This window comes from Podarcis vaucheri, assembly GCF_965113315.1.
Source record: "Podarcis vaucheri genome assembly, chromosome: 6".
Classification (NCBI taxonomy): Eukaryota; Metazoa; Chordata; class Lepidosauria; order Squamata; family Lacertidae; genus Podarcis; species Podarcis vaucheri.
The window spans coordinates 92,691,820-92,835,998 of record NC_138764.1 but is presented as its reverse complement, the minus strand read 5'-3'; the positions used below and the strand labels follow the sequence as shown (position 1 = coordinate 92,835,998).

Below are 144,179 nucleotides of genomic sequence, written 5' to 3'. Positions count from 1 at the left end.
AGTGGCTTAGTCATGCTGGCCACATGACCCGGAAGCTATACGCCGGCTCCCTCAGCCAGTAAAGTGAGATGAGCGCCGCAACCCCAGAGTCGTCCACAACTGGATCTAATGGTCAGAGGTCCCTTTACCTTTTAGATCCTCATTCCAGCCTAAGACTGCCCATGCTCTGTGCATAGACCTTAAAAGGACACGGCAAAACACAAACCATGACGAAGTCAGCTCAGAGAGAAAGGAAGTAGAAATCGGGGGGGGGGGCTTGTTTATTGCATCTGAATCCCATTTTTCTCCAAAGAACTCAGAGTGGTATTCATGAAGCTATATTATTACTATTATTATTATTATTATTACTATTATTATTACTATTATTATTATTAATACCCCACCCATCTGGCTGGGTTTCCCCAGCCACTCTGGGCGGCTCGCAACAGATCATTAAAAACACAATAAAAGTTCAAACATTATAAACTTCCCTAAGCAGGGCTGCTTTCAGATGTCTTCTAAAAGTCAGATAATTGTTTATTTCCTTGACATCTGATGGGAGGGTGTTCCACAGGGCAGACACCACTTCTGAGAAGGCCCTCTGCCTGATTCCCTGTAACTTCGCTTCTCGCAGTGAGGGAACTGCCGGAAGGCCCTCGGAGCCGAACCTCAGTGTCTGGGCTGAACGATGGGGGTGGAGACGCTCCTTCAGGTATACAGGACCGAGGCCGTTTAGGGTTTTAAAGGTCAGCACCAACACTTTGATTTGTGCTCAGAAACGTACTGGGAGCCAATGTAGGTCTTTCAGGAGCAGTGCTATAAGGTCTCGGTGGCCACTCCCAGTCACCAGTTATATCCTATATCCTCCCAATTACCATTGGTTCACAAGCTAGGTGATACACAGGAAGTCCACAAACAGGATCTCCTATGGGTTTAACTGTTAATAGCTAGCATTAAATTAAGACTCTTAGGACTGCAGTGCAACTGGATGGTTGGCTGAAATCTACCTGCCCAGTCTGAACTGGGGTGTCTGTCGGGACTCAGGGCCCCTCCAGACTGGTGGGTTTCCCCCCATTGTGTATCCTGCACCATATCATTGATACACTCATACTGCATTAGTGGTAGATTTATACTGATCTGTCCACACATCATTCTTTTTGTTGTTCTGTGATGTTTCCTCACCATTATCTTGGCTGTGAGTCCTGGAAGATCTGCTCCCTGCCTTGCAGACCGTTTTTCACCTGGCCTGGGTGGGTGGGGCCTGGACTGACTCCAGCTACAAAAGCTGCAGCTGCTGAACAGACTCTTAGGGTGAAGTATTGCTGCTGGGTTTTTTGTATCTTCATTTTAGTTCTTCTTGTGATTTATGTGGAAATTGTTCAGATGGTTGCGTATCGTTTAATGTTTTCTTTATTACTACTTTTGTTATGTTTTAGTTGCATATGGTTTGAACTGTGAAAAAGTCACATGCAAGCTACATACAAATAAAATGACGTCTATTGTGTATGCAGGGATAACATGCAGGACTTCAGCAGGAGGTTATGAGACCTGCACTGATTAGGAATTGAATACAGTGGATGCTCAGGTTGCGAACATGATCCATGCACATTCGCAACCCGCAGCATTCGCAACCCGTGTCTGTGCACATGCGGATTGCGCTTTGGTGCATGCGCAAAGTGCGATTTAGCACTTTTGCGTATGTGCGGCTGGTGAAACCTGGAAGTAACCCGTTCCGGTGCTTCTGTGTTTCAGGGGTCCGCAACCCAAAATAATGCAACCTGAAGCAGCTGTAGCCCAAGATAGGACTGTAGTATGTAGCAGGGATGGCTGGGATAGCTCCGTTAGTAAAGCATAAGACTCTTAATCTCAAGGTTGTGGGTTTGATCCCCACGCTGGCCAAAGGTTTCCTGCATTGCAAGGGGTTGGACTCAATGACCCTCATGGTCCCTTCCCGCTCCCCTATGTTTCCATCTCCTCCCCAAAGCCTTTGCAGGGACAAATGGTATTGTATGTGGGATCACGTGTAACTCCCCCAATACCATCATGAGCACAAACCATCATGAATGCGTGATAAAGAGGACATCTGAAGGGGCCACTAGAAAGTTCTGCATTTGAGGACTGGCTGAAAAGTTGTCGAGAGGTTTCTGGCAGTCAGAAGGCAGCTTTTGTGAATTCTGAGGTGCTGATGTTGCTTCACATTGAGCATTGTCTGCTGAGGGCCTGCTTCTATTCCCGTTAGTATTTGCTCAATTGTACTCGTGTGAATAAAAAGAATTATTACAGAGCTCAACAAGACTCCAGTAGCAAAAAGAGATTTGACCCTGTGAGAGTGCTCAAAACATCCCACTGCTCAGGGGACAGGAGAGCACAAAACAATACAGTCTGGAACTGCTGACTCATTCTTCTGAGATGACTGCATAGGGGGTTTTTTTTGCAGGAGATGGGCAATTTCTGCGGCGAAATAAGTAGAAAGTAAGCATCCCAAAGTTATGTTAAACATCGCTGTTGGTGGTGTTTAATCCCACCAGATTTACTTAGCTCTGCTGTTTTCTCGGTTTCTCTCCCACCTTTTGCCTCCTCGATGATTCGGCACCGTTGGCAGTTTCTGCTCAGGCAAGAGGGTCACATCTATGCTAGTCAGCAGACTGTCTGAATCACAATTTCAGCCCTCAAAAGGATGGTCTTTCTAGGTCACAGCTAAATATACCAACCTTAAGGATGAGGATGGGAAACGGTGTGGTTTTTTCCCCCTTCGAAAATTGCCCACAGGATGCTTGGCTTGAATTTTTAGAGAGAACAATGGTTCTCCCTCCCTTTTTTTAAAAGATGTATTAAGTGGATACTCCAGGTGCCCTGCTCTGCCAGCATGGAATATCGAAGAAGAGATGGGGAGAGTTTCAAAAGTATATACTCATTATTTAACCAGAAGAAGGATGATCAAACCTCTGCCCAAGGTCTTGTGTCTGAAAATGGTCCCATATTCTTTAACTCAGCACTGCCTTTCATGGTTATGGCTGGATTAAAATATATATCAAAACTGAGCCCCCATACTGAGCGAGATCTCAGATCCCATGAGCAAAATAATTGATCACATGCCACGGGGCATGCACACCAGTTGAATGGCAATGCCCATCAAATATTTTATTGGGGGGCAAAAATCCCACAGCTACTAGGAGTTGGCTCCTATGGATGAGATGGAGTGTGTTGGGTCAAGCCAGAAGATCAGAAGCTGAGACAGAGTGGGACTGCTAAACTGAAGCATAGGTCAGGGTCCATCCAAGTGCTAAGCAAACCAGGTGTAAAATTTGGACAACAATTTGCAGCATGGGCAGAGAGAAATTCAATTGAACAAACAGTGGGTAGTATTCAAGTTTTACTCCAAGTAAACACATTGAAATCAATAAACATGACTAAGTTAGGTCCGCTGATTTCAATAGCTCTATTCTGACTAAAACGTGGTTGACTGCAACCCAATATCCCTAGGAGTCTGGTCAATGGGATCAGACGCTGAAGGTGGGATTTGCTTGGGACCAGAAAGGATGTGAATCTGCAGAGCATCATCTTCCAGATCTCTACCACAGGGAAAACACTGAAACCCAGAGGCCAGCAATTAAGGTCTGCCACGGCCTCAACCCTACACAAATGTCTATCTTGTTGAGAATCCAGGAAAGGTTTTTTTTTAAAAAAAAAAAAAAAACAACACCTTCTACCAGTTTTTCTTTAGTCCTTTGCAAATACAGTGGTACCTCGGGTTACATACGCTTCAGGTTACATACGCTTCAGGTTACAGATTCCGCTAACCCAGAAATAGTACCTTGGGTTAAGAACTTTGCTTCAAGATGAGAACAGAAATCGTGCTCTGGCAGCACGGCAGCAGCAGCAGGAGGCCCCATTAGCTAAAGTGGTGCTTCCGATTAAGAACAGTTTCAGGTTAAGAACGGACCTCCGGAACGAATTAAGTACTTTACCCAAGGTACCACTGTACCCCAATGCATTCAGTGCCAGCTGACAAGTACTCCTGACAACTACAGGCCATTCTCCACCCTGCAGTAGCAGTGTACAATATGTGTGTCAGGCTTCCCAGTATGTGTGCACCCTTTCAGGTTCCTTCTGAATGTGTGCCTACCAGGCGTGCAACCAGCAGACATGGTGCAAGATATAATCCTGCACCTTCTCACCCATTGTCAGGACTAATCTGAGGTGAGTTGGGAGCCAGGAGGCAGGGACCATGGGAAGAGGCCAGTGGTCAGGACTGAAGGTCAGAACCAAATGCCAAACCAGGAGGTGGGATCAAGAAGCATACCAAAGGTCAGGTGACCGAAGGACAACCAAGAACACAGCAACACACCAGTCCAGAATTCAGGAAGGCCTTATTGGTCCAACAAGATTTAAGTGGAACAGGAAACCCTCTTATTGTCCTTCCTGTTCAGAAGGAGCCAACAAACATCCTAGGTGGGCCTGGTCATTCCAGAGATTGAGTGCACAAACTTGTTCCAAAATGTAGTTCAGCGGCGCCCCACAAGGGGCAGGCACACCCAGGCCACAAAGTGCCCATTTTCAGCCTCAGCACCTCTGCCCTGACCTGCATTCACTAAGCCTGTAGAGAAGGTTGCCTGCATACAAGTTCAGTCTAGGAATTCCGACAACATCACTGATCAAATACAGTCCTCCACCAAGCTTCAGCTCCTGCATAGTTGAAGCGAATGGTGAGGGGTTGGCCAGGGGAATTACTCAGCACTGAGTGGCCCCTGCCCTTACAGAAGATAAGTGTGGCCAAGTTAAGCGGGACAGAAACAGGGAGCAACTGGGAAAGTGACATGGCTCTCTCCTGCCCTGCTACTAGCCACAATAGCCTCTGCTGGGGGAGGAAGAATGCTTCTGGAACCTACAGCAGGGACTGGGAACGTGTGGCCCTGCATGTGTTGTTGGACACCAGGTCCCATCAGCCCCATCCAGCATGGCCAATGGTCAGGGATGATGGGTGTTGTAGTCCAACCATATCTGGGAAGTACCAGGTTCCCCGCCTCCGGTGTAGACGCTACTGAGTGTGATAAGCTAATGATCTGACTCAGTGTAAAGCACTTTCCACTTCTGATGTTTGCTGAGCTACTTTCTAGCACGGCTTCGCTTTTTAAAAAATAAATAAATCACGAGGCTCTAGGTTCTGTTTAGAACATTCCCAAAGAAACGAAAGGCTGAGCCAAGCTAGAAGACAGGAGTTGCTTCTAATGGAGTCAGTCAACACAAGCAACGGGAGCAGAACAGCCTTACTTCCCTGACATTTCCCAGGGAAACAAACCTGCCGAGGAGAGAACAATTTTTAATTAAAGTCCATATATCTCATGTGTCAAGGAACGTGAGCAAACTTCTTGGTGGCTCCACGTCAGACTCCAAAGTACACACCGGTTTCACTCTCCACAAATAGACTGGAACCAGGAGGTGAGCGGCACAGACGGGTGGGTTGCTAAAAATGAGCCTGAAGTGGGAAAAAAAGTGGTTTTGCCAGTCCTCTATTGATATATGTCTCTTTCAGTGCCAAGCACAACAAACGCAGCAGAAGCAGCCGAACAGTGTGGCAAAAAACTCTTGGCATTGGCAAGAGCATGTATGGAGCTTTTGAGAGTTGGGGTGGCCAGTGGCTAAGAGCACAAGGCATTCTAGGAAGTCATACCACGGGGGGGGGGGACCTGTATCAACCTTGTCTTCCATCCAAACAAGAGGCATTATCACGTTTCCTAGGAGATATTATTCCAGCCCGGTAAAAGCACCTAGGGAGGCTGCAAAGCTGAAGCAGTGAGGGGTGTGGCCGAAGGGGAGGGTAGCTGCGGAGCTAGCCACTCACACACCTGGAGCGGTGCACATGCTGTGCACCCGGGGGTGGGCCAATTCACCCATGGGGGTGGGGTGACCTGCCCAGGGGGGATTTTGTCACCCCCCTCTGAGATGACACCCAAGGCTGACCGCCCGCACTGCGCCCCCGCTTCCTCTGCCACTGGGCTTGGGGAGAGTGTCAAGGGCCACAGAGAGAGTGTCAAGGGCCACAGAGAAAGAGGCCTGGGTTTGAGGTTCCCCACCCCGCTGTAGTGGTAGCCCTCATCCAATTTGCAGATGACAAACTGGGAGGGGTAGCGAGCAGAATAGGGATTCAGGATGACCTTAACAGATTGGAGAACTGGGTCAAAACTAACAAAATGAATTTCAAAAGGGACAAATTTAAGAGTCTACACTTAGGCAGGAAGAACCTACTGCGTAAATATAAGATGGGGAACACCTGCCTTGTCCATAGCATGTGTGAACAGGATCTAGGGGTCTTGGTGGGTTACTTGGGTCACTTCCACTTATGGCGCTTCTATACCCATTTACAACACAGGCCTTCACCCAAAGAATCGTGGGAGCTGTAGTTTGTTAAGCCGGTGCGGCGAAACGGTTAGAGTGTTGGACCATGACCTGGGAGTCCAGGGTTCGAATCCTCACTCAAACTCACTGGGTGACCTTGGACCAGTCGCCGTCTCTTTGCCTAACCTACCTCAAAGGGTTGTTGTGACGATGAAATAAGGAGGAAGAGGAGAGCTGTGTGCAACACCACCTTGAGGTCCTTAGAAGGAAAAGGTTGCATATAAATATAATAAACAAATAGTAAATAATTAAGAGTGCTGGGAATTGTAACTCTGCCAGGGGTAAACAGAAGTCCCCAGGGTTCTCTGGGAGGAAGCCGTGAGCTTCTAAAGTGCTTTAAATGTATTGTGCACATGGGAGACCGACAACATTTGAAGGGCCACTGGATTGTAGCCTTTGCCTTTTGAGCTGAGCTTTCATTTCCCTCTTGAATCAAACAGTGCCGTGTTTCAAGATCATATTCGTTCCTCCTTGCCCTTCCTCCTATTTAATTTTTTAAAAAATTCCCAGTTGCTTGGCTGTTTGGTTAGAGATTTCCTCTCTCTCTCCGCCCCCCCCCCTTTTCATTTCTTTATGGCAGATGAAAGTTAAAGAGTCCCAATTACTAACATTTTATGATAGCCTAGATTATTATGAAAGCTCTTAAGAGGTTATTAACACCTTCTCTGAACCTCATTATTTAAAAGCCTGACATGCTTAATCATTTTAACACCATTAAATTGGCATTAACAACAACCCCACGACTTGCCTCCCCTCCACAAAAACCCCTGCCCAAAATGCCACACATTCGACAACAAGGTGGTGGTAATAAAATATCTCAGAGAAAACCTGCAGGCACCAGGTGAATTGTAAAGCTTCCCCTTGCTCTCAGAATGGCAATTTCTGACTGCCTTCCAATAGAGAACTTTATAAACAGGGTTAAAGAAAAACTCGTATGCCCTTTTAAAAATAATTCCCCCGTCACAGTTCTTTTTCAAGAGCTACGGGGCCTGAGTAAGCAGGCAGGTATCTGACTTCAAGGATGGAGACACAGCTTAGTGGTGGAACATATGCTTGGACTGTAGAAGGTCCCTGGTTCTTCCCCAAACATATCCTGTCCTCGCCAGTGATCGTCCAACTCCACCGGTCCTCTCACTGCGCATGCTGCAATGGACTGTTTTCCTGGCTGCCTACCACTACCGGCTCGTCCATCGCCCAGGAAAATCAATGGGCCATGCCGACGCCCTCAGCCGTTCCCCTCTTCCAGCGTTTGTGGAAGACCCGGCTCCAGCTTCATCGCTCCTCCTGATTGAGGATCTTCCAGCAGCGCCTGTATCGGCTGCCACTGTGGCCTCCGCATCTGCCCAGGATCGCACCATCAGCCGTGTGCTCAACTGGGTGTGGAGGGGGTGGACACAAGGGCCTTTCGCATTGGAGTTCCAGCCCTTCGCAACCAGACAACATGAACTCTCGGCTCATCACGGCTGTCTGCTGTGGGGAGACCGCGTCGTGATTCCCCAAAGACTCCGTCAACGCGTCCTGGAGGCTCTGCACATTGGCCACCCGGGAATTGTCAAAATGAAGGCGTTGGCACGGTGTTACGTCTGGTGGCCTAACATGGACGATGCCATCACTGCCTGGGTGTCTGCCTGTCAAGCGTGCCAAGAATCGAGGCCTGCACCACTGGCAGCTAAGGGACACACCTGGGAGACGCCAAAGACACCCTGGTCGAGGGTGCACATCGATCTGGCTGGCACCCCTGTGGGGCTCAGGAGCCCAGTTATGTCGCCCCTTTGCCTGCTGAGCTGGCAGCCTCTCCCCCGTTTCTGAACACCCTCCCTTGTGGGGAGTTCCCGCAGTCTGTCACGGTCCAGTCTATGGGCGATCAAAGTCCCAGCTGATGATGTTATGACTGGGGAAAAGATGGCGGGGTGGGAGCAGGAGCGAGAGTCCAGAAGCCAGGGGTCCAAGGGTCAGGAAGCAGGGAGTCATGAAGTCAAGGGTCCGAGGGTCGAGAAGCAAGAAGACAAGGAGCCGAGGTCCGAGGATCAGGAAGCAAGGAGGCAAAAGCAGCAAGGCAGGAAAAGTGTTGCTGTGGCAAGGAGGCGAAGGGAAATGCTGACCTTATATTCCTTCCTGGCTCTTGCCACCAGGTGCTGTGTGTTACCAGTCGGCATCACCTGTGCGGCCGCGCCTCGCCTCTCCGGAACAAACGTAGGAAGGCCCCAGTCCTGCGAAGCCCTACTGGTCACAGGGCCTGGCTCCTGCACGCACTCCTGACACAGTCTCCTCTGCTCTTCTCTCTCCTTGGGAGTCCTCTAGGCACCCGCCACAGCCACCCCTGGTCTCTGAGTCACCTCAGCTCCTGTCAACCAGCACCCCCCAGAGGCACCATTTGCTTGGGGAGCTTGTAGCCTGGGCTGCTGCGACAAACAGCTAGCCATGCAAGCCTTTGGGAGGCAGAGACGCAAGAGGGCATCAGAGGAGGAAGGGAAGAGAGGAGGGACAGAGGCCAGTGTTGCCCATGGCACCCCTGACCATCATTCAAGGCACCCCAGGGTGCTACGGCACACTGGTTGAAAACCACTGTCCTATATTTTTCCTGATGAAAATCCCCACCCCCTTTGGGAGGAAAGCTGCCTTTAGTTGTATTTTTACAGACATGCTGTGGACCACTTGAACAATATGTGTAGGCCACCACTGGTGTGTGGAACCACAGGGTGCTTGAAATGTATGCTATGGGTGTGGCCCATGCCACTGTGCAGAATTGTTCCAGTGTGCAATTTTTGTTTTGCTGAAATAAAGATGGCAGCCAGCAGCAGCTAAGGTTCACCTATGAACATTACTCCACCCCCCCTACAAAAAGGACTCCCACCCCATAAGGTAAAAATTCACACACACACACACAAACTGGGCCAAACTTTCAGCGTAATCTGGGATATGCAGCTATTAATCAAGCTTTCTTCCAGTAACTTTCATTCTTTTCTTGCTTGCAATGGCTCTCAATGTGCATGGCTTCCTTTTGGCTTACAGGAGTGCTCAGTTGGCAGGGGACGCTGTGAATCACTTGTGATCCTACTTCAGGGTAGAACAAGACATTCCTCAAAACACAGACTTTGCTACTGAAAAATAGCAACTGCATGTACCTTTTTTTTCCTGGGACACTTGCTTTCCCAAGTAGAATGTGGCAAGGCGGTACCTTGTCCAGACCAGACATCAGCAAGTGGCCTCCTTGGGCAGTTGCAAAGGGTCCCAGGACCCTGGCAGGGCCAGCTAGGATCAGCAGTGTATGAGTGACGAGCTCAGAGAACCTCGCTTAAAAGTCTGACACACGATTTCACCAGGGAGATGACAGGGTAATGGAAGCAGCTCCAGGACCCCCAGCTGCTAGCCACAAATAAATTGGCTGTTATATGTAAAGACAGAAGAGCTTGATTCCAAAAAACAGGTAATCAAACATGCCTGATTGGCCCTTCATCCCCACTTAATTCTGCATCATGTCACTTTTCGAAAGAGAAAGGCTTGGTAAAAAGCTCAGAGAGTTCACAAAGGAGGCGGCCAGATTGTTATGAAATATTCACAAGACATTTAGTTTAACTCAGTGCTAATTGAAGAACGCTGAGAGCATAAGTTACTCCCACCTGCAGCAATTGTCTATCATGTCTGGGCGAGTGCCAGTCCTCACCCTCCCACCCCGGCCGTAAGTTTCCATACTTTCAAAGGAGTAGCTTGAAAACTAAATACTGCTAAGGATCTGGAAATGCCTGGGCAGAGAGTATGGAGAAACGGACACGGTTTTAGTAATGATAGGTATTGTTACAAGCACTGCTCTTCGGGCCTCACTAGAATCTAGACCTATTCACACATTACTCATGTGTAGTGGATTCCTACGGTGCAGCAGGAGCCATGTTAGTGGATGAGGCCCAACGCCACATGCCAAGGCAAACACTACCTTCCATTGAGTGTAATGGTATAGGTAAAGGTACCCCTGACTATTAGGTCCAGTCGCAGATGACTCTGGGGTTGCGGTGCTCATCTCGCTTTATTGGCCGAGGGAGCCGGCGTACAGCTTCCGGGTCATGTGGCCAGCATGACTAAGCCACTTCTGGCGAACCAGAGCAAGGCACGGAAACGCCGTTTACCTTCCCGCCAGAGCGGTACCTATTTATCTACTTGCACTTTGATGTGCTTTCGAACTGCTAGGTTGGCAGGAGCAGGGACTGAGCAATGGGCGCTCACCCCGTCGTGGGGATTTGAACCGCCGACCTTCTGATCGGCAAGCCCTAGGCTGTGTGGTTTAGACTACAGCGCCACCCGTGTTCCTACGCATTGAGTGTAGTCATCTGCAAAGAAACAAGAGCCGTTGCTTGTATACCTGGGTTTCTTTATAGATGACTATGCCAACATGCTCACCGCCAGAGATGGGATGCTGAAGATCAAAAAGCAGACAGGAGGTTCCCAGCTTCAGTTTCCAGGTAGGACTTGCAGAGGCACTCTGTCTGGAATCCAGAAGAGCTTCTGCCACTCACTGTAGACAGTCCTGAGTGAGGGGGGCTCTGTACAAGGCAAATCCCTGTGTTCCCATGAGTGCAGCTGCTATCTCCCAGTTTCTATGCAGTTCTGTAGCTGAAGGTGCGTGCAAAACGACATTAGAAAGCTAGGCAAGGTCAAACAACATCCTTCTGTGTGAGCACCGTCTTTCCATGTCCCCCTGCCCTCTGCAATAAGATGGATGGTGGCCAGAGCAGGAGCCTTTTCAGTTGTGGCCCCTCCATCTCTCTCCAGCGATGTTCACCAGCTTTGATGTAATTTCACTGCCCAGCTGGAAAAAAAATTATATATATGCCCAGACATTTTTTTATATATGCCCAGACATTTCTATGGTTTTTATCCATTCTGTGGAATTGTCTGAGTGCCTTTAAGCTGCCACTTCTGCTGTTTTATTATTCTAGTGTCTTATACATTTGCTGATTTTTATTGCTTTATTGTATGCCACTGAGAGCACTCAAAGGGTTGGGTGGGTCCAGGCTTAGTCATGCTCAAAGAAGAAATCAGTGGCATTTAAGTTAGTCATGTCCAATTTAAGTCCCCATTTATTTCAATGGTTCTTCTTTAAGCATGGCTAAGCCTGAGGACCAAGTTTTTTTAAACCGCTTTGAGGTGGCTGTTGTTCTTACAATCAAGCAGCATATACATTTTATGAAATACAAATAATAAATAAATGTCGTTAGCAGCTATGAGGACTCCTGTTGTAAAGCAGGATATAAATTTTAAAAACTGCTCCTTTTCCCTTATGGGGTACCCAAGAGCCCATATAGAGTCCTTTTGTAGGTTCTCTGTCAGTAGGAGAAAATAACAGAGACCAACCAGAGAATATTGTGAAGCAAAGCAGCTAGTAAGCCTGATCTATATTAAAGCTGTTGCAACAGGGTGCTTCCCCCCCCCCACACACACACACAGGAGGGGGTGGGACCCAGAACAAAGGTGTGCCCGCCCTTAGACAGACATTTTAAATTGCCCGCCCTGGAGTCCAAGACCACCCCCAGAAACATCATACATACATCACAGAAGGGGTATAGCCCAAGACCACCCCCCAGATATATCATACCTACATCACAGAAAAGGCGGTCTACAACAGAAATCTGAATGCATTGTTTATCTCCTGTCTGGCAAGTTACCTGATTGCATTATCTGGGTTTTGGCCACTCTTTTGTTAGTATAACTACTTAATTCCTGAATCTAGGTCACAGGTCACAGGCTCACACCCTGTTCATATCTTGAATATGCCCTTAAGCCAGGATTTGTGAGGAAAGAGACAATGGGGAGGTTTCCCACTTTGACCTTGCAGGGAAATATTTGAGGTCAATTTGTTCAGGACCTAATCTGTGGGGTTTCAGACATGTGGTTTATATATACAGTTGTGAACATTATATATATAGCACACGACTCTTAATCTCATGGTGGTGGGTTCAAGCCCCATGCCGGGCAAAAGATTCCTGCATTGAAGGGGGTTGGACTAGATAGCTCTCGTGGTCCCTTCCAACTCTGTGATTCTATTATTCTACTCATGGGCCCATCAGTGCTCTCCACATCATCACAAACCGTTGGAAAGAGACACTGGAATAAGGAGGGTGGAAGAAAAGAGATCTCTGGAATTGTGGGAATCTCCTCCTTGTCAAGAAAACGGCCTCCCTGAGGCTGTGGCGCTTGCAAGCATCCACCATTGCGCATGGGATTCATGCCACAGAAGCCACAATGGCCACGACTGCGCAGCAGAGCTAAGTATGCTGGACGAAAGCCAATGCCTTGAGGAGATTTATAAATATGCTTCTTAAACTGGGGTTTCAAGAACCAGCTATATAAATTGCCCTCTTAACAAAATTCCAGTTCAGCCGTATTCATCTGTGGAAATTTCCTGGCTTCCTTCCCGCCTGTGATTACAGGATAGCGAGGAACAGAAATTTAACCTTGGACACGCCGCCCTGGATGCTCCTTAATGAGCCTCAGGAATTGTTCAGGTTCCTCTCTCTTTATTGGGCCTGGAGGCAAAAAAAAAAAAAAAAGGAATTAGAAGGGATTCCACTGGCAAAGTGGTCCCCCAGCACCCCGCAAAAGGAGAACGTACCAGAAGATAACACGCTAGGAAATTGTGACATATTTCAAAATCTTTGTAGCTAAACATTCTGCTTTGGGTATCTTGCCAGGTATCTTGTGGTGCCAGTGCAAATGCGATGCAGATGTTTGCTTGATGGGATGGCAGGCATGCTGTAATTCACGTCTCCAGCAAATTATAGGACACCTCGACTTGTGTGCATGCCCTCTCTCTCTCTCTCTCTCTCTCACTCACTCACCCCGCCTCTAACATTTATCAGTAATAACAGCATTGAGCCTCACACTCTGCTTGAACAAGGTCAGAAATATGGGGCGGCAAGGGGAAAACAGCCCAATCGTAGTTTAAAGTACAGGCAGGAATTGAAACAACGCTGGCTACCTGATATAAGAGGCTAAGGTATAATAACAGAAACATAGAAGAATTGTAGAATTGGAAGAGATCTCAAGGGTCATCAAGTCCAGCCTTCTTCAATGCAGGAATCTCAGCTACAGCATCCAGGACAGATGACCATCCAACCTTAGCTTAAACTTCCAAGAGAGACTGTTCCATTAGAACAAATGTTTAATTGTTTTTCAAATTGTTTTTACCCTATGTCTTTAGCTGTTCTTATTTTTATCTGTAAGCTGTCTTGAGTCCCGGGGGGGGGGGGGAGTGGATAACAACAACAACAACAACAACAACCTTTGAGAAGAAGCCATAGTGGATGGTTCCCTAAACCAACTGGATGGGAGGCAGCGTGCTTTTGATGTGGTTATTCTCCCTCTGAAGGAGTGGATATGCAGATTGGAAGTACTTCTGGACCCTTTGCTGCTGCTTGAACTCAGGTGGCCTCTGTGCCATGGTGTGTCTTCCATCAGTTTCAACTGGTGGCCCAGCTGCACCGCTATCTGAAGAGGAATAGCCTAACATCTGCTGTCTATGCTCTGGTAACCTCTAGGTTAGATTACTCTCTGAAGACGGTTCAGAAACTTCAGCTGGTGCAGAATTCGGTGACCAGGCTGCTCACTGGGGAAATATGGTTTCAGCACATTACACTGATCCTGACCTGATTCCACTGGCTGTCAATTAGTTTCCAGATCCAATAGTGGAGGTAAAACATAGGCATCATAGCTAGTAGCCATTGTCCATATCCTTTCATGGAGTGCAGTGTCCAGAACTGGACATAGTACTCCAGATGGGGTTTGATTGGGGCAGGAGAAGGTGGAACTGTCACTCCTGGGAGACCAGGACTCACTCAGTCATAAAGATCACTGGTTGAATTTAGGCTAATCACTGACTCTCAGACGTGCCCCAAAATCCAACTATTTTGGACAACAGCCACATGAGAAATATGTAAAATAACTAAGCAAGTATTAGACATCACCCCAGAATTGGCCCTACTAAACATCTTCCAAGACAACAATGCCCATTTACACCACAAAGAACTCATAACCCACCTACTTTCAGCAGCCAGAAACACCATAATCAGACACTGGAGAGACCTGTCAGGAGTAAGCATGGACCAATGGTACCAAATACTATTGGAAACAGCCCTACTAGAAAAATTAACCAATAAACTGAAACTGACATGGGGACAAACAGAAGAAGATGCCTTTACCCCGGTATGGCTCCCCTTTATCACATACACAGCTTGACAAGACAATGACAAAAATCCACCAACGGCATACAAATCAATATGGCTAACCTGATCCAAAACACCCACCCAAACCACTCACACATGAAAACAAAGACCACCACAGCCAATCACAAACAAACAACCACACCCTAGGCCTAGGCCAACCCCAACCTCTCTCACCACCAAAGGAACACAAGTGAACAGCACAAGCAAGGCTGACACCAAACCCTACATACATTAAGCATAATAGGAACATTGCCCCCGACCCCATCCATCTTCCCTCCCTCCACCCCTTTTTTTTCTCTCCCCCTAATGTCTCAACAAATGAAACGGATTTGTAAAAATGTTACATGGAAAAAATACGAGAGACATTACACTTACTTCTGCAAAACAAGAAAATCTTTAATAATAATAAAAAAGAAAGATCACTGACTTTCAGACTAACCTACTTCATAGGGTTGTTGTTGTTGTTGGGGGAGAAGAACTCAGTTGAACTTCATTTCATCATGCCTAGAAGCATTCTCTCTTCCCAGGGAAAACCATCAAAATTCTTTTAGTTTGTAGAATCTAGTAGGCACCTTTTCAAGCATGGTCATTCGCCCCTTTGACATGCAAAGCTGCCTTAAGCTGCTTTGCAAAATAGCCAGACTCATCTGAATCCAGAAGCAGAGCAGATCAGGATGTAACCATTAACAAGGTTTCTCCTGCACTCACTTTTGTATGTGCAGTTGTAACTATTGTGTCATTCATTTGCAAATTGATAGCAACAGGATACGCCAGCCAGACAAAAGAATATATTCTATATGATTAATAACCTTCAGAATGGCGAAGAGTGATTGTACAGATTATATTTCTGTAACCATGAAGACTAAGACTGTTTAGGATTACATAATCTAATCCATCAAATGCCACAATATACTCCACAGGTCTGCCTTCTTGCAAGCACTGCCAAGTTTGATGATCTGCTGGAACCTCTATACTTGGCCCAAGTTGCATTGCTCAATAGGATGCTTCGATGCTGGTCCATTCACCCATTTGTACAGTGAAACCACCTCTCTTTCCATCACAATGCATAATTGCAAATTTGCCATCTTGCTGAAGACATGAGCAAGACTTCACAGACACTGCACATCAACAATATATAGTGTGATAGAGCTTTAATGCGTTGTATCCTCAAGGCTACAGGAAGCATGACTGCTTTCGTTGTTGTTGTTAATAATACAAACAGCACTCATTTGCGATCCGTGATATAGCTGCAAAAAAGAATCTCTGTGAACTCTAAAGAACATCAAGAAAATAGATAATACTTGTAAAATCTCCTGTTGGGAGAAGCAACCTGCTCCATTGAGTGTGGTTCATTGCCATCAAACAGGGAAAGGGAATCTCCAGTAATCCCTGGCCATTGGCCAAGGTATGGGACTGATAAGAGCTGGAGCCCAGCAACATCTGAAGGGCCACAAATTCCCCATTCCTGCCAGAGTCCAGCAATGGCCAATGCCTTTTCAGACATGATTTAGACCTATAACAAGTCCAGGACCTGGAGGCAGGGATCCCACAGAGCTCTGGAACTGCAATCCACACTCCCTCCTGAGCACCAAACCAGGTTCAGGATTAGAATAACATGTATATGTTCATATAACATATGACTGATACTTGTGTAAATATAGGTAAAAAGAAGATTGATGGAAGGGCTAACACAAAATCACAGGGAGAAGAAGTCAGAAGCCACAAAATAAGCAGAAGTGATGTTTGGCACATATTTAGAAGCAAACATACTTAGGTCAGACCATTAAATAAAGAAGTGATGGAGACAGGAGGTTGGGTTTTGTTTTTGTTTTTTCAAACATCGCAGTCTGACAAATGTCTAAGTTAAAGTGCTGGGAATATGATGTCCTGTGTTCTTGCCGGGGAAATAAAGCAACAGCAAGGCAAGAAGTATCACCAGGAGAAGGCAAGATTTATGGAGTCAATCAGAAAAGACACTCCAATTGGAATGGGAAAAGTCAGTGGATTAAAGGTTGTGGTCCAAATTGGGTAGGGTGATATTTTTCAAACTGGCGGGGGCCACATGCAAATGGGGGAGTGGATCCAAAGGCAAACAATGCTCAGAGCAGCAGGTGTAATTCCAGTAGGCATGCAAAAGTCAGAGCTTTCTGCACCTACCTACCCCTGTGAAAATGCCTCTTGGGTACCTGGATGGAGGATGGACTGTCCGTAGAAACTTGTGACTTTTGCATGGCTGAAACATTTGATTTTTTACTGTGGTTTTATAATTTGTTGGAAGCTGCCCAGAGTGGCTAGGGCAACCCAGTCATATGGGCTGCATGTTGTTGTTGTTGTTGTTGTTGTTGTTGTTGTTGTTGTTGTTGTGCCACTCTGCCTGCCTACTACTGACAACCCAGAAGGCTGCTCTTAAGGGAATGCAGCGCTCAGAGTGAAAAAGTTCCCCCACATCCGGACAGAGCGCAGCTTTGAATTTCCCACCTCCCAGTTGCAATCAGTCATTTGCAGAGCGCAAAGTGGTAGAGGGAGCTGCTCTGTCTCCATATCTCTATGATGCTGTGCCCCATTTACTTGGCATTAGTTAGGCTATGCACGGCGGCACTCCATTTGCCGACATCCTCCAGCGCCAGAGCATCATTCGTACTTGACTCTTCGGCTGTTTCCCCGACTCAGATGGAAAAAGATGTTGCAGGAACTGTCCTCCAAAAAAGTTGCAATTTTAAGTAGCATATTGAGGAAGTTTGTGGCCCCATAAGAAGAGTGTGTGATTCAGAAGAGCCATTTGTTTATAGTGAGGGTGGGAAGCAGAACTCTGCATTCACCCCTCAATTTCTCATGGGAAAAATGAGACCAGTAGTGAACCAATATTATGACGCTATTGCAAGAAAATAAAATGCTGTACATTAAAAGCGCCACACAGGAGGACTATCCAATATTGCAGAGATACAGATGAACACATGTTCAAATAAATCATAAACAGTTAATTAGGGTTAAAGTTAATTCATTTGGGAAACTCAAGTAACTAGGAATGTTGTATCTTTGTGGTTTAGGGCTACAGTGCATGCTTATGTTAAGTACAGTAGTACCTCGGGTTAAGAACTTAATTCGTTCTGGAGGTCCATTTTTAACCTGAAAGTGTTCTTAACCTGAAGCACCACTTTAGCTAATGGGGCCTCCTGCTGCCGCCACGCCGTCGGAGCACGATTTCTGTTCTTATCCTGAAGCAAAGTTCTTAACCTGAAGTACTATTTCTGGGTTAGCGGAGTGTGTAACCTGAAGCGTATGTAACCTGAAGCATATGTAACTTGAGGTACCACTGTATGTTGTTTCAGTTTTACATGATTGATGTGATGAATTTAAATAGCAGCCATGAAGTTGCAGGGGGTAAAGATCAGGACCATAGCATGCAGGAAGGGGGTTTATCATCTCTCCCCCCCCCCTCCTGCACTGTGGTCCTGACAAAATTGTCCGACTCCCCTTGATGCTGCTGCTTGACAAAGGAAGAAAGCTGTAGTTTGCACCAATAGTTGCTGGAGATAGAGGCTTGAGTAAAACTGCCTAATCTCATGTGATCACAGCATGCCTTACAGCTGACTGTCCAGCCTCTCTTTCAAAGCCCCTAACCATCCCAGGCAGTCAGCTCCACTACCCAACAGCTCTGTCATGAAAATGTTCTCCCAAATACGTCAACAAAATCCCAATTTCTGGCAATTGCTCCCTGTGGGTCCTATCCCCGGAGCATTTTCTCCATCATCTGTGTCTGGGGTGGAGAACCTTTGACCCTCCAGATGTTGCTGAACTACAACTCCCATCATCCCTTGCCACTGATAGGAGACGCTGTTCAGCAACATCTGGGCAGCCAAAGGTCCTCCACCCCTGGCCTATGTGATAAACCTTCTTTAGATCCTAGGAGGGCTTTTATATCACCTCTTAACTCTTCCTAACAGGCCATTCACCATCTTTGTCACCCTCGTCTGGACACATTTCCTACAAAGGCTGCCCTGGACTTTCGACTGCCTAGAAGAGGGAAAGTGAAGCACTCGTCTAAGTTGCAAATATGGCCACTCCACATTCAGAACTGGATCATCAGTGTGGGATGTAAATGCAACATTCCTTATTTCCCTGAGGTAACTTCCTGTTCCACTGGTCTGGAGCTTCCTCCCCCTGCATGTGACCTGGGAGGTGGACTTGGCTCTGGCTGACTCCTTAAAAGAGCCGAGTCATGCGGTCATTTTCTCAGTTCGACTGTTTTACCCTTCTATCATCTTATTCTATCTTTTCCTGCCACGCTGCTCTCCTGCAGCCATTTTGTTCTATTAATGTAATTTTTCTGTCTGCTGGCTCTCAGCTAGCAGCACATGAGTTCAGTCTCCCTATGAGATAAACTCACTCTTTCTTTGTGTAACTACAGTGGTACCTCAGGTTACATACGCTTCAAGTTACAGACTCCGCTAACCCAGAAATAGTGCTTCAGGTTAAGAACTTTGATTCAGGATGAGAACAGAATGAGAACAGAAATCGTGCTCCGGCGGCGCGGCGGCAGCAGGAGGCCCCATTAGCTAAAGTATTGCTTCAGGTTAAGAACAGTTTCAGGTTAAGAACGGACCTCCAGAACGAATTAAGTACTTAACCTGAGGTACTACTGTATTAAGTAATGCCTGCCTTTCAGGGATTTACTCAGAAAGACTCTCATGTCTTTATTCTTTTGTTGTTGTTGTTGTTGTTGTTTAGTCGTTTAGTCGTGTCTGACTCTTCGTGACCCCATGGACCAGAGCACGCCAGGCACTCCTGTCTTCCACTGCCTCCCGCAGTTTGGTCAAACTCCTGCTGGTAGCTTCGAGAACACTGTCCAACTTTATTCTTTTAAGAGGGATTAAAGGGGACACCAGGAAAAAAACCTTAACTAAGAGATTCAAACGAATCTGCAAACTAGCTTCCAGCTATATTAAGGGGGATCCGCTCTGCTACATCACTTACTAGTGTGAGTGAAGGAAGGATAATATTTATTCAATATATCCTTTCGTACTATCCTTAACATTCCCACAATCAGGACCAGCCCACCCACTAGGCAAGGTGAAACCTTGGCCTCAGGTGGTAAATAAGAAGGAGTGGCACCCCCAGGCTTGTCCACTGCTGCCTCTCACCTGCAGAGCTGCCTGTTGCCAGTTTTCTGGATGTATGAGTGACTGCCACTGGCCAACTAGCCACCATGCAGCTGTCTTCAGCACTTAACTCTGGTCTCAAGAAGAGCACTTCCTCAGAGGGGTCTTGCTTAAAACTTTGCAGCGAAACTTTAAACGCCATTTGCCGCTGCAAAAGGGTGGGTGTGAGGTCTTGCCAGTGTTCTGCAAGGCCGCCTTGCCTTGCAGTGAAAAAGGGTCTCTTGTTGCTCAGAGCAAAATGGCCCCAAAGGCAGCAGGTGGCAGAAGAAGCCAGGAGGAAGAAGAGGAAGAAGGAAGAGGAAGTCGAGGAAGATGCTGCACAGATGGCGAGATGCCTTCTGCCAGCCCTACGGGTCACATATGCATGGGCAGAACTTCATGTGTCCCTCTTTAGTGGACCCTTGATGACTGGCAGATGAATGCATGAGCTGAATCTGCTGGCGGTATGGGGGGGAGATACCGCGAGTCGAACGCTTTGTGAGTGCTAAGCCTGCAATGGTCCACTCCCACGTGCAAGTCATCACTTGAGATGGCAAGTGAAGAGGCTGAAAGGTCTTGTCACACTTCAGACTTATTTTAGGGGAAAGACTGACAGTTTTTGGAGGGGGAGAGAGGTTGAGTTCTTCCTTGTCAATGAAGAAGGATTTGGGTTTTTTTTTTAAGTATTCAAGGTTTGCGGCTGCTGATCAGCACAGAATAAATGCATAAAATACTGACAACGTGATAGAATACCACGGTGTTCTTTGAGGAACAGATTTAGCTAATACTGACAGGCTGTGACTGCCCCACATATGTTACATTTTCCATATTCTCCTCCTTTTACCCCCCCTCCACCTCCTCTCCTCCCCCTTCCCGCTGTCCTACACACACACATACACACACACACACACACACCAGTCATGCTCACTGCTGGGATGAAGCTGCGTGTTTTTATGAAAACAGTCTCCATTGCAGATGTGTTTTTGCAGTAGTCTTGGATGATCAAGTAGTCTTGTGACAGCATAATAGCACTGGTGAAATGTCAGGCATGCTTGCGATGGGCCAATATGAAAGTCACGTTACATACACAAATATAAATGGAAAGTGGATACGATTCTTACATTCAGCGTTCATAGAACTGTAGAGTTGGAAGGGACCCCTAGAGTCATCTAGTCCAGCCCCCTGCAGTGCATGACTTAATTGTCACAGGAACACAGGAATTGGACGGCTTGCTAATTTCAACTCTTGTTACAGTTGTTTGTTTGCATTTATATCCCACCTGTTTCTCCAAGGACCTCAGGGAAGTGGGCATGGTTCTCCCCCTCCTCATTTGACCCCAGCAAAAACAACCCTCTGAGGTCGGTTAGGCTGAGAGGCAGTGACCTGCCCAAGGTCACCAAATTGTGCTTCATGACCCAGTGGGGATTTGAACCCTGGTCTCCCAGGTCCTTGTCCGTCTCTTTAACCACTACACCACGCTGGCTCTCTGACTGGCAGCAGTTTTCTGGAGTCTCAAGCAGAGGACTTTCCCCTCACCTGATCATTTTAACTGTAGATTCCAGGGATTGAAACTATGAGCTTTGATGTGAGCTATGGTCTCTCACAGCACCACTCAGAACTCTACTGATTTGGACATCTCTGAAGATATTGTGACCCGATTTGGTGTGATGGTCCTTGAGATCAAGAAGCAGGCTTTGGTCTATATTTGGATACCATTGGGTGCCATTTTGAATCAAGATGTCAGGCTTCAGGGAATCGGCTTTCTTCTCTCCCCCCCCCCGGCAGTAGATAAGCAGAACAAAGGGAAAGGAGTCTTCTTACCCGTTAGAAACTTTAATGATCACAGTGAGGGAACAAAGAATCCCTTCCTAGGAATGGCGGTGCTCCCAATTAAGGCTCCACCCACTTCCTTCTTAGTCACCCATGTCACTACTGCGTTTTGCAACCTGAGCTCGTATTCTGTGTGCTTTCTGTTCCGCCACCTTATCAGCTCTTCTTGTCCTTGGGCTGGGCAGAGGAATGCTTTCCATAGATAGTGAATTTGTTAACTCTCTCTCTCTCCCCCCCCCCCATGCTTCTTCTCCTAGCTGTTTCCCCATCCCGTATTTCCCAGCTTCTGCCTTCGGAACTATGCCCCTCTACAAACCACTATTCCAAATCTATACTGTCCTCCTGCTCCTGGGAAGATTCAGGATCCTGATCAGGAGCAGGGGGAGGGGGTGGCTCCCACCATTCCTCCTCAGTGCAGCCCTCCTCAGCACGGTCCCTGACCCAAGATTGTGGACTGAACCTTTCAAATCAGAGCTGGTTGTGTACCAGATTCAGCCAAAGTCCGAATCCCAAACTGAATCAGAGCAATTCAGGTTTATCCAGGCTTCCGTTGAGTTGGGTTGAGACAACCCTGCTTGGGTCACCTGTAGCCCTTCTACAAAGACTAGAAAGCTCAGAATGTGGGGATTTCTGCTGATCCTGGACTTATCTGAAGTAGAGTCCTTAATGGCTGTTATATGCTTCCTTCCAACAACTCCTGCAGCCAAGCTGGTGCCAAATGCATAGCTTTCCTTTCCTTTGGACCACATCAGCAAGTCTTGTCATCTGGGCAACCCAGGACCTCCATACACACTGCCCAGGCTTGCTCCTCAGTGAGGTCAACCTCAGTGCTGCAAACACAGCAAAAACAAAGGCAAGAGGCAGCAGTTAGGATCTCCTCTACCTGCTCCCTTAGAAGGCTTGACTGCAACCACCTGCCCGTGTGTTATAATAAAGCCCCGTGTTTGCCCACTGTTGTCTGTTCTGACTTGTAGCAGCTTTTTATTTAAGTTGGCTCCCCCCACCTCCCTGACTTCCACCTGGGATTTATTGTTCATGGAGATGCCATGGAATTGACCCTAGGATTTTGTGCCCGGGCTCTTCCCAGTACATTTCCCTCCACAGACCTCACCCCGACACCAAAGTTCATACAATTCTGCTCTTTGTTGGAATTCCAAGTAAGACTACCTTGGTTAATTCCGCAAGTGCTCTCTCTGAAGTCGGGCCTACGATGGAAAACACCTCATTCTTTTTGCCTACATCCATCATCCCACTGCTCCAGGCAATACAGTAGCTGGACAGCATTTGTTGTTCATTAGAAAGATTTTCTCCTTCTTGTCTGATGCAGGCCCACTATTTCACGTTCATTAGGGGACTGGAATGTATTTCAAATATTTCGCCGCACTGGTGAGGCAGATGGTTGAAAAGAATTTTGCAAACTGCATTCCCAAAAGGAGAAGGGGGAGAACCCCCAGGTACCTTCAGTATGATGTATTTCATTCCTTTAATATCCCTTTTGGAGTTTTAACTTCACAGCTGGAGCAGATGTAACAATGATGTCCCCTGGGGGGGGGAGGGGAGAAGGCAGCTGTTAGACATCATCCCATCACAGCCTGGCTTGCACTACCAAAAAGAGAAAAAAGGTCCTCAAGACGACGTTCTCTCCTGTAGTAGCTCTCCCAGGTAAAGCAAAATCAGGGCTTCCAGACTACCTGTTTGTTGAGCATTAATCCTGAAATGCTTGCAACAAAGTTCACTGGGAGGTTATATAGCACCAGCTGTTTACTGAAAAGCCATTCTGATCTGTTTGCATGGAGGTTATATGATGTCACATCAAATACTGGTTATCCCACCATTTCAGGTACATTTCCCCCATCACTTTCCTTCCCACAAATAGTCTAAAGCAGGCATGGCCAAACTTGGCCCTCCAGCTGTTTTGGGACTACATTTCCTACCATCCCTGACCACTGGTCCTGTTAGCTAGGGATTATGGGAGTTGTAGTCCCAAAACAACCGGAGGGCCAAGTTTGGCCATGCCTGGTCTAAAGGGAGGTAGGAGCAGGTTTGCTCTGCAAGAGCCCAAATCCACTTTAATTGTGCCACCTGAATTTGCCAATGTGTACTGAATCACACCCAGTCTGGAAGCACCTTGCATTACTACAGATTTGTCCTGTACTAACTTCCCCTGCATCTCACTGGAACATGATCAAACATTTTCAACAAGAGACCTCAGGAAAGTTGTAGCTTCAGCACAGTGGCTTTTCAGAATGGAGACACTCCTGCACAGTGTGTATCCAGCAGTCCCTGTGGGCCAGTGATTTCACTGTATACTGTTGACTTGCATGCAACCACCTGCCTACATCATAAACAGGTACAGGTGCAACTGGTGCAGTTGGAGCCCCTTCCGATACACACAAGAAAACAGGTTGAATTAAGATTGCTGCTTTTCGCCACATCTTGCCCTTCTATTTTTGTGCTAATTACGTGAAACCGCACCACAGGCTTGCACACCCACACACCCCAAAAGCCAGAGGTGAGAGACTTCAGGCCTGGAACCAAATGCTGCTGTTATGTACTGAAGTTCTCACCCTGGGCCAGCAGGGGGATACTGTAGATAGTTATGCAAATGAAGGATTGAAAGTGACATTCAGTGATTGGATAGTTTTAGAAAGTTGCTACAGTTACGTTGTTCTGGAGCTCTATATAAGCAGGCTGACTGAGCTCTTCAGTTCAGTTCTGTTCTGGCCTCTGAATAAACAAGAGCTGTTTGAAGAATCGCTGTGTCCTCTGATATGTTCACCCACAACTTAACAGCTGCCTTCCTGGCTTCTCCCTCTGGACCTCAGAACTCTTCCCAGTCCACATCCCTCGCTGGGCTGAGTCTTCTTGCCTGACAGGGGTGTGTCCTTTGAACTGTGATGAGCACCTTTGCTTGCCCGGATAGTAAATAGAGAGGGGTGAGAGACTGTGTGTAGAAATTAGCCTCATGCAGAAAGGGGAGGAGGGATCATTTTTTGCTCTACTCACTTTTGCCCCTGTGCACCAATGGCATGTGGCCCTTAGAAGGCTGCCCAAAATTAAATGTGGCCCTCTGGATGAAAATAGTTCTCCATCCCTGCCAAAAGCACTTCCCTGCCCATTTGTTAAGGCCTGCCAGCTCCCACATCACTTTGCCATTTTTGCATTCTCCTGCAAGCACCAAAACCAGGTATATTCAGTCCCAAATGGGCTACAGTACATGGGTGCTAGGCTGGGCTTAGTAAGGATGTTTGTAAGTTGAGTCAGACCAATCTATGTGTGCACCAAACTTCTCAGTAATATTTCTGCTGTGAATAATTTAGACCAGTGGTTTTAAACCCTTTTTTGTCATGGATCCCTTTGAGAATCTTTAGAGATAGACAGACAGAGAGGCTGCTTTTTTCTGGGGGGATACAGGGGTACGCATACCCCTAAACATTTTGTGAATCTTTATACTTTTGTCCACTTACTGTATTTATTTTTCCTGGTTTGAACTATAAAATGGTGATTTTCTTAAGTCAAAATAAGAGTACCCCTAAACATTTTTTTTAAGGGGGGGACTGGATAGATACTTATTCATAGCTATACAAAAATACAAATCCATTACAAAGTATCTTTTTAATAATAATAAACTAAGATAAAACAGCTCCTTAGTCTTAAAAAAAGGGAACAAAGTCAGAAAGAAGAAAAGACCAGAAAAAAAGTGAGGGAGAGAAGAGGGAAAGAAAAGAACTAAAGAAAAATTGAAAGGAGTAAAAGGACTTCCAGTTCTCTGTTCTGCAGCTACATATAATATTCATTCCTTAAAATCCAACCATTCTATCATCTATAAACCAGTATCATTTCAATCTTCAAATCCTGATATTACCAGTTCATTTTCTTTCATGCAAAAAAAGTCCATATAAAAAATTCCAATCCTTATCAAATGTCAGTAATGATTTTTCTCTAATTAAACATGTTGGGAAAATCCTTTGAGAATCTGATGAAAGCTATGGACCCCCTTACCAGATTTTTTTTGGTCACAATTTTCAAAGTAGCAGGATGATGTGAGTGTGTGTATGTGTCCACAGTTCACAGACCCCCTGGAGCCTGTCCATGGTTAAGAACCACCAGTTTAAGATATATTTTACCCACATCACTAGAGCAGGAGACTCTTCATCTCAGAGTTGTGAGTTTGAGCCCCATGTTGGCAAAAAGATTCTTGCATTGCAGAGGGTTGGACCCTCAGGGTCCCTTCCAACTCTACAGTTCTACCATTCTATGATATAGTCATCTGTTTAAATCTCAGTATGAGCAAATAGCTGAGTAATATGAGCAAATGAATAATAGATATAACAGATTTATCACAATTATTTCATATAAAGACTACCCCAACCCACCCAATTGCTTGGAAAACTGATTTACCTACATTGTAACTAGCAAGTGCTGGCCTCAGGTTTACCTCAGGTTTATTGTTTATAAACAAACAATAAATAAATTGTTAGAATTGTTGTTAATTACGTGTATGGTGAACCCCCCCCCAAAAAAACAGAACTTGGGATTAAGTTCTGAATTGTTTTAACATTGGCTCTGAGAGAGTGTAGGAGCATATTCGTTTCCTTGGAAACATTGGCAATGTATTAGCTGTATCAAATATACAAAAAGAGATTTCCAGAAGTAAAGCCTTCTGGCCTCAGATAATGCTATAATTTTTTATTTTTTATTTTTTTAAACCAGATGAATGTTTGCCTTCTGAAACTATCCCCCACCGCTCTGTGAGCTCTCCTCATCCTTGAAAAACAATCACTTGTTATTTGAAGATGATTTAAACTAAACAAAAGCCAGGAAGGGGGAAAAAAACGTTCTAAGAAATAGTGGGGTGAGGCCTTCAACCCAAGTCCTTGATTCAAAAACCCTACATATATTAAGTAAAATAGAAACATCGTCACCAGACCCCAACCCCCCATCTCCCCCCCCACCTCTTTCCCCCTTTTCTTCCTAATGTCTCAACAAATGAAACTGATTTGTAAAAATGTTGCATGGGGGGAAAAATACGAGAGAGACATTGCACACACTTTTGTAAATCAAGAAAATCTTTAATAAAAATACATTTTTTTAAAAAAAAGTTTTTTGCAATGTGACTTTGAAAGGATTTGAGAATGCTCAAGATATTTTGCTGCCCGACAGAAGACAGTGCTCCCCACCTGCACCCCAATTCCACATCCAGGTGTTCACCAGACTGACAGTAAAGTCTTACTTCCAACATTGGTGATGGGACAGTGTTTCCCCCCCACCATCCCAGAGAGAGCAGCAGATTAAATTAGGGTGTGCAGGGCACCCACAGATCGCACCCACAGCTCTTTGCTGCAAGTCCTTGCCCTCCAGCATCTGCCATGCAAGGTGATCACCTCTACTCTATGATAGTGCCGTCTCTAAAAAGATGACTTTTGTACCATTGCTGTAGAATTCCGACAATCCAGCCTGAGGTTGCCGTTAAAATTACCTGTGATTTTATTCAAGTCCATAAGACATTGCCTCTTTTATTATATCCTAAAAGCGCCCGTTTTGGAATGCATTATTTACAATAAGGATTTGCTGATATCCTGAAACCACTTTGATTCAGCAGAGCTATCTGTATTTTTAAATACATATGCTTATATACAATGCAATGCTTGTTCCCCACTCCCCAAGCTTGGCATTTCGGTCAATTCATCCTACACAACCAGTAAAATTAAAGACAAAGTTATTTATCTCTCGATGTTTCTGAGAAAATGGCAAAGCACATTAACCAAATGTTCCCAATGAAATATTAGGCCTTGTTTCCCACCGTCTCCCAAACCAGCATGATGAGAGATTTATGGCAGCAGCTTAGCCTGACGTTTAGTGGGGGAATCATATGCTGCTAATTTTACTGCTCTTTGTAGAAAAATATTTAAATATTGGATTTAAATATTGGAAAGCGCATACCAAAGAACAGCAGACAAAGTTGCCAGGGCAAAACTTCCTATCCAATACACACGGCATACGCTGGCAGGATATATGCAGGTGCAAGCAAGGGCAAAGGAAGGAAGGCTAGATGATTTAAAGGAGAAGGGGGAAGCAACAGAAAACATGGGAGGGTGGCCACTGGGCGAGGGATTTGGGGCATAGTGGTGCTGTGGGTTAAACCACAGAGCCTAGGACTTGCCGATCAGAAGGTCGGCGGTTCGAATCCCCGCGATGGGGTGAGCTCCCGTTGCTCTGTCCCTGCTCTTGCCAACCTAGCAGTTCAAAAGCACATCAAAGTGCAAGTAGATAAATAGGTACCGCTCTGGCGGGAAAGTAAACGGTGTTTCCGTGCACTGCTCTGGTTCGCCAGAAGCTGCTTAGTCATGCTGGCCACATGACCCGGAAGCTGTACGCCAGCTCCCTCAGCCAATAAAGCGAGATGAGCACCGCAACCCCAGAGTCAGCCACGACTGAACCTAATGGTCAGGGGTCCCTTTACCTTTATTCAGCTTTCAGACTGGGAAAGGTATAAAATGTATAAAACAAGTACAAATGCCTACTGGAAATGTAAAGAAAAAGAAGGTACATTTTATCATATGTGGTGGTTGTGTAAGGTAATAAAAGCCTTCTGGGAAATGATATATAATGCATTGAAAAAGATGTTTAAAATAACTTTTGTAAAAAAAAAACCAGAAGCCTTTTTATTAGGAATTTTTGGTACTGACATCCCAAAGGAGCAGAAAAGACTTTTTATATATGCAACAACAGCCGCACGGATGCTACTAGGCCAGAGATGGAAAGAAGGAAGAGTCCCTACCAGAGAGGAATAGCAAACCAAGCTGTTGGACTATGCTGGAAAGCTCAGGAACCAAGAAGACAAAAACTGTAAGAAAGAATGGGGAAAAGTTATTATTTATTTAGGAGACCACTGTAAGCAGATGAAAGTATTGTTGTTGTTTAGTCATGTCCGACTCTTTGTGACCCCATGGACCAGAGCACACCAGGCACTCCTGTCTTCCACTGCCTCTGCAGCTTGGTCAAACTAATGTTCGTAGCTTCAAGAACACTGTCCAACCATCTCGTCCTCTGTCGTCCCCTTCTTCTTGTGCCCTCCATCTTTCCCAACATCAGGGTCTTTTCCAGGGAGTCTTCTCTTCTCATGAGGTGGCCAACGTATTGAAGCCTCAGCTTCAGGATCTGTCCTTCCAGTGAACATTCAGGGCTGATTTCCTTCAGAATTGATAGGTTTGATCTTCACATTGCAGTCCATGGGACTCTCAAGAGTCTCCTCCAGCACTATAATTCAAAAGCATCAATTCTTCAGCAATCAGCCTTCTTCATGGTCCAGCTCTCACTTCCATACCTCACTACTGGGAAAACATCAGCAGAATTCTAATAACACTTGTAATGTAACAAACACTGTGGACAATATGGACAGATACAAAATATAGATTATGAAATAATATGCAGTTGAAAATGTTGACAATAGGACCCAGGAAGGGGATGGTGGGAAGTCCTGCGATTAATAGAAATCTCTTTAAATGGATATGTACCTGGTATTGTTATAACTCAGGCTTCCTCAAACTCTGCCCTCCATATGTTTTTGGCCTACAACTCCCATGATCCCTAGCTAGCATGACCAGTGGTGAGAGATGATGGGAATTGTAGTCTCAAAACATCTGGAGGGCTGAATACTTTACACTTGTAAAATAAAATAAAAACGATTTCAAAAAAAGAAAGATGGGAAGGTGGCCATCACAGAATGGCTGCGTTCACATGTCACACCAAGCCAAATCAAGGCTTAGCACAACACACTGGCTTCCAAGGAGATTTCAGTTGCGTTGCTCCTTCTGCAGGCTTCTTAGGCCAGCGTGGCAGCCAGGGCCGGCCCACCCACGTGGACATGTGAGGCAGCAGCCTCCGAACATCTGGGAGGGGCAGCGGATCCAGCCTCCAAGGAGTGCACTGCTTGCCACTTCCTGTGCTTGTCGGATGCCTCCTCCTTGTCTGCTGCACATTTGCCCACCACTGCGTACCCACCCCCACCACTGGGTGGCAAATGCACATGCATGGGCACGCAATGGAGGAGGTGGCGGCATTTTCTGTTTTGCCTCCAGCAGCAAAACATCCTGGGCTGGCCCCTGGTGGCAACTAAGCCAGTATACCTGAAGGAGCGTCTCCACCCCCATCAGTCTGCCCGGACGCTGAGGTCCAGCGCCGAGGGCCTTCTGGCTGTTCCCTCATTGCAAGAAGCAAAGCTACAGGGAACCAGGCAGAGGGCCTTCTCGGTAGTGGCGCCCGCCCTGTGGAATGCCCTTCCAGCAGATGTCAAAGCGATAAACAACTACCTGACGTTCAGGAGACATCTTAAGGCAGCCCTGCTCAGGGAAGTTTTTAACGTGTGATATTTTATTATATTTTTGGTTTTTATGGAAGCCGCCCAGAGTGTCTGGGGAGGCCCAGCCAGATGGGCGGGGTATAAATAATAAATTATTATTTTTATTATTATTATTAAGCCACAGCTCAGTGCAGCCTTTCATCCATAACCCAGGGACACAGGTGTGGTGTAGTGTTTAAGAGCGGTAGATTCATAATCTGGGGAACCGGGTTCGCGTCCCCGCTCCTCCACATGCAGCTGCTGGGTGACCTTGGGCTAGTCACACTTCTCTGAAGTCTCTCAGCCCCACTCACCTCACAGAGTGTTTGTTGTGGGGGAGGAAGGGAAAGGAGATTGTTAGCTGCTTTGAGACTCCTTTGGGTAGTGATAAAGCAGGATATCAAATCCAAACTCTTCTTCTTTTGAGATCTTTTATTGTATTTTTGGTTTTTATGGAAGCCGCCCAGAGTGTCTGGGGAGGCCCAGCCAGATGGGCGGGGTATAAATAATAAATTATTATTTTTATTATTATTATTAAGCCACAGCTCAGTGCAGCCTTTCATCCATAACCCAGGGACACAGGTGTGGTGTAGTGTTTAAGAGCGGTAGATTCATAATCTGGGGAACCGGGTTCGCTTTCCCGCTCCTCCACATGCAGCTGCTGGGTGACCTTGGGCTAGTCACACTTCTCTGAAGTCTCTCAGCCCCACTCACCTCACAGAGTGTTTGTTGTGGGGGAGGAAGGGAAAGGAGATTGTTAGCTGCTTTGAGACTCCTTTGGGTAGTGATAAAGCAGGATATCAAATCCAAACTCTTCTTCTTTTGAGATCTTTTATTGTATTTTTGGTTTTTATGGAAGCCGCCCAGAGTGGCTGGGGAGGCCCAGCCAGATGGGCGGGGTATAAATAATAAATTATTATTATTATTATTATTAATTATTATTATTATTATTCTTCAGGTCTTAACCATGCTCTGCAGCTAAGGCTTGTCCTGTGGTTATAGGTCATGGTTAAGCAGCAGAGGATTCTGGGTTCAGATGATGCTCCAAGGCAAATTTTGGCTTAGCTGTCTTCTCTCGTCAACTCCAGTTCATCCAGCTTCCACTTGGTGGATTTCAATACCTGTCTGTTGATGTGAGGCTTAAGTGAGGATGGAGAGGGGTGGTGGTGGTGGAACAGTGGCTATCACTGTGAGCCTGGCGTGGTGGATCCAAGGGAAGAATGTTGCGCAGTGGCAGAGAAGCTGCTTCGCCCGTGCAGGGTCCCTGGTTCCATCCCTGGCACCTCTAGATACAAGGCAGAATGCCAATGAAATAAAAATATACCCCACGTGGGGCTTCAGAGGGAGGAAGCAGTGGTTTCTTCTTTACCAACTGCAATATCTAGAACATTCAAGCCCAAGTGTGTGCATGTGTTAATATCTATTGAATATCACCAGAAACATGGATCTCAAATACGAGCCGTTGAATTTACTAATTTGCAAAGAGCGGCTTTTGTTAACAAATTAAGCTACCCGCCTCCTGGTTGCCCTGCTTGAGAAGCTGCTTAGACCAGGGTCAGGCTAGTTATGGAATCCTAGAATTGTAGAGTTGGAAGGGACCCCGAGGGTCATCTAGTCCAACCCCCTGGAATGCAGGGATCTCAGCTAAAGCATCCATGACAGATGGCCATCCAGCCTCTGCTTAAAAACCTCCAGGGAGAGTCCATGTAACCCATTTGTCCATCTAATTTAGTCCCTGACTAGAAGCTGCTCTCCAGGGTCTTCAGGAGGAGACCCCACCCCACCCCCACCATCTCCAGCTATTCTTCTCACTGGAGATGCCCGAAATTGAATCTACGCCCTTCTGCCTGCAGAGCAAATGCCTCAGCAGTAACAGTCCCTTCCCTTTCATACCACATCACCTCCTCACACAATGTTTTTCAACAGGGGGGGGGGGTTCCACACACACAATGCGTTGAAAGAACTTGATGATATCCAACGGAAGCTGAATTTTGGAGAGGATTCAAGACAGACCAGAGAGAGAGAGAGATGGAGAATTTAGTTAAACTAGACTTCCACAGGAGGCAGCGAAGGCCATCAATTTGGGATGAGGCAGATTTATGGGGGAATAGGCTATGCTCTGCCTCCAACATCAGAGCGCAGAAGGGCAAAGTGATCTTGAGCTTTCACAGGAGAGGAATCTTCTGGTTGGCTACTGTGAGAACAGGATGCTGAGCTAGAGAAGGTCATTGGGCTGATCCTGTTGCAGGCTCTTCTTATGTTAAAACAAACGCCTTGCCTCTCACATGGAAACCTATGAGATGAAAGGCAGGATGAAATATTTTTTTTCAAATGCATACATAAAACGGAAATGTCATACCATCAGTATGGTAGGTGGAGTGGTGCAATTGTAAATTGTATTCCTGCTGTCACCTGCACTACTGGGGTGTGTATGTTTGTGATTCTCTCATTCACTCTCTCTGACTGACACACACACACACACACACACGAGAGGGGGCGGGCAAGGTGGCCAAATGCAAAAAGAGAGCAATGCTCCTGAACCCTGAGCAGTTAGTTCTGCAGAAGAAGGGATTCCGCCAGGTCTAGCTTGCCATGCAAACGACACCTGCTGCAAAGGCCCCCCTGCTACACAGACCATTAAAGGCGCAACAGCCCCGACTTCTTTTGTAGCTGGTGGTGCACCTTAAAGAGAGAAAAGAGATCGACGTATTAAAAGAAGGCCAGCGGTGTTCCCTTTCGAATTAAAGGCAAGGCGAGAAGATCCAGCCGTGCGTTGAACTTCACGCGCCAGCTGGGAAACCGTCGTAGCTTTGGGGGGGGGGGATCATTGCCTTCCCCTTCTCACTCTCTTGCTGAGCAAACAAAAGCGAGAATGCAGCTTCTGCATGCACGTAAAAGCAAATCGCTGCGGCCTGGCCCTTTAACGTGCCTGGCTGTCGTGGGGCAGGGAAAGAGAGAGAAAGAGAGAGAGAAAGAAAGGGAAGCTGTTTGTTCCTTTGTGATAGCATCGGGTCAACCTGAGGTTAGCAGACCCCCCTCCTCTTTTTACAACCGTTCTGATTGCCTAGGTAATGAATTGTGTCTGCCTCTATAGACGCCCCCCCCCCGCTGTCTCCCTCCTCGACCACGTGGCTTGCAAAATCCCCGCATCCAGACAGCTGAGTCCTTCCATTCTCCGGCTGTGCTGATTAGTTCCCTTTGCTGCCCGTGCGTGGGGGGGGGGGGGCGAGGCGGTGCGGGGGAGAGAACCTTCCACCTGAAAGATCTGAACTTTCGATTGGCGGAAGGGGCCCCCCCCCAGGGGCGGGCAGAGAAGGTGTTATTTGCATGTCCAGACGGAAAAGCCCCGTCTGCGATATCTAAACCACGTCTGGAATCCACCGCTGCGCCGTCTCTGGAGACGCCTTAAAGTGACAGACGACATTGTGGTCCGCTTCCTCCTCCTCCTCCTCCTCCCGCCGCCAGCGCCCCCCCCCTTGGATACGGAGAGAGCCCTAATTATATGGTGCAAAGTGGAGCCATCTCACTGTTTACCTTGCGCTATTTCCTCTCCAGGTATTTAGGAGGAGACAGCAGGAAACTGCGCGCTAAGCACCCACAGATAAGGCTTGTTTTGTTTGGAGTTTGCTTGCTTTTGTTTGGGGCGGGATGTGTGTCTTTGCTACCCCCCCCCCTCGAGAGCAGCGTGAACTCCGAATAGCCCCTCGGGCTGCAAATCGAGGGCCGGTGCAAAAGCAACGAGGAGTTGCAGGAGGCCGTTTGCAGCCGTGCAAGCTGAACTTAAGGCTCGCGCCTTCCCGGCGCTTAAATTAATAACTCCCAGAGGAGGAGGAGCGCGGTGCTCCGAGAGCTGCCCTCTGAAAAGCTGCCCCAGACAATTGCAAAGAGAAGAGAGCCCCGCAGTTTCCCCCCGCCACCCCTTCTCTTTGGCGCTTGGGTTGCAAAGCCGAGGCTGTTAATTAAAGCGGGAGGGAAAGGTGTGCGCGACAAGTACCTGTTGCCAATTTGGGACCTTGTTTTCCTCTCTCCTCTTTTACAAAGAGAATTTCACAGCTGAATGGGGGAAGAGCAGCCTACCTACAGCGATAATGGATCCCTGTTGAAAATAGCTGTAGCGGCGTGTATTTTAATATGTTAGCAAATGGGAGTGACTCAGAAGTGCCACCGTTTTTCATTTTCTGAGTGTGCTGCAAGGTTGGGACAAGAAGGCTTTCCGCAGATGCACGTTCGCCCTCCCTGCAGCTGCACCTGTTTAATATGATGCAGTCGGGTTATTTGTCCACTTACCGCAGAACTGTCTGCACGGGCAGCAGCTTTCCAGGGTCTCCCATCTTTTCCACCTCCTTAAGAAGCAGCCTTATATCAACACGGAGACCAATGCTTCATCTATCTTAGCATTGTCAACACTGACTGGCAGCCAGTCTCCAGGGTTTCAGGCAGGGGGTCTCTTCCAGGAGATGTCAGGATTTGAATCTGGGGCCTTCTGCGGGCAAAGCACACTGACCAGATGTTTGGAAGCTGTGGCTGGATGGTTTTGTGGGAGCCAATTGAAACTAAATCCTTCGAAGACAGAGGTCCTATGGCTGGGTCGGGATGGCACGGGGATGAGGGACCAACTCCCTTCTCTTGCGGGGGCCCAATTACAGTGGTACCCCGCAAGACGAATGCCTCGCAAGACGGAAAACCCGCAAGACGAAATCTCCGGGGACCTCTTTTAAATGCTGGCGGTGGGGAGCAAAGCCTTCCCCCCCCCCTCCGGCCTTCAGAAGAGGTCCAGGAAGGCCGGCGGGGGCCGAAAGGCTTTGCTCCCCACCGCCAGCATTTTAAAAGCAGTCCGGGATAGCAGGGAAGCGCTTCCCGCTATCGCGGACGGCTTTTGAAGGCAGGCGGGGGGGGGGACTTTCGCCCCCCGCCCGCCTTCAGAAGAGGTCCAGGACCTCTTCTGAAGGCGAGCGGGGGGCAAAAGTCTTTGCTCCCCCCTGCCTGCCTTCCCGGGAGAGCGGAGAAAGGCAGCACGTTTCTCCGCTGTCCCGGACGGCTTTTGAAGGCAGGCAGGGGGGGGGGAGAAAAGACTTTCGCCCCCCGCCCGACTTCAGAATAGGTCGAGGACCTCTTCTGAAGGCGGGCGGGGGGTGAAAGTCTTTGTCCCCCCCCCCTGCCTGCCTTCCCAGGGGCTTTTACATCGCCCCGGACAGCGGAGAAGTCCTCTGCTGTCCCGGGGTTTTTTAAAATGCCCTTGCCCCCCCCCCCAGCCTTCAGAAGAGGTCGGGGGACAGACTGTCCCTGGACCTGGTCTGAAGGCGGTTTCCCTAGGAACCCTTGACACCTCCTTTTCCATGGAGGCATAGGTTACAGCAACAGCTAAGGCGACATTTTTCCACCTTCGCCACATCAAGCAGTTGGTCCCTTACCTTTCCCACTCCGACCTGGCCACAGTGATCCATGCAATGGTCACCTCCAGGCTTGACTACTGTAATTCGCTCTATGCGGGGCTGCCCTTGAAGCTGTCCCAGAAACTCCAGCGGGTGCAGAATGCTGCAGCGAAGCTCCTCACAGGGTCTCTGCCATGGGAGCATATTCACCCAGTGCTTTTCCATCTGCACTGGCTCCAGGTGGAGTTCAGGGTCAGATTTAAGGTGCTGGTTTTGACCTTTAAAGCCCTTCACGGCCTAGGACCCTCGTACCTATGGGACCGCCTCTCCTGGTATGCCCCACGGAGGACCTTAAGGTCCATAAATAGCAACACCCTACAGGTCCCAGGCCCTAAGGAAGTAAGATTAGCTTCAACCAGAGCCAGGGCCTTTTCAACACTGGCTCCGGCCTGGTGGAACGCTCTGTCTCATGAGACCACGGCCCTGTAGGATCTGATTTCTTTTCGCAGGGCCTGTAAGACAGAGTTGTTCCACCTGGCCTTTGGCTTAGAATCAATTTGATTCCCTCCCCCTCTTTCTTTTTTCCTTTCTCCTCCTGTGAAGAGGCTGCATCTTAATGTTTTAATGTTGTATTTTAATCTTGTTTTTTTAGTTGTATTTTGGTCTTGGCTGGGGAGGGCGGGGTAATAATAATAATAATAATAATAATAATAATAATAATAATAATTACTATTATTATTACCACTGAGCTGAGCTGCTAAAGTTCCATCTGCCCTGTACATTTGAAGCACTATTGTGCCATTTTAAGCAGCCATGGTCTGTGTCCCCCCGCCACCGCCGCCCCCCAAATAATCCTGGGAACTGTAGTTTAAGGGTGCCGAGGATCATTAGGAGACAAAAACCTTGGATCTGCCAAGGGCGGTCTCCATTGTGGTAGCAGGGCAGTCTTCTCCATCACCTCCTATCTGATCAGCCTCCGATGCAAGCTAAATCCCATCCCCACACTTCCAGCCAGATAAAGGCAAGCTGCAGTTAATGAGGAAAAGCGGTTCAGACTGCCAGACCAAACTAGGAAGAACAGGGTTTATAGCAGGGATGTGGGGAAACTTACGGCTCTCCAGCTGGTGTTGGACTACAACTCCCAACAGCCAGCATGGACAGTAATCTGACTGACAGCACTCAGGCCAGCACTGCAGCCTTGAGGACACCCTTGCCCTCTAGGGCTTTATCTGATTGGCTGGTGGAAGATCCAGAGTTCTGGTTTGAGCCATACTCCCCTCGGCACCATAGTCAGACAATTTATCTCTCCCAGTTTGCCTTTCTTTCTGGCTGTCAGGGTTACTTCCAGATCCTAGCTCACAGAGGATCACGCTAGCCAGCGATCGTTAAATAAAAGTCTTTATTGAGTTACAGTCTCCATTCTCGAGCTGCTGCGTGCAACCCTACGTCTTATGCTTAGATCGGCGAAGCTCCGTCTGAGTCTCCGCCCCTTGCGCACCAACTTAATATCCTAGCCCTGCTCCACCTTTTCCGCCTTACAGTTCTCCTCTGGGTCCCTCTGCCCCCCTGGGTCTCTTCCTTCCGGGATTCTTCTGACGCTGACCCCCCTGACTCTCCTGTCTCCTTGCGCCGGGCTTTAGGACCTGGCTCCCTTTCCGGGCTGCCTACTGCGCCACCTTCCTGTGCATTTGAACTTGGCGTGCGCGCCCAACCTTCCACTTTCCGTCTAACCGTCACTTCGCTCCCCGATGAAGGTGTGGCCACTCCTGACTCGTGCCCTCCCTCCTGTTGCGAGCTGCCAGCGCTTGATCCCTGGCGCTCTTCCTCTTTCCTACTCTCTGGCGGTGACGTTGGTCCCGATCTCCAACTGCTCCCCTCTGAGTCCCCTCTGGCTCTATCTTCCTGGGGTGTCCCCCTAGTCTCCCCCCTTGCCCTGGCCACTGGTGCTCCTTTTTGTGAATCTTCTGATTCACTGGAAAGACTCGGAGATCTCGGGTCGTCGTCATCACTCATCCTTTCTTCTGCCTCCTCCCCCTCGCTCTCTGTTTCCTCCCTTGCCCTCGCCTCTGCTCCTGAACCCCTGACATCCATCCCCCCCTCGAAGCCCCCTCTTCCCCCCTCCCCTCCTTCCGGTGCGGGAACTGGGTGCTGCAGTGTCAAGGGGACGAATGTCGGGTACAGTTCGCTTCCCGTGGCGGGCCTCCATCCGAAGTCTTCCGGTTCTTCCTCCCTGCTCTCGTCGACGACGGTCACCTCTGCTTCCATCTCTGTGCCGCCGTGCTCGAAACCCTGGTCGTCCCCGAAAACGTCCATGTCCGTCTCTCCCTCGCTTCCTTCTGGAGGCGTTGCTCGTCCTGGACCCTCCAGCCACTTTCTGCGCCACTGCTCCTCTGGTCGATCATCCCACCAATACGAGGGTTCTGAAGCAGACCCCGAGGGTGACCCCTCCGGGGAACGGGCGTCTCGTGTCGGTTCCTCATCCGAGTCGAACCCCCGGAACGTGCTGGCTGAAAGCGTGGGCGTGAAAAGCCAGTCGTCGAAAAAGTCCGCTGGCATTGGCCTATGGGGGAAGAGGGCATGAAACTCTTCCTTGAGCAGAGGTTCATCTAAAGCGTAGCCCGGCACCCAGCTGTTGGCACTGGCCGGGGTGCCCTCCTTAGCGAGAAGGTATTCTACCCCCTCTTCCCCCCATCTGGAGTCCAAAATCTCCGTGACTTCGTTGAGGCGCACCTCCTGTGCCACTCCCCGTTGCCTGGTTCCCTCTCGGAGCGGACTCGGCGCCGTTCCGGGTTCCTGAAACCTGTGCGGTGCCTTGTAGGGAGTGAGCACCGATCTGTGGAACACCGGATGCATTCTGGAACCCTCCGGAAGCGCCAGCCTGAAAGCCACCAGGTTGACCTGCTCTTCGACTTGGTAGGGCCCCAGTTGCTTATGCCCTAATTTCTTCTTGGCCAACGACCTGGCCGGCACTGCGTGGGCTGCTAACCAGACCCAGTCTCCCACATGGATCTCTTCGCCAACCCTTCTGTGTTTGTCTGCCTGCACCTTGTATGCGTGTTTGGCCAGCTCCAGGTGCCACCGCAGCTGATCGTGGACCTCCTGCAACTCCGACGCGAACGCATCTGCTGTCTGCGGCTCCCCCTCCACCAGTCTTTCCAGTCCCGGGAAGGTTCTAGGGTGCCTCCCGTTGTTGGCGAAGAACGGCGTGACCCCCGTGGACACGTGCTTCGTGTTGTTGTAGGCGAACTCGGCGAGCGGCAGGTAATCCACCCACGTCGCCGGCTGTTGATTCGCATAGCATCTCAGGTACTGCTGCATGATGGCATTGACCCGCTCCGCTTGCCCGTTGGTCTGCGGGTGTCTCGCCGACGCCAGGTTGATCTTGACGTTTAGGAAGCCCATCAGCTTCTGCCAGAAATTCGAGATGAACTGCCGCCCGCGGTCGGACAGAATAGACCGTGGCAGCCCGTGAACCTTGAACACGTGGTCTATGAACAGTTTGGCGGTTTGTTCCGCCGTGGCCACCTTCGCACACGGGATGAAATGTGCCATCTTGGAGAACAAGTCCACCACCAGCAGCACGGCCGTCTTGCCCCTCGAGCTGGGCAGATCTGTGACGAAGTCCAGGGCGACTCTCTCCCATGGCTCGACCGGAGTTTGCAGCGGTTCCAACAGTCCGGCCGGCGGCCTGTGCACTGGTTTGGCCCTCTGGCAGGTGTCGCACCTCGCCACGTAGTCCGCGACTTCCCCTCTCATTCCGGGCCACCAGAAATCCCTGGCGACTAATTCCACCGTCTTCTCCTTGCCAAAGTGCCCGGCAGTGGGCGCGTCGTGCAGCTGATGCAGTACCTTGGCGCGAAGTTCGTCTCCCGGCACGTAGATGGCCCCTTTGCGGATGAGCAATCCATCTCTCAGCTGGAACCCGTCAGTCGCTGCCGTGCCCCTTTGCATCTCTGCCATCTTTGCTTGCGCGAAGGAGTCATTCTGCAACGCTCGTCGCACCGCCTCCAGGTCCACTGTCGCCGCAGCGCACGCCCACACTGTTGGTGCGAAGATGTGCATGGCGGCCGCTGGCGTGGCGTCCTCCAGATACTGTGGCTTACGGGAGAGCGCGTCCGCCATGATGTTGGTGTCCCCCGGGACATACTCTATTCGGAAGTCGAAGTTCGCAAAGAACTCAGCCCAACGTATCTGCCTCTGGTTCAGGAACTGTGCCGTGCGCCAGTGCTCCAGATTCTTGTGGTCCGTGCAGACCTGCACCGTGTGCTTGGCGCCGATCAGGAAGTGCCTCCACGCTTTGAATGCTGCATGAATGGCCAGCAACTCCCTGTCCCAGATGGTGTAGTTCTGTTCGGACTTGCTGAGCTTCCTGGAGTAAAACGCCCCCGGCCGCCAAACCCCCTGCGGGTCTCTCTGCAGCAGGACTGCTCCCACGGCTCTGTCCGAGGCGTCTGTCTCGACCCTCATCGGCCTGCTGGGGTCGACATGCAGCAGCTGCTCTTCCGACGCGAAGAGACGTTTGAGTGCCTGAAAGGACTGCTCCGCCTGTGCTGTCCAGATGAACTTCTTTTTCTTGGAACTGAGCGTGTCCGTGATGGCCGCTGTTTGCATAGCGAAGCCTTTGATGAACTTGCGATAGAAGTTCGCGAAGCCGACAAACCGTTGGACCTCCTTCCGGTTGCGTGGGCTTTTCCAATCCAACACCGCTCGAACCTTGGCGCTGTCCATGGCGAGCCCCTTGTCAGACAACTTGTAGCCCAGGAAATCCACCTCCGTCACGTCGAATTGGCACTTCTCCAGCTTGGCGTAAAGCCTATGTTGCTGTAGCCGGCTCAGCACTTCCCTGACGTGTCTGTCATGCTCCTGCTGCGATTCCGAAAAGATCAGGATGTCATCCAAGAAACAGACGCACGTTTTGTAGAGGAGCCCCGCCAACACGTGATGCATGAAAGCTTGAAAAACGTGGGAGCCATTTTGCAATCCAAAAGGCATAACCCTATATTCGTAGGTGCCCAGGGGCGTGAACATGGCTGTCTTCCACTCATCTCCTTCCCGCATGCGAATGAGGTTGTACGCCCCTCGCAGGTCCAACTTGGTGAACACGCTGCCCTTGCGTACTTTTGCGAGGAGGTCGTCGATTCGGGGCATGGGGAAGTCCGATGGCTTGGTCACACTGTTCAAAATGCGGTAGTCCACTACGAGCCTTTTTTGGGGCGTGTCTCGCTTCTTCACAAAGAATACAGGACTGCCCCCCGCTGCCTGGGACTCTCGGATGAAACCGCGCTCCAAATTATGATCTATGAACTCTTTGAGTTCCTGCAGTTCGTCTTCAGACATGGAATACAGCTTCCCTTTGGGCAGCGCCGCCCCCGGCAGCAGGTCAATTTTGCAGTCATATGGTCTGTGGGGGGGTAGCTTGTCTGCCTCCTTCTCGCAGAAAACCTCCAAAAATTCTGCGTACTTGTGGGGAGTCGCTTGCAGCGTGCCTAGCAGCAGCTGTGACTCCTCTTGCTCCCCTTCCTGCCGGGGCATGATGCAGTGTTCAGCACAAAAGGAAGAGCCGAAGGTCAGCTGCCTCTGGTACCAAGCCAGCGTCGGGCTGTGCTTGTCCAGCCAACTCATGCCCAATACAATAGGCGTGTCCGACAGTTGAGTGACGTTGAAGCTGATGATTTCTCTGTGATTTCCAAGCCGCAGCACCATAGGTGGCGTCTGCTTCACCACTTGCCCCCCTAGCAGCTCCCTGCCATCCACCGTGACAACCTGCAGGGGCAGTGTGGCAGGCAGCAACTGTATAGCGTGCCGGTCGACAAAGTCCTGCCCTATGAAGTCTGCATTGCTTCCCGAGTCGACGGTGATTGGCACGTCCATGGTGATTCCATTGGGTAGCTGGAGCGATGCGGTGAGCCTCACTACTGGCTTGGGCGGGAGGGGGTCCATGGGCGGTAAAATCTCTGGGGACTGCTTCACTGACACGTCTGGCTGGGCCCCAGTGCCTCTTCCTCCAGCCAGACATCGTCGTTTCCCTGCTGTGGTTCTCCGTGCTGCGTTGCTGCAGTCACCATTGCTGAGGCTGCAGTGTGCTTGTGGAGCCTCCGGGGAAACTCTTTCGCCATATGCCCTGGATCCTCGCAGATATAACACTTCCTGTTCCCTCTAGGAGGCTTCGCTTTCACTGCTGCCGGTGCTAGGGCTCTGGCTGCTGACTGAGCCCTTGCACTTCCAACCTCCATCGGTTCCACCCCTCCCCCTGTTGGAGGCGTGGATTGCGCACGCGCTGCTTCTCTGGGAAGGAAGGAGGAGCCCCTGGCTGGTTCGCGCCCGCTGCGCCCTTCGTCCCTGCTCCACGGACGTTCTTTCAGCCGCACCCCCACCGCCAGCGCCCTCTGAACGATCTCCTGCGTGGTCCGGGGTCTCTCCCCCCTCGCAATCTCATCTTTAACCGAGTTGTGCAAGCCCTCCCAAAAAAGGTCTCTGACAGGAGCCGAATCTCTGTCCCATTCCAGGGCACTGACCAAAGCGAAAAAGCAGGCATGATACTGCCTTACGCTGGCCCTCCCTTGCCTTAGTCCATGCACCTCCTTTCGGGCAAGATCCACGTCAATGCTTGATAAAAAACAGCCATCCATCGCTTTAATAAAGGCGTCCGCATTTTGGAGCGCAGGATCCTTATCTCTCCACAAATTGCGCAGCCATGCTTTAGCGTCTCCATGCAAATGGGACATGACGAACCCCACTTTCTCTTGTTCATCTCTAAAGTCTTTGTGCAGCAGTTGCAGTGCACACATTACGTCTGCTCTAAAGTTGGGGTACTGTTGCAAATTCCCATCGAAGTGAGAGACCAGACCGCCTGTGCGTCTCCCCAACCCAATCCCCTCTGGTTTGGGAGTCTGTTGCCCTTGCTTCGTAAGCACGTCCAACCTGACCTGGAGATCCCTGTAGGTGGCAGCTGCTTCCTCCTCTCTCTTCCTGGACGCCAGCGCCTCGGCATTCAGTCGTGAAACTGCTTCTCTGAGTTCCGTTATTTGCTGTTCGGCCGTCATATTGTCTGCCGTTCGTGAGCTCTCTTGTAGGCACCCGCTTTCTCTCCTCTCCGCGAGGCCGTGGATGCCCACAATTTGATGGGACGGAGCTTACTGTCAGGGTTACTTCCAGATCCTAGCTCACAGAGGATCACGCTAGCCAGCGATCGTTAAATAAAAGTCTTTATTGAGTTACAGTCTCCATTCTCGAGCTGCTGCGTGCAACCCTACGTCTTATGCTTAGATCGGCGAAGCTCCGTCTGAGTCTCCGCCCCTTGCGCACCAACTTAATATCCTAGCCCTGCTCCACCTTTTCCGCCTTACAGTTCTCCTCTGGGTCCCTCTGCCCCCCTGGGTCTCTTCCTTCCGGGATTCTTCTGACGCTGACCCCCCTGACTCTCCTGTCTCCTTGCGCCGGGCTTTAGGACCTGGCTCCCTTTCCGGGCTGCCTACTGCGCCACCTTCCTGTGCATTTGAACTTGGCGCGCGCGCCCAACCTTCCACTTTCCGTCTAACCGTCACTTCGCTCCCCGATGAAGGTGTGGCCACTCCTGACTCGTGCCCTCCCTCCTGTTGCGAGCTGCCAGCGCTTGATCCCTGGCGCTCTTCCTCTTTCCTACTCTCTGGCGGTGACGTTGGTCCCGATCTCCAACTGCTCCCCTCTGAGTCCCCTCTGGCTCTATCTTCCTGGGGTGTCCCCCTAGTCTCCCCCCTTGCCCTGGCCACTGGTGCTCCTTTTTGTGAATCTTCTGATTCACTGGAAAGACTCGGAGATCTCGGGTCGTCGTCATCACTCATCCTTTCTTCTGCCTCCTCCCCCTCGCTCTCTGTTTCCTCCCTTGCCCTCGCCTCTGCTCCTGAACCCCTGACACTGGCCTCCACCTAAATCCTCTTAGATTAGTCCCTCTTCCGTTTTCCCTTTTCTAGGGTCCCACTGCTCAGACTTCTTCTACTCCCTCTTCTGTTTCCTCTGCCCAACTCTGACACTAAAGCAGCTTACCCAATTGCTTCCAGAGACTTCACTGTTTGCACAAAAACCATTCTCGGCCCAGTATACCTGAAGGAGCGTCTCCGCCCCCATCGTTCTGCCCAGACACTGAGGTGTCCTTTTTTAGCACCTTTTTTGGTGGGGAGGGGGGATCTCTCCCTGCCCCTTCTAATAGCAGCTCCACATGCTGCAGCATAGGCTGCTCCTGAACCTTGGGGAATTGTCAAAAGCAGTGAGGAGGAATTAAGAGGAGAGCTCAAAATATGGTCTGAAGCTCAACATAAAAAAAAACTAAGATCATGGCCACTGGGTCCATCACCTCCTGGCAAATAGAAGGGGAAGAAATGGAGGCAGTGAGATATTTTACTTTCTTGGGCTCCATGATCACTGCAGATGGTGACAGCAGTCACAAAATTAAAAGACGCCTGCTTCTTGGAAGAAAAGCAATGACAAACCTAGACAGCATCCTAAAAAGCAGGGACATCGCCTTTAAATAGTTAAAGCTATGGTTTTCCCAGTAATGATGTATGGAAGTGAGAGCTGGACCATAAAGAAGGCTGATCGCCGAAGAATTGATGCTTTTGAATTATGGTGCTGGAGGAGACTCTTGAGAGTCCCATGGACTGCAAGAAGATCAAACCTCTCCATTCTTAAGGAAATCAGCCCTGAGTGCTCACTGGAAGGACAGATCCTGAAGCTGAGGCTCCAATACTTTGGCCACCTCATGAGAAGAGAAGTCTCCTTGGAAAAGAATAATAATAATAATAATAAATTTTATTTATATCCCGCCCTCCCCAGCCGAAGCCGGGCTCAGGGCGGCTAACAACAATAAAAATAGTTCAACATTCTAAAACATTCATTATAACATTAATTAAATCAAATTAAAATCAAATTAATGGCAACCATCAAGCAAATTTTTGTGCAGATTGCCAGAGGAGGGGGTCAGGCTGCGCCCTGACAAAAGGCCTGGTGGAACAGCTCTGTCTTGCAGGCCCTGCGGAAGGATGCCAGGTCCTGCAGGGCTCTAGTCTCTTGTGACAGAGCGTTCCACCAGATTGGAGCCGCGGCTGAGAAGGCCCTGGCTCTAGTTGAGGCCAGCCTAACCTCTCTGAGGCCTGGGATCTTTAGGGTGTTTTTATTTGCAGACCGTAAATTTCTCTGTGGGACATACCAGGAGAGGCGGTCCCGTAGGTACGAGGGTCCTAGGCCGTATAGGGCTTTAAAGGTTAAAACCAGCACCTTAAACCTGATCCTGTACTCCACCGGGAGCCAGTGCAGCTGGTACAGCACCGGATGGATATGATCTCGCAGCGAAGACCCCGTAAGGAGTCTCGCTGCGGCATTCTGCACCCGCTGGAGTTTCTGGGTCAGTCTCAAGGGCAGCCCCACGTAGAGCGAGTTACAATAATCCAGTCTGGAGGTGACCGTCGCATGGATCACAGTGGCTAGGTCAGGGCGAGAGAGATAAGGAGCCAACTGCTTAGCCTGGCGGAGATGAAAAAATGCCGCCTTTGTTATAGCTGTAATCTGCGCCTCCATAGAGAGGGAGGTATCGAAGATTACACCCAAACTCTTCACGGATGATGCTGGCACTAATTGCACCCCCGCAAGAGACGGGAGTTGCCCCCTCAATCCCATATCGCTCCGTCCCAGCCAGAGGACCTCTGTCTTCGAAGGATTTAACTTCAACCGGCTCCCACGTAACCATCCAGCCACAGCTTCCAGACATCTGGTCAGTGTATCTGGGGCCGAGTCAGGATGGCCGTCCATCAACAGATAGAGTTGGGTGTCATCGGCATACTGATGGCAACCCAGCCCAAAACTCCGGACAAGCTGGGCGAGGGGGCGCATAAAGATGTTAAAAAGCATCGGGGAGAGAATTGCACCCTGAGGCACTCCACACACCAAGGAGTGGCGCGATGACAATTCCCCCCCAAGCGCCACCCTCTGTCCCCGACCGGAGAGAAACGAGCGCAGCCATTGAAGGACTGTGCCCTGGATCCCCACGTCGGCAAGGCGGCGGTCCAGGAGTTCGTGATCGACCATGTCAAAGGCTGCTGACAGGTCTAGAAGAATCAGCAGCCCCGACCCGCCTCGATCCAGCTGCCTGCGGAGATCATCTGTTAGGGCGACCAGAGCCGTCTCGGTCCCATGACCAGCGCGGAAGCCGGACTGGAATGGGTCGAGAGCAGATGTTTCATCCAGAAACCTACCAAGCTGTTCAGCAACCGCTCTCTCAATCACCTTACCCAGGAATGGAAGATTCGAAACCGGGCGGTAATTGGAAAGATCCTGATGTTGGGAAAGATGGAGGGCATAAGGAGAAGGGGACGACAGAGGACAAGATGGTTGGATAGTGTTCTCGAAGCTACTAGCATGAGTTTGACCAAATTGCAGTGGGAAGCAGTGGAAGACAGGAGTGCCTGGCGTGCTCTGGTCCATGGGGTCACGAAGAGTCGGACACGACTAAATAACTAAACAACAACAAGCAGTACCAACAGTAACAGAAATAAAAAGTCAGAAACCCCACTGCGTACACAAACCTTTCTCCACACATAACTGGGGGGCTGAGTTCAATAGAATACGACACACAGAATTTTTCCTGTTGTGGTGCAAAGGGGGAACTAAGGTTCTTTTAACAGTGCAATACAATTCAGACTTTTGACTTCAAGAAAAGTAGAAAAAACTGTGTACTTAAGACGGGGTTACTGGCGTGACTGCAGTTGTGTATTTGGAGGGCAAGAGATTAGAAATATGACAAGGATAGTAATGAATCATTCACGATCCTCTGATGGCCTTTATGGTTTCACAGGAAGCATCTAGAGTGGCTTTTTAAATATTCATTCTTAATTTGTGGTGCAGATGTGTCGGTGGATCTAAAGCCTAGATCTGGCAGTTCCATTTTAAACAGAGATAGAATTAAAACCCTGAATTTTGTAGACATGGCGGCAGGGGAAGAAGGCATCCGCTTTCAGTTGACAACCGTATTTCGTGAGAGATGGTTACCCATGTGATGAAATAGTACAGGGGTCAGCACTCCTTACCACTCACTCATCATTAGATGGGTGAAATTGGTTACTTTTCTCTCTCTAGAGAATTAGATAGGACTGAAGGAGAAAGTTGAGGAAAAGTGACCCGCTTTCCCTATTCCCCCAACCTCTGGGCTTTTCAAGGCTCAGTTGAATTCTACTGCATCTGGCTTTTACCCAGAAACCTTGGAAAACCAAAGTCTGCAGACACACTTTCTCTCTTCCTGCCTCTTAGGAAGGGGCCCTGAAGACTGTCAGGAGTGCCTGACATGCTCTGGTCCAGGGGGTCACGAAGAATCGGACACAACTAAACAACTAAACAACAACTAAGGCATATGACATCTGCCTCTTCCACTCCTGGCAGGAAAATGGAGGGAAAGCACAGAGGAGTAACAGATTCTGAAATATGGCACTTTCACACCACCAGTCTGTCCCACTATTCTGTGTTTGGACATGTGAACTATCTGAGATTGCTGCCTGCCAGTATCTGCTACCCAATTATTGTCCCACCACACCTGACAGAAGCACAGGAAATGTGTGTTTATCTTTCTTTGATGTCATAAAACAGCCCCTTCTTGAAATATTTCATCATCTTCGCAAGTCCAAAAGTAGCAAAATTAGTCAAGAAGCGTTTTTGAACAGACCAGCTGTCTGAAATCACTTATTGTCTAGATTTGTTACCCACAGACCAGTTGAAAATTGCTCAAGGTCTTGCCTGACCACTTAATGGTTTTTCTGCTTGTTGCAGCAATTGTAATGCGCTGGTGTAGATGCGGTATGACTTACAATAATGATACAAACATTAAAACCAATATTAAAAAAATCAACACAAAATGAAAACCTAAAACCACATTCATAATGCACAAATACATATAAAGGTAATACAACACAAACCACTAAAAGACAAGCAAGCAAGAGGTCTGAATTAAGGGCCAAAAATCTGGGTAAAAAGAAACATAGATTATTTTTTGTCTTGTGCCTAAAAATAGATAGATAGTGCCAGACATGCCTCCCTGTTGACAGCATTCCAGAAGTGAGGAGCCACCACTAAAAAGACCCATTCGGATCTTGACACCCTCTGCACCTCCCTTGGTGGAAGATCACAGAGAAGGGCCTCAGATGGTGAATGCTGGGTCCAGGTTGGTTCATGCGGAAGGAATATGGTCCTTAAAAGAAAAGGAAAAGGAGCTAAACCAACACTTCCCTGCTGCCACCTGAAAATTGAGGGATCAGGGCAATATGGGAAGGGGAGAAAGTGGGGCAGGCGAAGAAGGTGTGAGGCAGCCATGGGCAGTACGTATAAGCTAAACAAGCTATAGCTTAGGGCCCCACTCTCTTGGGGCCCCCAAAAAAAATTAAAGGAAGAAAAAGCCTGGATGTACATTTCCAAAATATGAGATATAAAACAAATAAAACAAAATCTACATACAGCAACAGCGGCAAATGGCTTTAGATACCTATTAGGTCCATAAATTATAGCATATATTCAACACAAAAAACAGCAGCAATTTGTTGTTGACAAAGGACAGCTGGACATATAAAGGGCCCCATTACCTTCAATAGCTTAGGGTCTCATCAAACCTAAATCTGGCCCTGGCCAGAAGCATAGTAACAGTGGTGGGGTGACCAGGGGGGGGGGCACGAGCTCCTCTCAAACATGGCAAGGCTCCTATTATTCTATTTTTCCTCCGCAGAGGTTGATGAAGCAGGAGGAAGACTGTATCTCAGTGGCAGTGCATCTGGGTTCAATCTTCAGCATCTCCAAATAAGACTGGGAAATGCTGCTGCCTGAACCTCTGGATTGCCACTGATTTAGGAGCAAGAGAGGGTCTGTAGCACGACCCGGACCTGTTTCACGCGTAACAGCAACAAGGCCCCACACAGAAGACGGAGAGGCCTTCTCGGTGGTTAATGGCAAGGTTAGTGTAAGTAGGTCACCGTTTAATGGTTTCCGATGAAACGTGAGCAAATGTGTCTTGTTAACACAGTGACTTATTTATGACTCAGCCCCATACTGTAAGTGTGAAGACATGTGCTGGCGGTATATGAATTAATATGGTTTGGATTTCGCTCAGAACACGATTGCTCTAAGGTTCTAGCCTCGGGCTCTCTGGGCAGCCGATTGCTTTAAATTGCAAGCACAGCCGAGAGGTGAGGTGTCGGGTCAAAGCCAAGGATGAAGGGCAGGGAGGGGGGAAGGACAGGGTGCGGGGGGGAGAGTTTTGCATACAACGGAGCAGTATGCTGTAGCTCAGAGGAACAGCTCCTGCTTTGATCACAGAAGGTCATGGGTTCAATTTGCCCCTACAGAGCTACTACCAGTCAGTGTCTAGACCAGGCATCCCCAAACTCGGCCCTCCAGGTGTTTTTGGGACTACAATTCCCATCATCCTTGACCACTGGTCCTGTTAGCTAGGGATGATGGGAGTTGTAGTCCCAAAACATCTGGAGGGCCAAGTTTGGGGCTGCCTGGTGTAGACAATACTGAGCGAGATAGACCAATGGTACAGTTCAGTATAATTGGTGGCAATGGTCACAGAGGACAAGCCTGAAGAAACCATTGTGGGGAGCTGGCCCCAAACTGCAACAAATCCCTGTTCCCATTGTTCTTGGTCAATTTTCAACATAGCTTCCAAGAATTAGTAGTCCTGGGAAGTGGAGAACGAATGCAGAAAGGAAACACCAGCTTCCGTCTCTTGTCATCAGGAGGTCCTTGGGGTGGGGGGACCCAGTGCCATAGCTACAAGGGGACTAGCTGGATTTTTTGGCTCGGGTGACGCCACAGAAGGGTACCACTGAGGCTCCCAGCCTCTATGTGGGTGTACACAAATGTGGGGGGGCAGGATTTATTTTAGGGGGGAGGCTTTATGCTGGGCGGAGGCAAAACCAAGCTATCTGCGACACAATTGGTCAGTTCAGTATTTTTATTTAGTTACTTGATTTGGGGAGGGCAGCTGCCCCCTCTGCCCATGGTGGCATGTGCCAAACTGGGTCTCTGACCCAGATGAAATAAAGCCTAGTTTTTCCCCTGGGGGGGTGGACCCTGCTACTTAAAGCACCTGAGGTTCTGGCATGCTGCAGGACTGACCCTACCATTAGGCAGGGTGCAGCAACCACCTCAGGCAGCAGATATTGAGGAGTGGTGAGAAGCTGTTGGGAGGACAGAGTTGTGTGCTCCTGTTTACAATCCTCTGTTCTCTGCCTGAAATGAGTATGTCCAGTTAACCAGAGAAGCTCCAAGACCTTTCACTGCCTGAGCCAGAGGATTCAAATATACCCCAACCGTTTTAATGACGAATCTTTCCACATTCGCTGGATGGCTCCAAGTTTTAGTTATTGCATATTGTACCACACTTTCTCTGTATCGTGCTTAATTTTAGTCACCTCTATCTGGTTGACGCGGGACGCGGGTGGCGCTGTGGGTTAAACCACAGAGCCTAGGACTTGCCAATCAGAAGGTCAGCGGTTCGAATCCCCGCGATGGGGTGAGCTCCCGTTGCTCGGTCCCTGCTCCTGCCAACCTAGCAGTTTGAAAGCACGTCAAAAGTGCAAGTAGACAAATAGGTACCGCTCTGGCGGGAAGGTAAACAGCGTTTCCGTGCACTGCTCTGGTTCGCCAGAAGCAGCTTAATCATGCTGGCCACATGACCCAGAAGCTGTATGCCGGCTCCCTCGGCCAGTAAAGCGAGATGAGCGCTGCAACCCCAGAGTCGGTCACGCCTGGACCTAATGGTCAGGGGTCCCTTTACCTTTACCTATCTGGTCTCCTCTTTCTCAGCCTTTTCTCTAAGTGAAAAAGCTCCAATACGTTGCAGCCTTTCAAGTCTCTCCATCCCTGTGATCAGTTTGGTTACCATATTTCTGAACTCTGTTCACGGATTGGTTTTTTTCTAGAAACATGGATGGAATGTGCCTAATGCAGTGTTTCCCAACCTTTTTGGGGCAAAGGCACACTTGTTTCATGAAAAACATCTCGAGGCACACCACCATTACAGCCCCGTGACGTCAGCGCGCAGCGTCACGCCGGGAGGGACATGAATTGCTAGCAAATTACATAATCACCTCCTTGAGGGCTGGCTCATCTTCTCCGAAGGCAGAACGGGAGGGAGGGAGGGAACCCCAGGGGTCATCTAGTGACGGCGCCCCAATCGAAAATTTGACTTTAAAAAAAAATTTTTTTTTGAATTTTTTAATTTTTCCCGCGGCACACCAGGCAACATCTCGCGGCACACTAGTGTGCCGCGGAACAGTGGTTGGGAAACACTGGCCTAATGAACCCCATCAAGCGGAAGCCCCGTGCAAGGGCTTCTGCTTGTGCAAAAGGGCTTTCCCCCCCTCTCTCCTCCCTCTGTGCCAACCACAGTTGGCTTGCTGGGGGGGGGGTCAGGAAAACCCCTAAAACAGAGCAAGATAGGGGAGCATCATTCAGTCTGGAAAGCCGATATACTTACACAGAGTATTTGTAATAGTGTGGCACTTAAGTCCACCCATAAACGACAATTTTAAAAATAATAAATTTCAAATTCAAACATTTCCCATTTTTTAAAAAATTCAAACCTAGATTTCAAATTGGCATACTTGCATTGACAAATTTATGTCCCATTAATTCTCACTGTCCATAAACTGGGAATGAGTTGGCATAGCGTTGGTGGGTGTGAGTGCCAACATTTTGCCTTAAATGCAAACAGTTGCTTTCGATTCCCTCGGTGTTCAGCTTTGCTGCAGAAGGATGGTGGAGGAACATCACCTGAGAGCCCGTTAAGAGTCACCTAGTAAGTTTCCCTCTTCGCTCTCTAGCCCTAAGCTAATTCACAACCTTTCAGCTGCTAAGCTTCTTAAATCACATTTGTTCTCTGTGATACAAGACTTTTCGTCTCATCCCCACCGGATTATCAAGTATTGTTGAAGCTGGGCATAGACTGTCAGGTGGCAAAAGTGTGAAGATTAAACAATCTTCTGGGAGTCTGTTCATGTTCAAAAAAGCCTTTTCATCAGCAAGAGCCAGTTTCCAAACAAACTTGGGAGACTGTTAGAAACTTGTTTAATACTATTTTTAAATCCCATTTTCCACGGAAGGCAATGAAAGTTCACACTTAACATTAAGAAAGACCATGCTTGGTGCTTCATAATTTCCGTAGGCTTGCAAGTAATTTTGGGTTTTTTATGCCATTTCATTATGAGCCCTTTAAAAAAAAATCACCTTGTACTTTTGCACATTTGGCATTGTTGGTTCTCTAGGCGGAGAAGGAGCAAGATAAAGACCCTTTAACTATTTGCAAGCAGCGAATCATAGCTATGAAGAATTATAGAGGAGCCATTCCCTTCTTTTTACAAGAGAACCCAAAGCTGTCTTTATCTCTGAGTAACAGGATTTGCCAAGTATTTTAGCAGCTTGTTCGCACTGCTATGGCTGAGCTTGCATCAGCAATTTTTTTTATTATTATACATGCCTTTCTTCAGACAGGTTTATTTCTCAGCTAAGGGTGGACAGAAATAATTTTGGACTAAATCTTAGTGCAAAGATAGGCATCATTTCTGGGGTTATTTTATCCCTAGTGCACTTGTCTGCAAAGAGCAAGGTAACTGTGGTTTGCTGTTGCTGTTGCTGTTTGTTTTTTAAACTCACAGGAAGAGACTGGATCTCTCTACAGTCTTTCTCTCCCCATGTCTCCAGCCAGCGATCTGTGGCTGTCATCAGGCTGTCACACAGCTCTACACCCCCCCCCCCAAAGCATTTTGGGACCCCATGCCAGTTTTCTGCCCCTAGCTTCAGCCGCATTCCTCTCTAGCAGTGGAGGCCTGAACTTTATCCCCCAGGTATTGATATTGGGGTGGGGGTTGAGATCCAACCCTCTAACAACATACGGTAACAAACCTATCCTATTAAAGGTTTAAGTCAGGGGTAGGAAACCTGACAGCCTCCTGCTGCTGGTAGACTCTAACTCCCATCAGCCCCTGCCAGCATGACCACCGGTCAGGAATGATGGGAGTTGTAGTCCAACAACATCCAGAGACTGCCTTGTCATGTGATTTCCCTGACCAACCTGCACATTACACAGAATGAGCTGGTAGCCTGAGGCAGTAGAATTCTGGACTGCACCACCTTAAAAAACTGTAGGTGGGAGTTTGCATTTTTTAAAAAATGCACACTTATTTACTCTACCATGTTATATATGTCTGCACGGAAGTAAGCCTTATTGAGATCAGTGGGGCTCATTTTCAGGTGAGTATGGGACTGCGCCCTTAAAAAAATATCCTGACATATAGTAAATATCAGGAAAAATGTTATGAATACTAAATTAAACATACTATTAATAATTTTTTTTTATTTGTACCTCACCCATCTGACTGGATTGCCCCAGCCACCTTCCAAAAGGTGGTGGTGGTTGTTACTTATCCCGCTTTTCCCAGGGTATCCAACCATGATCTACTATATATTTTGCAAGTTTGTTTGTCTGTTCCCTATGCATTTAGGCAACTCTTAAGATACTTGTAACCAAATTTTGCATAATGGTTCCTGATATCAAGAGCAGGTTTCTGTCTTAAGTTTGGATACAAATGGACCCCATTTTGAATGAAGATGACAGGCTGAACCTTTCAAAACAGTACTGATTTGGGGCGTGTTGGGGGTTTCTTAGTTTTCCAAGCAATGTTGGGCATGTGGCTGCTAGTTATAAATAAAACGATATAATCACACCATTATAAACTTTCAGACCACTCAAAACAATTCAGAACACACACAGGGAGATTCAAACATAAGACATCTCATCTGTTCATCCCAGAATTCTACCACTCCAGTCTACCCCCTCATTCTACTTCAGGCATAGATTGGCTCTCACATATTACCCAAACAGATAGGTAGCCGTGTTGGTCTGCCATAGTCAAAATAAAAAAATTCCTTCTAGTAGCACCTTAAAGACCAACTAACTAACTAACTTAGTTGGTCTTTAAGGTGCTACTGGAAGGAATTTTTTTATATTACCCAAAGTGCTGTAGGGTGACCCAGTGCTGTTGACAACAGCTGGACTTTAGCACATCACTTGTACCTGTTGTGCTAGATAGGAGTTTCCAGTGTGCTACAAAGTGTGCTAGCTGGCCACTGTGAATTAAATTTACCTAACATTCCTTCTGATATTTGCCAGCCAGCCATATCTACATAGTTGGCCCATTGCTAACTATCTTAGAAAACGGATCTCTCAATGAGTACCAAGCTCTTGGAACTCTGATCATTTGACTTGCATGTTGGTTGTGAGTTACTGTATGACAAAAAAAAAAAAATTGCACACATTTATGGCATCCAAATATGAAAATGTGATTCCTAGGCTACAGAGAAATGCATACTTTATAATTTGAAGAGCTCAAAATTCTTTTTGAAATATGAGCCATTTTTTAGAGGTCCTCTTGCCCTCATTACAAGGAATGCGGGGGGCGCTGTGGGTTAAACCACAGAGTCTAGGACTTGCCGATCAGAAGGTTGGCGGTTCATAGAATCATAGAGTTCAAATCCCCGCAACAGTGTGAGCTCCCGTTGCTTGGTCCCTGCTCCTGGCAACCTAGCAGTTTGAAAGCACGTCAAAGTGCAAGTAGATAAATAGGTACCGCTCCGGCGGGAAGGTAAACAGCATTTCCGTGCGCTGCTCTGATTCACCAGAAGTGGCTTAGTCATGCTGACCACATGACCCGGAAGCTGTACGCCGGCTCCCTTGGCCAATAAAGCGAGATGAGCGCCCCAACCCCAGAGTCGGTCACGACTGGACCTAATGGTCAGGGGTCCCCTTTACCTTTACTTGCCCTCATTAGTTGCCATATTTTTTTGCTCTATAAGACTCACTTTTTCCCTCCTAAAAAGTAAGGGGAAATGTGTGTGCGTCTTATGGAGCGAATGCAGGCAGCACAGCTATCCCAGAAGCCAGGATTGCTGCTTTCCCTCTTGCTGTTCTGGCTTCTGAGATTCAGATTTTTTTTTCTTGTTTTCCTCCTCCAAAAACTAGGTGCGTCTTGTGGTCTGGTGCGTCTTATAGAGCGAAAAATACGGTATACTCTGATGTCTTGTAAGGGGCATCGTGCAAGTTGTTACAGCAAAGATTCACGTGGCAGCATAAAACGAATGCACATCCCATGACATGAGCTTTCATTCAGCTTTTCACTCACTCAGTCTTGATGCCAAACATAGGAAGCTGCCTTACACCAAGTCAGAGTAATGATCCCTCTCTCCACACTGGCAGTAGCTCTACAGAGTTTCAGGCAGAGGCCTCTCTCAGTCCTACCAGTGACCGAATGCCAGGTCACACATGGCTTCCCCCAAAGAACCCTGGGAATGCTAGTTTCCGCATCACAAGCACTACAATCCCCAGCACCTTTAGCAAACTGAAGTTCCCAGGATCCTTTGGAGGAAGGCTTGTGTTTTAAAGGTGTGTTGAATATGTACTTTAAATGTATGGTGTGGGGGGTTTGTGGGGGAAGAAAGATACAGGACCTGCAGTCAGTTAAAGGGTGCCTTTCCAAGGAGCAAAAGCAACAGCTAGAGGTGAGTAGGATCAAGTCTTTTATAAGGACAAGCGCAACTGGATCCGCAGGGGGACAGGTCACTAGTGCAATATTTATCTCCCCACTCCCGTTTCCTCCGCACTTGTCCTTTTTTTTTTATTACTGAAAGGGCCATGCCTGTTGGCTCGTCACAACTGAACCTCTTTCGGGCCTGCTTTCCCCCTCCCCTCCCTTGCAAACGAAACCCAGCCGACGGAGCTTGCCCATCCGAAGAGCCTCGCTTGCTACTGCTGCAATAGCCCTAGCCCCATATCCATTTCCCAGAAGGTAGGTGGTGCTGTGGGTTAAACCACCGAGTCTAGGACTTGCCAGTCAGAAGGTCAGCGGTTCGAATCCCCATGACGGAGTGAGCTCCCGTTGCTCAGTCCCAGCTCCTGCCAACCTAGCAGTTCAAAAACACGCCCTAAAAAGTGCAAGTAGATAAATAGGTACCGCTCCGGCGGGAAGGTAAACGGCGTTTCCATGCGCTGCTCTGGTTCGCCAGAAGCGGCTTAGTCATGCTGGCCACATGACCCGGAAGCTGTACGCCAGCTCCCTCGGCCAATAAAGCGAGATGAGTGCCGCAACCCCAGAGTTGCTCACGACTGGACCTAATGGTCCCTTTACCTTTACCTAAGCTCAAGGGAACTGACTTCTGAGAAGACAAGGATAGGAGCCATGTCGCTCTAAGACACGCACAGGCTCGCTCACTCCAGCTCAGTCCCGATGGAAACCAGCTTCATTAACATAAACTAAGAGGTGCCAAAAAAAAAAATCACTTTGCAGAGGATCCCCAATTTCCGGGCATGGTCAGCTCTTGCAAACCGCTCTCATCACTTATCATCTATTAACTGCCCCTCCTTGACGCCGGGGGTGAGCGCTTGCAGCACCAGGAGCGGCTTAAGAAAGCCTCGTCCGCCGCTTACAAATAAGGACCTTATCGCAGCTCTACCGGCGAGGAGCCCATCTCCCTCTGTCGGTTCCTCGGAGAAGCGCCTTCCGAAAGGGAAAAGCTCTGGGCGCGTTTGCCTTTAAGAGGCGGGGCGCCGAGCCTGGGAGGAGGGCGGGGCTGAAAGGCAAACGCCGCCTGCGACTGGGTAGCAGGCCCTGTCGCTCCCGCGCCTCCTCCCTCCCTCTGCCAACCTCCCCCGCCCGCCCTCGCCTCTTCCCTCCGCCCCCTCCCCTCGCTCTGCGCCGCTCGCGCCCGCCCGCTGGAAAGGGCAGCACCAGTCTAGCGCTGACGTCACCCCGTCTGTCTGCTCTCCCCCCTCCTCTTTCCCCTATGAAACTGGATCTCCTTGGACTTGAATGAGGAGCAAAGGGCGGGGGCGGGGGGGGGGTTGGAGGAGGAGGAGCAGCAGCAGGAGGAGGAGGAGTGCGGGGGGGGAGGAGAGGAGGAGGAGGAGGAGGGAGTTACTAAGATCTTGCCTGGGCAGGCGAGAGAAAGAGGGAGGCACACACCGAGAGAAACAAAGTAGCAAGTCCCTTTCCCACCCGGCTCTGTCCGCGAACTTCTGGGGCTGGGGGGCAATGGAAGGGAGGGGGCCAGCCGCAGAGCTGAGAGCTGAGATCTCTCTCTAGTGCTCCTCATTTCCCCCCCCAAACTTGAATCCCTCCCCCCCCGCACCCTGCGAAATTTATTTTTGGAGGGTGCGTGTCCCCCACCCCACCCCCATTCCTTCCTTCCTCTCCAAAGGGTTTTTTTTTAATCAATTATATTTGCCCCCCTCCCATTCCCCCCCCCCGCTGCTCTTCTTCTTCTTCCGCCGCCGAACCCCTCGAAGGAAGATCCCGTCTTTATGTTGTGCTGCCCGGAGAGACCCCTGAAGTCTTCCCGTCCTTTGTTTCTCCGCTTCTTTTTTAAATGTATAACTTGATGGGTCTCAACAGCACAACCGGAGCCAGCCAGCCCAATGTCTCCTGTACATGCAACTGCAAACGGTCTTTGTTTCAGAGTATGGAGATCAGTAAGTACTTCTTTCCCATTCTGTATCTCTTTCTGTATTTGCATGTGTGCAAAAACTCTCCCTCTGTCGCCTTGTTTGGGGCCGGAGAGAGAAGCGGCGTCTCGGGCTCTCCTCGCTCGCCTTTGCTGGGTTCCCAAACGCGGCGCCTTCTCTGCGCTTTGGGCGATTATTTCATTTCGCGCTGCAAAAAAAAAAATCGAAGGGTTGGGTGGTTGTTGTGTTTTTTGAAAACAAGATATTTTAAGACTTGCGGGTATGTTCTGTTTCCCCACTTAGTGTGTGTGTTCGGGTGCCCCAAAGTTTTATTTTCCTTTATTCAATTGCAAAAAAAGAAATCCCCCCCCGTAACGTGCCCCCCTGCACAAATTTCCAGCTTCCCAAAAATGCGATTTGGAGACCCTCTCCCAGGGACCTCAAAAGAGTTGCTTTCTCGAGTCCCGGAGTTCGCTGGCTTTTGGCTTCTTTTCTCCCGGATCTGAACTTCAACTCGACATCTTTTTCTCCCGTCTTAACGTTGCCCTTCTCCTTTGGCCGGCGGCGGGGCGGGACGGTGCGAAGCTCCCGGGGAGGGGAAGGGGACGCCGGCTGGATGGGGCGAGGGGGGTGGGCGGCGAGAGACCCGAAAGGAGACCCGGGGTGGGGAGTGAGTCGCTGCAATATTGATCCGCGCGTTCCGCGTGCGTAAAGCCCACCTCCGGAGTGGTGCGGGCGGCGGAGCAGCAGCCTCTTCTCCGGCTTTGGCGAGGGCGGCGCGGCCGGGTCTCCCTTTCGGAGAGAGGCGAAGGGGGCCGGGGAGGAGCGAAGCGGCCGCGCGATCCCAGCCAGTGAGCTCCATCGCCCCTAGGAGCTTTTGTCTGCTTCCTAAGCCAGACGGTGAAACGGCCTGTTCAGGCTATTTAAAGCACATGCTCGGCTGGAGAATCCAGCAAGCAACCCCGGGAGCCCTTTCCTCCCAGAACAACACACCGACGCGCTCCGCTTTCTTATGACCGCCGTGGCTGCCCTGCGGTTTATTGCCCTGCTGCAATCCGCTGCAGATCGGGACCCCTTTTCTCTCCCCCCCCCCCACAAGCAATCACACAGACAAGCAATCACATCCCCGTTTCTCTTCTCCAAACCCCCTAAGCTTTGAGCCCGTTTCCTTCCTCCGGTTGCATTTGTGCATTTGGCACCCGCTCTTTCGAAAAGGAAGGAAGGAAAAACAAGATTAGACCGTATCATAATGGAGGGCCGGTCAAAGCGGCTGAGCATTGTGGCTAAATAGAGCTCCCGCGTCGAGTAGCAGTCTACCTCTGGCTACCAGGGGCTTGTGTTCTGCATGCGAGTTTGCGGGTAACTGTACGTGGTTTGGAAACAGAATACTGGGGAAGGGGGGGTGTTGGTTAAGAGGGACCTTTTTGGTCTGATCCAGCAGGACGCAGAACTCTCGTATACCGGTTCCGGCTCCAAAATGTTTAATCTGCTGCTGTGATGCCTTTTGAACCACAGCAGAGGACGGTGGTGAATTAGCAACGTTAGTGGAACGGTGCAGCGGCACACCCCGCCATGAAATTACAGGATAATAGTTCAGCAATTAAGTTGTCTCATCACCTAGTCCTGTGTGTGTGTGTGTGTGTGTGTGTGTGTGTGTGTGGTAAGAATGCAAATGTTATGTCCAGCGAACTAGAATTTGTGCCTATAAATAGTAATCGCTAGGTCTGAGAAGTAGATTACAGCTCTGTCTAGCCTTTAGAAAGGGTAAGTCAGACAAAGTTGCCTCCCCCCCCCCACTCCCTGAGTGTCTCTGTCTATAAAGTGCCTATAAAGCTGGCTAACGAAATGTGTTGTCTAAGAGCTTGTGATACCAAATGAAATAGCATGATTTCTGCCCCTGTATTTATGGACTAGGTACCTTAAAGTATCTCACAGAGAGAGAGAGATGGCAGTTTTCAAAAGAATCTTTTTATTATGTGCCTGGGTGGGAGAAACGAACTAAATCACTAAGCAGTAAAATAACAGTCTGGGATTGTCTTTACCACTCTGCAATGTTACACTCAAGAGCTAACCTCTCTAATGTTAGGAGACACCCAGGTCCGGAATATTTTTGACAGTTCCACTTTTTGATGATTACCACCTCCCCCTCTGTTGTTGTTGTTTTGGCAATTTTTTTTATAAAAAATAAATAAATCGCAGAACTTGTTCAGAAGATCCAAACATCACATAATCCTGATATCCTCATTACTGGTGAATGTGCCTGTGCCCTTGGTGGTAAACTAGCTAGACTACCAGACAGCGCAGGTCGTTTTCCTAATAATGATTGTGGGAGGGGTCTTTCTCCTCCTATTGGAGGTGTCTGCTGAAACGGTTTCCGTAAATTAAAAAGATCAATGTCCATAGAAAATTTGATTATCTCTCTTAATACCGCAGCAATTAAGATGGATTCTCCACCGTCCACCTCCCAAATCTCATTCCTGATCTTTAAACTGGGGGTTTGGACTATTCACCTGCTGGAAAATTCCCAGCTCATAAAAAAATATGTGTGGGACTTACCGGTAAGTCTACTGTGTAACAGGATGCCAGATTCCCATGTCCCTCAATGCATGGTTTCTTCTTCTTCTTTCTGTCTCAAATTCATCACTTTTATTTTCAGTCCCTTACTCTCTCAGCTAATCAGCCATAATGATGTTTTGGCTGACATGGAGGCAGTCTTGTTAATTTAGTTGTCTGCTTCTCCAAATAGAGTTCATTTCTCACCTCTGAAGTAGTGATACTCAGGGCAGTTTGACCTGCAAGGGTTGGCATCAGTACTAACTGCATTCAAAATACAATATATATATATATACATTCTTTAGTTCTTTAGAGGCCACAGTGAAACGAGGAAGGGAATATCCCAGCAAACTTATTTTGATATGCAGTTTCTTTAAAAACGTTTGTGTAGGAATTAAATCACCTGTGACATTTTCTCCTTTTTGTTGTTTGTTACTAACCCTAGTCTGGCTCAAAAGGAAAAGCCTTATTTTAAAAACTTATCATGTTCTATCTAGATATTCAGACTGTTCAGAAACCTGACAGTTCTATGTGTTATGGATTTATTTATTTTTTAGGGCTAAAATCTGCTTTAATTTTAAACTGTATGGGACTTTGAGAGTTATTGGCAAAATATAAGTGGGCTGCAATTTGTACATACTGTATTCCATGCTTGCTTGGGAGTAAACCCCATCAAAATCATTTGGACCTACTTCCAAGTATCTTGCATCAATCTTACAATCTTGTAAAGCATGTTGCAGTGGTCAGGCTATGGTCTTCCTAACAAAGCAAATTTCCATTTTTATAACAAAACATACAGCTGAATGGAAGGTAATGGGACCACTACCTATTAATGCCAATATATTAGAATACCTGGCTTTTTCTGCTATTTCTGGGCTCCTAACAGCAGCATATACTACTTGAGAGTTTAACTGATTAGGTCTGAAAATTCTTCAGCTATATTTTGCTATTTTGAGAAACCTGGCATGCTTCTCTGCACTTGGAACTCAAACAGGACTTAAACATTGATTCCATATAAAACCAAACATTCATATATTTTAGTGCAAAGCTGATTTGCCTGATTATCTTAACATTATTATTACTGAATCTAATCTATCTTGATTTGAGGAAACTTCATACTGCAGATAATATGGGTAGTTTTTTGTGTTTCTCTCATTTGACACAAAAAATGAATGGACTTCCAAACCCATCTTCCCCACCCTACATCTGAGAAAGTAAAACTTTTTATTTTACTTGATAGGCACTGGAAGAAGTATAGAAATAGGTATAACAAAAAAAGGGGGGATAAGTATCTGCTCTCAACATTCTGCTGGAAGAGAAAGTCTCGTATGACACACAGGAAAAGTTTCCTGTTTGGAACAATTTGTTCTCTTTCAAATGATTCCTTGGCACTTTGAAAATAGAGGTCAGTTTAAAATGTTATTCAATATATGAATTTTCAATATTCCTTTTGCTTTTTGTAGTGGTGAATTAGTCTGTGGTTAAAAAGCTATGAATAATGAGGTAAGGATCCGTTAAGGAGTGTCTGCTTTACTCAACAGTACTATGCACTTATTTGAGAGTAAGCCCTGTGAATAACCAGCAGGACCTCTGGGGAATAAAAGTCAATAGAATTGAGCTGCACATTGGCTCTCTTAAGAAGAGTGCAACCACTTACTCATAAGTGAGCCTCATTGACTTCAATGGGACTTACTCCCAGGTAAGTATGAACAAGAAGCACTGCCTGCTTCTAACACAGCTTGCTAAATCACAATGACGATATCATCTGATATTGTGGAACCCAAGCTATTAAAAACTTTTAACTCTTCTTGAACTAGTAATTAATGTGATGTGTCTCTTTAGGGACTGAAATACCTACCCCAGGAGAGGATTTTTGTACCTGTCGTCTTCCACCTATTCGATGTTTGAATGCATGTAGTCATTGGTACCATTTTTTTTTACCCTAGATCAATTAATCTAAAATACTCCTACACCCAGGTTTCTTATCCCACCTCAAAGGAGAATTAAAACCCCTTCCCCACTCTTAGGCATGCATTGGAAAGAGTAGTAAAAAGGCTATTTGATTCCTTGTAAATCTACGAGCCCAAGTGTGTTAAGAGGTAACTGAGCCACGCTGAATAATCCTGGGCATGAATTATCTAGCTGCAAGCACATTTCGATGAGATGCTGACCTGTAATTCTGCAAACGGATGGAAGGTGGAGGATTCCATAATGGGGAATGAAATATTCTTTTTAAAATGCCCATCTTTACTGTATATGCATGTTAATCCACACTTAGGTTAATTTTGAAGATTTGGGGGGATCTTTGCCTACAAGATCTGATTTGAAATAGAGGAGGAACTCAGTTCCTGCACTTCAGCCCTGGATTAGGATTACAGAGTGTCTGTTTTCTGCCTTCCTCTCTCTCCTCTCCCCCCCCCCCGCTCCCCCTCTTCCAAGTTCAAAGTCTTGACTACTCTGACCCACCGTAGCAACCATTCACCGTGACACTCTCTGAGACAGCCAGACATCCCCGATGTGGTCCTAATCAGTCAGACGGAGTGAAATGAGGTCAAGGGAGATCGCACTGTTGGCTGCGTTTTGTAAATAACAAATCATTCGGATCGGCAGAGTAACGTCACACTCTTCATTCATCTGCTGTGATCATTTCTATAAAACAGTTAATTCTGCTCGGTGTTGTCAATGGGTTTGTTTTCCCGGGGGTTAAAGAAGCGTGTGTGTTGTTGAAAGGTAGTTTGTGAGGCCTGGGTAAAGTAGAGCTGCAAATCCGTAAGAATTTAGCCTTCCTGCATTCTGCCTCGGTTTCTCCGGGTGGTATTGGAGACTTCTGACCTTTTTAAGTTCATCAGGTTTTGGCAACAGGTGGTCCTGTCTGTCTGGGTACCCCAATGTGATGTTGCCTGAGGATACTGGGGGATGGGGAGGCATCCTATACTCTTTATGTGCTGCTTTAATGTTTGCAGGCACAAATTCAGAAGAATTAAATGACAGTGCTCATGGTATAAAGCAGGGATGAAGGAACCTGTGGCTTTGCAGGTACTGGACTCCATCTCCCATCAGCCCCTGCCAGCTTGGCCAATGGCCCGGGGTGATGGGAGTTGTAGCTGAGCAATACCCAAAGGGCCACAGCTTCCCCACCCCTGGCATAAATGAATTAACCGTATCCCAGACTGTTGTCTTCATTCATACTTTTCCCATTTCATTGTAGCTGCTTGCCTTTAGTAACTTACGGATATTACACTAGAAGCATACAGCCAAATAACTGGATGACTGGTCCAAAACAGAAGTGAAATTCAGTTTCGCCCTTTGCCTTCTCCATCCCAAAATTGCTTGCGCTCCCTTGCGTTTTGGCCTCATCAGGGTTGCCAGGACACCATGCCACAGTGATAGGAGAAGCTCAAATGGTACAATTTCCTTCTCAGGTCTAGACAGGAGACTTGCTATGTTCCCCACAGTCCTCGGCCCCTTTTTGCCTACTCACATCCTTCATATCAGTAATGTAAAGGTAAAGGGACCCCTGACCGTTAGGTCCAGTCGTGGCCGACTCTGGGGTTGCGGCGCTCATCTCACTTTATTGGCCGAGGGAGCTGGCGTACAGCTTCCGGGTCATGTGGCCAGCATGACTAAGCCGCTTCTGGCGAACCAGAGAAGCGCATGGAAACGCTGTTTACCTTCCCGCTGGAGCGGTACCTATTTATCTACTTGCACTTTGACATGCTTTTGAACTGCTAGGTTGGCAGGAGCAAGGACCGAGCAACGGGAGCTCACCCCGTCACGGGGATTTGAACCGCCGACCTTCTGATCGGCAATCCTAGGCTCTGTGGTTTAACCCACAGCGCCACCTGCGTCCCATCAGTAATATACACAGCTCCAATTCTATTTTCATCTGAGCTCTTCCTTTTTAAAGTTCCATGTTACCGCCACTCCTTGCTTTCTCTGGTTCCTGCTTTTCAAAGCATTCTTTCCATTGTCCCATTTCCTTTAGCTGCTCTGTCTCTTACCCAGCCTCCCTAACACTCCTCTTCCTCTCTTGCTCACAATATAAGGCCCCTCCTGACCGTAAGCATTCTGACATCCCTTCAGAGCTCCCTCTCTGCCTCCCCCTTTAAAAGTCCCGTTTCTCCTCTATTCTTTTCTGCGGCCTTCCTTCTTCACTGAGCCTCCTTTCTCATCTCTGACCTCTATCTCCCTTGGCTTTTCTGTGTCCTGGGACCTCTTCCTGGTCTTCTACCCCACGAGGTTTTAACCTAAAATGACAATGTTCCCTTCTCTCACAGAAGCTGGAGTACAACTGGTTCAGTTTCAAGAGCAACTGAACACGCCACGCAGCTTCACCAGCTCAGCCTTTTGGTGCTGGAAGCTTCACCACCACAAACACAATAGAATATCAATTGGTTCTCTTAATAGAGTAGGGAGAATACAGTCTCAATCATTGCTGTCTTGTTTACTCTTTCCAAAATCTCAGGAAGCAAACCATATATATATATAGCAGATAGCAACTCTATTCTGACAACCATTCTGCATTTAGTGAATGCATGTGGGTCAATCCCAATAGCTTGATTTAATTAAAGAGGAGGATCCAGGGCTCAGTTCCCTGACATGTGGACATGGGTGATGATGCATGTTTAGAAGCACATGTTGATTGTGTTCACACACTAGGGAGTTATTTTAAATGGAGCCTGAATAAGCAGTTCATGTAATTCATTGGCCTCATTTAGACATAACTCTGTGGCTTAGCAATACATGAATAAGCCACCTTCTCCTGATATGGCCGTGAGAGGGAGATCAGAAACTTCCGTTTTAACTAACTGCAGTTTAGTGTTACGACTGAACCTTGGCAAATTGTGGTTAGTCTTGGCTTTGGTTTACTCAAACAGCCAAACTTCAAACCGTGGTTTATGAAGCTGGCTTGTTTCAGTAAACTGTGTGTGTGGTTAATCTGTACCTTTCCAAAAGCTATTGGACCTCAGCGCTCATCATCCCTGACCATTGGTCATGCCTAACAATAGTTTAGGCCATACTGGATCACAGCCTCAGATGCAGTGCTAAAGTTCAGTCAATTGAAAGTGGAAGCGAAAGCTTCCTATCTCTGTCTCTGTAGCCACACAGACGGAAAGAAGCGGGGAGTGCCCTATGTTCATTCTGTAAGGCTAAACCATAGTTTAGCATTATGTCGTAACAAGGCCCGTAACATTACTGGGTTACGTGAACTGCTTCAGCATTTAGCCTTGTCTCCAAATTAGGCTATTGTGTTTCAGAGCAAAGCCTTACTCCTTCTCAAGGTCTTTTCTGAGCCCTGACTACATACATAGAGTTGTGCTTAGGGTATTCTGTGTTGCTTGTAATATCCTGAGATAGCAGTTCTGGAGTAGATGCACATCAGCAGTTTTTCTGTGGTCAAATATTAATTTCTTCCTCGAGACCTCAAGCAATGTCTTTATACCTTTGCACTCTCTCTCTTCAACTGTGCTTGCTGTTTTGATTAGCAGGAAGTTGAAGGGTTGCTAACCTGAGGGACCTGTCTAGGTGAATAGGCTCAGGGTGCTTTTTAGAGAGAGCACCGTACATTAAATTCCCCTTGATACACATGTGCCTATAGTGGTAGATCTTCAGTGGGTTCCTGAACATATATGTAGTATATATTGAAGAGACTCATGAATTGCTAGCAGTTCAGGCTCCACTGAAATCTATGGGGATCTGCTATGGGCTATAATGGGGTCAGAAACAAATCCCATACCAGATATTAGCAGTGTGGAAGTAAAAAAACAAGTCAATATTGCTGAAAACAACTGTATCAAAGCACAGCCTGTGCCACAAATACTCATTCAGGCAAAAAGAAGAAGGAATCCTTATTACAGATTTTCAACTTCTAGGATGAGATTGATCTGCAGCAGACCGATAGTACAACTTTCAGTCTTTGATTTGTCTCCTAACTTACTTAAAGCGTTCCAAATTTAAATCCTGCTCATTGGACTTGGACTAAGTCATTTCTGGAAATGAGACACTGGGCCTGAGACACTGGGATTGATTCTGATGGGCTTTTGTGGGACAGCTCAGAACAACCAAAGAGGAATACAGCCAGCCATTTATCAGGGCGGGGAATACCCAGATTTGCATATACATGGGGGAACTGGTGCTGCCATGCTCTGTACGCATCAGAGATTAGGAATGGCACATAGCAGGGACGTGTCGAAATGCTTTTCACTGCAGTCGACAGCACATCTGACCAGCATCACGCATGGTCACGAGTACAGCCTGGTAGGTTATCAGTTGTTGGGCAAATGGTAAGCTATACTTCTTATCCAAGTTGTGGTTTTAGATAGGGATAGGGTTGTCTCAAAAGATTAACCCAACAGTGAAATAGTTGTGCTTTGGAATAACCCACTGATTTAGAGCTGGAAATGAAGCCGAGTTAGTTTATCAGACTGAGGCTGAGCTTAGTAACCGACCACCACCATCAAAGTTTTTGGTTTTCTTTCTATCTCTTTGTTTAATGTTCTGTCCCTATTTTGTACTGGTTGTGCTTCTCTGACGCACATGTACCTCTGGCCTTCAGAATGGAACATAGCCTGACTTGGTATATATCTATCCATTTAGCCAATTATTGTCTATCTTGGCCAGCAACAGCTCCAGCTCCTTCCTTTCATGCTACCTGATCCTCCTACCTGGTGTACCTGTTACCGGGTTCCTTCCTGTTCCAAGAATCTTTTGAGTTCCTTCTGCCCTGCTTGACCATTGCACAATTTTTCACCTACATCAGGAGCACAACTCCCTTTTGGCTCACCTGCATGAGAATTCAGGGTCAGTTTCCCACTTCTGGCATAAAAAGGAGTCCCTTGCAGTATTGCCGGGACACCTTGTGCTTTGTATCTATGACTTCTCAAGGGCAGTAGTTTGTATGTTGCTGTTACTGATGTTACATTGTGCAGCACTCACATATTTTGGCATGCAACCTCGTCGCTTGATGATTGCAACAAGTAGGGACGGCTTGTGTAGACATCTGTCAGTGACGAAACATGACAAGCTGAGCATCCATACATCACCTCGGGCCAAACGCCTTTCCAACAGAGGCATCTCGCATAGTTAACTGCAGTGTATAGCGCTGAGTAATCAAAAGGCATCAGGAAGCATGAAGCATGCACTTCTGTGAACCAATCAACTTTTATCACACAGTTAAGAGACCTTCTAGGTACATGCATGTGTGAGTCAAGCCTAAGGCTACTGTGGTTGAAACACCTTTATATGCATTTCCCATGACACACTGTAAAGTTAAGGTGTTAGTATGAATGTGCCTGCAGATTTGCAGAATGTATGATTGATAGTACTGTGTATGAATGTATGATTGGAGTACTGTGTCCAGTTCTGGGCACCACAGTTCAAGAAGGACACTGACAAACTGGAACGTGTCCAGAGGAGGGCAACCAAAATGGTCAAAGGCCTGGAAACAATGCCTTATGAGGAACGGCTAAGGGAGCTGGGCAAGTTTAGCCTGGAGAAGAGGAGGTTAAGGGGTGATATGATAGCCATGTTCAAATATAGAAAAGGATGTCACATAGAGGAGGGAGAAAGGTTGTTTTCTGCTGCTCCAGAGAAGCGGACACGGAGCAATGGATCCAAACTACAAGAAAGATGATTCCACCTAAACATTAGGAAGAACTTCCTGACAGTAAGAGCTGTTCGACAGTGGAATTTGCTGCCAAGGAGTGTGGTGGAGTCTCCTACTTTGGAAGTCTTTAAGCAGAGGCTTGACAACCATATGTCAGGAGTGCTCTGATGGTGTTTCCTGCTTGGCAGGGGGTTGGACTCGATGGCCCTTGTGGTCTCTTCCAACTCTATGATTCTATGATTCTATGATAAAGAATGGTAATGGAGGTTTTCTAAATACCCCAGTCTTCCTTCTAGGTTGATACCCTTTTGAACATTGTGATGTTTACATAAGAACAGGACCTGGGCACAAGATCATTCTCCCCTCCTAGGGTTTCCAGTGACTGGTAGAGGCAGCGACTGTTTTAGGAGTGTCCGATGTGTGTACAACTGCTCACACGCTCAATACGCCAAACTCAGAAGTGACCCATAAAATCCCAAAAATGGGCGGAGCAGGGTGGGGTGTAATGGGGTGTTTGCAGGCTTTTTCAGTGGTGTTTCAAATATACACAAATATATATTTGTATAATGGCATTATGGTATCCATAGTTTAATTTATTGGTAGCATTCTATTGGGGGGGGGGAGAGGGGGAGTGTATTCAGACCTGTTCCCCTGTCACTATCACCCTCTATGAATGTCTGGACTGGGGTGGGGGGTGAAAGTCTGAAGCAGGGAACGTCTTGTACTCCTGGTGGCTCCCTGCACGTTTTGGATCTCTGGAAGATCCGTTTTCAAAACCACACGGGAGCCTCCACGTAAATGAGGCTCCCTGTTTCAGAAACTTCTTCAACTTGCGGAGGATCATGGAAACAGAAGTTTAGCAAAGTCATCCCCGCTTTCCTCTATATGACTTATGTGGAGAATGGATGCCTGAAGAGGGCTACTGTCTGCTATGAACATTAAGTGTAATGGTTGCTTGTCATTGTAATTTAGTTTCTTGGACAATGTTATTGGTTGGAATAAGCCTTCTGGGTGTGAATACTGTTAACATTTAGAAGCTAAGACAGCAGTTTACAGGGCAAGTTTACAGGTTACAGGTTAAAATTTAGAAGCTAAGACAGCAGCTTACAGGGCAAGTTTTTCCCCCTTTTCTTTTTAAGGATTGGTTTTCCCCCAGTAATTACACTTATTTGTGAAATATTCCTTAATAGCACAAGGGCAGAAGTTTTAGGATCCTGTTCCATGGAGTCATCTTGACATTATGCTTTGTGAGCTAAATTGCCTCTGGCCAGGTTGCAGAATTGGTTAACAAGGATTTCTTTTCAGTGGAAAAAGAACCATCGGACTATGTGTGTGCTCATATGAGTCGTTGGGTTTTTCTGTTCTGTTCTGTTTAAAAACAACACTGTCATTTTAAATGGCTTACAGCACAATCTATACCCAAGATCCACCAGGAAGACAGAGTTTGAATTTGGAAGTTCTTGGGTTATCATGGCTGAGCCAGGACTAGGTGGGTATAAGTCCCTCAGCTGGGGCTCAGCTGGCAGAACTTTGCTGGCATAAGTTCCCCAAAAGGGGGCATGGCAGGGGTTAGGGAAGGAGAGACCTGTGTCTATTGCAAACCCAGTTCAACTTGGCCTCAAAACTTGAACCTACAATCACTTGCCATTTTAGCCAGCCGTAGCTTCTCCCAGAGGTTCCTGAACAGAGTTTGGAACAGGGCAAGTTACACCAGTGTAAACCATGTTGGCCTATGTTACTTTGGCATCTTAATACTCAGGATCCCTGTGTTAGTTGCTTACATGGCCCTAAGTCACTCTTGCTTTCCACAGAGATAACCACAGCTGTGGCGCAAGAGAAAACTAGTTCACAGGCGTGAGACAAGGAAGGAGCACACTTAAGACATGTTTCCAGAAACAGCAGTTGAATGTTCTATATGGTCTAGGAAGAAATATGTACATGGCCAATATAAGAAGTGTGAAGCATTCCCAGAACCACAGCTAACAGTCACATTGGTGCGATCTTCTCTGGTCCAACTTATTAAAAATTCCCTCTGTGTCATTTTATTTGTGATGGCCAATTCACAGAGGAAAGTGGTCACTTCATGCTGCAACCAGCAGGTGATGTGCAAGGTGCAACAGGAGTGTTACCTTGCTGAAAGGTATCCAGATCTCCTGCAACAACCAAGGGAGCATTTACTGCATGCTGAAAAGTCCCCATCAAGTTGTTCTAAGACTTTGGAACAAGACCCTGTGCGAGGCCTCATATGTATTTAGCATATGGGCAATCGAAAGCCCACTATTAGGGGGCTTTCGATTGCAATACCCACTCTTCTCCCTATTGTTCTCTGGACATGGAAGTTTTGTATTGTCCTCACGAGGAATAATCATTCGTTTGCCTCTCCCTTTCTAGAGCTGTCCAGGCAAATGGCTGTCCCATCACATCTTGTGGCAGTGAATCCTGCAAGTTAATCACACATTGCACTAAAGCACTTCATCTCTTTTGCCTTCGGTCATCCATTTCACTGCATGGCCCTTATGCTCTGGTATTGTGAAGAAAGAAAGAAAGAAAGAAAGAAAGAAAGAAAGAAAGAAAGAAAACCATAAACCCTCTTCCCACTTTCACTAGAATCTACACCATGCCTGATTTTATAAACCTATATAATGCATCTCTGCGTGGGTGGCACTGTGGTCTAAACCACAGAGCCTAGGGCTTGCCGATCAGAAGGTCGGCAGTTCGAATCCCTGCAACGGAGTGAGCTCCTGTTGCTCGGTCCCAGCTCCTGCCCACCTAGCAGTTCAAAAGCACGCCAGTGCAAGTAGATGAATAGGTACCGCTCTGGCAGGAAGGTAAACGGCGTTTCTGGCTACATGACCCGGAAAAACTGTCTGCAGACAAACGCCGGCTCCCTCGGCCTATAGAGCGAGATGAGTGCGCAACCCCAGAGTCATCCGCGACTGGACCGAACGGTCCGGGGTACCTTTACCTTTATAACGCATCTCTAACCAAACACTCAAAATGCTTTAGCTTTTCTTTGCGTAGGGAAGATGCTCCCGCCCCCTTGATCATCTTGGTTGCCCTCCTCTGCATCCCAGCTGTTTGAGATGGGGCAGCCAGAACTGTGTGCCCCTGAATCACTCCAGCAACCCTAGTCAACAGATTAGCTCTGCTATCTCCTGCCCCAACACACATGATTTCTAGTAATAAATCTGCAGCTCATGAATCAACTCTGATTAGCATTGTGCAAAGAGCATGAGTAATTTCTTTGTTCTCTCCCCCCCCTTTTTCTTTTATAAAACTTTGTGATTGCTGTCTGCAGAAGGCCAAAGGTATGGCCTTATGGAAAGCATGATTCATTTATTGGTTTGTCTGTCGACTAGTTATCTTTCAGTAATTCCAGAAAGCTGCTACTAGCCAAGAATGAATCATACATGGCTAAGTGCACTAACAAACGGGGTCATGATCAGCTGCAGAAACTTTTGAAATCTATTTATGGTGCCGGGGAAAGAGGTGGGCGTATGAATGATGATGGAAGAGGTGCCAATTACCCTTACGAATAAACCAGTTAGGTAATGCCAACCGTTACATAAATCTCTTTTTATGCATGTTGGTAGTGATCTCTGGAAGGATAACTTTCAAATGTGATTGTATCTGCTTGATGTATCTTTCCAAAGTGCTTTTGATTAATTTCCTTTGTTGGAGAATAGCTAAATTTCTAGCTTCATTGTGCCCACAGGGCCTGAGTCTGCTAACTGAGACCTTCCGTTTATATTCCATACGAAAGACACACGTTGACTGTTGAGAACCGGTGCTAGAAACTCTGATATATAAGCTAGTCACCAAATGCCAACTTAAACCTAGCTTACGGTCGCCACAACAGAATGTCCAGGAGCCATTTTCCCCAGCGAATTTTATTTTTCTTCGTTTCATTTATATGCCAATTTATATCCAGAATAGAACAAATTCGAGCTTTGAGGAAAATATTTCAGATCCTTCTCTAAATGATACTTTGCTTTCCCCATATTTATTTACCTACTTAATTTATATAGCTGCCCCATAGCAGAAGTATGTTAGGAAGGCAGTGTGGTGTAGTGGTTAGAGTGTTGGACTAGGACCTGGGAGAGCAGGGTTCAAATCCCCACCCAGTCATGAAGGTCACTGGGTGATCTTGGGCCAGTCACAGCTTCTAACCTATTTCACAAGGTTATTTGTAGGGATTACCTGAGGGGTGGGTGTGTGTGAACCATGTACCCCTTGGGGAAAAGGTGTGATATAAATACAATAAACAGGCCCTTCTACTTACCTGCTCAACGAAGCTGGAGGAGCTAGCAAGATGGAGACAAGTCTCCCACTTGGCATCCAGAGATCTCCATGTGGTCACAGTTGGACCCTTGTCAGTCACACCACTCGCCTGGCTAATTTGGAACTGTATCGGGGCAAAAAGAACTGTGAAAGTGTAATGTTCATACAACAATATGCATCTCTATCTTGAAGACCAAGGACTCATTTATGGAGGGCCCAGAGTGCACAAAAACTTCGGCCCATTCTATGCAGCATTTTACTTAAAAGTACCATAATCAATAGGCCGGTTCCCATGGCTGGTATCCAACTAAGTTTTACTCAGAGCAGACACACTGAAATTAATGGACCTAAGTTAGTCACGTTTATTTATTTTAATGGGTTTGTTCTGTGCAGGAGTAGTACTTGGTACAACCATAAGGGTTCCCATTCCAACATAATTAAACATTAAAAAACGGTCCCTATACAGGACTGCCTTTAGGTGTCTTCTGAGGGTTGTATATTGTATAGTTACTTAGCTCTTTGGCTTGGGACTTACATATATACCAGTGGAGCACTGTGTAATTTTAATGTCCTATGTAAGATCCTGCACACGGCAGCACTTTTCATGCACCCAGCACCTTGCAGTCTTGGAATACACATTGTTTGGAGTTGCTGCCAGAGTTGGATTTTTTATTTGGTTTCTCTCCAAAGGAATATGTATGCCCTGCTGGGTTTTAATGGGCTTTTAGGCTAGCCTACGATTCCAAAGAAGGCAGCCCTGGCTTAGAAATGTTATCATGCTAAGCAAACCCAAACAAGATTTTGCCTTGTCATGCCTGGTCCTACTTCCACAATGGCCTATGTGGCAACAGCTCTGTCTAGACGCTGTAATTACTTTCTGTTTCTCTTTGTTTTTCTCTTGCTTACTGGAAACAGCTAGCTCATATACCCTTTGTAGATCACACCTGCCTCACCGGACTGATGTGACAAGGAAAACTTGCCCTTTGCTACTGTTGCTGTGCCAAAACTATATACTGTAGTGCCCTCCCAGATGCTGTAAGCCCATAATTAAAACTAGTTGTGGTTCCAGCTTGTGCAAGCTCTACTGCCATTATTGGCTGGCTATCAGTATCAACCATGAGTAATTTTGGACTCACAGCTGTCCATGGAGGCACAGGTCAATTCTGTGTCCAGGGCAGCTGTCTACCAGCTTCATCTGGTACGCCGGCTGAGACCCTACCTTGCCCACACACTGTCTCTCAAGAGTGGTCCTTGCACTGGTTATCTCCTGCTTGGACTATTGCAACGTGATCTATGTGGGGCTACCCTTGAAGGTGGCTTGGAAACCACAACTAATCCAGAATGCAGCAAGTGGACGGGTGACAGGGAGCGGCCGCCAGGACCATATAACACCGGTCCTGAAAGACCTACATTGGCTTCCAGTACATTTCTAAGCACAATTCAAAGAGTTGGTGTGGACCTTTAAAGGCCTAAACGGCCTTGGCCCTGTATACCTGAAGGAACATCTCCACCCCCATCGTTCAGCCCAGATGCTGAGGTCCAGCTCCAAAGGCCTTCTGGCAGTTCCCTCATTACGAGACGTGAAGCTACAGGGAACCAGGCAGAGGGCCTTCTCGGTAGTGGCACCCACCCTGTGAAACGCCCTCCCATCAGATGTCAAGGAAACAGACAACGATCTGATTTTTAGAAGACATCTGAAGGTAGCCCTGTATAGGGAAGATTTTAATGTTTGATGTTTTATTGTATTTCTAGTATTCTGTAGAGCTAGGTAGAGCGACCCCTCCCCTCCGTCCAAATATCCTTCAGGATGGTGGAGCAGGGCTTTGTTGACCACTATGCCACACAGTGGACTTATTTGCTATTAGTTGGGGAATGCAACGTACGATGCAGGGAGTGGAACTAACTAATACTCCAGAGCGCTTGTTCCTCTTCCATTCCTGCCACACCTGTTCCACATTCCACGCTCCGTTGCAGAGACTAGATGCCTGTGAATGTCCACTAACAGTTAGTCATGGGCCTTTGGGTTTTCTTCCAAACATTCCTTTGGTCTGGGCTGGCAGAGGCGAGGGCCTAAGCTGTGGGTGGGTTTCGCTTGAATTTGCAGGGAAACCCTCAATGCAGTTGGTTGCGATGTCTTCAGTAGAGGCAGTTCTGCTATGTTATTTCTACCTGCTCAGAATATGATGTGGTCTTGGTTAGACTGAGCCTCCTGGAAATCAGTGGAATGAAGAGACACCCTTTTGAAATACCCACCAGCACCTTCTATGGTGCCCCAAAGTGGTCCCAGTAAATATCTCTTCCCCCCCAAAAAAAATACACAATACATGAGACCCCGTTGGCTCTTCCCTTGGGTATCGGGGTGGGGGGAGAGCTGCCGCTTCCCCTGGAAGAGCCATCATCCCCACCTTTCTTTCTTTTTTAAAAATTGTATGTTTCATAGAATCATAGAGTTGGAATAGACCACAAGGGCCACCGAGTCCAACCCCCTGCCAAGCAGGAAACACCATCAGAGCACTCCTGACATATGGTTGTCAAGCCTCTGCTTAAAGACCTCCAAAGTAGGAGACTACACCACACTCCTTGGCAGCAAATTCCACTGTCAAACAGCTCTTACTGTCAGGAAGTTCTTCCTAATGTTTAGGTGGAATCTTCTTTCTTGTAGTTTGGATCCATTGCTCCGTGTCCGCTTCTCCGGAGCAGCAGAAAACAACCTTTCTCCCTCCTCTATGTGACATCCTTTTATATATTTGAACATGGCTATCATATCACCCCTTAACCTCCTCTTCTCCAGGCTAAACATGCCCAGGTCCCTTAGCCGTTCCTCATAAGGCATCGTTTCCAGGCCTTTGACCATTTTGGTTGCCCTCCTCTGGACACGTTCCAGTTTGTCAGTGTCCTTCTTGAACTGTGGTTCCCAGAACTGGACACAGTACTCCAGGTGAGGTCTGACCAGAGCAGAATACAGTGGCACTATTACTTCTCTTGATCTAGATGCTATACTCCTATTGATGCAGCCCAGAATTGCATTGGCTTTTTTAGCTGCCGCGTCACACTGTTGGCTCATGTCAAGTTTGTGGTCAACCAAGACTCCTAGATCCTTTTCACATGTACTGCTCTCAAGCCAGGTGTCACCCATCTTGTATTTGTGCCTCTCATTTTTTTTGCCCAAGTGCAATACTTTACATTTCTCCCTGTTAAAGTTCATCTTGTTTGTTTTGGCCCAGTTCTCTAATCTGTCAAGGTCGTTTTGGCATTTGAAAAAATTGAGGTAGGAGACAAAATGCACAGGCCCTTTTCTTCTATGTTTTGTGAGAGACTTGCTTTGTCCCAGTTGTTTGTGCAGAGTATTGAACACCCGTCCTTCTGTTCTGAGGTACAAGGAGCTTCTCTCTCTCCCCCTTCCTTCCTCTGTGTGTGCAACCATAGCAGTGGCCGAGGTAGGTTCCTTCCCATCGATGGAGGGGCCCTGCTTGCAACCATTTTACGGCCCTTCCTCTCCCCCCCCGCTCTTCTTAGATGTGAAAGCCGTTTTGTGTGGGGACAGGATGCCCTGGATTTGGGTGAGAAGATGCTGGAGGGTAGAGGGACGTGGGTGGCGCTGTGGGATAAACCACAGAGCCTAGGAAGGTCGGCGGTTCGAATCCCCACGACGGGGTGAGCTCCCATTGCTTGGTCCCTGCTCCTGCCAACTTAGCAGTTCGAAAGCATGTCAAAGCGCAAGTAGATAAATAGGTACCGCTCCGGCGGGAAGGTAAATAGCGTTTCCATACGCTACTCTGGTTCGCCAGAAGCGGCTTAGTCATGCTGGCCACATGACCCGGAAGCTGTATGCCGGCTCCCTCAGCCAATAAAGCGAGATGAGCGCCGCAACCCCAGAGTCGGTCACGACTTGACCTAATGGTCAGGGGTCCCTTTACCTTTATGCTGGAGGGTATGCAAAGATAAAACTCACATACATCGCTCCACCCACATTGCCTCTGGTCCCATCCGCCACCAGCAGGAAGTGTGGCCCTCAGACTGAAAAAGTCCCGTACGGCAGACAGATGGCACATTGGCCAGGAACAGATCTCCTCTCTTTGGTACTTGCGACTCCTTCCTTTCAAGCTGACTTCTACGTTCTGTAAAATTAAACATGCACCTTGAACCCTGGCTGATGCTGAATGCTTATGGTAGCAACTGTCGTGACTAGTGAAAGCCCGTTCTTTTCTTCCGTGCTGTGAGACTTTACTGCTTGGCAAGGTGCATGTGCTTTATTCTGAACAGCCTTTTGAAGGAAGCGTGTGTCATCTCCTATTTTGCTGTAGGCCGAGTCAGAATCTGAGTGTGCTTTTTGACTACCCGTCTAGGAATTTTTACTGAAGTCTCCTGCATAGTTTAACCTTGTGCAAACAGAATTCTCATTTGAAGTCTTTAAACACACACACACACACACACACACATATAATCTCTCCCCCCGCCGCCCTGATTTGTTCAATTCTGTCCCTACTTCCATCCCTTCGGTCTATGAATAAAACCCTTTTCTCTGGAAGAAGGGAAAACACAGCAAGGCAGACCTTCTGTGTCCCATTGATACTATGAATAAGCACACAGTCATCAACCTCAAAACTTCTTACTGAACCATATGTGAAGAAGTTTGGACAACTTCTGAAATAGTTGAAGGTGAGGCCCACAAAGCTTGTTGCAGCTGGTGTGCCTCCGGGGATCCTTGTAAGATCTAGCAAAAGAAGCGTTGATTTGTATTCAAGTGGTTGGAGTAAGGCTGTGCACAAAGTTCGTGGCTTTATTGAAATTGCTTACGAAATAAAATAGCATTTTATTAGCCATTTCGTTCCCTCATCAAAGCATGCAAGATTTTCTGCATGCAAAGCAGATGGGTACTCTACCACTTCCTGTTGAACTTGATCTACCGTCCATACATTTTCTTTTTTAAAAATAAGTCAACTTCCTCTACACAACGTTTTGTTTCCTCACTGTGGCTTCTTTCAACAAGAATCTTGCTCCCAAGGATGAGCTTTGCCAGAGCTGAGATGTCAAAAGCGCACTTCAAATTTAATTTAGATAAGCAGAATAAGTTTACTGGAAAGCATGTTGGTCAAAAGAAGCAGAGCTCTTCAAAAGGCCTGCAATCTCAGCAGGAAATGCTTTGGCAAAAACCCACGTGCGTTTTCAGCTTCTGTGCAGGTCTTGTGTGATCTGGAAGATATGCTTTGCAAGAGGTTAACTACATATTAAGATTAGAATTGGCAAACTGGCAGAACACAAAGCTGAAGAACTGATTTGTCTTATAATATGACACTATGAAGAATTCTATTCCTGTTGCTTTTCACGGATATCTGTTTTTAGAAGTAAGAGTTATACAAGTAGATATATTAAAATGTGAGCAATTTGTTAAAAGAAGAGACTCTGCTTCTAAATGGGAACTTCAGATTTAGGGAAGAAGGTCTGAATCAGGGATGGAGAGCCTGTGGTCCTCCAGGTGTTGCTAAACGACAGCTCCCATTCACTGTTTGAAATTAGCCAGGCGCCAGGCGCATTTTGCACCTGGCTATCAGCCCCCTGCGACCAAGTGAAGATGCCTGGGCGCCAGGATGGCATCTGACATCTCCATCTGGAGGTGCATATCTGTGGTTCATTGGATCTTGACTGCTTCCACACACTGATACCGCATCCTGTTATCAGTTATGTTTTATTTTCACAACCAGTGTTATTTACTGAAGTTCTCACCCTGGGCCAGCAGGGGGAAACTGTAGATAGTTTTCACTTAGGTCCACATATGCAAATAAGGGATTGAAAGTGACGTTCAGTGATTGGACAGTTACAGAAAATGGTTACTGTTGCGTTCTAGTGGAGCTCTATATAAGCAAGCTGGCTGAACCCTTCAGTTCAGTTCTGTTCTGGCCTGTGAATAAACAAGAGCTGTTTGAAGAATCACTGTGTCGTCTGATATGTTCACCCACAACTTAACAATCAGAATGAGTTTTAGGAATTGAAATACCTTTTCTGTGCAGCCTGAGCAGGAGCAGTGAACAGCCTTGTAGTTACCCGTAATTGTTGTGGCTTGTCTTCATTCACCCCACCCCACTGCCCTGCTCATAGCTGTGAAGTATATTCTTATGTTACGAATGGTCGGTGTGACTATTAAGGAAAAGAGGTAGGAATGGGCCAATATATATGTGGGCTGTCCCTGGATCAAGTGACTTTTCTTCTTTAAGTTCTCAAAGTTCTCAAGATTGTCATCTGAAATAGCCAGATGTTGTCAGTCCATCATTTGAAATATAAGACTTTGAGCCATCTTGCCCCCAAATGGCGACTAGACATTCTGTTTTGGCGACTGTAACCTTGGTTTAAGGAGCCATTTGGTGCCTAGCTTATATATCTGAGTTTCTCACACTGCTCCTGGCTTAACAGACTGGGCTAATAGGGATTGGCATTCAGCAACATTTGGAAGGCCAGAAGTTCCCAATTCTTAGTCTCAGTTATGGTTTCTGCAAGTGGTGGAAGCATAGCTGTCAAGCGTCCCTTATTTGGTGGGACAGTCCCATATCCCAGCGCCATGTCCCGCTGCTGTCCCTTATTGATGAGGCTTCGTTTGGCTGCTGGCTGGGCTTTCTGCCTTTGGCTCGGAGGGGCTCAGAAGTTGAACATATCTGTGCCCGGAAAATCCCTTATTTTGGCTGCTGATCCCTTATTTTCAAATCTGTAAGTTGACAGCTATGGGTGGAAGGGCCTTGCCTCAACATAGTCCAATCTATGCTCTTTTTCTTCCTCTTTCACCAAGAACAGGCATTTTGCTCTCATTTTCTTTATCCTTTAATGGTCAGCTGCTTTGATCAAATCATAATTTCCCCACCATTTTGAAGCTGGAGTTGCTCCATCAAAAAACCCACAACGGATTCAATAAGATCTGTGCTATGACTCTTTCTAAACCGAATAGATGTGCTAAGAATTGCTTTGATATCCTGTTCTGGGTTTGGAGTTATTTTCAATGCAGGGAAGTGGAGAAACTGCTTGCAGATCCTGATGAACATATTTTGACCATTTTGTCATGCATTTTATTGCTCCAGTGGAATATCTTGCAAGGGTGGCCCCACCTTTTTTGTCATCTTTTCCCCTACAGATTCATGTGGAAAACATAAATTCCCAGCCATTTTTTTGCGGGGTGGGGCTCGGCACAACTTAGAAACTAGGATACTTCTCCAGTGTCATAATGAAGCACTTGCTGATCCAGATTCCATGCATCACCATGGGAAAGTAGACTCCCTGCATTACAGTAACACTCACTGAATCTTGGTCTGCTCTCCAGGTACTGCTTTGAACTGGGTTTCCCGGTTTGCCTGTGGGGAATTAATAGGTGAACTTGAACTTGAAGATGAAGGTTGGGTCTCTCCTTGGCCATGAAGCTTATTGGATGGCTTTGGGCAAGTCCCTTTTTCTCAGTATTGCAGGGTTGTTCTGCCCTGAACTCCTTGAAGGAAGAGCTAGATATTTTGGGTGGCATTGGTTTCCTCACAATTGTAGAAGTATAACACACATGCAGACAGTCCATCCAAATGCTACTGCCTGTTTGATGTTTATAAGTGTAAGCCAGCAGGCACTAGGATATGGCTTTCTCAGTGGTGGCCCCACACCTTTGGAACTCTCAGGGAGATGTATATGGAAGTCGGATCAGTTAATGTTTTCAGGAAAGCTTTCCTGCCACTGCTGGTCTTCCTTGTGTGAAGGGCTGCAGCTCTGTGTCAGAGCATGTGTTTTGCATGCAAATGATTCCAGGTTCAACTCCTAGTGTCTTCAGGTAGGGCAGGTAAAGGTTTCCACCTGAAGATCCAGGAGATCTGCTGCTGCCACTGACTGGCCCAATACTGAACTGGATGGACCAACAGTCTGACATTAAAAGGCAGCTTGCCATGTTCCAATTCAGCAACATAACCAAGTACTGAGAGGGGTGGTTGGCTGTTGTTTGCTTGAAGTCTTCTCGAAGACATCTGTTGGGGATGCTTTCAATTTGGATCTCTGTCAACATGAAGTGAGTTGGACTGGATGTGGCCTTCAAGGCTCCCTTCAACTCTATAATTCTACAATCAATTCCACTGATTCTGTGCTCGTTTCCAGAGAAGTAAATATAAGATGTTGTAGCTTTGCATTGACACATTTTGCTTACATTACGATGGTTGTGTGCTGTGAACATGCTCTAGGTATTCTTTTGCTTGAGTTCGGTTGTGTATGTGGTGACCCCCTTTGGGTTGTAATGTTTGGTAGCAGAAATGTGATGGAGAACAGAAACAGAAATAAAAATGCTTGCTAAAAATAACAATACTGGGACGCTACCACTGATGCTTAAACTGAGAACAGGAAATGCTTCTGCATGTGCAACTGATGGCGACGACAAATTAGCTCTTGGAAATATTAGGCTGTTGTTGTTGTTGTTTAGTCGTTTAGTCATGTCCGACTCTTCGTGACCCCATGGACCAGAGCACGCCAGGCACTCCTGTCTTCCACTGCCTCCCACAATTTGGTCAAACTCCTGCTGGTAGCTTCGAGAACACTGTCCAACCATCTCATCCTCTGTTGTCCCCTTCTCCTTGTGCCCTCCATCTTTCCCAACATCAGGGTCTTTTCCAGGGAGTCTTCTCTTCTAGGCTGTAGCTGCAGCTAGGTTAATTTTCCATTAACCTGGAAAATCATAGGAGTCTTGCACTGTGATGTTCATATGGTTTTCATGGATCATACCACTGCCGCTCACGTGATGAAATTTGGTGCAGTATTCTGGCACACAGGTTTGCCCCACTCTTTCCATAGGTGAATTGTGGGGGGACAGAAGTGCCTATGCATATAAAAGGTGTCCGATGACCTCTGCTATTGTGTCACACCACAATCAATGGTGTGAATGAAATTTAGCATGACCTGGTGGAATATTGATTAAAAAATGCACTGTTCCATAGTGCAAGAGGAAATGCAGTGTGAAAGGAACATTAGAAAACAGGACAGAAGCACTAGCATGATAACCAGGAAGTTTTACACAATGATCTCCTTGCCTCAGTGCACCCTAGGTCTCTGCCCCTGCCCCTCCCTCTCTCTGCATCCTAGTTCAGGCCCAATGCGTAGAACAGCCAAGGAACTCTGTGCATTTTTCTTATTGTAAGGAAAGGATTTTGGAATTGGCTGAATCAAAGTTTCTGGTATTAATCCATTCCTCAGACTTCAGCTGCAAAGACCGCTTAACTATACCATCAGGATCATACCTACTTTGCATTGAGTTTTACTGAAGTAAAAGGCCATTCTCTGAGTTACCAAGTTTTGAATTAGGCTCGCTTCGTCCTGGTCGTACTTTGCAAAGCGCTTGATGAAAGGCACAAGAAGCACCCCATTCTAATAGCGCTGGATCTTTTCCTTTCCTCCCAGGAACATTTATCTATTTAATATTTACTTAATTACCCAATTCTCTAAGCAGCACGCATAAAAATTACAGAAAGCACATAGTGGATAAAATTAAGATTAATCACAAAAATATAAAACTTCCTTAAAATGCCTGCTGAAATAGAGAAGTCTTTGTCAAACTCCTGAAATTCAACAGAGACGAGGTCTGTCTGGTCTCAGCTTCTCTCCTGCAGTGCCACAAAAGTCCCACACAAGTTATCTCACCATCTTCTAAGAAATGGGATCACGTTGTCCATGAATTTAGAACTTGCTGATATCAAAAGTCACTGTGCATCTGATGAAATAGGCTGTGGCCCACACAGACGCACACCCTTTATAAAACGAAGAGCGTAGATGCGTTTTGCTGCTTGCCCTTCGTGGCTCAGGTTGCAACGGAATATCTATGGGTAGATTTCTGTTGCCGTTGTTGGCATTAGAAAGTTTAAACAAATTGACTGTCTCCCCCCACCCCATGATTAGTAGGTTACCAAGGGCAAGGGACGGTAATAAACTTGTTGGCATTGATCTTAGTGGTATTTTTCACTTCTGTCGTGGCATTCCTGATAAATGGTCCAAGGTCCTGCATTTAAATAAAGATTTATCGGAGGCACGCAGTCTAGTGTTAACACGCTATTCAGCGGAAGTTCACGTGCTTTGTTTTTGTGCATCCCAGAAGATAATGTTCTAATGCGTGCTCTGCATGTTTGCTTTATTTGCAACCTGTCTCAAAAGCGTTCCTGTACATCAGTGTTACTTTTTTTAAAAAAACTGGCAGCTCATCTGAAACAAGTCTTTGAGGGTGCCAGGCTGATAATTCACAGGAAGTCTGTGGGGCATTGTCATTTTTTCCTGAAAAAGAGAAAAGGTTGTGTTTTCGGGTGTCCGAGCCTTGTTCATCTATTTAAATCCTTCTGGTTAAATTGTATTTATTTATTTTATTTATACTTCATCCATACCATATTTTTGTTTACTTCTGAGATTTCTTACCAGCTTTTCACCATAAGACCCCAGGGCAGGTTACAAGCAATACAATATAGAATTATAAAAACAACTGAAAACAGTGAACAGTGTTCCAAATGGAACAGAACAGTATAAATTCAGCAAAAGGGGTGGGTTCCGCCTAATAAAACGCCTTAACTATTTATTGCCAGAATAAAGAGGTGCATTTTCAGCATATATGCCAGGTTTACCTCCATGGGGAGGGAGTCCCACATTTTGGGGACCGATTTTTGAGTATGCAAAGCACTTGAGAACCCCTCACTTAGGGGAAGAAGGTTCAGCCTCTTTTCGTTTGCCTAAGCCAAATTGGGCTCTGTCTCCCTTCCTTCCAACTCCCAGTCCTTCCTCCACTGGGCTATAAGCCTGTCACTCTCTGATTGCCACCTGCAGCACCGATCTCAGCCCAGCCAAACTGGAGGCCACGATTATTCCAGCGTAGGGAGATGAGGTATGGACAACGCAGGGTTTTACCCACTCCAGCATACAATGGTCAATTGCAGTTAACGGTGGCAAAGAGAGCTTGGCTTGCCAGAGAAAAACACCCGCAACTGGCCTGGAGACATACTTAACCAGAAGACCAGAAAAGTTGTGAGCTGGTCTTCTGAATTCTTGCCTCCAAACTCCACTGCTTTTTAATGCACCTACCTTCACCAGGAAATGGTTTTGAGGGGCAAGGCTGCAAGCTGACTGTGAAACATTTATTTACTCACGGGAAATCCCAGTGTCATCTGCCAGAACTTCCCAGGAGGAACTTGCTTGACAATTGCCTCTCTTCTTCCTTAAACCCTAGGTTTCTAAGATCGTTATCATGGGTGTTGTGAATTTAAGCTTGGAAATATCTGTCAAATAGTGAGATTTAAGGATAAACCTCTGGGAGTTAGCAAACCTGAAGAGTTTGCTTTCTATCCCACACTTGGCAGGCTGGTGCCCACTGCTTGCCACAATTCACATTTTGTGAGTTACAGTATCTTTACAGGGCTGTTAATTTACTAAACTGGGTTCCTTACGTCTTATGCTGGCTTGTAAATAACCTCTTCTCCAGAGACAGTGGATGAGGCAGTTTTTGTAAAGTAGAAGAGAGTTGGTTCTTCCGGTGTGCCACAAATGATATTCAACAGGTCAAGAAATGTTGAGGACTAGGAACGTCTGTGCACTTGTCTGCAAGGCCAATATTGTTCACGTGCTGATAACAACAAGAAAATAATTAACCTCTGTCTTTATTATGACTCATTAGCTTAGAGTTCTGTCTACTCTGGCTTCTGCTAAATGAAAGAGGAATTGCCCTCTAAGTTAGCTTAGTTTTGTGACCCTTTTATCTTGAGCAAAAGAATTCTTTCTCAGCTAATACCACTCTGTGCATACAGAAAACCAGTAGTATCCTCACAGGGAGGAGCCCACGAGCTGTTGGAAAGCAAAAGTTAGTTTCAGAGGTTGTGCTGGTGGGGTGTGTGGGAGCTCTTGATTCTGCCCCACAGAGAGGGCTTGTAGATGCAATTTCAATTTTTGGATTTTTAAAGAATATTAATTGAAAAAAGGCAGTGACTGCAGAAGAAGATGCCAGTTTCAACTCTTTGCATTCTTAAGCACGGCTGTATCTGAAGTATTAGCAAATGAGAAGTTTGATAAGACCCTGTTCAGGAAGGTATGGGTAGCAAGCGTTAAGTTCCTTGCCTGTGTGAATATGCAACCTTTCCCTAATATTAGCAAATGAGATATCTCTTCCATGGGCTTCTTTATCTTACCCACCCACTCCCAGTCCAGAACAGAACAGGATGTCCTACAACACACGAGGTATTTATTTGGCAACCACATTATAAAGAAGTTGTTGCATGTGCTGCTGAGACAGAAATAATGGGTGTGCTGACAGACGAGCTTGTTTTGTGGTGGTTTTGTTTTTCGTTCAAATGTCTTCAGGCGCTGAATGTCTGGCCACACAACTTTCCCACCAGGTAAACTGGTTCGGCTAAGTATTTCGGGAGCTGCCAGAACCTAATTGTGTTTCATGCTGTCCTGTATGAAGAGCTGCTATCGTCGGGCCTCATAAAATGGTTTGAAATTACCTTGGATGTGCTGCTCACAGTTGCATGCCTGCCGCTTTTCAAGAAGACTGCTAGATGCTTGAGGCAAATCCTGGGCAATAAGTGCAATTAAGGCTTTATATGCAGCATTTTCGAGATTTCGCTAGTTGTGCGCCGCCCCTTCAGTAGTGTGGCCTTCTTCAGTTTGGAACCTTGCAGATACATGGGCTTCCCTTTGAATGTCCGCCGAGAGAGGATGTTGGGTTCTTTGACCAGTTTCTCGTTTCTGGACAACAAAGAACCCCATGCATTCTGATCTTCAATATTAGGTGTTAAAAACAGGGCAGCAGATGATGGGTCTGCAAGGAAATGTGAGATTCCAAGGAGCGCTTTGCAACAAAAGGCCCTCACAGTGACATCTTCCCCAGCCAAATTATTCTTGAGACTTCCTTTAGCATAAATCTGGCCTTCCTGTCTTTTCCTTATTCTGTCAGAGGGGTTTGGGGGTGTTTTTTTTGCTTTGCTTCCCCACCTCCCAATCCCCCCCCCCATTATATGTAAGACAAAAAGGGGAGCAAGTGCACAGCATAGCAAAATAAGAAGCTTCTGAGGATTATTTTTTTAAACAAAAAGCTGGTTTAAGGCAGACCTCCCTGTATCAGATAGTTATTCTTGGAGCCTTTGTTGTCTGGGTCTTGTCTGCAGCTTCAGCCTGTACATTGGTAGGAGAAAAAAGCCGCTCTCTCAAATCCAAAAGTGCTTTCTTTCTTTTTTTTATTCACAAGCTTTGTTAGTATTATTGTGAGGTTTCAAGCTTCCTCCCAGGAGACTGCTCTACACATTTCCAAAAGATAACAGCATACCCTTGCAGCATTATTAGGCATTTCTTGCTTTATTTCCTAGGAACAAGGAAAGAATTACAGCCCTTACAGAGATTACAGCTGTTAAGATGCCATGGCAAGGCGGGCACCAGGGGTCAGCATCATCGGGCACCTGCCTGAGGCTTAAGACACCAGTGCCCTGGTCTTCCTCCAGTTCCCTGTTCACCTGTGTACAGTAGTTCCATTGCAGTAACCGACCTTTAGGAGACATGACCACACTTCTAAATGCCAGGAGGGCTTGGACCTTAGAGCAAAGCTTTGGGAAAAGGTTTAGTGGGATGACACAATGTGATGCATGCAGAACGTTACGTGTTCAGTGTCTGAGACCTCCAGTATCCCTGCTTGCAGGTTAAGATACAGTGGTAACTCGGTTTAAGAACAGACCTGTTTACAAACTATTCGGTTTACGAACTCCGCAAAACCGGAAGTAGTGTCCTGGTTTGCGAACTTTACCTTGGTCTAAGAACGGAAGCCGAATGGTGGAAGGGCACCGGCGGCGGAAAGCGCGTCTCGGTTTAAGAACGTGGACTTAAGTTCGTAAACCGAGGTACCACTGTATATGCTTGAGATCCTGAACGGCTCCCATCACCCAGTTGAGCTAAATGGACCAATGGTCCTGGCTAGATATAAGGCAGCTTCACAGTTGTGTATATCTTCACTAGAACCTTGTGTTCTGGGTTATGCAGAGGGCTGTACTGAGAACTCCCTCACATAAGGAGATGGAAGAGTCTATCCGATGGTTTCCATTTTAGCAGGCAGATAGTGCATATGCTCCAAAAATCCTTATTGACTAGGGATAGGCCTAATAATCCTAATACTTACTTCTTGTAAATTCCTACCTCAGTTTAGATGACTTTAAGAGGGATTTTAGGGATGCCTTGCTAAAATGCTGTAAGTGTGAGTTTGCTCAATTCACAGATGGGTAGCCATGTTAGTTTTTTTGCAGCAAAAACAACAAAAAGCCTGGTGGCAATTAAAAAAAATATTATGCTATTCAGCTTTCATGGGCACAAACCCACTTCATTAGATGCAAGACTCTTTGCTTTTTGTTAGTTGCTCCTTAGGGTACAGCTACTCCCCGCCCCCCGCCCCCCAGCCTCACAAAGTTAAGGCCACAATCCTTAACAACATCCCTGGCCATAAGTCTTAGTGAGATCAATGACACTTTCTTCTGACTAGATATGTATGGAATTGTGCTGTAAATCCCTAATTAGGAGAGGAAAGAAGCATCTTGTGTCAACTGTGCATGCACATTAATGAACACACACACACATGACCGCTAAGGCACTATGGTGTGCATAACCTGCCATTTCTCACACATTGCTGAGACTTATGTGGAAGTGTAAATAACGTAGACCAATGAGTGTTTCTTTCCCCCTGGTGTATTTTTAACCAAAAGAAATAATATTCCCATTGCTTTTAAACTAGAGGCAGCTGCAAAGTAAACACAACGCACAACAGGCAGAGCACAGCTTCCGGCTTCCTCCTCCTCTTAGGAGAGGAGGCTCCTCAGGTTGCCGTGCAATCCAAAATAGGTTTTCTTGGAAGTAAATCCTATTGAACTCAATGGGGCTTACACACTGATGTGTGGCCACTGTCTGCGGATACAAGCACAATAAACATTAGTAGCAGCACCTACTAAATCCCATGAAAGGAGCAGCTCTCATTCTCCAAAGGAGATGGGTAACATGTGGCCTTTTCTCCTCCTCCTCATCTTTGGCAGCCGTGTTAACATCGCTCCAGTTCAGGAATTTGCTGCCCAAGTATAACAACAACAGCAACAACAACAATTCCCAAGGAAACCTCCACATGAAGGAAGAACATCTGAGAAAGCCCAGTCTCCATTTCCAGCTGCTGCTTCCTAGTGGTGGTTCTGCCTCTGTGACTGCAGAAAAAAATGGCTCTCTGCACTCACACAAATTGCCTCTGGAAAGCAGCAGAGCACCTTGTAACTGGGTTTATATCGGGTCAGGGAGTTCTTCATTCAGCTACATCCCTAACAGTTGCTTCACACGGCGGAAGATGCTGCAGACATCTTGACATTAGACCTCCATCGTGGGTCTTCCATTGCAGTCAATTATTTGTTCATTTCTTCCACTGTGGCTACTCTGGTCTTCTCTGTGGGAGTATGATGGGCCTGAGGTGCATCAATTTCCTGTGAGTTCATTGGAGGTCTGTGGACAGAAGCTGTAGCTTGGTGGTAGACCACACCTGCTTTGCACGCAGTTCTTGGCATCTCCAATTAAGAAAACGCTGGCGATGCTGATGTAGCTGGACAAATGGTCTGACCTGGTATAATGAAGTTTCCTATACAAAACTCTGCCCTCCAAATTGGGTGACGGGTGGCCAGTCTGCCACAAGTGGCACAGGCAGCCAGAGTTTGTGGCATCCCGGTTGGACAAAGGGGTTTGAGGCACATGCACACAACTCTTTTGTGCCCTGCACAACCAAGGGACTTACACCTCCCTAAACTTTGCAAGGACAAAGCTTCATCGTATTTTGACAAAGCCCAAGCATCTGTCTCCTGCCTGCAACTTCCAGTGTGTGTTCCTTGAGCAGAGGCTGGATGGTCATCTGTCATGGATGCTTTAGCTGAGATTCCTGCAAGGATGAATTTTGGGTTCCCTTCCAACTCTTATGATTCCAGGAATAGGCCGTTTGCGCATTTAACAATTTTTAATGCGTGAGATTGCAAAATAGGATCTGATATTTTTAATAGTGAGCAACCTTTCGCTTCATCCTGTCTTAGTTTTGCAGCATTTGCTTAATGAAAGTAAACTCCAGTTATCTCAATAGGGTATACACCGATTGGCTGCAGTCCTCCTAGGCTCACGATTCCAGGGGAGGATGTGAAATACACCTCTTGTCTTGTAACAACCTGCTCTGAAAGAAACCCAAATTGCTTATTAGGAAAGTTCCCAAAAGTATTACAATTCAGCGCCCAGTGTGCATTATGGAAGCAGGCAGGTTCAAATTCCTTTCAGCTGGATGAATTGTGGCACAAAGCGTGTTCAGATGATGCTTATGCAGCCTGATTCTATCTTTGTCTGTTTACTGGAGAGGAGGGTCCACTAAAATCAGTGGGACGCCTTCCCTCTGCAGAAAGAGAGAGAAAGGGAACATGCATAGACTTTTGCCTTCAAACGGTTGGATTGAAGTATATGGCAAAAATGGCGAGAATAATCGGAAAATCATACAGCCCTTCTTTCAGAACAACAACAAAAAGAGAGCAGCAATTCTTGAAGATGTTTTGTCTGGTGTGCTGCAGTCTCCATAGTGAAGGCCAGTATTGTGTCTGCACACTCCGGGCTCTCAGAATGGTTTTAAGTGCAAAAGTCAGCACAGTTTGGTTCTCTCGTTACACTGTGTCCTGCAAAATTGCATTCTAAAATGATGAAACTGGATCGGGCATAGTCTTTTAACTTTCCCCAATCTCCATGCAGACTTATTTTCCAAGTTGTTTTCTGCTTCCCTCCTGTTCCACCCCCACCCCGCCCCAGAAAAGTATATGCCAGCCTCTGTTCTCTGAAGCAAGCCATGTATCTCGATAATACAATACTTGCCTTCTCCTGCATTCAGACTGGAGGTCTAGACACTTTTTCTACCTTTTGTTCGGAGGGGTCACGGGGTTAGGATAGTGTTCCCAGCCAATTTTCTCTCTCCCGAACAGTGGATGTTTTCCCACAATAGGGGGTTGTGCTTGGGAAATAAAGCCAGGGTTCGTCCGCAGAGAGCAGGCCCCTCTTTTTAAGCACGCTCAATTTTTATAATTACCAAGGCAGCTCCCGAAGAGAAACGTGCTTTTGAAACACAGTCAAGATTACTCCCACTCCAGTTCTTACATGCACAGATTCTCAGCTGACACAGTCTAAATAAAAACCTTTTACCCTATGCCAATAAGTCTCGAGCAAGCTGCCAAATAGCGTTGAGGACCAAGATACCAAAAAAAAAACCCCTCCACTGCTAAAACACTGCAGTCAGGTCTAAGCAGCGTATGCCTCATGGAAAGGGTACAATTGACGTCCCTCTTTCCACTGCGTTCCACACACAAGATGTTCGGTCTTTTGGGAAGGGGGTGTTGTTGCAACACATTAACAGAATTTTAAATATCTTTGTTGGATTCTAGGCAAATACAACTCCCTTAGCAACAAAGCAGAGCCAATACTTTTGCTGGTACATATTCTCTCTCCCCCCAACCCTCTTTTTTATTTTTTAATAGTAAGGCATTTATCTTATTTTTAAAAGTCACACACACACACACACCATGCAAAACAGTGTTCCAGTTATTCAAACAATGCTCCAACTTTGCAATTGTTGTTATGAGGCCATCTGTTCCTCTTGTTATCGAGGTCCATGCTGACTCCATTGCTTCATCCACCAGGCTGTCACAAGGAGTAAGTCTGCAAGCCTAAGCATGCTCGCTTGGAAGTATCGGTTTTAGAGTTTGCACCTTTCAAGCTGGCCCTGTAAATAAATGCTCGGGCCCCAAATGGCTGTAGTGATGGCTCTTTGGAAACTCCATTTCAGATGTTGCTAGACTACATCTCTGCCCATTGGCCATGCTGGCTGGGACTGATGGGAGCTGGAGCCTACCAATGACACCTGCAGATTCCCCGCCTCTTTTATTACCAGATGCTTTTTTGGGCAAGCAACACCGGCTGACACCCTCCATCTTGTTTTGCCCATCCTGGGGCCAGTGGTTGGCCACTGCTGGGGCCAGAATGACAGATTCCATGGACCTTTGATCTGGTTCAGTGCAGATGGTTCTTAGGTTCTTACAGTGGTGCCATAAAGCCCTTCTGCCTCTTTTTATGAGGAAGGGTTCACTGGGATTTACACTGGCTACATATGTTAAGGAAAGTCCCATGTATGGACTTCAGGACTTGCTGTTTGTAGAACGTAAAAGTGGTTTTTTTGGAAGTCGGGCAGTGCGATAATGCAAACCCTTCCAGAGGGCAGGGAAAGAAAAGAATCTGGTTCTATCCTTCATGGCTCCTTTTAGTAATTTCTTTCAGATAACCTACGCCTCTGTGTCAGTGCAATTAAAAGAGAAATTCTGCCTAATGAACAGTTGTAGCCCTTGGGCTATTGTGGAATGAGCAGTGAAGTTGGGAGCAGTCTTATTAAAATAATAATTAAGGAACAAGGGAGGTGGGGAAGAAAAAGAGAGGAATTATTGATGCTCATACAGCCCAATAAATGCTGATAAACAGTAGCAAGCCCAATTTGGAATTTCAGAGACAAACTTTCAGGCCTCCCACATCACTCGTAACAACAGTTGCATGATGCAGTTTAAGGCTAGAGGGTTGGAAGTTACTGATCCCACTTTTCCATCTCAGAAATAAGAGGAGTAGTGCAATGTTATGCATGTCTACTTGGAAGTAATTTCAATGGTGTTCAGTTCCAATGGTGTTCAAGTGTGCAGAGCTACACTTACCAATGAGACTTAAACCTGATAAAACATGCACAGGATTGAGTGGTCTAGCATGTACAACTGGGACTAGATGTGGATGATTGTGCCATGGACTCATTGGGTGGTCTTGGTGGTTTGCTCTTGGCTTGTTCGGTAAGAAATAAACCACAAGCTGTTTCACAGGTAATGCTAAGCCAACACTCTGGTTTGTTTCCTCTTGGCATGGCCATGGGAATAGGCCATAGGCTTAGCAAGACATGTGAACCAGGCTGCAGCCTCAGCCTAACGCCCTAAGCATTTATGTCCAACGGCTATTTCTTAAGTGTGCTTTGCACATTGATATGTGTTTTGTGAATATTTTCTTGTTGTGGTATAGCAGCCCCTTAAGAGGCTTGGTAGACTGCTGTGTCTGCTGCCTGCCTGGGATGGATGGATGGAAGGAAAAGAAACTTTAAGTATCTTGACAGCCCACAATACAAGGAATGGGGACAGCTGGGTTTGGTGAGATACAAGATGTCTAAGTCATACTCATTCTGAATAGTTGTTTTGTGTTTCCTGAAGACAACTCTTGTTCACAGCAAGAGCTAATGGTCAAAGGTGGCCGTGAGTCCTTGGGAAGACACGGTTTTGGCAACCACATGGGCATTTTGTGGCCAGCTGTCTTGGCCCCAATATTCTAGCTACACTTCTTTTTCACCAATTCTCTTTCTCTTCCCTGCCCCCAAGTCCCTTGTTCTTCATAGCCTTAAAAAGAAAAGAAAAAACCCAACCCAACACACTAAGAGACTAAACCTATCAAAAAAATGAAGAAAAGACCCTGTGTTGTACCCAGTCCAGAGAGAGAAGCAGAAATGGTGGTGAAGAGAGAAAATAGCAGTAGCACTTAGACTTGTCAGGTCAACTGCCACTTGTGGAAATCCACATGTATAAAATACAGAGAGAGCTTGGAGCATGCTCTTCCATTCTGAACTATCAGGTATATCATCAGACTGAATGATGGCTGGAGCTCTTCAGCATAAGAGACATAGGGAAGCTGGCTTATTATACGGTCCTTCTAGGTCAGCATTTGTTGGTAATGACTGGCCGCAGCCATCCTGCGTATCAGGCAGGGGTCCTTCCCAGCTGGGGATTGAACCCAAGACCTTCTGCATACAGATCAAGATGCTCTGCCGCTGAACCACAGCCCTTCATCAGGTTTGGTCACCTCTGCTACTGTAGCTCCATTGCTCTAACACAACAGAGCAAGGGCTGTATTGCAGAATATCAATATACAGCCGCATGTAAATTTCCCACAGTGCCCCAAGAAGGGTAGTCACATGGTGCCGGACTACAGCTCCCATCAACCTCAGGCAACATTGCCAGGGAAGATGAGCGCTGTAGACTCAAGAAATCTGAGGACCACCACGTTAGCTACATTTGCCCCCCAGAGCATTGCGGGGACTTAAACGGCAGCTCCTAAACCAATTGCCTAGGGATGCCGAGAGCAGATCCCGGGTGAACATGCCATGAAATTGATCACGGAGACTTTACCCCTCAAAAGCTCATTCCTGCTCCCCAAAACCAAGGACCCTTTGCTGTCTCTTTTAAGCACGATAAGCCTAAATCTTGTTAAGTCAGATTTTGTGTGTGGTTTAAGATATTTTAAGTATTCCGCAGCTCATTAACCCTAGGAGGAGGAAGGATGTTTCCTGTACTGGCCCAGCTTTTCAAGAGGTTTTTTTTTTTTTTTTTTTTTGCATCACCCACAATTTGCCCTTTTGTTTATAAAGCTGGTGTAGTTGCTAAGATCAGTTTGCTGCCTACCATTTAGAAAGTTGGCTGCTTTTTAAGTAGGCAGCTTGGAAGGCAACATGGTGTTTCTAAGAGAGCTGAGGCACCGCTTAACTCTTTGTGTGTGTGTTTTAATTGCTGAGCAAATAGAAGGCGAAAGGTTCGAAGCTGCGCGTGAGTCGCTAGTGCTGAGCAATGTCATCTGTTGCTCCTCCACCCTGATACTTTTTTATGTTGAGTCATCTCAGTATGAGTCTTGGGCACACTTGGCATGACATCATTGAAGTGCTCTGACAACACTGCGCCATGCAAAATGGGCAGGGATTCATGCTGGAAAACACACAGTGCAAACAGCACAGAAAACACACAACACAAACATTACAGGAAGCGGCCTGGTTTGCCACTAGATCTGTGCATACAACACAATTGGGGTTTTTTTTTGGTGTTTTCCCCCCATTACTATTAAGAATCTGAACGTTGCACAGTAGCCTGAAATATGTAATTCAAGAAGGTAAACTAGGCACATTAATCATTCCCAATCTAGGATCATATATCAAATAATAGAATTGGATTAAAGTATTTTTCTCTTCCTTAATCAGCTAGCAAACGGGGTAAGGTTAGGGTGTCAAGAGAGAGCTATTTCTGACCCAGTTAAAATACACTGAACTTGGTCCTGTAAACTCAGAATGAGCATGTCGTGCGCACATGCTCTCACATCCTTTCTCCTCCCACAAATCCTGGTTTGCAGTCAGAGATCAAACCACTGTTGTTGTTGTTGTTTTAATTCGGACATAATGGGAAACTGTGGTTTGGCAAACCCCGGACATTTTGCATTATGGTGCACGATAAGAGGGAGCATGCAGGCAGAGAGCACTTGCTCTTGGTTCTGTAAAACATGGTTTATATGGCTGAGATATTATGTCTGAACTGGGTTTTTCTCTAAAGCATGTGGATGGGCTCACTTGCACTATCTTTCGGAAGACGCATTTATATGATGCCGATCACTTCTCTCGCTGCAGGACGCCAATGTTTTAATTTATTGGGTTTATCCATGAATCGCTGCCATGTGGTCCATCTGTTATATGAACAGAATCCTTTGCTTTTGCAGAATTTTGCACAGTACTTGATTCACAACAGTTCTGGGCAATTGCCATACCCTCCTGGAAGTGCAGATAAGTGAAAATGTAGCTGTGCTGCAGCGCTCATCATGCGCAACATTCATGCTGCTATTTTTTTATTAAAAAAACCACATTAATAAGCGTTAATGTAAGGCTATCAGTATAAATGAAACTTTATATTGTCCACAATTCTTTATTTACTTGTCCATGAGTGTCACGAAACTAACGACGGGGTAAACATACACAGGACCGCACAGTTGCAGAATGACTTTGGCCGCAGAGATGGCTTCCTTGACCGCTGGGGAAAGGCGTTAACAAGTAACTGCACATTATTTCTGGTGGGGATGTGCGAACTAAAGAGTTAAGTTGAAGGACTTGGGGGGGGGGAGAGAGAGATTGCATCATGTAGATGTCCTGAGCAGTTTAATTCATTTAAGAAACCATTTAAGTTAGGAGACCTTGAGGGTAGTTGATAGGACTGCCAACTTGTTTAACAGGCCCTGCTGCTGTGCTTTGTAAATGCTGCTGTAGACATTGGCAGTTGATGATGATACGCACTCTCTCTACTAGAGCAGGAGGGGCCTGCAGAGGCTCCAGATTTCTGCATATGAAGCTCCTGTTAAAGTTACAAGAGCAGGTCAGAGCCCCCCACCCCACCCCAAACCCATCATTTCGCAATCCCAGCTACCCAGGATTCTGGAGGGAGCAAAGGTCATGGGAAGGTACATAGGAGCAATTCAGTGCTAAAAGCTAAGGAGTGGCAACCCTACAGAGTACAGTACATAACCACAAATGATATAATATTATCAAATCGTAAATTAAGGAGACCACATTTGCGAGTTTTAAATTTTTTTACAGCATCTTTTTTATTTTCTGTAATGAATTGCAAGCAGTCCTGTCTTCACTGTGGGAGCAGAATAATAATAATAATAATAATAATAATAATAATAATAATAATAATAATAATAATCACAACAACAACAACAAATTATTATTTTTAAAATATACACTTTAGAACATTTGTTGTTTTTGAAAGCACAGGGCTGTTTCAGGTATCTTTTTTTGCACCGTGAAACATGGACTTTAGAAAGGAAGGTGGCCTCAGGACCCCAGAATGGCTTATTTTCTTGTGAAGGCCACCTGACAAATGGTAGTCATCAGAGAAAGGCAATGCTGCCTCTTTAAATGGCCACTCTCTCTGTCAGCGCATCTTGTGGGGCTGAAATGCCCTTTGTTATCACAGTCTAGACGGGACGCAGGCGGAATATTTGATTGTGTGTGTGTGTTAAGGTGCAGGCAGAGGGAGGGTGCAGTAGACAACTAGACAAGGGTTAGGTGATTTTGACTGGCTTCATCTACGAAGGGATTGCAGTGATTTTTCTCTCCTCCCCACTTCTTATCTGGCAAACTCTGCCTGCCCTCTTTTGCTTATTTTAAAGGTGGAAGGGATGAAAAGCCAATCCTGTGTGTTTATAAAATTGTTCCATTTCTCAGAAGGAGACATTAGCGCACTGCAGCCTGCCTCCCTTTAATTGCCCTTTTTATGACTGTCTAGACATCATCCAGATACGTGTTTGCAGTGAAAAGACGTATCCCCTCCTTCTGGTTATATGATATAGTCCGAACCCTTTTCACCCATTCTCTTTTAACCCACTCCTTGGTTGTTCTTTCAAGAATGGATTTTATCCCTGTATTCCCTCCCGAGCAATCGTATTATTAGTACTGTGCACCAATTGACTGTTTCAGTTGTATTTTGGGTGCCCCCCCCCTCGCTGTGTTTTCCTGGTGTCATGAGGGTCTTTTTTCTCCCCCACCCCCAAGCTTTTTGGAGGGGATATAGAGCTTGGAAAAAGGGCTCTCATTTGGAGTTACTTAAGCAGATCACATTTCTAAAGCTGTGTTTATATTCAAACATAGCCACTTCTTTGTAAACCCCCCCTCTCTCTCCTCCTTTGCTTTCATTTTTGTGTGGCTGGTAAGAAGAATACAACTCCTCTGACCAGGTTTTAAGAATGGAGACAACAAGGAACTGTGAATGGGCTTGGGAGGGTTTTAGTTATGCAAATGAGCTGCATTAATTAGCTCTGTTGCCATAGCTGCTACTTTATTGTTTAAGAGGGGGGAGGGGGGACAGGCTGTGCTATGCCCAATTCTCCACCTCCAAAAAAAAGGGGGGTATCACCCTTATGCCATCCCTGTTCAGGACAAAATTGCACAGGTCATGAATGTTGTGCTTTTCCTCTGCCACGACTGAATGCATGAAATTAAGAGGTTTAGAAGGGAAAGGAGAAGGGGGAGTTAATTCATACCATAGTCATCTTAAAAGAGAGAGAGAGAGAATATTAAGATATCCTGGAAGCTTGTTAGCAGCAAAGCTAAGGTTACATTTGTGAAGGCTGATGGGGTGAAGAGAGGGGATGGGTCTAGCTTTCTTAGTCTGTCATAAAAGAGGGGCTTTCTTTTCTTTCCTTCCTTGTGGGCGACTGGGGAGGGAGAGCTATTGTTGGTGTTGACCTTGCTGAAAAGCCATAAATATTTGCCTCCGCCCCCTCACCCCAACCCATCCATCCGCCTTCTGGTTTATGGTGAAAGAGGACTCCGAGGCCATGGAAATAGGAGCAACAAGAAAGCCAAATTCATGGGCGTGCGTGTAAAAGAAGTGCCCCGTTTATGCCTTAACAGGCATTCAGTGCAACACAAATATTGACAACTGAATTTTGGTATAATATTTCTGCTTCAAAGAGAAATATTTGGGGTTGAGGGTGGGACGACGCTTTACCTTACAGAACTCTTTTTTAAAAAGCAACAACATTTGTCTTCTTGCCTTTCTGTTGCAGCCAGAAAGCACCCAAGGTGGTTTAATTTCACTTTAACTTCTTCAGAGAGACTTGGGAGGCAGTGAAGGCATTAAGCACCCTCTCCCAGTTCTGATTATTTGATCCCTGGCACCTCCAGTATAAAAAGAAAGAAAGGAAATCAGGTAGCAAGTGAAATGAAGTACTTCTGCCCGAAACCCTGCAGATTCGCTGCCAGTCAGAGTAGACAGTATTGGCCCAGATGGACAAATATCGTGGCCTGGAATAAGGCAGATTCCTTATCATGTTCGCAATTTGGCTGTGGAAAATTACGTTTCTTTCATTTTGATGCTGGATAAGGTCCCTGCTACCCTTCCACACACACACACACACACACACACACACACACACTCACACACTCACACACTCCACATCAAAATGGCTGCTGTTTGGGAAAAGGCTGTGGCTCATCTGCCTTGCATGCAGCCGGTCCCAGGTTCAAATCCTGGTGTGTCCAGGTAGGCCTGGGAATATTCCCTGTCCAAAATCCTGGAAAGTTGCTTCTGGTCAGTGTAGTAGATCAATACCGAGCAAGATTGCTTACTGTACTGTGATTCTAACTCTGTGATCTGTAGATCTGTGTGAGGAATAAGGGTTAAACCGCAGAGCCTAGGACTTGCTGATCGGAAGGTTGGCGGTTCAAATCCCTGCAACGGGGTGAGCTCCCGTTGCTTGGTCCCTACTCCTGCCAACCTAGCAGTTTGAAAGCACGTCAAAGTGCAAGTAGATAAATAGGTACCGCTCCGGTGGGAAGGTAAACTGCGTTTTCGTGCGCTGCTCTGGTTCGCCAGAAGCGGCTTAGTCATTATAGCCACATGACCCGGAAGATGTATGCCAGCTCCCTTGGCCAATAAAGCGAGATGAGCACCACAATCCCAGAGTCGGCCACAAGTGGACCTAATGGTCAGGGGTCCCTTTACCTTTAACAGCTCTCAGAACCCTTTAACAAACTACATTTCCCAGGATTCTTTGCAGTGCGGGAGCCATTACTGTTTCAAAGAGGTATGATACTGCTTTAAATGCATAGTGCAGATGGGGCCTAGGCAGAACACTTGCTCTTGATACCTAGATTTCTTTATGGAAGGAGGTTTTCGTATGGAGGAACATTGAATTCTACTAGCACCATGTTCCCCACTTCAGTGGGAACTTGGTCTTTGATCTGCAGCCATTATGTGATCTGTGTGCCACGCCAGAAAGACCAAGAAAATGCAGGCCTGAAGGTTCCCAGAGCTAAACCTTGAATTATTCCCCCCCCCCAACTTCATAGGATATGCTCAGAGGGACATTCATGGGTCTTCTCCCTCACCTTTTATCCACCTTGTAAGGTGTGCTGCCAGCAGGTGGTTTTTGGTGGGGTGTGATGGCAAGCTAGTACCAGATTGCAGGAGGCAAGTTTCCTCCCATGGGCTATCCTGGCTCAGTGCATCCTTATTGGATATACAACAGCAGAGATCATTCAGGGTTAATTCTGTTTTTTGGTCTGCATGTCAACGAGGAAGACAGTTGAGACTTGACAGTCGATGGAGCAAGAGAGAAAAGTTGTTCTGAAGGTGGTTAAACTTGGGATGTGTAGTCAAATATGTCTCCCTGTTCTCAACTGGGCCTTAGACTCATAGAATCATATAACTGTTGGGAAAGGGTCACCTAGTCCAACCCCCTTCAGTGCAGGTATCTTAAATTCTTGCCCTTGTTCAATTTGTTATCAGTAAAGTATTGCCAGTTTCTTTCTCCCCATAACTACTTTATTCTCTGCTCATATTCCTCACCACAACTGTGATGTTCCTTGCCTTTCTCTCTGGCCCCGATCCACAACACTTCCAGAGGGCGAGGCCAAGCGAGGAGCAAGTTGCTGATGCTTTTCCTTGGTCCTCCTGCTGCTTCTTCGAAGGCGAAGAGGCAGAAACAGTGAGACCAAGAAACATGAGCCGGCCCAGAAGGCTCCAGGGATTGGCAGTGAGGCCCTTTCTGAGGCATGGGCCTTGACAGGTGCCCATGGAAGCAAACCCCTAATGCCCACCTTGTAAAAGCCACCCTGTTGGAGACAAGGGGGCTGATCAGTGCAAAAATGTGGCTTGGTTTCTGCAGGGCTTTTTGGCAATGAAATATAAAGTTACTGCGTCAGCCATCAAAGAGAAGTGCTTTCAGAAGTGCAGTTTAAAAATGTATATAAAAGCGTATAAACTTGGGACAAGGTGTTAAAAAGAAAGAAAGAAAAGAAGTGGGAATTCTACCCAAGTGATAGCTCTGATGTTCTGCAGCAGTAGCAAGCTCTCCATGGAATGGCGTTTGCTTTCCTTTCTCTCTCTCTTTATTATTTGGGGAGCCCAGAGCAGACAGCTTGCCGGCGAGACAGATGTGGTTGGGCAACAACAAACATCTATTTCTATAACTAGAAACAAATTTAGTAATTGCCTCTTTCAGTAGGACTTGATCAAGCAGGAAATGAAATTCCTAAATGGCAGTTAGCAGAAGTATCCTATAGCTAAACTAAAAAGAGAGAGAAGAGTGAAGCACGCTTTGTGGTCTCATAAGTTTCGGGCGGCTTGGGGGCTGGGGAAGAAGACTGCATTCTGCAAACCATGCAAGCATAGCACCAGCCTCTTATGGCATTTTATTTTATTACTATTTAATTGAAAGCAAAAAAATAAAAAAGGCCTTGACTTTGGAGAATGGATTCTGATGCCTCGCTTACGGATTCCATGCACTGTTGAAGAGCTTCTGCCGGGGCTGTTATTCCTTATTTATTTTAAGAAATTACTCTACTGCAACATGTCGGCAAATTACATCTGTGTTTCCTCTACTTAGCTGACCTCACCCTAATATTCTGATCCTGCTTGGGATATTCCCTGTGTGCGTGAAGAACTATTAGGTGATAGAGTTACTTGGAACAGTTCTCGATGGCACAAACATACTGGGTCTCGAACTGGTGACTTGAGCGACGTCCAAAAGGGGATTTGGCATATGCTCCACCAACCCAGGGTTTGTTTTTTCAAAATGGGCAACCAGATACAAAAAGAACTCTTGGGGCAGTTAAAAAATACATGTCATGCGAAACTTGTACAGTCATACCTCGGCTCCCAAACACCTTGGGAGTCGAACGTTCTAGCTCCTGAATGATCGAAAACTGGAAGTGAGTTTTCCAGTTTTCAAATGTTCTTTTGGAAGCCAAACATCTGACAGGGCTTCCGATTGGCCGCAGGAACTTCCTGCAGCCAATCCAAAGCTGCGCTTTGGGAGTAGAACATTTCAGAAGTCTAATGGACTTCTGGAACGGATTCTATTTGACTTCCGAGGTACGACTGTACTATCCTGTGTAATGTGAATTAAGTGCTCCAGGCTCCGTTAGAACCCACATGCCCCCTGGCCAAGAACAGACCTCCATTGCTTCACTCTGCAGAGTATTCACCAGTATTTCTCAAGGAAATGTAACACTCTCTTCAAGACATCAGGGATGTCAAATGCCCAGTTCGGAAATTTTTCTCCCACTCTTATAGGCTTCTGAATGCCTTGGGATATGAAAGCGCATGTGAAGAAAATGTACAGATGTCCTGTAGCAGCCTGTTCGAAAGTTTCCATTTTTTATTTTTATTTTAAAAACCCTGCCAACACCTGGCTTTGGACATAGGAGCGAACTTCAGGGAGGCAGCCAAGCAAGTCTCCTTGCACCTATAAACTGAAGACTGTCACTTGATGCTTCTTCCCTGACCCCTACAATGCCTTCCAGGTAGGGCATATTTGCAGGAAATGTAACTAGGAGACTTGCTCTTCTTGAGTGCAGACTTTCTGTGTCTTGTTCTGCCTTTAGTTGAAAAGGAGCCACATCTGAGAGCAGGATCTGTACTAAACTGACCGCAAACCTCCAGCCCAAAGATTGGCAGTCCAGCTTGGGTGAAAAATTCCTTCATTGCAGGGGGTTGGGCTAGATCAGGGGTCACCAACCTAAGGCCCTTGGGCCAGAAGAGGCCCATGGGGGTCGTTTAACCGGCCCATGGACCCCTGCTGCCCACTCAGGGACCCCCACCACCCACTTGTTCGGCTCCTGTGCACCATGCTAAACTGGCGCGAAGCAGAGAGTGGACCGCCATCAGCAATGCTGTCCAGCTTCCTATTGGCTGCAGGAAGCTCCTGCAGCCAATGGGAATTTGTGCAGGCCTCCTCTGCACCGGAAGGAGCGCCAGAAATAGTGTTTGCGCATGCTTGCCTGTGCACACACACTCCGGCCCACTACAGCGCCTGCAGGGCCGTGAACTGGCCCATGCCACAAAAACATTGCCGACCCCTGGGCTAGATGATCCTCACTGCCCCTTCCAATTCTACAATTCTATGGTTCTAGCTCTTTCTGATGTCCCAGGCAGGCAGGAAGAAGTGTCTGAGCCTGTGGTGGGCTACCATACATGGCTGGTGGATGGAATTGTGCATGGTTTTGTGTGTGTGGTAAAGGTAAAGGACCACTGGACAGTTAAGTCCAGTCAAAGGTGGCATTGGGGTTGTGGCACTCATCTTGCTTTCAGGCCGAGGGAGCTGGCGTTTGTCCACAGAAAGCTTTCCAGGTCATGTGGCCAGCATGACTACACCACTTCTGGTGCAACGGAACACCATGACGGAAACCAGAGCGCATGGAAACGCCGTTTACCTTCCCGCCGCAGTGGTACCTATTTATCTACTTGCACTGGTGTGCTTTCGAACTGCTAGGTTGGCAAGAGCTGGGACAGAGCAACGGGAGCTCACACCACCGTTGCAGGGATTCGAACCGCCGACCTTCTGATCGGCAAGCCCAAGCAGCTCAGGGGTTTAGACCACAGCACCACCTGTGTCTCCATGTTATAGAGGGCTGGGCTACGTATAAGGAACTTTTGAAGGTTCTCCTTGACCCAGCTCTACCAATCCCTGAATTTTAGGTCAGTCTTAATGCTTCATGTCTTGGCATCTTTGCCTTGGGCTTCTGCCTTCTGAAATCTCTCTTTGGTTTCGGCTTCGCATTTCCTTTCTCTTCAATGAAAATTTTGCATGAAGGGAGGGCTGGGGAAAAAACCCAGCCATTGTCATTTATAAATGACTGAACATTCTTCCCCACCCAGCCCCTAACCGAAGCACTCCTGTTTTTATAATGGAAGTCTTTGCAAAACCGAATACCATAGCCTGACCTTTTGTCATAGTAAAATTTATCACTGTTGTGGAGAGTTCCAGCCAGATGTATGTACGTGTGTGTCAGTGTGTAAACATTATGGAAATGCGAAAGGTGGTGAGCCACAGACCTTGCAAACAGAACGCTGAACCTTTTTGCAGTCATTTGATCCAAATAAAATTGATTGTTATGCTATGCACTGCTGCTCCTTGGTGGATGAATGAGTTGTGCTTATGATGGATCAACAGAGTTGTCTGCATTTTTGGACTTTCCTCAAGGGTATCTATTTTTATTTTGTTAAATTTGTAAGATGACCTCCTGACCTGCACCACTGCTGCTGACCTTGATGGCTGGGTGCATGAAAAGCAGCGCTAGAAATTAGCCCAGTGCCAGGCACTTTGCACAACCATTTTGCAGGAAAGCAAAATGTCACCTGGGAAAGGATTTGAAATATTTTCCTTGAAGCTTCAATTTGTTTTATTCTGGATTGTTTTATTTAATGTTTTAATGTGTTGGAAATCATTTTGAGATTTGTTCTTTAAAATATAAAGTGGTATATTAATAATAATAATAATAATAATAATAATAATAATAATAATAATAATAATTTAATTAATTCCACTTGCAGGAAGGATAGCACCTAGACATTCCATTGTGGTTGCTGCGTTTAAGGTGCCATTTGATGATTTGATTATATACCTGAGTTTCTAACAGTGCTGAAAAGGTCTGGCTGTGTGTGTTTATGTGTGTGATTCCCCAAAGCAGGTTACTCCTCTAGACACCTTAAAATATTTTGGGTTGGACTGAAAGAACTGCGAGCGGAAGGAAAATCGCCGCCAATGCTGTTCCACAAACACCTGCACATGGAAGGTGTCCATAATAGTTCTCATTGTCTGGTTGCACCACAAGCTCTGTTCTCGACAGAGCAGAGTAACGTCAGTGGATTTAATTTTACTTTTCTTGGGCAACGTCGTAGTGAGAGATGTGAAAACAGCTCTTTCGCCAATACAGGACTTCTCGCCTGCTTGCAAAAGGGCGCCCTTGGATCTGACCCATTTTGATACTGCTTTGTGCTACTTAGCATTGAAGCTGAGGATAAAGGTGAAATATGTGGCAGGCTAAAGTTGACATACAGTAGATGTTGACTGCAAGATCCAGAGGTTAGGAGACAGGATCCCTTCCTGTCGTTCATTCCTACAAAAAGCCACATAGATTTGATTTCTGATGTTGCGACGGTTGACTCTGCCGCAGATATTCTTCCATGGAAGAATACCATTACAAAAGAGACTGGCCTCCATAGACTTTGTTTCATTCAATCTTCGAATGCTCTTAGGAGTTACACTTACCTGCAGTGTGTGTGTCTTTCTGTTTCCTACTGCTGTTTAACATTTCAGAAGCGCAGAACCGTCTGTGAACATCATAATCCTCAAAGCACCCTATACTTTGAAGTCACCCTATTGATGTAGCTGTGCTACCATTAAATAAGGACTTCCAAGAGTTGTGACCTAAGGGACTTGACCTCAAGTCAACTGTGGGGCAGGTAGTGAAAATGAAGCAGGGCCTTGGAAAAGGAAGAGAAGGTTCATAGGACAGAACAGGAGAAGAGGCCAAGCAATTATGGGTTCCTAATTGCACGGAGCTAACTTTTAAATATATTTTGAGGCTCGTTGCTTCTCCTAATTCCCAGTACAGTGGTATCTTGGGTTACAGGCACTTCAGGTTACGTGATTTCGGTTGCACACTGTGTCGAACCCGGAAGTAGCGGAACAGGTTACTTCTGGGTTTCGGCGCATGCGCAGAAGCACCGAATCGTGATCCGTGCATGCGCAGACGCGGTGCTGCGGGTTGTGAACGTGCCTCCACTGTACTGGTCCTTTAAGGGCCTTTACATTTCTGCTGCCTCTTTCGGTTTATGTAATAAAGAAAGCTGCTCATTACATTTTTAAACTTCATCTTTTGCCTTTTTGCACATGTGATGGGATCGCATGATCCGCGCTGCTAGCAGAAGCTCTTAAGAGCTTGTTTGATGTTCCACCACCACCAAAGAAAAAAGAGAAAAGGGGGGGGAGGAGAGAAACACCTGGGGTTGCAGCAGAGAAGGGAGCGAGATCCGGTGCCACACAAGTGGAAAACTGAGATTGAAATAGAATTTGGGACAGTTCTCGCCAGTGTTCACGTCCTCTTTTGTGAGTCACGCTACAAGTGCAGCTCTAAGGATATCAGAGGTGTTGATTTTTTGGGGGTGCGGGTGGTGCTAAGCAACATTCTAAAAAAGAAAATACAGTGGTACCTCAGGTTAAGTACTTAATCCGTTCCAGATGTCCGTTCTTAACCTGAAACTGTTCTTAACCTGAAGCCTCACTTTAGCTAATGGGGCCTCCCGCTGCTGCCGCGCCACCAGAGCCCGATTTCTGTTCTCATCCTGAAGCAAAGTTCTTAACCTGAAGCACTATTTCTGGGTTAGCGGAGTCTGTAACCTGAAGCGTATGTAACCTGAAGCATATGTAATCTGAGGTACCACTGCAAGGCAATTTGGACTATGAGGGCACTCACTGTAGATTTCTGAATTCTTTAATTCCAAGCCCTGGAAAAAACAGATTGTAGCTGGGGATGTGTTTGTGTGTGTCTCACTGAAAACAGAAAGATAGCAAAGTTAGGGGAAAAGGTTCTAGTTCACTTCCTTGTTTTCTATTTGCAGGAAGCATGGGGGGGGGAGAGAGCATTGAAAACATGAAAAATGACAACAACCAGCTGAAAAAACAACCCAAACAAACCTTGCCTGCCCACCTGCACCAGCGTTCTTGGTGGTAATGGTCCCTTGTACGCGGGTGGCGCTGTGGGTTAAACCACAGAGCCTAGGACTTGCCGATCAGAAGGTCGGCGGTTCGAATCCCCACAACAGGGTGAGCTCCCATTGCTCAGTCCCTGTTCCTGCCAAGCTAGCAGCTCGAAAGCACGTCAGAGTGCAAGTAGATAAATAGGTATCACTCGGGCGGGAAGGTAAACGGCGTTTCCGTGCACTGCTCTGGTTTGCCAGAAGCACGTTAGTCATGCTGGCCACATGACCTGGAAGCTGTACGTCGGCTCCCTCAGCCAATAAAGCGAAATGAGCGCCACAACCCCAGAATCGTCCGCGACTGGACCTAATGGTCAGGGGTCCCTTTACCTTTACCATCTCAGAACTTCACACGCACTCCCCCCCCCCCGACACAGTCAAGGACACTTTCTTCCCTATCATCACTAGGATTAAGACCATGCATCTAAAATAAGGCCACAGCAAGTCCTGGCTTTTAGTTTTAGCTTTGCTGCCCATGACTAATGCAACAGCAAATGGTTGACCAATAATGTTTTTCGTCCGGCTTGCTTGAGAGGTAGTTATAACACAGAAACTTCTTCAGCCTAAGCCCTCTCTTATGGTGGGTGGAGGCTGTGAGATCTTTGGAAACAGCACAAGGTTTCATTGCTCTGATAAAAAAATTTTGAACCGTGTTTGAGGACATCCTGAAATTCTGCAGAAGCCCATCAGGGAGTTCTTGATGGCAAAACTGGCAGTAGTGGACCAATGTTCCTGAAAGACAGCTAGCATGCAATCACCTATTTAACCGCTGAAATGTGAAGTTGCAAGTGACTGTTAGCTGTGTTCTAAGCAAAGTTCTCTGTATAAGTGGAATAACAGAGGCCTTAGCCTGCCCCCCAGAAAAACCCTGCACCTTAGAACATACATAATTTTATTTGTATGCCACCTTTCCACAGTTCAGACCATGCTCAGGGCAGCTTGCAACATGGAAAAAGACCACATAGCTACAACATAACGAAAGTAGCAATAAACAAGAAATAAAACATTTTTAAAAGGCACAAACAGACCAAACAATTTCCACGTAAGTCAAAACAAGGTCTAAAATTAAGATACAAAACAAAAACAAAAGCCAACAGCAACAACCCCACCCAACACAACCCACTGAACTCCTCAGCCCAGGAGCCTCTGCAGTTTGCAGTGCTAGAGTTCTGTGGTGAGCATTGAGCGGAGTCCGTGGTGGATATAGAAGAGTTAGAATTGGTGTAGTAAAGGTTCCCTGGGCGTGAAAAGCTTGAAAACCAATGTCTCCGAGAGTTCAAGGTTTTGTTGTTATCAGAGCAGCGCCACCAGTTCTGCTGCCGCACTGTGTGCTGAGCCTAGGGGACATCACAGGGCAATGCAACTATGACCTAGTGAATTGAACCTAACAGAAGGGGGGGGGGAGACTGAATTTTGGCTTCACACAGGAGGGCACTGCTGAAATCTGAGACCAAGCTCGTCTCTGTTGTTGTTATCTATCTATCTATCTATCTATCTATCTATCTATCTATCTATCATCTGTTGCAAAATTCTATGCTGATTAACCATTCACTGAGCAACTTCCTAATGTTGTCTCCACATAGTTCCAATGCTCAGCGTGGAAGGTAGATGCCAATGTGACTAATTTACATGGTTTATTCCAGTTGTGAAATTGGCACCCGCTCTTGCCCTTCACCAACCTAGTGCTCTCGGTTAGGGCTGGTGGAAGCTGCTGTTTATTGATGGACAACTGAAGGGCGCTTTCCCAAGAGAGCCAGTGTGGTGTAGTGGGTCAGAGTTCCCGGGCTAGGAAATGGGAGACCAGGGTTCAAATTCCCGCTCGGTCGTGAAAATCACTGGGCGACCATGGGCCAACCGCTCACTCTCAGCCTAACCTAGCTTTGTTGTGAGGATGGCATGGGGAACTATGTGACTCACCTTGAGATCCTGGGAGGAAAGGTGGGATATAAATGCAACAAATAAATAAGTTTGCCTAGAGCAGTTTTCTCCAAATTTGGTGCCCTCTAGATCAGTGGTCTCCAGAATATCTGGAAGGCACCAAGTTGGGCTCAGCTTGACTCACAAATGTTCCTGACCGAGCTTTTTGCTGCCATGTAGTTTGTATCTCTCCCACCCTGCAACTCATGTATATTTTGTGAATCTTCCTTTAATCCTTTTATCCCTCTGCTTTTCTCTCCTCTCTGCTAACTATCCAGCATAATCTTTGGAATTCAACACAGGTGTTTGTGCTTAGCTGAGAAGCTCTAGCATTCAAGCTTACCCCCACCCCGGATAGCTTCCAGCAATGCAGGCAGCAAAGGGGGGGTGAAATCATACTGATGCTGATTTAGGATTACATTCTGCAGATACCTTTTGGAAAGAAACATCCTCTGAGGGTGCACCATTGGGAGGGGAAAACAGGACACTGCAGGTTTCTTCCTGGTTTTCTGTTTTGTCTCATGGGATGCTCTACAAGTCTGTGCAAAGTGCCGTTTGCATCTGTGTTCCCAGAGAGACCAGGGTTTTTCCCCCCTGTTCTTCACAAACACACACATGTATGCATGGATCTCAGCCAGTGTTGCCAGTTAGGGAAACTGCATACCTCATGCAGAACATGGCATTGTTAGATGGTGAAATGCCTTTTGAATGGTTGTGTGGAAATACCTGGCAGTGTGTGAAAGCCAAAAGCCCAGTTGAAAACATATCCCAGTGGTCTGGAGTCATGCTAAATAATATTTAGAGCCCTGTGAAAAGTACATAGACCTGAAGGAGGAAGTTGGAAGAGTGATATTCTTTCTCACTTCCTCTTTCACCTCTGTTGTGTTTTTCAAGGCTCATATTAATTATTATGTCCACACCCCTTGGAAAAGTGTGAAGAACGAACTTTGCATGCAATTTCTCTCTCCCTCTGCCTCTGCCTTATTCACACAAGGGAGAAAAGAAGACCACAGGGTTGGAGCTCATGCCACTCACTCAAAAATCCAAATGTGCCTACAGGCCTAAAAATGTTGGAGGCTCCTGTGCCAAGCCCTGAAAACCCAACTCTGTCCTTATCATCTCTATATGGCCTAATCCTCTGTTTTTGCTGCTCCTTCCTACTAACTTCATTGGCGTCCTGGACCCTGATTGCTTTTTCTCGCTGCTCTTTCCCAAGCCAGTTAGATCTGGTCTGCTGATGATATAATAATTGGAGAAATAGTTGCAGTTCCATAACACCGCTACCCAGTTTCCATTTCCTATGCCCAGTTTTGCTAAAATTTGGCCTTAGGAACACTGGGAAGTTGCTACAAATTTCCATACTTATTAGGCAAACCTCGTTCCTTGTAAAAAGTGACTCATTTCCTGGTTTTTCAAACCCTTTCCCCAGATGAAAATAGGCCGTGCTCGGTTTGTGTTAGGCAGGAAGACTCCTGGAGAGAGCGGAGCAATGAGCCACACGGTCCAAACAGTTTGCTTCAGGGGCCTGTGCAGTTGGCTGCAAAAACCAACTGAAAATACAGGGAAGGTGCAGACATGTCTTCAGAGGATGCCAGCATGGTTAATGGGCAGAGTCAGTGAAGCTACAGAAGGCAAGAAGCCTTGCTTCAAAAGGTGGGCATCTTGCATAAATGAGAAAGAAAAAAAAAATATTTCCGACCCCAGCCCGCAGAACAGGCTGCTATCCGCAAGCCTTGGGAGCCGGCGGGAACTCGCACCGACCCCTCTCGCTCTCCAGGCTTCATTGAAAGCCTGCACTCGCCCCATAGGACGCACACACATTTCCCCTTCATTTTTGGAGGGGGAAAAGTGCGTCCTATAGGGCAAAAAATACGGTAATCATTCAATAAAAGCAATTAATTAAAATGCCTTTACGTATGTCAAACTGGGGACAGAGGCCATCGGGCCATGAGACAAGAAAGATGCTTGAAGGAATAGAGGGTGGCAGTGAAGAAGCCTAATGAATTTGTTGCATCACTTTTCGCTGTGGGAGATGTTGAACAGATGCTCACTCCTGAACAACTTATTTTGGAGAAGGCACCTGGAGAACTAAGTCCAATTGCAGTCACATGGAGTGAAGTATTAGGACTGACAAACTAATTCACAAGTTTCTGATATGGGTGACACATACCCAAGAGTTCTCAAAAGAACGCCAACATGAGATTATCTATTTGTTTGCCTGTTTCCTTTAAAAACACAGTTTGTCACTGACTTTACCACAAGGACTAGGAGGTAAAACAGTACAGTGGTACCTCTGGTTAAGAACTTAATTCCGGAGGTCCGTTCTTAACCTGAAACTGTTCTTAACCTGAGGTACCACTTTAGCTAATGGGGCCTCCCGCTGCTGCCGCGCGATTTCTGTTCTCATCCTGAAGCAAAGTTCTTAACCCGAGGTACTATTTCTGGGTTAGCGGAGTCTGTAACCTGAAGCGTCTGTAACCTGAAGCATCTGTAACCCAAGGTACCACTGTACATGCAAGCCCGATCCCATTATTGCGTACTCTTGCAGGTGCGATAAAATAGCAAAAAACTTATACAGTGGTGCCTCGCAAGACGAAAAGAATCCGTTCTGTGATTCTCTTCGTCTAGCGGTTTTTTCGTCTTGCGAAGCAAGCCCATTGACGGATTAGAGCTATTAGCAGCTTTTAGCGGCTTTTAGCGGCTTATATGCTGATCGGATCAGCTGATAAGCGGCTTAGGGGCTTAGAAAAAGGGGGGGAGGGAAAAAACCAGCAGGAACTCGCAAGACATTGTCGTCTTGCGAAGCAAGCCCATAGGAAATTCGTTTTGCGAAGCACCTCCAAAACGGAAAACTCTTTCGTCTAGTGAGTTTTCCGTCTTGCGAGGCATTCGTCTTGCGGGGCACCACTGTATGTGCATGCTCCCTTCTCGGTTGATGTGCTATGACTGAGTGCCTGTGTGGTGTGGAGGCCTTTTCAGTTTGTTCATTTGCAGGGAATGAAAGGAGTGACAGGATCTGCTCCTGAGCTAGCTGTGTCCATTAGGATGGCTGTAGGCTGCCCTGTATATCTGAAATATTATAATGGATCTGTATAAGTTGGTGGTGAGACTGCTACTGAAATCCTCCCATAACCACAGACACACATATGTACTAATTCTTCCTGAACAGCCTGAAAATGGCTGAAGTTCTTGGATCAGGGAGACCTGGGCTGGGTTCTGACCCATATTCCCATCGTGCTGTGGAGAGAACTGTGGCTCAGACTTAAAGCAGCTGCTGTAGACGGTCCCAGATTCAATTCCTGGCATCTCTTGAGTAGGGCTGCGGAACTCCCCTTCCCAAGTTCCTTATACGAAGGGCGAGAAGTAATATTTGAGAGAGAGAGAAACAAATTTTGTCCATTCTTTATGTCTACGAATGCTCGATGGCTACAGCATTTGAAAGCGCCTGGCTCCCCCTTGCAAAGTTATTCCTTTAAATGTCTGCTTCAATTTGGCTTGTGATTCTAAAGAAGCAGGTCTTCATTCAAATCAGGAGGAAACCTTGGCCAGGCTTGCGCTTGGAGCAGAGATAAATGAAATTGCATGCCCGGTGCAAGTCAGCCGCATGGGGGTTGCTGGTGAGAATGACAATGAGTTTCGCTCTGCCTTGTCACACAGATTGCATTGACTAACAAGATTAGATTTTCATAAATTTGAGACACTCCCCCCCTCCCTCATATCTTTGTGGGCAGCCAGGAGTCCAGACATGGATGTGTCTTGCACATATTTGGTTGCTAGCCAGTAAGGGTGTGTGTCTGAGAGAAGAGGGAGGAGAGAGATTTAGTAGGGCACCGCTCTTTTTTTTGCTTGCTTTTTTTTTAAAAAAAAAGATGGTTCATGGAAGAGTGCACAGGCTTCTAGGAAGTTTGGGTTTCTCTGGGTTTCCAGAAACCCCCTGGTTATTTATTTATTTTCGAAGTAATTAAGGGAGCTAGCATTTAAACAAACCATTCCCTTCCAGTATGTAGCTCGAATACTGAAACATGGTAATGATCTCCAGAATTTGAAATGTAGCTACTCTTGCTTCTCTTCCAAAGGACCATGAAATGGTCCACAAAACTTCTTATGTGCAAGAATAGAAGAAGAAGAAGAGTTTGGATTTGATATCCCGCCTTTCACTCCCCTTCAGGAGTCTCAAAGCGGCTAACATTCTCCTTTCCCTTCCTCCCCCACAACAAACACTCTGTGAGGTGAGTGGGGCTGAGAGACTTCAAAGAAGTGTGACTGGCCCAAGGTCACCCAGCAGCTGCATGTGGAGGAGCGGGGAATCGAACCCGGTTCCCCAGATTACGAGACTACCGCTCTGAACCACTACACCACACTGGCTCTCTCCAAAGTTTCCAAAAATTCTAGAATAAAAAAACCTGAGATTATATTCTAAGACATTTTTTAAATAATAAAAATCAAATTCTCAAAATGTGAAATAATAGGTTTCGTTTCCTAATCTTTGCCAAAATTCACCAAAATAGAATTGATAACACTGGGGGGGGGGGCATTTTCCATGCTATTGTGCCGATTCAGTGAACGTTCCCTGGTTTGTCAAACTGAGTTAGAGTAACTATGTGGTTTTTGCAAGTCCTCTTACGAGATACTGTACAGTTAAACAGCGGTTGTGACGTTATAAATATACGACGAAAAATTCTGTCTGCTGCAGCATATCCACTGTTCGATACTGTCAATACTGTTGAGATGTTAAATACCATCAAATGTTGGCTCCTTTCTGCATGTCAGCTCTCGGAATCTTACCAGATGTAGACTGCCCTCAAAACAAAAGTTTGTTTCAATTCTGGGATATTTTGTGTGCCAAGTGCTAATGTTAAGTGGCAGTTCCCAGCTGATACCCATAAACCAAGGGCCACATTGCCCTTATGGCCTGCCTTTCAGGGGGCCACATAGTGGGCAGGCCAGAGGCAACAACAAGCAGAGCAACAAAAGGGAATGCTTTAACCTTTATAGGGTGAGCTAGTCCCCTTTGCACATGTCTATCCAGGCAAGCAAAGAAGTATCTCTGGAGTTCAAGGACAGGTGCTCAAAGAGAGTGCCAAGCAATAAAATAATAATAATAATAATAATAATAATAATAATAATAATAATAATAATAATTTATTTATTTATTTATACCCCACCCATCTGGTCGGCTTCCAACCGAATATTAAATACAATACAGCATCATACATTAAAAACTTCCCTAAACAGGGCCATAATAATAATTTATTCTTTAGGGGCAGCCTAGGAAGAGTCTTAAAGATGAGACAGAGAAGTGTATTAATCGGCAGGGCCTGAGGTTTCCCATCCCTGCCATAAGCCAGGAGTATATCCAGGTAACATTTGCTGCCAGAATCCACAAAGGGGATTTTTGGAGAGCAAATCCATTTCAGTCCCATTCAGTTTGCACTGCATCCCCTACGCACAAATGCAGAGACACACAGAGAGACAGAGCTGTCAGGCCCTGCCCTCTTCCACACATCCCCATCGCCATTCCAACTGACCTTCTGTAGTGCAAAGCCTTTTTCTACTCGAGGAGACTTCCCGCATTATTTTAAAGCCTGGAGGTTCGGGGTTCTTTAATCATGCAGAGATCCTACTTGAGTTCAGCAGGCTTCCTTCCACAGCCACCAGTAAATGGAGGGCTGTGGGACTGCAGAAGGGGCTCCTAGGATGGAGACAGTCCAATGAGTTGGTCTCCATTTCCCCCCTTCGTTCAACCATTTCTGCATGGGTTTGAGAGTGCAGAACAACTGAATAGGGCTAGTGCTAGTTATTATTATTTTTTCCATTAATAATTTTTGTAAACTTGAGTCATGCACACCTGCGGTGTTTCGTTTGTGCACTGGCTCTTTCATCATTCTACCCAACACACCACTGGAGTTGTGCTCGGTATGCTCTGCTGTTAGGCAAGAACATTTTCCGCAAAAGGCCGCATCAAGTCCCACTAGAATATGGTTTGGAGCCATAATTGAGAAAACTGGCTATTGCAAAAAAACAAAAAACAAAACTCCTGAGACAATTTGTAGGCTTGCTGACAACCCTCAGTGACCTGTCACTAAGTTTTCACTCAGTCCTTGAAACTGATAGCGATTATGGGAATGTGTGTGTGTGTGTGTGTGTGTGTGTGTGTGTGTGTTTAGTGGGGATATTTATCTGTAAAAGCAATCTATGCATTGCTCCCTGTTCACGCTGCCCAGATTCCCAAAGCGTCTGTGTTTGTCTAGACAGAAAATACAAAGAAGCAGGTTGTGTCACTCCAACACAGTGTCTGAACCTGCCTCTGAAATATATGCAGGAGTAAAAAAAATTATGCTAAATTAAATTAGTGTGACCTTACTTTGCATTTCGAAGCCACATTTGTCCGTCGCGTAAAGCTTGGTGCATCCATCACTCTTCCCTGGGGAGAATTACAAAGGGGGAAAAATGGAATGAGGTCTCCTCTAATTGAAAAGTGACAATGATTAGGAAGTCAAATACAAAATGCATATATACGAAAAATACATAAATAGGCATGAGCAGAATGGTAAATCTGTGTAGTTTGTTTCTGTTCCTCAAATGATTTTTGGGGGGACGCACTGTTATAGGGTTACTAGCACTTCTATAGTAGTAATATATTGATCAGAGATTAGATTTTGAGGGGTTCCTCTCCCCAAACAGGTCTGACTAGCGGACTGAATTGACCCAGTGAATTCAACTCCTCTTTACGCCTTCTCAAAAACAATACTTTGTGAACATGAATTGCAAGAAAATATATCCATGAGCTCCTTAAGCTTTCATGTACCACTCTATCCAAGTGAGAAGGGCCTCTTGTATCAATATTCCTGCAAAGGCATCAATATTCCTGCTCTGTATTTGCACTGATTCTAAATTATAGAGGTGGAGCTAGAGGATCACTTGGGGGGGGGGGCGGGAAGGTGCCTGGCCTCCTCCTGCGAGTTCTCATCTTCTGATGAAGCTCACCTGTGCGTGTGAGTTAAAAGCTATTGATGCATAAGATGTTGATTGGTTATAGAAAATGAACCCCTTCTCCCTGGTTGCATGACAATTGCATAACCCCAGTCAAATGGAAGGAAGAAGAAGTGAAGGGGACAGATACCCAATGATAACTCAGGGATAGAAACTTGATCACCCAAGGTTATGGGTGTGATGCTTATCAAAGCTCCCAAGCCACCTGGATCTTCAAGGTGCCTCCTTGTATGATAGGGCTGGGCAAGCGACATCTTTCTGTACCATTAAGATGATTTAATGACCTTTTAATAAACTGATTGATTAGCTGGTAGTATGTTTGTTTTGCCGTCTGATTTAATGGCTTTTGCATTACGTGCTCCTGTATAAAATCACAGCAATTATCTGACTATGTGATTTTATTAATTCATTTGCCAACATTTCTACTCTGATCTTTTAACTCTAAAGAGAGTTTCTAGGGCAGCTAAATATTTAAACCAACAATTCCAAAACAATAACCACCTCGGTAAAACAAAAGAACAGCAGGGCATTTTAACAATGTTAAAAACACTCTTTGAAACACACACACACACACACACACACACACACACACACACAAACACAAACATACTAGTCAGATTGGACAATATCAAAATACCTAAAATTTCTTGACCAAAAAAACCAAAACAAAACCCCCAAACCATCTTCACCTAGTGCCCAAACAATAAGTTGGTGCTAGGTGAACCTTCCTGAGGATGGGGCACCATCACTGAAAAGTCCCTGTCTGGGAATCAGATGGAAATGGGACCTTAAGAAGGGATTCAGAAGAGTTTTGGGGGGTCCTGGCAGAAAAAAATAGAGAGAGAGAAACAAACCAATATTTGTGTATTCCCACCTCATTTCCAGATTCTAGGGAAATGTACATTCAAGCTGTGGGACTTCCCAGCAGCTGGGTCCCAATAATCAACTTATATTGACATTGCTTATTCTCTTTCATAAGGCACATATTGCTCTTACTAACGCTGACAAATGTTTTGTGGGGGGAATACCTGGGAATATGCATCTGAAATTAGCTTAGTTCTCCTCTCCCCTCTTTTGTTTCCCTTGACTTTCTTTTTGACATTAAAAAGAGAGAGAGACACTCAAGGTAATGTACAAATCACATGTACGGCGTTGCAAATGTCATCAAACGAATGAACAAAACAGGCGCTTTTGTGGAAGCAGGGCAGAAAGAATGCCTTTTGGAGGGGCATTTTCTGCCCTGCGGTAAATCTTTAAACGCAGACTCCCCCCTCACTCTCTCTCACGCACACTGGCTGCCTCCAGCCCCACGTCCACACATGCGCTGCGCAAAATTGCATCGGTGGGAACCGTTTTCTGCTCTGGAAGACGAGCGCTCCTAAAACAGGGCTGGTGCAGGGAGGAAGATTGCGGGGCAGGGGTTGTGCAGGACGGGGCTTGGGGTGGGCAGGGGGGGGGGAGGCGAGCAATTCCATGGGCTCCTCTGTGAACTTCTCCCGGGCCCCCTGCGACTCTCCCACCGCAGAGCGGCTCGTGATGTGACTGTCAAAAGCTGCCTGCTTGAACTCCACCCTTGAGGCTCCCTTGTCTGTCTGCCAGAGTGCTTAAAGCTGTCTAGGATTCAGCCAACCGTACCCAGGGTGAAAGCAGTTAACACAAGGACAAGAGGATTGCGCCCCCCCCCCCAAGCCGGGCTGCTCTTACCTTTAACCCCTTATGGCTGCAGCCAAACAAAAAGTGCCCAGCGCCTCCTGTTTCCCCCACCTCCCACCTCCTGGTTGTGCGGGGAAGGCTTTCTTTACAAAGGGAGCCCTTGAATGCCCCCTTTCTCGCCCCCCCCCCAACATTCAAATGAGGTGGAGGGCCCTGCATCTGACAGGCCTTTGTTGCTACCCTTCTCCCCTCGCCCCCGCTGCCCCAACCTCCTCAGAGCCACATTTTTTTCTGGACATGTATCTCATTACAATACAAAGAAAAACCCCCCTGCTCCTCTCTTCCACCCCTCTTTTTTTGGGGGGGGGATTTAAAGGCCTCTGTTTATTTACAGGCTCTCTAGACAATTCCCTGTGGTGAGGATTGAGATGGTTGGGACAATATGCACACCATATATATGTTTGTGTGTGTATTTATATATACATACATATATATATATATGCACGCTCTGCGCTCGCTGAATGGAGACTGGTGCTTTTTTCTCTCCCTTTCTGCTTCAAGCACCAAAAGCCAGCAAGAGTGGGAAGCAGCAGGGACCCAGAGAGGAGAGTTTGGATACTGTTGCCGGGTAAATTTCTATCCTCCAGCCCCCACTAAAAATTTTTGGTTCCAATGAAACTCTCGCTGGCAGCGATTGCTCTCATAGATGTTGAAGGCATTGTGGAAAATGGTAAATAAGGCTGAGTTGATGTGTGTGGTGCGTTAAGGTTGTGCTTATTCATCTTTTTTGTTTGTTTGTTTAGTGGGGGGGTAATGTGGGAAAGGGCAAGCCACCCCACAAAATTTGGAAAGGATGGGTGCAGAGGAACGACGGGGAACATGGCACAGTACCCAGTTGCTGGCCATTTTTCTTACTGATTTTCTTCTTTAAGTAAAGTGCCTCTCGGGTTTGTTGTAGGTTTTCTGAGTTCAAGGGTTTTGGCGAAGGACGAGTTTTGTCGGTTGCGTTTGACGTATTGACTAGCAACCTTCCCTTCCAGAGAACAAGGACACTGTCATCAAGAACCTTGGTTGAGTAATCCGCAGGGTTGATTGCTGTAGTGCTTTCCACGTGGGGCTGCCCTTGAAGACTGGCGTCAAATTTTGGGGGCTGGCTGCTGGCAGAAGGTGGCAGAAGTATCACACACACCCTTTTCTTTTTATTCAGCGGCTGTGCTAGCTTCCTAATGATTCCCAAATGCAGTTCAAGGTGTGTCTGAGACCTGCTCAGGCCCCCATACCCAGGCCAAAATCTGAGGATGCCCAGCCCCATTTAGTACTTGTTGTGGCCCCAGCCACTGGGCAAGTAGGAAGGTATCACTACCAACCACAATGAGATGGGTAGGAATTCTGCTCCACCACCATCCCCATCGACTTCCTTTCACAGTGAGAATACATCAGAGGTCCGTAAAAATAGTGCAACTATTTTGCTTTAGACTTGGGAAGGGGGAGCAGAGCCCTTCAACTTGCCACAGATCACCTGGTAGTACCTGGGCAACAGATGGAGCTACCTGAACTGCTCAGAGTCTTTCCTCACTGTGGCGGGATGGATTGTGCTGCATATACATACAAATCGACAAATGCACGTTTTGCTCAAATCTGCCCCCTTTTTTGTTTTGTTTTGTAAGTCTCATATAAGCCACCCCCACACACACACCCCGTCCCTTGTTCCTGGTAGCCAGGCTTGCTTGTTTATTCTCCTAGGAGCTTAAGGCAGTGTGCATGATTCCCCCTCCAAACATGGTTTTATCCTCACAACAACCCTGAGAGGTAGGAATCTAGCTCCAAGCACCTTCCAGAGCTTCCCCTCATTGCGAGAAGTGAGGCAAAGGGCCTTCTCAGTAGTGGCGCCTGCCCTGTGGAACGCCCTCCCAGCAGATGTCAAGGAGATAAAAAAACTATATAGCCATTAGAAGACACCTGTAGAGAGAAGTTTACAATGTTTTAATGTTTTATTATGGAAGTCGCCCAGAGTGGCTGGGGCAACCCAGACAGATGGGCGGGGTACTATTAGTAGTAGTAGTAGTATTAGTAAGACAGCAACTGGCCCCACATCACCCAATGGGCTTTAAGGCTGGTTTGAAACTGGGTCTCCACAGTCCTACTAAGCTTGACACTTTAACCAAGGACCACATTCTTCTGTGGGGTAATCTGTGGAGGGCCATATGTTAATAACTGTAGGGCCAAAACCAGTGGTAGATTTGTCCACCAGTCCCCAGAGGCTGCTGGAGGTTCAAGAAATTAGGTTGAGGGGTTTCAGGTTGCCCGCCAGTGCTCTTACCACTACACCACACAGCTGGGTGGCCTGAACCCCACAAACTGAGCACATCGCTGCAGCTCGAGTCTTTATTCTTTCATTTCTTTTTATTTGGCCCATTGCATTGTGTATTTTTTAAAAAAGTTGTTTTATTGCTGAAACTGGTTATGGGAGATCATGGTTTTTATACAGTTGCTGTTTTATTGTTCTAATTTGCAAGCTGATTTGAGGTGTATGCTATGATACGGAAAGCAGGTTGTAAATAAATAAATTCATATCATAAAATATCATATCCTCCCCCTCCACTTCTCTCTCTCTCCCCCCCCCCCCACACACCACATTCAGCTGACAAGGCCAGATCAGGGAATATTGTTGAACCCAAACTAATTAATTCAAAGTTAAGCAAGCAAATAAAAGTTTTTACAAGGGTCTGGTTCGTGGTTATAGAAGTTATTTGGGGCACCCTTGGGAAGAAATACAGGAAATGTAATACTTCAGGGAATATCTAGTGGCTGGCGGATCAGCTGCGACTCTGCAGACTCTGCTCCAAGGTAACTGGCAGGACTGGGTGGCTTGCCTCATATTTTGTTTGCTTATGCTGGCGCTGAACCACGTGTGGAAGCCAGAAGGAACTCTCACCAATCATCTTATCCCTTCCCTCCCTCCCATCCCACTAAATTCAGCACTTAGCAACCAATTGCATAAAAGAAATTATAGAATCATAGAACTATAGATTTGCAAGGGACCCTTAGAGTCATCTAGTCTCCCTCCCAACTACCCGATCCAAGGGCTTGCTCTTCCACCACTGGAACTCAGAGCAGATTTTGGAGAGAAGAACCCCCGTCTTCTCCCCCCCCCCTCTTTTTAAAGAATTGTTTCCATGGCTGCTTGTCTGTGAACATAGTTTCGGATAAAAACAGTCTGCAGTGGTGTTCAATGCCTTCTCAAAAAGTGCTCCTCGCCACCCCATCCCGATTTCTCCTTACCTGTTTAAGACACACCCAGCCTCCAGGTTTCAAATCTTCTAAACACCTGGCTCTCTAAATCCCCACTGCATGGCAACTGGCTGCAGTGACTCAGTGACTTGAAGAGGAAGTGTGCTCTCTGGGCGTGCTTATGTAGGGTTGCCATATTTCAAGAAGTAAAAATCCAGAAACAAAAGTTATTTGGCTTTTCTTGGGGGGGGGGAATCGGCATCATAGTTTTGAGCTTTTGAGGGGAATTGGCCCCCGCCCCAAAGGAGAGCAAAGAGTGATATTCTAACACACACTTCCTTGTTCAGTGGGCAAAACCCCCGGACATTTTGCCGATTTTCCCCCCAAAATCCCCCGGAAGCTAATTCTGCCATTGAAATCCCGGGAAATTCCTGACGTATGGCAACTCTAGCTTATGTGTGCCAGAACATGTGTGACACAATCTCATCTAATAATGAGATGGAGTGGAGGCAGAGCATAGCCATCATGCTTAGTAGCCATGGATATAGCCTTATGCCCCGTAAATTTGTCTGATCCTCTTTTAATAAGCCATCCAGGGAGCCCACGAATTCATCCCACAAACCCCTTTCATCATTTTTTAGCCAGATCCCAGAAAAAGGACCAGGCCATTTCTTCCTCCTCCATCCCGTGATTTAAGCACTGCATCTCACAAGCCACCCCACCCTCCTAGTTTCCCAAGCAAGAAAATGGTAAAGTTCAGCGCTATTATTCTCTTACACCTGAGCTCGCATAAGTGTAGGTAGAAGGCACTTGATGTTCCCCTGGATAAAAATACACCAAGTGGGACGAAATTTATCCATTACTCTGTTCCTGTGACTGCAGTTTGTTTTAACTGTTTTTAATATTGATTTTTGGGTTGCTTTAACCCACCCTGGGACTTGATGAAGGGTGGGCTATTATACATCAGTAGGTAGACAGACAGACAGACAAACGGACGGACGGACGGATGGATGGATGGATGGATGGATGGATGCATTCTCTTACTGGCCACCACCTTCAAGCTGCCCTGAGTCTCTGGGATAAGCTGTGATGTTCACAGGGCTGGCCAAGGCAGAGGGGTGAAGTATCCGTCAGTAGCCCTTTATAACAGAGGGGGAAAACTCACCCAAAGTCCAGGGACAGGAGAAGCCGTCCATTCTGTTTATTGGTGGGAGAGACAAGTGAGACGGGGAGATCTGAATTTCACACACATTATTATTATTATTATTATTATTATTATTATTATTCGTCCCCCACCTGCAACTTCTGTCCAAATAGACGTTTGGGCTGGGAGGGGTGATTTGCAGTGGGCATGCAAGGGAAATTTACCTATTTAATGTAATAAGGGGTCTCCCTAAGTATCTGTATTCTGAGCCCTGGCCCTGATGAATTTTTGGCTCCATTTCTTTCCAAGAAAGTTCCTAAGCCTGGCAAATGTAGCCCATGAGGGAAAGGCTGGCTTCTCCTTTCTGCCCAAAGCACAGGTGAGCATTTTTCTCTTGCGGCTCCCCCCCCCCTTTAATCTCTTGGCCGGCAGACAGAAAAGCGAGCTATGCAGGAGTGGGGCACTGTGCTGTCTGCCTGGGAGCGTACATCTCTCCATAGGCTAAGCTGTTTGGGAATAATAGTCTCTATCAAATGACTGTGTTGTGTCTCTGGGATCAAATTCTATTCCTTCCAAAACCACGCCACCCTCCAAGCAAAGTGTGGGGAACTGTATCCTCAAGCTCGTGGAGCTATTCCTGACGAAAGCTGCCTTCTCTCTCTCCCTCTTTCTCAAATGAAGTTTTAACTAGTAGCCTGTTGTTGCTTGCTCTTGTTTATTTGGTGGCTTGGATTGCATTTCTTCCTCTTCTCAACCCCCACCCCCTTTTTGTGTGCAATACACTTTTGTGCCAACTCAAGCCATTCAAGCTGCCACTGCCAGCTGGCTGAACTGAGCACTGAATTAAATTACGTCTGGAAGTCTGGTATGCGGATGCCACTGGGAATGGTTTGGAATCAGCGTAGGTTAAGAAAAGCCTGCGCGCTTTGTGTGTCTGTGTGTGTTTCTATCAGCTGTGCATCAGTCAATGGGTTTGCTCGGCGTCAATGGGAAGTTTGTGTCACTGAGAAATGCCATGCAGGGTGGGGGGAGTCGGAGGGGGGATCAGAAGGGGGTGCAAGGTATGTTTCTCGGAACTTTATTGCGGTTGCCCAATGTTTCCCTGGGAGGTATTTTAAAAACCTTTCTGCGGACTGGCTTTTTGGTAAGGCAGCAAGGTTGAAGCAATTCAAAGCACACCTGTTTTCCTTTTCTTTTTTTAAGGACTATTTTTGTTCTGGTGTGTTACAGTAAGAGCAGATAGCAGAGCAAAGATTAAAGGTGGGCTTTTCCTTCTGGCAGCAAATATGGCGCCCTTTGCTGATTGCATTCCAGCTTGTCTTGCAAAAGCACCTATAATCAAGTTTCTGGCAATATGCAATTTCCTTTAACTTGCCAACGATCGTTGCCAACTCCCAGGTTTTGGAGAGCTCTCATATTAGATGTCCTCAGTGGACTCTCCTTCCTGAGTAGGTCTGTCTCCTCAGGGTTGTCTCCAAAAATCACCAAGGTGGGGCACCTTTTGACAACAGTCTTGCAGATGACCAATTACTTTTTAAAATTCTTTACCTGATGTCCTGGCGGTGCTTGGAAATGAACTAGTAAGTGCTCTCAACTGCTTCAGGTGAGGCGAAGGATGGTTGCCAGAGGACACCTGACCTGCTTCCTCACCTGCCTTGTTTCCTAGTTGTTTCAGAAGACAGAGTGACACCTGCCTGTCATTGCAATCCAGGCAGCAGATTTGTGGTGCTTTCTCTTGCACTGGAGTACCCATGAGGCGGTGTGAGACCTCCACATACCTTCCATACAAATAACAATCTCCAGCAGAGCTCTTTGGAGTCCTCGCTTATGATGCGAATCCATGCATTTCCTTTGACAGAAATTAATTACACGTTGGCAGGCAGGAGCCTATGCAAGACCAGTTTGGCTGAATGATTGCTACTGCCCCATTGAGCCCAGGGCAAGTCTCTGTAGGGCTCTAACAAGCCATGTACTATGCCGACACTGCTTTCGGCAGCCTAGATTGTTGCAGCTTATGAAGAATAGTTAGGGGCCACAGAACACAGTGCGCATCTTACTAGATGCCCATTGCTTAGTCACAGTGGTTTTTGTGTGTTGTAAAGAAACTGGCTTATAAATCTGCTGACTTTAGAGATGGCATGGAGTGTGCAGCTGACGCGTTTTGGGCAATTTTTGTTTGTGGCATATTTAGTTTTAAGTGTTCAGTTTTCTTTTGCCTGGCTATGGAATAACTGTACCAAAACTGAACTGACTGGATCTTCTTGGAGTCAGGTTGTAACGTGGTTAGTATTAACCACCACCACCCACCCCAGTCTTGATTTGCAACCTGCTCTTATTTTTAGGCTCCACTTCAGTTTTAGCCCATGTTTTAAATGAATGAGCAAATGGGCAACGAGTCGCACACCCATTTTTGGGTTGGGAGAGATGGATGCTGGTGTTTGTATCCCTTTTGCATTGCAACTCTTTTCCTTTAAGCAGATGCCTAGGCGTTGACAAAAGCCAATTCCACCATAGGATGCTTCCTTGTGCCAAGTCCAGACACTGATCCATGTAGCTCATTTCCATCTTGCAGTAACTGGCAGTGGCTCATCAGAATTTTGCACAGGGGTGTTCCCCAGCCGTGCCTAGAGAAGGCAGAGATCGAACCTGAGATCTTGTGTGTGCCAAAGCATTTGCTCTACCACAGAGCTATGGCCCTGCCGCAAATGTTGGCGCCACCTGCACTTCTCCTCTTGTTTTGTGACACAGCATCACTTAGTAGCTTTTTCTTGATTTTGTGCCTTTTCCTCCCAGGATCTCAAAATAAGCATTTTTTTTCCTCTCTCCTTCTTGTCTCCTTTTTCCTGTAGCGGAGTTGGAGTTTGTACAGATAATCATAATTGTGGTGGTGATGATGGTCATGGTGGTCGTCATCACGTGTCTGCTGAATCACTACAAACTCTCTGCACGGTCCTTCATCAATCGGCACAGTCAAGGACGGAGGAGAGAGGAGAACCTATCATCAGTAAGTAGTCCGTGTCTGGCTCCCCAAACTCTTTCCTGCTTCTCTGCCTGGTTCATGTTGTTTGCTGTGCTCACCAGCTGACCCTGGGTGCTTTCGGAACAGCCATGGTGGGAGGACTTCGACCTGGTTTTTATATCCCTCCCAATCTCACTTGGAGCGGTCCATATATAAATATACGTGGGCTGATAGTCTTGCAAACTTTTCTAATGTCCACTAGTGTGGCCAATCTATCTGGCAATGGTGTCATGTGCAGCAGGGTCCTGTGACACTCCTAGAAAGTTTTAGGAACCATGGGCTTGTCTGTGGCCTAAGATCAGGCCTGTGGCCCTCCCCAGTGCTCCCATGATGCTTTGCTGTCTGTTCCACAACTTAGTAGAGGCGAAACTGCACTATACTGTACACTAGGGAAGTTGCGGCACTTCCCCTTACTCCACTCCTGTATAATAATAATAATAATAATAATAATAATAATAATAATAAATGTATTTCTCATCCCACTGTTCTAGAGGAAAGCCCTCCCAAGTTAAATAGGTAACAAAACCCAAAGCAACAATGCATTAAGAATAACAGCTGAAAATCATACTCTGCAGTATAATTCTTTTTAAAACGATAAATATACAGGTAGCAGCAGCAGCACGTAAGGTCAGCAGTTCCCAAATGTTTTCTGCCACAGACCGGCTGAAAATTGCTGAGGGTTTTGGCTGTCTGCTTAATGATTTTTTGACCTGTGGTAGCAATTGCAAGTCTACAGAATTCAAACTGCAATAGGAGACTATATGGCGGACATAAGAAACAAAAGAAGCCATAAAAATACAATTAAAAACCAATATGAATATTCAGAGCAATTGATGTGTCATCTCAAGAGGTTCCCCACCCCAGCTCTGGGCAAACCTGGTGCTGAAATGTGCCTGCAAAGCTAGGGCAATATTTTGTTACTTTACAGCAGGCTAGACTAGGTGAAACCACCTAGTCTAGCCTGTGCAGTGGGTTGCAGGTGGTGCTGTGGTCTAAACCACTGAGCCTCTTGGGCTTGCCAATCAGAAGGTCATCGGTTTGAATCCCCGTGACGGGCTGAGCTCCCGTTGCTCTGTCCCAGCTTCTGCCAACCTAGCAGTTCGAAAGCACACCAGTGCAATTAGATAAATAAGTACCACTGTGGCGGGAAGGTAAACGACGTTTCCATGCGCTCTGGTTTCTCTCATGGTGTCCCAGAAACCTGTCTGTGGACAAACGCTGGCTCCCTATGCCTGAAAGCAAGATGAGTGCCGCAACCCCATAGTCGCCTTTGACTGGACTTAACCATCCAGGGGTCCTTTACCTTTTACCTGACCTTGCTGCAAATGGAGGCTGTAGACTGGGGTGATACTGTGGCCTGCTGCATTCCAAACAGCAAACAGGGATTACCATTTTTGAAAGCTCACTGATAATTGCTCTGCAAGATCAAACCAAGCACATCAGGGAACAAAAATACTAGTCTACCCAGCTGTGTGGGAAAGCTTCCCCATGACACACACATGGTTTTTCAGCATACGCAGATCTAGCCACAGAATATGAAACTGAAGGAGCTTATTTGTCATGTGTCACTCCAAAGTGCAAAATCTGAAAGTAATGAAGGAGTTGCAATCTGGTTTTCCGTTAAATAAAGGCAGTGCCTTCTTATGTTGGGTGCAGTCGTATAAAGGGCAGCAAAGCTCCAGCTAGTGGGTAAAACCAAGAGCACATGGCTTTGCAGCTCACATTATTTTATTTAGGTGGATGTATATAAACCTAAAAAGTGTGAATGAGTTGTGAAGTGTGAATGCACCATTCAAACACGCTTGTCAGGGAGACATGACTGGCTGCAACTCCTTCCCGAACAAATGTTTCGGCAGGGAGCTGTGTCCCTCTATTTGTTGTTGGACTCCAAGTCCCATCAGCTCCTGTTGGCATGGCCAGTAAGTCTGGGATGATGGGAGTTGTAGTTCAGTAGCATCTAGAGGTCCAAAGGTTAGCTGCTGCTGTGTTGCATTTAGGAGCCTCACATCCTTATCTCTTCAGTTGGGTCAAAAATCAAGTGTGGGGTGTTTAACAAGAGGCCTTGAACATGAGCATGGCATCCAGATGGACTACCAGGGTCTTAGGAGTCTAGCACCATAGCTGACTGGGAAGTGGAGCAGCAGGGCCGGCCCTCCCATTAGTCAAGAGAGGCAGATGCTGAGGGACAGGACTGTGTGTGGCCTGCCCGGCACCCACTGAGTTTACCCTGGTGTTCTCAGCTTCCTTGTTGCCATTGTTGAAGAAATCTTCGCCTACAGGTTGGCTTGCCTTTTGTACATGGAAGGTGGGGGAGACCGCCTTGCATTGCAGCAGCGTATCTTGGGCTGGTCCTGGGGGCGACGGCAGCTGAGATCTGCAACCAGTAGCAGGGGCACAAATGCCCTGGAAGTACGATTTTAGGCAGCCTTCAAATAACGTCTGCAGCGCACCAGGTTGGCTAAAGAAAGAAAACGAGGCAACCAGTTGCTTTGAGCACAGATGGGCCCAGGAGGGCCATTTTTTCCGGCCCCCAATCTCGCTTTCTGGGCGTAATTTTATTTGATAGACGAGACTAAAAATCCATTAATAAATGAAGAGGCATTCTCTTGACCTTTTGCTTTTCAGCTGTGAAGAGTTTAAGGCTGGCTCTGGACATTTTAATCTGGATCCGTTTGTCCAGAATAAAAACAATGTAAGGTTGTTGTATGCAGTAGAAGGCATATGATTATCTTAAGAGTGATGGGAGTCGATGCTTCAAAGCATCAGTTTTGGGGCTGCAGGACAGCTTGCCTCCATCCACCTCTTTCCCCGCAGTAGTGTTCAGACATCAGCCTGAAGACTTTGGAGCGGCAGATGGCATAATGCAATGACATTGCCCACTGCTAAATTAAATATAAACCAGTGAGCATAAGGTGATGATACACTCACCACTTAGTAAATATGCCCTATGGGATGATGAAAAAATAAGCATTTGTATGTCTCGGAGTGATTCGCTCCTCTGCCCAGTGTTGTAAACTGTTATCAAGCAGACCTCTAAGCCAAGAGGAATCCCATGTGTGCAGCGCTGCTCTTGCGCATAGCACACAGATGCTGCTCTAACGCATTTGTCCTCAACTGGTGGTTTGGGATCTGCTGCTGGGATACAGCCTGACCTAAGGTGGGTCACTACAGCAGCTCAACCACCATACAAATATAGGGTGAAAAAAATAAATAAATTAGTGTGTTCCCGTAACGGCATATGCGGATGAAATCTGTTTGCAAAGATTAAGGACGACTGCTCCAAGCGGCTTGTTTGCAGCAATTACTTGCCCCCTTCTGAGCAATAGGTCCCATCCTCCCATCTTGTATGAAAATTAAGTGTTGCCGTTTGGGACCAGTTGCCAACCCTGATGAAAGGCTGGTACAAGCCAAAGTCGAGGGCTTGTGGCCACTTCTTAGGGCAAGCTAATCCTTGAGCATTAAAAGATGCAACCATAAAACCACAGTTGTTAGCATCGGTTTGTCTCAAGAGACAATGAAGTGCACCTCCCGGGGGACAAGTCAAATTGCTGGAGAATCCCAGCGCCTGCCGTGGCTGCAAAGACCAGTAACTTGCCCCTCCCTCATTGCTTTTGCTGTGTTAGCAGCACCAAAGTGACCTCTCTGGGGGCACAAGCCTGGACAGTGTGTATGGAGGTCCTGAGCTGCCCAGACAAGACTCCTCTCTTGGCCTCATTGATGTGCTCCAACGGAAAGCAGAGCAAGACGTTTGGCACCAGCTTGGCTGCAGGAGTTGTTGGAAGGAGGCGTACAAGGCGCCATCCAACCGTCTTAGGGGCTGTACTCCAGATCAGTGAAGGGTCTGCTACTTAACCTTTTCTTCTCCCAAAGATGTCCTGCAGTTACTACTACTATATAAGAGTGGGGAACCTCTGGCCTCCCAAAATGTTGCTGGCCTCAACTCCCATCTAACCCAAAGACCCTAGCAGGTCCCCCATCTCCGACCTAACCATTCTATGCAAATTGCACGGAGTGTGGCTAATTACTCAGAAGCAAGCCCCCACTGGCTTAAACCACAGAGCCTAGGACTTGCCGATCAGGAGGTCGGCGGTTCGAATCCCCACGACGGGGTGAGCTCCCGTTGCTCGGTCCCTGCTCCTGCCAACCTAGCAGTTGGAAAGCATGCCAAAGTCCAAGCAGAGAAATAGGTTCCCGGCGGGAAGGTAAATGGCGTTTCCGTGCGCTGCTCTGGTTCGCCAGAAGCGGCTTAGTCATGCTGGCCACATGACCCGGAAGCTGTACGCCGGCTCCCTCGGCCAATAAAGCGAAATGAGCGCCACAACCCCAGAGTCAGTCACGACTGGACTTAATGGTCAGGGGCACCTTTACGTTTTTAAGGGTGCAATAGACCTGCAACTTTAGAGACCAAGTGACAAACCAGGAAGTCCCCATTTCAGCTCTTCTCTCTGCCATGGAACTCACTGTGGCGATAACAGCACTACCCTGTCTTCGGAAGCGCTGCTGGAAATGCATATCAAGTGCTTTGTAAAGCCTTTTCTTAATTCCAAGTTTCCTTATGCAACCGCTGCCCCTGGCAAGAGAAGTTGCAATCTAGGTGGGTTGAGGTTTGCACCATCTTTCTTTTTTTTAAACTGGGAAATCTCACCACAAGGTTTTTTTTAAAAAAAATGTGGATCTATAATTCTGCCATGGTTGTTTGTTCTTTAAATGAAACCTTACCAAGGAAGCGAGCGAGAGAGAAAGAACACAACAGAATAACATTTCCCTGGAAGCTTAACAATGCCCTTTTGAATTTATCTCTGTTGCTACCATCTGGAGATGCATTTATATGTGTGCCTCTAATTTTTCTTTCGTGTGGTTTTTGTGCTTTCTGACTTAAGATGCAGAGGTACTCAACAAGTTCCCTAGCTCCACACAGCAGCCTCCTGAAATATGCCTGGTTTATTAGTTACATCACCCAAATGGTGCAAGCCAATTAATATTCCATATGAAACCGGCATTGGTTATCTTTCACTCCAGAGTAGCCTCATATCTTATGTGTGACATTTTTGAGACAAGATTTCCTATGAAAACAGAAGGAAGGGGGAAGCATCTGGAGCAACATCTCATTTCCCTATAAATCACTTCCGGCCTCCTCTTCTGGTTGCAGCATGCCTTGTCTGCAGAGCTGAACGATGGGGGTGGAGACACTCCTTCAGAGCATACAAGCGCAGCTCTTCGAAACTGTTAGGCTCTCTGGAATTTGCCGTTGTTACTAGCAATCGCTAATAAGTTTGAGCAAGGTGGGGGAGCAGCACGGCTCAGTAGGAATTATCCAACCTTTTCCTGTTCTTTCCCATTTTAGGAAGGAAGCTTGTGGCCTTCAGAAAGCACAGTGTCGGGAAATGGAGTAACAGAGGTAAGTAGCCTGGTGTCTGGGCTGGAGTCAGAGGCAAGTCAGCACAGTTGACAGTGAAGTTTACTCTTTAGGCAAGGAAATTGCGTACAGTGGTACCTCGGGTTAAGAACTTAATCCGTTCTGGAACTCCGTTTTTAACCTTGAACTGTTCTTAACCTGAAGCACCACTTTAGCTAATGGGGCCTCCTGCTGCCGCTGCACCGCCAGCCCACGATTTCTGTTCTCATCCTGAAGCAAAGTTCTTAACCCGAGGTACTATATCTGGGTTAGCAGAGTCTGTAGCCTGAAGCATCTGTAACCCGAGGTACCACTGTACAGCTAGCTCAGCAACCCTTCACAATTCCCAACACCACTTTCTTGCAGTTGCCAAGACTGAAGGTTCCCCCCTTCTACCCGTTCTAAGGCTCCACATTTCCCAGATGTTTCCCAAGCAGCCTCAAACTGTGTCTGTGCACCTCTGGTCTCTGTTCTGCCCTTCTTGTTACCCATGATGCTCTTTGAGACCAGTAGGAGAGGGAGTCCTTGGGTTCTGCAGCAGCCTCTTTATCTGTGTCCTCTGCTTCAGCCTCAAAGTCTGAACTGCTGCCTGTCACTGGCTCTGCCTGCTCACTAAACCCTGTTGCCCCTTCAGCACCCAGCCCCTCCTCCCAATCTTCTCCCTCTGCTCTCTCCTCATTGTCCTACCACCAACCCCTTGGCCCTGAGCCTTCCCCCTCTGGGGGTTCCTGTGGGGCTTCCCACCACCTGTGCCCAACACACAGTTGAAACTTAGCAGAGGCCAGATTTTGTGGGCTCACACATGGAACGCGACGCTCACGCCCGTCTCCCTTCTTGTCTCCAGCAGCAAGTCTACACGCCGAGGCCTACGGACCGGCTTGCCGTCCCGTCCTTCTTGCAAAGGGACCGCTTCAACAGATTCCAGCCGACGTACCCTTACATGCAGCACGAGATTGACCTGCCGCCCACCATCTCTCTGTCGGACGGAGAGGAGCCCCCGCCTTACCAGGGGCCGTGCACACTGCAGCTCCGAGACCCGGAGCAGCAAATGGAACTCAACAGGGAGTCTGTCCGGGCGCCTCCAAACCGAACCATCTTTGACAGCGACCTGATAGACAGCTCGGTTTACGGGGGCCCCCGGCCCCCCAGCAGCAACTCTGGCATCAGCGCCACCTGCTACGGGAGCAGCGGCCGGATGGAAGGGCCGCCCCCCACGTACAGCGAGGTGATCGGTCACTTCCCCGGTTCGACCTTTTACCAGCACCAACAGAACAGCAGCGGGGTGACCGCCATACTGGAGGGGGGCAGGCTCCACCCTTCGTCGCAGTTCGGCAGCCTTGAGAGCACAACAGTGTGGAACAAAGAGAAAGAGAAGCAAAAAGGGCACCCCTTTTAAAAAAGAGCGAGAGAAAGAGAATGATATTAAACACTCTGCACTTGTTAACCGGGGTGGGGTGGGGGGTCGGGGGGGGAAGATATCGAGAGGCGGAGGCACTGTGTATGAAACGCAACGCCCGTCTCCATATAAATATTTACATGTTTATGTTTGGTCTCAATGCACAAGCCAACCAAGCTTGCAAAACATTTCTTTGTTGAGTTCTGTCTAGAAAGTTTTTTTTTTGGGGGGGGGTATGTGTTCTGTTTTGGGTTTTTTTAAGAGAAAAATACCCAATCCTTTTTCTCTCCCCCCCCCGCACCCCACCTGCCACCTTTTGCGCCTCCCCCGGCCCCAGTTTTTGTTTCTAGTTGAGCTGCGTGTGTCGGCGCTACAATATTTTTGTTGTTGTTGTTTATTTCACTTAACTTTAAAAGACAAAAATATTTGCACAAAAACATTTGTTTAAAGATCTGCAATATATATATATATATATAAAATATAAATATAAATATATATTAAAAAAATAAGAGAAACTGTATGTGTGTTGGGGAAGCAGGTATTTTTATATTAGAAGAGACTATTGATGAGGGGGGAAAGAAGAAGAAAAGTTTTTGTTGTGTTTTTTTTCTGAACTAGAATTAAAAAAAATGGCAATTTTTGTGAGGCGACTCAAAAGAGCATGTATTACATTGTAAAAAAAAGCGAAACAAAAAAACAAACAAAAAAAAGCAGGGGTTTAGAGTTATTTATATAAATGTTGAAATTTTGCACTATTTTTTAATATAAATGTGTCAGTGCTTGTGTTGGTCAAAAGCCTCTTATCACATCTACCACAAAACTGTTAAGGGAAACATGTTTATAACAGGGCAATTCTGTATGCTTCTACTCAGAAGTAAGCCGCACTGAGTTGAGTGTGACTTACTCCCAGGTAAATGTGTATAGGGTTGCAGCGGAAATAAGGACTAAAAAAGAGAAATTGAGGGAGGGAATGCCTGTAAAACTAAAGCCACAGACCAGTAAGGAACATCATGTGAAGACTGCATCTTGTACATTTTCCTACTTTCCTATTTTTGCTCTCCATAGTCACTTGACCATGTCTCAAACCTGATCATCACATCTGTGACGCCTGACTACAGGTGTCCTCAAGATACCTGACTGCAGAATGTACACGGAACTGTATCTGTTCTGAAGGGTGTTTAATGCATGTGTATAAACTACCCTCTCTCTTTTCTGGTATGGTATGATTTCGACTTAAAGATGAAAGAGGTCATTTATACATTCATGCATACACCTTTCGAAATTGGACAGTTTCCCTTCTTTTTGCACTCAGATGTCTGTTCCCAGGGATGTTAAGTCAGCGCAAGATTCCACTCTTGTACATTCCCTTGGAAATAAAGACTTTTTTAAAAAATCAACAAATAAAATATTGACTGTGCATTTGTTTGGCCATTTATGGTTATTGGAAGCATGACAAAAATATATATTTTTAAAAAGCTAAGTTTGGAGCTTGCCCCGACAAAGAGTTAGCCCTGCATGAGTTCACAGTTGCCCTGGTACAAGATTTGTCTGGCTCTCATTGATATGGAAATATTGTACAGGCCCTGCCGGCAAATGCAGAACTATGGCCGAAATTTAAATGGGTGGGGAACCCCTGCTTTGAGCAAAGCTAAGAAGAGCGCAGACATTGTGTTCTTTAAACAGAGTTTTGCAAAGCCAAGACCTTGAGAGAGCAATTTAAACGGCCCCTTCTACTGCTACCGTCTCACTAACATCAGGATGACTATAAAAGCATAAGTGGTCGTTAAAATGCCTTCTTCTTAGTGATCAGGTGATGACTTCTAATTGTTGGGGTTATTTCCCCTGCCCCCCCAAACCAATCTGGCTCTCTTTTGTCAGTTAAGGCAATAAAAGCAGGGAGATCCCACAAACCTGCCTTATGGATGTTTCTGTAGAAACCTGGTTTGGGACAGCTCCATTTTCCATAAAGTTTTTGAATAAACTCTTAAAAGAAGGTTGACCAGATGGGGATAAGGTCCCTGTGCATTTAATACTTGTGTAAATGAAGAGAAGGGCCGAACAGGTGCAGTTTGCTCTGTCGGGGCAAGAACATGGGTCCATTGATACCCCTTCTGTTTACACAAGTATTAACGTTGCAAGAGTCTTGTCTTCCTTTGCTCCCAGTTTTTTGGGCCTGCAGAACAACCCACTCGCCCAGCTATGTGGTGAGCCAAGTGTATAAAAAGTCTCAGCTGGTTTCCTCAACCATGGGTAGGCAAACGAAGGCCCGGGGGCCGGATCCGGCCCAATCTCCTTCTAAATCCAGGCCGCGGACGGTCCAGGAATCAGCGTGTTTTCACATGAGTAGAATGTGTGCTTTTATTTAAAAGGCATCTCTGAGTTATCTGTGGGTCATTGGAATTCGTTCATTCCACACACACACCCAAAAAATATAGTCCGGCCCCCCACAAGGTCTGAGGGACAGTGGACTGGCCCCCTGCTGGAAAAGTTTGCTGACCCCTGGTCTTTGGGATTCAATCCATCCATGTGCCCCACCTGCAGACTGAAAGATGAGGGCAGCCATTTTGGCAGGCCTTGCTCAGCTTCCTCTGGTCATTAACTGTGCTTTATTTATTCTAGATAAATTGGTTCTGATTTAGGGCGGGGCTGGGAGTGGGTCGTGGACAAATGTAGATGGAAACATGTTGACTCCTGTGATGTATTAAAGGCTGAAGAGTTGTGCTTAATGCTTTAGAAGCAAAACCTTTACCTCTTCCGAAAGTTGGCCTTCGCTCAAAACCTAACCATTGCAACATCCTTCTGTGTCAAGGTTCTGCTCGCTAATCCTTCTTCGAAACAGCTCATGTCATCGTTTTCTTTTCGAGTGTTGTCTCGTTCTCTTGTTTCATAAAGCATTTTGTCTTACAACGCTATTGTTTACATTTTTTTATATTGTATAAAAAGAAGACCTGATCAGTTGCTTTAACCTTCATGGTGAATTTGTACGTTGACTGTGCGAGAGAGTGAGAGTGAGAGACGTAAATTATGGAGAGAAAGAGGAAGAAATAGATGCATGTATAAGGGAACGGAACGCTTTTTTCCTGTCTCGTGCGTAGATTTTAATCTATTGCTGCAAAGGTTGCCAACTCTACGGAAACAAACCAGCCTGGCCTGTTCTTCTGTCTTTAACAGTAGCACGATGGTGAGAACTTAGCAAGTGGAGCTTTCCTCCCCGCCCTCAAACTCTACGGAGACACAAACATGATCGCCTGCTGGTGTGTGCATGTCATGTCTGCACAGACCATGGTTTAGCAGCGGCTATTAGGCACGACACGAAGTACGCTACTAAATACCAATTGATAGGAATCCCCTGCTTGTGGGATTCTTGGAGGCATCTAATTTGGTCACTTTGGGAAGCTGGAACGAGGCGGAACAGGTTCTGCTCTTTTGGTCTCGTGTTCTTAGCTGCTGATAAAGGCACAGCTGCAATGGCCGGTTGAAAAGTTGGCAACCTTCACGCCTACACAGTTCCACCAAGCTGGGGGGATGCAAGAGCTCCATGTTGGAGTAATAGGGAATGGTTAGAAGAGGGAACTGTACCAAGTGACCATTTTTTATTTTATTTTTTACAAGGAGGTGTAATTTTGCTTTCTGCCAGATGCTAACTAGTAAGGTAACATAAATGAAAGATATAAAGGCAATAACTCTTGTTTTTATGCGACTTTTCTATTACTTGAAGAAGAAGAAGAAGAAAGAAGGGGGGGAGGAAACAGAAATCCTGCAGCCAACCAGAGAACAGTTTTTAAAGTTCTGACCATTTGCAACACTATTTATATATATTTTAAAAAGGACAATAGAGACAACTAAGAGATGAACTTGAAGTTTTCACCATTTTAAAGGAATTTTTGTGCTTTTTTTTGTTTTTGCCTAGCGATAGGTTCCTGGACCTTTATTATTATTATTATTATTATTATTATTATTATTATTATTATTATTTACAGCATCGTAACCTGCCTTTCCCACCCATAGCTCCTTGACGATAGCTTTACGACACCTGCGATTTACCTTTTTTTTTTTTAAGTGAACTAAAAGGAATAAATATTGCTTCCTACGAAAGGTACAAAGTATATGAATTTATAGAAGTTCTTTTTTAAAAAAGAAAAAAAGTATCTTTCCTTTATGTAACATGTCTATTTAGTGCCTTATTAAAAAGAAACAGTAAACCTCCCTTTCTGAAGAAATAAATTAGAAAAGGGGGGGGGGAGGAATCCAATCATTGCTAGTGATAGGAAACTTCCAGGGTTTGGTCACTTTTCCCTTTTTTAGATCCCTGGTTTCCCTAGTTACTTGTTTTTTCTGAAAGGGGGGGGGGTACCACTTCTTTGAACTTGTACCCGTGACCCCCCCCCCCTCTAGACCCAGTCTGATGTGCCTAGCTGCTTAAGGTGCTCCCTTCCTGTCGTCTTCTGCCACCTCTTTCCTTGGGACTGTTTGTGAGGTAACTTGAAATACATTGTATGCACATATCCTGCTCCAGTAGGTATTAAAACTGTGGTGGATATTGCAAACCGAGAATACCAACCAAAAGACGAAACCGAAATATATATATATCTGCCGCCCTCTTGAGCCAAAACGAGTGACTAGTAACGTTCTGTGTCTTTTAATTGTTTGTTCCTCGTTGTCATTATTTTTTTCTTCTCCGTTCTATGGTCTTAACTAGTGTGTTTGCTACAGAAAAAAAGAAAAAGAGAGAGAGATAACAAAAGAAAACAAAAACGCTTACCTCAATAGCTTTTGGGTGAATGTGCATCACATATCTGAAAACTCTTTGCTGTATCACCGGGGTTGGTGGTTGTTAAATGTCCTCTGAGTGCCTTGTATAAAATGGGAGGAGTCTGCTATCCTAGGGGGTGCAATGGTGGGTAGGGGGGCAGGAGGCCCACTGCTGACCTCCACCTTCACTTACTCCTTGCTGTGTAACTGTCCTACACCTGGCCATTTCCATGTAGGAGCAGTAGGGATGAGTTGCAGCTGCTCCACTAGCCTTGTCCCTCTCTCCCCGAGCGGCCGGGTGGTCCGGTCCCAAAGGAAGAAGACAAACAGGGTCAGCAGTGACACTGGTGAGGAGGAGACCCTTGTTGGGCGGAGGCCCACTGCCCAAAATCCTCTGTTCCGCCCCACCAAAACAAACAAAAACCCTAGAGCTGGCACTGGGCTGCCAACTTTGTTCCTGGCTTTGCTCCTCTGCTTTTAACAAAAGGCTGGTGTGCATCCACAAAGGAAGAGGCTTTTCCTCAATGCTCCACCCTCTTCCCTCCCTTTCTTAACTCACAACACAACACAACACTTCTGTTGTCCACTCCCATCCCTCTTAACACCAGAGTCTCTGCCTGACCAAAATAGCTGTGTGTGTGTGTGTGTGTGTGTGTGTGTGTGTGTGTGTTTAATGCCATCATCCCTCTTAAGCTTTGCTAATCAACTTGTTGAATGGCCAGTTGTAGTTATCAAAGATAGCATTGGTCTAAGCAGGAGCCACTGTGAGAACTCCCTTGAACACCATGGCTCCGATGGAGAGTGGTTTGATTCCTCCCCATCCTGCTGCTTAATACCAACAAAGGAAATGATATCCTGTTTGCCCTTTGCTGCTATTAAGATGCAGACGGATGTGTGCTTATCCCAAGCCTCCAGGCATTCAGATACATAGCGGACATCAGTGATGTTGACAACTCATCAACTTTGATCTAATGCTGCCACCTTTTACCTACCAGGGCTCCTGTGCATTTTCAGCCTGGGTGGAAGGCAGAAAGACCTGCAAGCAAGCGTTTTTTCCCCTGATAGCACTTCCATCCCAGGAAAAAGGTGTGCTTGTTGAGCTTCTGCCAGACGTGAAGTTGTTACAGACCCAGGAGCCCTGCCAGGAGGAAAAAGTGGCAACCTTAAGTGAATTGTGCCAATAGGAACTCAGATACTAACCTGGACTGATCAAGGAGTCATTCCGCCGTTGGGGTTTCTCAGGTAGCTTGTTCACACTTGCTTAAGTGTTTGCGGAGAGAAATATGTCGTCCCCCTTATAATTCCCCCCAGTAATAGTTTTGCAATCAGAGCTGCAACGTGTGTACACTGTCATGGTGGCTGCTTAAATGAGCCAAGTTCTTAGATGGTTTCTGAATGGCAAAGCTGGCTTTCCCATTTGCCAGTTTTACAGAAATTCTGCTAGGAATCTTGCTAGCATTGATGACACACTTGTACACAGTGGATTGTATGTAGTCAGTATTAATCATAATTCCATTCTTTCCCCCATAACTCAAAGGGAGATCTGTGGGCCTTCATAAAAACAGAGTGACGGACCTTCATTGATAAAAAAATAGATGGAAGGGCACACCTTCATTGATGAAAGCTATGTTTTTGCACCTGACTAAATGAGTGAAGATATGAGCCCCAGAAAAGACCTTAAAAAACAAAAATTATGGGGAGAAAACAAAGCAACACTTATAGTTGACAAACTCCTTTCTAACTGCTAGAAGTGTGAAGAGCCAGTAGGTCTGGAGGGGTTTTTTGTCCTGTACTTTTACAGTAGAGCAAAGAGAATTCTTAAAAACCAGTTCCACCAAAATATTATGTACTGAGGTATGAATGTGTATTTGAAAATAATAATGGCAGGTTACAAGTGTGGTTCTTTTTTCATGATTCTTGCTTTCAACTCTTGTAAGCGTTGGGTTTAGAAATCTGATCCACAATTCACTTAAGAATAAGGATGGTCATAGGTAAGGGGGAAAAAAATCAATATTGTTCTGAGAACATTGTTCTTTCTTTTTAGTACATCTGAATCTCTCTTCAAAATTGCACTAAATGCTAAGTTTAACGGAAAGAAAAAGCTCACCCTTTTTTCTCTCTTGAGTTGAATTAAAGAAGCCAGAATTGTAGCATAAACATACTAGCCAAGAACAGACTTAATTTGTATTCTCTTGTATGATCTGTGTGGCACTCAGATATATATATATATACCTATACTTCTCCCGTGTACTACACAAAACAAAAGGGGTTGAAGAGGAAAAAACAAAATTTCCATAAACTGCTTTTTTCAATTTTTTGCTGTAATATAGAAGCTCATGAAGGACTACATTAAAAGTCCTAATTTGCCTGCCTTATAGTCACATTTCATTGTATTTTAATATTTTCTTCAATTTCCAGTTGGATTGCTTTTGGCTTTGGAGTTTGTTATAGGCAGTCCTGTATCCTGAATTTTTTTTTTCTTCAGATAAAAAAAAAACTTATGTAAACTATAGACAGCACATGCAATGCAGTACTTATCTATATTTTGCTGTTTTAGTATGAATATGTACTCTGATGCCAATTTCCACAACTCCGTTGTAAAACGCTTCTTGTGTAACAGTAACCGATGGTGGCAATGATATGTCATTCTATTCTTTAAAAGCTGCAATACTTAAAACAATAAATTTTACAATACTTTGGATTGCTTGTTTTCACCTTGTTGCTTTGTTTAACACAAATATATTATGTCTTGGAAACGCAACACTCAGATTTTGAAAAAGGAAGGGGAAAACCCTCTGTTTTGGGTCTTTGCATTCATTTTTTTAAAAAGCAAAGCCTTCTCAAAAATTAACAATTTATGACAAAGTGTGTGCGTTTTTCTTCTTCAAGTAAACTAATCTCATTCCTGGAATATTTGTGTGTGTGTGTGTGTATGAGTGCTTTTGCACGCGCATGCAGATGAAGTATTTATTTTCTTTTGAACAAAAGAAATATTCCTGATTTGCATTATTGCACCAAATGTATACATGTCACAACCCTGCCTCAAATAACGGTTTTGGATTGACTGACGTCCTAAGCACAGATCACCTGAGACTTTCCTCTCTGAAGCTGTGGTCGAATTGCAGTGATCACATTAAAGTTATGACTGAAAAACTCAACTGTTTGCAGGGTTTTCTTGAATGTCCTTTTGGATTTTCTCAGACCACCTGGACATGCCTCCCACTCTATATGCATACTGTTCACAGTGAGTAGTTCTAGGGTCAGTGCTGAAATACCTAAGACTGGCTACAGAGACCTGCCTTGTGCATCTGCAGTAGGTATGACTGGGCTGGTGGGAACATGAGACAGGGCCTTTTTAGTGGTGGCTCCCTTCATAAACTTCATTTGGTTCCCTTTCTCTTAGTTTCTTTCTGCAATCTTTCTGGTATGGTCTTAAACTTCTTTCACTGTTAGCGTAATGGTAGCAGATGATGCATAGCTTGAATGTAATTACGATATAGGCTGTTTTAGTTTTTGTACTACTTTCAAACATGTATTATGTGCTCGTGGTTTTAATGACTGGATTGGTAATGTTTAATTTTATTACTGTTTTTGAGCCACTGATGGTTGTCACCAATGTTAGTTCTACTCAGGAGTAGAACCGTTTAAAATTACTTGGGTGGATCTACTCTCAGTTGAACTTGCTTGGATGCAGCCCTTAGGAAGTATTTTGGTCCTGAAAAGCAGCATGAAAAATTACTTACACTTTAAAAATAAATAAAAAGTTTGCTTTGGGTGAGAGGGCATTGGAGACTTGTGGGAGTACATCCGTGCTTAGAGTAGATCTGTGGTTTGCCATAGGTCTCCTCTAAATGTAGATCCAATCCATGGTGTCTCTGATTTGTTTACAAGTATATAAGCAGAGCACAGTGGATTCCTCAAGAGCTCCAGATTCCCCAAGTGCCTCTGTTTTGGCTATTAGCTTTTTAGCTACATCAGTTCAAACTGCAAAACTTTGTCCAAGTATTTTTTTATTTAAAATAAATAACAAAATATTTAGTTTTAACAGTAGAAATTTACAATCGAACAATTTGTGTAATCATTTTGTGAGATTCTCTGAATCTCATGACTTCTCCCCCATCCCCTACATGGGTCCTTATTACCATAATTAAGACTACATATCAATACGTTCTCCACTATTTTTATTTTTCCAAATTATCCATAATCTTCATTACTTTACAAGTGATTCTTATAGTCCAGCTAAAGTTTTGATTTCGTGAGGCAGTGGAAGACAGGAGTGCCTGGCGTGCTCTGGCCCATGGGGTCACGAAGAGTCGGACACGACTAAACAACAAAGTTTTGATTTGCTTACAATGGTCTCCTAAGTAAATTATATTTTTTCCCATTCCAAGTCCTTGTATTTTTGGTTCCTGAGTCTCTCTGTTAGTTTTGCCATTTCAGCATAGTCCAGCAGCTTGGATTGCCATTCTTCCCTCGTCGGAGTTATTGCTCCTTTCCATTTTGGGGCTAGTAGCATCCATGCAGCTGTTGTCGCATACATGAAAAGTCTTTTCTGGTCTTTTGGAATCTCAGTACCTGTAATTCCCAATTTAAAAAGCTTATTGGTTTTTTTTAAAACAAAAGTTATTTTAAGCATTTTTCAAAAGGTTATTATATACCATTTCCCAAAATGGTTTTGTTATCTTACATGTCCACCACATGTGAAAAAAGTACCTTCCTTTTCTTTACACTTCCAACAAATATTTGAACTTGCTCTATACATTTTAGATAATTTAGTAGGAGTTAAGTACCACCGATACATCGTTTTCATATAATTTTCTTTCAGCGTACAACATGCTGTAAGTTTAAAATCTATTTTCCAGAGCCTCTCCCAATCTCCCATTTGTCATAGGCCTCAGATTCCTCCTTCTGTCTTGGTGTGAACATGGGGGTCACTCCTGGGGAATTTGGACTAAAACTCCCACAATCCACAGGAAGTATGTTGTGTCAAAGCAAGTGTTCTTACCCCACAATTTCCCAATGCATTTCCTCATGAAAAAGTATGAACTTTTGGGGCAGCGGGTTTGTTGCACAAGACCACCAAAGCAACCCTAAAGCAGGCAACCTCAAATTGCCAGGATGTGATTGAATCCCACCCCAAAGTAGTGGCAGTCTGTAAGAGACTCCTTGTCTGGAAACAGGAGAGCCACTGCCAGCCCGTGTAGACAGTATTTGAGATTAATGGACCCAATCGCCTGAAGCAACTTAGCAATACAAATGCCAGCAGTTAAAACGAAACACTTCCAAACAGTTTCATACATGAAAGCAATTAAAAGAATGTCATACATGATTTCAAAAGGGTGTACGGATGAAAGAAATAAACACAAACGAACATTACGGTTGGTTTTCTTCTGCTTCTCGGTTTTTGGTTACCAGCACCATCGCAGCATTATTTTATACGCCGTTTCCCTACCGCTTAGGAGTCCCTCAAAGCAGGTTACAATAAGCAATAAATGCAAGATACATACAGTGGTACCTCGGGTTAAGAACTTAATTCGTCCTGGAGGCCCGTTCTTAACCTGAAACTGTTCTTAACCTGAGGTACCACTTTAGCTAATGGGGCCTCTCACTGCGCAATGCCGCTGCTGTGCGATTTCTGTTCTCATCCTGAAGCAAAGTTCTTAACCCGAGGTACTATTTCCGGGTTAGCAATTTAGTAGAAGCACAATGAAACGGAAAACCAAAGGTTCTACAAATCAAAGAGGGGATCGTTATTAACCTGTATCTGATAAATAATCGAATTCTGGTTCTGGGGTCCCCAACATGGCACCATGGGCACCCCAATGCCCTCAGTGCTGCCCCCACCCATTTTTGAGCAACCACTGAGAGACCTAAGCTTTCAAACAGCCAGGCACAAAACTCCTGCCTCTGGTTGTTTAAAATAGTAATCAACCGCTGATTATACACACACACACAGTAGACCCTCAAGTAACATAGACTTCGGGTTGCGAAAGCAGCAAACCCAGAAGTATTTTTCTGGGTTTCACCCCGCTGCATGTGACTGAGATCCATTTTTTATTCTGGATACTGATTTTTCGAGGTGTGCACGGACCCCCAGAATGAATTAAATTCATATCCGGAGGGTCCACTGTAAACACACACACACACAATTATTATCTACTTGGTTTATGCTGCCCCAAATCCCTTAAATAATAACTTCTCAACCCTTGACTCTGATTCCACAGTCTGAACCCCATCAAGAGCTATTTTGAGGAACACAAACCATCTCTGGGTGCCTAAAAGACTCTCGTATTTTGATCCCGAGTGTTTCTCTGGGTCACAGTGACTTAACAGCTGAGTATGTGGGTCAGGCTAACACTGACATTATTTACGGGGCACCCAGCGTTTGCTGAGTGCGCCACATGCAACAAGAACACTCTCCCAGTGCTCTCAGCATTGGGAGAGGCAAACGGAGCGACAAAGTGTTGCAGCGCAAAGTGCTCCAGGCACCAGCTTATGACACCATCCTCTCTCACCACCATAGTTTTAAAAAATATTTTCCCTCAACAGTGGCAGCGTCATTCCCTGTTTCCTGATATCTATCCCTTGTAATATCTTTTAAGGAGATAACTAGGAATTCAGATTGGGTAGTATCTGCGGGAGACTCTTTCCTGCGGAACACAAGGATCAGTCGGGCCTTTAGGGGATGAGATGATCTTTGATAACACAATAATGGGTGCTACTCCTGAGGAATCCCCACATGCCTGGGATTGGCTTGCAGGCCAAAAAGGCAAAAGGTTGCGAAACAAAGCGACTGACTGAGATCCATTTTTTATTCTATAATATAAAACTATAAAAGTTTATAGAGGGAAGTAGGGATGGTATGTCCTGCTATAGTCTTGTGTCCTTTAGATTTACAGCACTAATAAAGAAGCAAAAGAACTTCCATTGGGCTGCATTAAATAAGGAAAGATGGGAGGTGCTAAAATTGTCATATTTGGGTATATGCTTTTCTGTTTCACATTCAGAGCACATCCAATTAGCCCACGAGAACAAGTTGTTGTTTTTAGGGAAGGAGGGAATGTAGGAATTGCAGGGTCCCCTAGTTATACTTTTTAGGTTTCCCATCATAATTATTTTTTTACGCGTCATAATTATCCCTATGGTATTTATTTACCTAACCCTGTGGGTTTTCAGAACACTTTATAGACATGTACCGTATTGGACCGAATATAAGCTGCGCTCCCCCCCCCAAAAAAAATTCTGATTGTGAAAAGTTAAAGTGTGGCTTATATTCGCTACCTTACGGTATCACTGCTGAAACAGCTGCCCACGAGGGCCATTTGGGGTGCAGGACAATGGCACCCGTCCCAACCATGTCTCCCAAGTCTTCCCCGAGCCGCTGTAAGGAAGGGAGAAGGGAGGGGAGGCCACCAGCCAAGCGGCGGGGCTCCCCCCCAGGAAGCAGCCCAGGAGCGCGGGGCAACAGCGCACAGCCCGCCAGCCGCTCCCAAACCTCCCCCAGTGCCGTCTTGGGGAAGTAGTGCTGGGATGCTGTAGTGTTGGGAAGCAGGTACATAGGGCGCTTGAAACTGAGTGCCAGTGCCGGCTTGGGGAGCAGGACCCCAGCGTCGCCTCCCCCCCCCCATTTAGGGTGGTAGAGCCGGGAGAAGGGCCACACCCGCAAATAAGCCTTGAATTTTGAAGGTGCGGCTTATTTGCAGATGCGTCTTATATCCGGACCGATAGTTTCATTTTGCACATATACATGCACTGAGAGAAAGGGAGAGACAAAATGAAGCATTGTGGCAAAGTTTGTTTTGATATTGTTGAAGGTGGAAAGGAGGTAAAAGGCTAGATTTTGTGATGAGGAATAAGTCAAGATGCAGCTGCCATTCACAGTGACCCAGTTCAAAATACAAACTGGCCCAACTCATAATGTTTGGATGAATTATGAACTGAGCACCCTTTCCCCCAGAAATTCTTCTCCGGCTCAGACTGTAAAAAGAGTTCCTGCTTCTGCATTGCTGATCGTTTATCCTGCTTTTTTAGGTGCATTGTACGTACAATGGTTAAGTACTTAATTCATTCCGGAGGTCCGTTCTTAACCTGAAACTGTTCTTAACCTGAAGCACCACTTTAGCTAATAGGGCCTCCCGCTGCTGCCGCCGCGCGATTTCTGTTCTCATCCTGAAGCAAATTTCTTAACCCGAAGTACTATTTCTGGGTTAGCGGAGTCTGTAACCTGAAGCGTCTGCAACCTGAAGCGTATGTAACCTGAGGTACCACTGTACTTCAGTTCTTCCATGTTAGCCCCTTATTCCCAACAAAGCTCTTGTTGATGGCAGTGAACTGTGTTATCAAATTGCCCAGCCAGGTGGTATTTTCTTTATTCCTTCTTTATTCTGGTCAATTCTTGCATTTTCTGCCTTCAAAAATTCCTGTTTCTCCCTTCACACATTCCAGTTGCTCCCTTCCTGTGCTCTTCTGCAATGCTAGAAATATAACTTCAGAACACTATCATGACACAGAGAGAGCAGTTCCTCAAAGTGATGTAGCTATGAGTATTTGTGAAATCAAGCCTCCTATCATCTCTATAAAGTCGCTAGTCTTCACTCTCAGTCAACCCCAGCATCTCAAATATAGGAATAACCATTCTGTCTTACAGAGCTGCAAGGATAATTCACTCTGTGCAGAGCTGCCCTTGATGAGGATCCAGACTCTGCAACTAGTGTAGAATGCAACTTCTAGAATGCTGACTGTCAGTTGTGGAGCCAGTATTACAATAGTCCTGTAGGATCCGAACTCGCTACTTATATATTACTGGGCCCAATTTAAGGTGTTAATGACTTGGAACCTATGTGTCTGATACAATGCCTCTACCCATTGTGATAGGAATTTTATGGTCTTAGATATATGGTAATGTTCATAAGTGTACCAACCAAGCACGTACATAGATCAGCACAGGAAGGCCAACCTGGAACCATTTTGATTCCTAAACTGACCAAATGTTTCCTCTGCAAGGTCAAAGTGGGAAACCTCCCCATTGTCTCTTTCCTCGCAAATCCTGTCTTAAGGACACATTTAAGATATGAATAGGGTGTGAGCCTGTGACCTGGCCCAGGAACTAAGTATTTATCGCTACAAAAGAATGGCCAGGCTCCCCAGGCAATCCAATCAAGTAACCTGCCAGACAGGAGATAAACAACAACAGGAGAAAAACAATATTTAAATTTCTGTTTTAGACCGCCTTTTTTGTGATGTAAGTGTGATGTATCTGAGGGGTGGTCTTGGGTTACACCCCTTCTGTGATGTATGTATGATGTTTCTGGGGGTGGTGTTGATCTACAGTGTGGCAATTTCAAAAGTCTTTACACGCCATTTTTCGGGGTTCCCCCTCTCTCCTGCGGATGAGGGGAGCACCCTGTTGCAACAGATCAATAAAGATCAAGCTTACTAGCTGCTTTGCTTCTCAATATTCTCTGGTTGGCCTCTGTTATTCTCTCCTACCAATAGGGAACCTATGTAAGGACTCTATATGGGCTCTTAGATACCCCATAAGGGAAAAGGGCAATTTTTGTTTACAACACCATACCAGCAGAGAGGGCTTATCATACTGAGAGTGGTGTTGGCCATGTAGGGACCTTATTGGTGGTTGTGTATGCACCAAACACAAAGCTATGGAACATTTCTCCCCCAGAGGTGTGAATGGCTGGCTCTCTCTTTGATGAGTTACTGTGACCAACTCAAGACAAATGTCACCCAGACTTCTGGTCGATTTTCTTAGTCTGCTCTGGATCAGAGGGTTGCATTCTTGCTGCAGTGTGGATCCTATTTATTGAACTGGAGGGGGGCTGTGGCTCAGTGCTAGGATATCTGCTTTGCAAACACAAGGTCCCTGACTCAATCCCCAGCCTCTCCAGATAGGGCTGGGAGAAAACCCTGCCCAATACTCTGGAGACCCCCTGCCAGTGAATGTTGACAAAACTTGGCAAGATGGAGCAAAGGTCTCAGTATGAGGCAGATTCCTATGTTTCCATCTTATGTTTTTACCAGTGCTGTTGTTGTTGTTAAATGCATTTTGATTGTTAGATTATTTTGTTGATTGTTGTGTGAACCACTTTGTGACCACATATGGGAAAACTGGTCCATCCGTACTGGAAATCAGTAGATGTGACATGCTTTATTTGAATGATGGCATGAGGATTTGCTGAATGACACGAAGACAACTGTTCCCAGTTTGCAGCTCTTGTGTAACAGCTGCTTGATATGCAAGAATTTAGAGGTGGAGCTTTTTAAAACATGAAAATAAACAATGTGTAGACAATGTAACATTTGTTTTTTTTAAAAGGGGGAGGGAGATCCGAGACGGGAGGAGGCCCAGGAAATTAATAGCCCATTGAGTTCAACACCTCTTTCCAGATACTTTGATGGAAAGCATTGTTATAGGATTATCAGTCATATGGAAGAACAAGCCTCGCCGAAGAAGAATCACATTCCGGGTTGGCAAAAGGAAGCACCGCTTTGCACAGCACAGCACATCACTTATGACATTTGTTGCCAGAAGAGATGGTGATGTCTGCTAGCTTAGATGGCTTTAAAGGGGGATTAGACAAATTTAGGAAGGATGAAAACATCAGTGCCTTCTAGTCATGACAAACAATGCCTGTTCCAGTATGGAGTGCTCCTGCTTCGGAGACTTCATTCCATTACTCTCTCCTGTTTTCTATTTCCCATCAGCCAACAGTTAGTCAGAATTATGTGGCCAATGAGTACAGTGGTACCTCAGGTTACATACACTTCAGGTTACAGACTCAGCTAACCCAGAAATAGTGCTTCAGGTTAAGAACTTTGCTTCAGGATAAGATAAGAACAGAAGTCGGGCTCCGGCAGCATGGCAGCAGCAGGAGGCCCCATTACCTAAAGTGGTGCTTCAGGTTAAGAACAGTTTCAGGTTAAGTACAGACCTCCGGAACGAAGTAAGTACTTAACCTGAGGTACCACTGTATACTCAGCCACTGGGCCATTATGGGGGTCCTCCTCCATTTAAGTACTTT

The 144,179-nt window shown here is 46.4% G+C and overlaps 1 protein-coding gene and 1 long non-coding RNA gene across 7 annotated transcripts; one reads left to right on the top strand and one right to left on the bottom strand.

Annotated features, from left to right (window-relative positions):
• Nucleotides 1-48,008: 48,008 nt before the first annotated feature.
• On the top strand, nucleotides 48,009-135,844 carry PMEPA1 (prostate transmembrane protein, androgen induced 1). 6 transcript variants are annotated; one of them, XR_014220601.1, is made up of 5 exons: nucleotides 56,204-56,801; nucleotides 121,431-121,585; nucleotides 126,945-126,998; nucleotides 127,840-133,907; nucleotides 134,030-135,844. XR_014220601.1 is itself a non-coding variant. In XM_082226466.1 (4 exons), the coding sequence occupies exons 2-4, from the start codon at nucleotides 121,472-121,474 to the stop codon at nucleotides 128,389-128,391; spliced, it is 720 nt and encodes a 239-aa protein (XP_082082592.1). In that variant the 5' UTR covers nucleotides 48,009-48,227; nucleotides 121,431-121,471; the 3' UTR covers nucleotides 128,392-135,844. The 6 variants fall into 6 exon arrangements, 5 of the variants coding, with proteins under 5 accessions (XP_082082592.1, XP_082082590.1, XP_082082589.1 ...); XM_082226466.1 differs by lacking the exon at nucleotides 56,204-56,801 and adding an exon at nucleotides 48,009-48,227 and having other exon boundaries at nucleotides 127,840-135,844; XM_082226464.1 differs by having other exon boundaries at nucleotides 56,202-56,801; nucleotides 127,843-135,844.
• LOC309534422 lies at nucleotides 109,977-114,806 on the bottom strand. The gene is made up of 3 exons (XR_014220706.1): nucleotides 114,258-114,806; nucleotides 111,925-111,984; nucleotides 109,977-110,355 (listed from the first exon to the last, which is right to left on the bottom strand). It is a non-coding gene; the product is annotated as an uncharacterized lncRNA (long non-coding RNA).
• Nucleotides 135,845-144,179: the final 8,335 nt, after the last annotated feature.

Coding starts and splice junctions, on each gene's coding strand:
- PMEPA1 (XM_082226463.1), top strand. CDS start 56,699: ATGTATAACTTGATGGGTCTCAACAGCACAACCGGAGCCAGCCAGCCC. Junction 121,586..126,944: donor GAGAGGAGAACCTATCATCA/GTAAGTAGTCCG, acceptor TTCCCATTTTAG/GAAGGAAGCTTGTGGCCTTC. Junction 126,999..127,839: donor CGGGAAATGGAGTAACAGAG/GTAAGTAGCCTG, acceptor TCTTGTCTCCAG/CAGCAAGTCTACACGCCGAG.